At 42.5% G+C, this 144,179-nt stretch overlaps 2 protein-coding genes and 2 pseudogenes across 5 annotated transcripts in view; 3 read left to right on the top strand and 1 right to left on the bottom strand.

Annotated features, from left to right (window-relative positions):
- The first annotated feature begins 41,812 nt into the window (after positions 1-41,812).
- On the top strand, positions 41,813-126,325 carry FAM168B (family with sequence similarity 168 member B). Of its 4 annotated transcripts, XR_011470791.1 has the most exons (8): positions 41,923-42,005; positions 73,101-73,181; positions 101,304-101,387; positions 119,384-119,526; positions 119,652-119,829; positions 121,479-121,603; positions 122,002-122,170; positions 125,669-126,325. XR_011470791.1 is itself a non-coding variant. In XM_070409220.1 (7 exons), the coding sequence occupies exons 2-6, from the start codon at positions 73,112-73,114 to the stop codon at positions 121,589-121,591; spliced, it is 588 nt and encodes a 195-aa protein (XP_070265321.1). In that variant the 5' UTR covers positions 41,813-42,005; positions 73,101-73,111; the 3' UTR covers positions 121,592-121,603; positions 125,669-126,325. The 4 variants fall into 4 exon arrangements, 3 of the variants coding, with proteins under 3 accessions (XP_070265321.1, XP_070265319.1, XP_070265320.1); XM_070409220.1 differs by lacking the exon at positions 122,002-122,170 and having other exon boundaries at positions 41,813-42,005; XM_070409218.1 differs by lacking the exons at positions 41,923-42,005; positions 122,002-122,170 and adding an exon at positions 58,159-58,357.
- LOC139005137 (cohesin subunit SA-1 pseudogene) lies at positions 83,274-84,890 on the top strand (annotated as a pseudogene).
- Positions 84,901-86,705, top strand: LOC139005115 (cohesin subunit SA-1 pseudogene; annotated as a pseudogene).
- Positions 126,326-127,798: 1,473 nt separating the features above from the next.
- Positions 127,799-144,179, bottom strand: part of ARHGEF4 (Rho guanine nucleotide exchange factor 4) — an 18,338-nt gene continuing 1,957 nt past the window's right edge. Inside the window, 8 exon segments of the mRNA XM_070408737.1 lie at positions 127,799-127,827; positions 128,304-128,450; positions 129,047-129,124; positions 129,807-129,874; positions 129,876-130,048; positions 130,819-130,977; positions 142,200-142,329; positions 142,693-142,921. Of these exon segments, the coding sequence (XP_070264838.1) occupies positions 127,799-127,827; positions 128,304-128,450; positions 129,047-129,124; positions 129,807-129,874; positions 129,876-130,048; positions 130,819-130,977; positions 142,200-142,329; positions 142,693-142,921 (1,013 nt within the window).

Genomic DNA, 144,179 nt, shown 5'->3' with positions numbered 1-144,179 from the left:
GTCTCGGTTCCCAGCATGAAACTCTGCCCAATTAACTGTCGATCAAGGAAGGAGCCAGCAGCCAACGGCGCCGTCTACCCCTTTGTGTGTATCAGCGAGCATCACCGGGTGGATCCTTCCCAGAGTCTGAGACCCATCAGGAACTGGTAAATAAACCCCCTGTGTGCTTGCATCTAACCTGTTTGTGTGTAATTTCTCCGGCTCGGCTCAGATCTCGGTGCTGTCTCTGTGAAAGTGTCTGACCAGAAGGTATTGGCACAAGTCTCAAGCGGGTGGTCCAGACAACCTGTGCATGTCCCACTTAGGAGCAGCACCTATATGGGAACCCCCGGCACCTCGACATAGGTGATGGGCCTTAAATATATAAGAAATAGAAGCTTATTTGGGACAGTTGTTTGTATTCTAATCTCTTTTTAAAGCCATCTGTCAGATTGGATTAGGGCCCACCCTACTAATATTTTTACCCTTAATCACCTTTTTAAAGACCCTATCTGCAAAGTCACATTCTGAGTAACTGGGGGTTAGGGCTTCTACATATGAATTGGGGTGGGAGAACACAAATCAGTTTATAAGAACAGTTCTACATTTTGGTTTGTTCATTTCAAAGTCTACCTTTAAGGTATTTCCATTTCAGTATAAAGAAAGGTTGTTCTTATTTTTGTTGTAGTTGTTGTTTGTTTGTTATAGACTAATTCTGTGTATGGATGAACTAGAGTTTATTCAGTCACTCTTCTGGTGATGGACACTAAGGTTGTTTCCAATATGACCTTGAAAGGACACACTTGGAAAACTGATGAATATTCTATTGAGATCCACCCCTGAGACTTCCAGATATAATCCTCAAGACAAAGGACTCAGAGTACACACTCTTTTTTAAACATTCCCACACTTTTCCCACACCCTTTTTTCCCTAGGTGTGCTCTCTCTGGAGCATGCCGAGGCATTTCCCTCTCTTCTTCCCCCAGGCATGTTTTCTTTGCCTTTCTTCTAAGGTCCAAGAATCCTACTTTTGTCTTTGTAACTTCTTTCCTGAGCTCATAGAGCCCAGCTGGCTCAATTCTTCCATGGGTCACTTCTTCTACCTCTGAGACTTTCTAAGTAAACTTTTGCTTATAATTGAATCTTGGCTCTGAATTCTTTCTTAGCCAAAACTAAAGATCTGAGGTCTAATATCTGGTGCCATTTCACCTAATAACAGCTGCAGCATTGTGGAGAGTAGCAAAATATTTGTTTCAGAAAGGAAGGGAGAAGTAGAGACAGATAGAAACATCAATGAAGACAGAGAATCATTGAGATTAAAAATGAAGGCAGAGTAAGTGAAGGCTAAACAGACATGTTCCCAGGACCAAACTGGAATTACAACTAAAATACTAAAAAAAAAAAAAAAAAATCCTGAATAATCAACTGAAGACTAGCTAGAGGGAACTATGAAAACCAAGGATGGGAAGTGGAGAACGCATAGAGACTGGTAGAAAGATCGGAGGGATGAAAGGGCGGGCTGGCTCCCACAGACAGCAGCTAAAGCTTCAGAGAGATATTTCAGCTGTGGGGGGTTTCCAATGAGAACTCTGGGGTCCAAACCCCAGGCAGGGCCCCCAGCAAAAAGCAAAAGAACTTAGAAAAGTGCCCACAGAACATCTGACTATGAAAAGCAGCAGGGTTGCTGTCTGCCAAGTGGAGACAGCTGGAAATACAGGCACTCTCTTAAAGGGCCAATACACAAAATTTCATGAGCAACCACTCACCTTGAGCTCTGGCAGAGGGAGGGAAGATTGGCCTAGATCAGTGTGAGCAGATGCCAGGGTTGGGGGCTCTTGGGTTAGAGCTCAGGAAGCAGAGGCCTTAGTTTCCTGTGCTAAGTAATTCCCTCATGATATGCAGGATAACTTTTTCACAAAGAATTTGCTATCTAGGTGGTTTTTGCCTGGTGGTGGGAACAGTTGTCCCACCCTATTGGAAAAAGCCTTGCCCCAACCCGTGCAGATTCTGAGGCTCCTTAAGAGACTGAAAGGGGAAAACCAAGATGGTGGAATAGGTAAACACCTGAAATTGCTGCCTCGCACAACCACTTCAAAAATACAACTAAAAGACAAAACGGACATCATCCAGAACCACAGGAAGGCTGGCTGAGTGGAAATTCTACAACTAGAAGGAAAGAGAAAAGTACACTGAGACTCAGAGGAGGTGCGGAAGTAAAGTGCAGAGGTATGGAGGCACACGAAGAAAGGGCTGGCAACTGAGGGCACAGTTGTCTTTTTCAATCGGGAGGGAGTCTCAAGCTCCCGACTGCTCTGAACTCCAGTTCCGGGCGAATCTCTGGGGACCCAGACTCATACGGGGAGAAACTGGACTGTCTGACATTGGCTGGAACTCAAGGGCGGTTTTCTCTCAGAGATGCTTGCAGCGATTACCGAGTACCGGGACACTGAGAAGTGGGGCCCCTTAGGGCAGGACTGAGGATCAGCCATAGCTGCTTGCTGTGACCTGTTGATCCCCTGAGACACCGCCCCAACCAAGCTGTGCGAAAAGTCTTTTGCATATGAAAGGCCTGGCCCTTTGCAATCTGAAAATTACCTAACAAACTTCAGCTGGGTCAGAGAGACCCAGAACATCCAAAAGAAGGTCCAAGACCCCTCAGCAGCTTGCATTGCATCACAGCTGGGTTACTGATGGGTAGCCTCAGGCAGAGGCTAAATTAGCACCTCCTTAGAGATCCAAGAGCCAGTGTATCCAGTGGTCAGAGTGGGACCATCCAGATTACAACTCCTCACATCTATAAGGAACACACTCATGGGGCAGACTCAATGAGCACCAAAGCCCCACTGAAGCAAGTCTTGCCCCAGAAGGGTGTCTTCAGCACAGAAGTTCTCCCAATGCAGACACAGCTGATTCTCATAGCCAATTGGCCTGGAGGTCAATTCCTCCCAGTGATACCTACAACAATCAAGGCTTAACTACAACAAGACTGTGCACAAAGCCCACAAAGGGGTGCACGAAAAGTGTCCACCTCAGGTAATTGCGGAGGCTGGGCCACTGGGCCCTATTGGACACCTAGCACAGAAAGCCACTCCATCAACACAGGGAAGCAGCCAAAATGCAGAGACAAAGAAACAGGTCACAAATGACAGAAATGGAGGAAAGCAAACGACTGGATATAGAGTTCAAAACCACACTTTTAAGGTTTTTCAAGAATTTTCTAGAAACCACCAATAAACTTAGTGAGACCCTCAAGAAATCTAGTAAGACCCTTGAGCTTATGAAAAAGGACCAACTAGAAATTAAGCATACACTGACTGAAATAAAGAATATTATACAGAGTTCCATCAGCAGACTAGAGTATGCCAAGAATCAAGTCAAAGAATTGAAATATGAAGAAGCAAAAAACACCCAACCAGAAAAGCAAAAAGAAAAACAATCCAAAAGCCGAAACCGGTTTGGCTCAGTGGATAGAGCGTCGGCCTGTGGACTGAAAGGTCCCAGGTTCGATTCCGGTCAAGGGCATGTACCTGGGTTGCGGGCACATCCCCAGTAGGAGATGTGCAGGAGGTGGCTGATCAATGTTTCTCTCTCATCGATGTTTCTAACTCTCTATCTCTCTCCCTTCCTCTCTGTAAAAAATCAATAAAATATATTTTTTTAAAAAAAAAAAAAAGAAAAAGAAAAACAATCCAAAAATATGAAGATAGTGTAAGGAGCCTCTGGGACAACTTCAAGCGTACCAACATCCGAATTGTGGGGGTGCCAGGAGAAGAGAGAGAGCAAGATATTGAAAACCTATTTGAAGAAATAATGACAGAAAACTTCCCCTACCTGGTGAAAGAAATAGACTTGCAAGTCTAGGAAGCACAGAGAGTCCCAAACAAAAGGAACCCAAAGAGGACCACACCAAGACACATCATAATTAAAATGCCAAAAGCAAAAGACAAAGAGAGAATCTTAAAAGCAGCAAGAGAAAAACAGTTAGTTACATACAAGGGAGTACCCATACGACTGTCAGCTGATTTCTGAACAGAAACTTTGCAGTTCAGAAGGGAGTGGCAAGAAATATTCAAAGTGATGAATAGCAAGAACCTACAACCAAGATTACTTTACCCAGCGAAGCTATCATTCAGAAGTGAAGGTCAGATAAAGAGCTTCACAGATAAGGAAAAGCTAAAGGAGTTCATCATCACCAAACCAGTATTATATGAAATGCTGAAAGGTATCTTTTAAGAAGAGGAAGAAGAAGAAAAAGGTAAAGATAGAAATTATGAACAACAAATACACATCTATCAACAAGTGAATCTAAAAATCAAGTGAATAAATAATCTGATGAACAGAATAAACTGGTGAATATAATAGAATCAGGGGCATAGAGAGGGAGTGGACTGACTATTCTCAGAGGGAAAGGGGTGTGGGGGGGTGCAGGAAGAGACTGGACAAAAATCGTACACCTATGGATGAGGACAGTGGGGGGTGGGGGTAAGGCAGAGAGTAGGGTGGGAACCGGGTGGAAGGGAGCTATGGGGTGAAAAAAGAGGAACAACTGTAATAATCTGAACAATAAAGATTTAATTTTAAAAAAAATAGAGAGACTGAGAATAACAACTTTTGCTGGCATGCGAAACCCTCTCTTATAATCCTCCATTTACAATTTTTTTCTTAATATCAACTTTTTTATTTTTCAGATAAATTCAGTGTAGGTGCATCTTAGATAAATAAATAATTTTACATAACAAGTTATCTTAAACACCATAGACATGGATTGACAAGAGAGGGAAAGAGGAATTTCTATGCCTCTGCCTTAACTCTCCCTGTCTTCCTAGATCTGACCAGTGTTTTGGTTTCCTCCACATATGCTTGTGAATCTTTGTTCTCAGTGATCAATTTTGTTAAGTCTCATAATAAAAGTAGCCTGATGGATGAAAGTAGTAGCTCGTGCATATCTCTGAAGGTCACAAAATATAAACCTGGTGTAAAATCTTTGTCATCAGTCATGCAGCAGCAAAAGTCCCACTGATAATATAAAACGAAGTCATAAAATTTTCTGTCGGACTATCAGTGTACACGTATACATTAAAAAATAAATGTATTTTTCATCATCATATACTGTGTTTTTTGTCGCTAGAATGAATTTTATTATTTCTTCAAGGTTCTTCACATATGTACACCCTAAGAGATATCAAGTAGGTGTAACATGTTCTCAAAAAATTAGGGTTGGCACGCAGAAGAATTTTGAGTCAGAGATTATGCTGGTTTTGGCACGCACCCACAAAAAGTTTGCCACCCCTGCTCTAGGCAGAAGCAATTGCCCCACCCTGTGGAAAAACCTCTCACCCCACCTGTGGGCAATTGCCTGAGGCTACTCAAGACTGAATGCAATTGTTCTGCAGATAGAGGTGGGTCTTTGGAGATTTTGAATCTTTGCCTGATCTAATTAGTCAGAAGCAGCCATTGACACAGTCCTGCACTATAGATTTAGAAGCATAGCAGATCTACCTAATACATAGTCACAAACCCAAACAGGAAGCCAAAATGGGGAGACAGAGAAATCACCTCCAAATGAAAGAACAAGATAATTCTCCAGAAGATGACCTAAATGAAATGGAGATAAGAAATTTATCAGAGAGGAATCGAAGATGGCGGCATAGGTAAACACCGGAGACTGCTGCCGCAAACAACCACTTCAAAAATACAACTAAAAGACGGAACGGACATCAACCAGAACCACAGGAAGGCTGGCTGAGGAGAGACTCTTCAACTAGAAGGAAAAACAACAGCATTCTGAGGCTCAGAGGAGGCGCAGTGTGGAAAATTTAAAGGTGCAGAGGTGCGCGCGAAAAGCGGGCTGGTGGCTGAGGGCGGGGTTGTTGTTTTCAATCAGGAGGGAGTCTCAGACTCTGGGCTACAGATCCGGGCGAGTCTCTAGGGACCCAGACTCAAATGGGAGAAGTGGGACTGTCTGGCTACGGTCCCTCCGAGGTTTGCAGCGGTTGCTGGGACAGAGAGGCGGAGCCCCTGGGGACAGACTGAGAGCAGCCATAGCTGCTCCCTCCCCCCGCCCTGTTGATCCCGCCCCGCCCAAGCCCTGAGCAGAGCCATTTGCCGATCGCCTCAGGCAAAGGCTAGATTAGCACCTCCCCAGAGGACTGAAGTTTTCCCACAGCTGATTCTCACAGCCAGTCGGCCTGGTGGTCAAATCCCTCTAGTATTAACTACAACAATTAAGGCTTAACTAGAACAAGACTGTGCACAAAGACCACAAGGGGGTGCACCAAGAAAGCATAAAAGATGCGGAGACAAAAAAACATGACAGAAATGGAGGATATGGAGCTAAAAATCGCAATTTTGAGGGCTTGCAATAAACTTGAGCAGAGCCTCACGAAAACTAATGAGACCCTCTATGCTACGATAAAGAAATTAGAAATTAAGCATACACGGACTGAAATAAAGAATATTATACCCAATAGCAGACCAGAGGAGCACAAGAATCAAACCGAAGAAGCAAAAAACACCCAACTAGAAAAGCAAAATGAAAAAAGAATCCAAAAGTGTGAAGATAGTGTAAGGAGCCTCTGGGACAGCTACAAGCGTACCAACATCAGAATAATAGGAGTGCCAGAAGATGAGAGACAGCAAAATATTGAAAACTTATTTGAAGAAATAATGGCAAAGAACTTCCCCCACCTGGTGAAAGAAATGGACTTACAGGTCCAAGAAGCGCAGAGAACCCCAAACAAAAGGAATCCAAAGAGGACCACACCAAGACACATCATCATTAAAATGCCAAGAGCAAAAGACAAAGAGAGAATCTTAAAAGCAGCAAGAGAAAAACAGTTAGTTACCTACAAGGGAGTACCCATACGTCTGTCAGCTGATTTCTCAACAGAAACTTTGCAGGCCAGAAGGGAATGGCAAGAAATATTCAAAGTGCTGAATACCAAGAACCTACAACCAAGATTACTTTATCCAGCAAAGCTATCATTCAGAATTGAAGGTCAGATAAAGAGCTTCACAGATAAGGAAAAGCTAAAGGAGTTCATCACCACTAAACCAGTATTATACGAAATGCTGAAAGGTGTCCTTTAAGAAGAGGAAGAAGAAAAAGGTAAAGATACAAATTGTGAACAACAAACATGCATCTATCAACAAGTGAATCTAAGAATCAAGTGAATAAATAATCTGATGTACAGAATGAACTGGTGATTATAATGAATCAGGGACATAGAAAGGGAATGGACTGACTATTCTTGGGGGGAAAGGGGAATGGGAGATGCGGGAAGAGACTGGACAAAAATCATGCACCTATGGATGAGGACAGTGGGTGGGGAGTGAGGGTGGAGGGTGGGGCGGGAACTGGAAGGAGGGGAGTTATGGGGCGGGGGGAAGAGGAACAAATGTAATCTGAACAATAAAGATTTAATTAAAAAAAAAATTTATCAGACATAGATTACAGATAATGATGGCAAAGATGCTCAACAGCATGATAAAAAATATGGCAACTATGAATACTGGCATAACACTAATACAGAAGACAGTGGAATGAATACACAACTGATTAGGGGAACACAAGGATCAGATAAGTTAATTAGAAGATAAGGTATAAAAAATCACGCAATCAGAGAACCGAAAAGAAAAAAACAATAAAGAAACAAAACAAAAGAAAGCTTAGGGGAGCTTTGGGTCAACATGAAACAGAGAAAAAAATGGCATAATAGGTGTTCCAGAAAGGGAAGACAGTAAGCAAGGGATAGAGGACATATTTGAAAAAATATTGGGAGAAAACTTCTCTAACCTGGTCAGGGAAAAGTCACACCAGTCCAAGTGGCACAGAGAGTCCCAAGCAAGAACCCAAACAGGCCCATGCCCAGACACAGAATAATTAAAATGTCAAAAGTTAAAGACAAAGAGAATCTTAAAGGCAGCAAGAGAAAAACAATTTGTTACCTACAAAGGAGCTCCCATAAGTCTGTCAGCTCATTTCTCATCAGAAATTCTACAGGCATGAAGGGAATGGCATGAAGTACTCAAGGTAATTAAAAGCAAGGATCTGAAACCAAAAGTAATATATCCAGCAAGGCTATCATTCAAAAATAGATGGTAAAATAAAGAACTGACTAGATTAGAAAAGAAAAAGGCTAAAGGAGTTTATCACCACCAAACCAGCACTATAATAAATGCTAAAGGGACAGCTGTAATGAGAAGAAGAAATAGAGAGAAACATAAGGATACAGAATTAAAATGGCAATAAATTAGTACCCATCAATAATAGCCTTAAATATAAATAGAATAAATGCTCCAATAAAAAGACATAGGGTAGCTGAATGGATAAGAAACCAGGACCCAACTTATGCTATCTACAAGAAGCCCACCTCAGGATGAGACTCACATTGGATGAGAGTGAAGGGATGGAAAAACATGTTCCATGCAAATGGAAACAAACAAACAAAAAAGGCTGGGGTATCAATACTCATATCTGACAAAATAGGCTTCAAAATGAAGGCCATCATAAGAGACAACAAAAGTCACTACATAATACTAAAGGGATCAATCTAACAGCCATCATAAGAGACAACAAAGGTCACTACATAATACTAAAAGGATGAATCTAACAGGAGGGTATAACCATGGTAAACAGGGTTTCTTTATATACATATGAGCACCTAAATATACAAAGAAAACTGCTGGAGGACTTTAAGGGAGAGATCAACAACAAAACAGTCATAGTAGGGGACTTTAACACCACACTGACTTCACTGCATAAATCTTCCAGACAAAGAATTAACAAGGAAATGGTGACTCTAAAGGATACACTGGATCACACAGATTTAATTGACATTTACTGAACATGTCACCCCAAAGCTGCAGAATACATATTCTGCTCAAGTGCACATGGGTCATTCACAAAGATAGACCGCATGTTAGGACACAAAACAAATTTCTACAAGTTCAAGAAGATTGAAATCATATCAAGCATCTTCTCAAATCACAATAGAATGAGATTAGAAGTAAACTATGGTAAAACACTCAAAAACACTCAACACATGGATACTAAATAGCATGTTGCTAAACAATGATTGGGTTACCAAAGTGAACAATGAAGAAATAAAAAAATCCTGGAAACAAATGACAATGAAAACACAACAATCCAAAACCTATGGGACACAGTGAAAGCAGTCCTGAGAGGAAAGTTCATCACATAGAGAATCGAAGATGGCGGCATAGGTAAACATCGGAGACTGCTGCCGCAAACAACCACTTCAAAATCACAACTAAAAGACGGAACAGACATCAACAAGAACCACAGGAAGGCTGGCTGAGGAGAGACTCTTCAACTAGAAGGAAAAACAACAGCATTCCGAGGCTCAGAGGAGGCGCAGTGTGGAAAATTTAAAGGTGTGGAGGTGCGCGCGCAAAGCGGGCTGGTGGCTGAGGGCGCGTTTGTCATTTTCAATCAGGAGGGAGTCTCAGACTCTGGGCTACAGATCCGGGCGAGTCTCTAGGGACACAGACTCAAACGGGAGAAGCAGGACTGTCTGGCTATGGTCCCTGCGAGGTTTGCAGCGGTTGCTGGGACAGAGAGGCGGAGCCCCTGGGGACAGACTGAGAGCAGCCATAGCTGCTCCCTCCCCCCGCCCTGTTGATCCCGCCCCGCCCAAGCCCTGAGCAGAGCCATTTGCCGATCGCCTCAGGCAAAGGCTAGATTAGCATCTCCCCAGAGGACAGAAGTTTTCCCACAGCTGATTCTCACAGCCAGTCGGCCTGGTGGTCAAATCCCTCTAGTATTAACTACAACAATTAAGGCTTAACTAGAACAAGACTGTGCACAAAGACCACAAGGGGGTGCACCAAGAAAGCATAAAAGATGCGGAGACAAAAAAACATGACAGAAATGGAGGATATGGAGCTAAAAATCGCAATTTTGAGGGCTTGCAATAAACTTGAGTAGAGCCTCACGAAAACTAATGAGACCCTCGATGCTATGATAAAGAAATTAGAAATTAAGCATACACGGACTGAAATAAAGAATATTATACCCAATAGCAGACCAGAGGAGCACAAGAATCAAACCAAAGATTTGAAATTCGAAGAAGCAAAAAACACCCAACTGGAAAAGCAAAATGAAAAAAGAATCCGAAAGTGTGAAGATAGTGTAAGGAGCCTCTGGGACAGCTTCAAGCGGACTAATATCAGAATTATAGGAGTGCCAGAAGATGAGAGACAGCAAGATATTGAAAACCTATTTGAAGAAATAATGGCAGAAAACTTCCCCCACCTGGTGAAAGAAATGGACTTACAGGTCCAAGAAGCGCAGAGAACCCCAAACAAAAGGAATCCAAAGAGGACCACACCAAGACACATCATCATTAAAATGCCAAGAGCAAAAGACAAAGAGAGAATCTTAAAAGCATCAAGAGAAAGAGACTCAATTACCTACAAGGGAATACCCATACGACTGTCAGCTGATTTCTCAACAGAAACTTTGCAGGCCAGAAGGGAATGGCAAGAAATATTCAAAGTGCTGAATACCAAGAACCTACAACCAAGATTACTTTATCCAGCAAAGCTATCATTCAGAATTGAAGGTCAGATAAAGAGCTTCACAGATAAGGAAAAGCTAAAGGAGTTCATCACCACCAAACCAGTATTATACGAAATGCTGTAAGGTATCCTCTCAGAAGAGGAAGAAGAAAAAGGTAAAGATACAAATTGTGAACAACAAACATGCATCTATCAACAAGTGAATCTAAGAATCAAGTGAATAAATAATCTGATGTACAGAATGAACTGGTGATTATAATGAATCAGGGGCATGGAAAGGGAATGGACTGACTATTCTTGGGGGGGAAAGGGGAATGGGAGATTCGGGAAGAGACTGGACAAAAAACGTGCACCTATGGATGAGGACAGTGGGTGGGGAGTGAGGGCAGAGGGTGGGGTGGGAACTGGAAGGAGGGGAGTTATGGGGGGGGGGAAGAGGAACAAATGTAATCTGAACAATAAAAATTTAATTAAAAAAAAAAAAGAAAGAAAGTTCATGACATTACAAGCCTACCTCAAAAAATAAGAAAAACTTGTAATAAATTATCTAACTCTACAACTTAAAGAATTAGTAAGAGAGCAACAAAAAAAAAAATCCCAGAGTGAGCAGAAGGATGGAAATAAAGATCAGAACAAAAATAAATGACATAGAGACAAAAAAACCCCACCAAAAACAAAAAAAGAAAAAACAAAACAATACATAACATCAATAAAACCAAGAGCTGGTTCTTTGAAAGGGTAAACAAGATTTATGAACCTCTAGCCAGGCTCACCAAGAAGCAGAGAGAGGACACAAATTTTAAAAAATTAGAAATGAAAGAGGTGAAATAAATAACAACAGACCCACAGAAATTCAAAGGATCGTTAAAAAAAAAAAAATACTATGAACAACTCTTTTCCAACAAACTGGCCAACCTAGAAGAAATGTACATATTTCTAGAAAAATACAACCTTCTGAAACTCAATCAGGAAGAATAAAAAATTCTGAATAGGCCAATAAGTAAGGAGGAAATTGAAACAGTCATTAAAAAACTTCCATCAAATAGAAGCCCTGTGCCAGAGAGTTTCACAGGGGAGTTTTACCAAACATTTAAAGAACTAAAACATACCCTCCTCAGACTATTCCAAAAAATTCAAGAGGAAGGAACACTTCCAAGCTCTTTCTATGAAGTCAGCATTACCATATTTCCAAAACCAAATAAAGACGCTACAAAGAGAATTACAGACCAATATCCCTCATGAACATAGATGCTAAAATCCTCAACAAAATTCAGGTGAATCAGATCCAGCATTACATATGAAAGATCATATACCATGACAAAGTGGTATTTATTCCAAGGATGCAAGGATGATACAATAACTGCAAATCAATAAACGTGATACGTCACATAAACAAATTGACAGGCAAAAGATTACATAATCATATCAATTGATGCAGAAAAGGCGTTTCACAAAATCTAACACACGTTCTTCTTTTAATTACATTTTTATTGTTCAGATTATTACAGTTGTTCCTCTTTTATCCCCCCATAGATCCCCTCCACCCGGTTCCCACCCCACCCTCTGCCCTTACCTCCCCACACACTGTCATCATCCATAGGTGTAAGATTTTTGTCCAGTCTCTACCCACACCCCCCAAACTCCTTTCCCCCCGAGAATTGTCAGTCCACTCCCTTTCAATGCCCCTGATTCTATTATATTCACCAGTTTATTCTGTTTATTGGATTATTTATTCACTTGATTTTTAGATTCACTTGTTGATAGATATGTATTTGTTGTTCATAATTGGTATCTTTACCTTTTTCTTCTTCTTCCTCATCTTAAAGAATACCTTTCAGCATTTCATATAATACTGGTTTGGTGGTGATGAACTCCTTTAGCTTTTTCTTGTCTGTGAAGCTCTTTATCAGACCTTCAATTCTGAATGATAGCTTTGCTGAGTAAAGTAATCTTGGTTGTAGGTTCTCACTATTCATCACTTTGAATATTTCTTGCCACTCCCTTCTGAACTGCAAAGTTTCTGTTCAGAAATCAGCTGACAGTCATATGGGTACTCCCTTGTAGGTAATTACCTGTTTTTCTCTTGCTGCTTTTAAGATTCTCTCTTTGTCTTTTGCTTTTGGCATTTTAATTATGATGTGTCTTAGTGTGGTCCTCTTTGGATTCCACTTGTTTGGGGTTCTCTGTGCTTCCTGGACTTGTAAGTCTACTTCTTTTAACAGGTAGGGGAAGTTTTCTGTCATTATTTCTTCAAATAGGTTTTCAATATCTTGCTCTCTCTCTTCTCCTGGCAACCCCACAATTCGGATGTTGGTATGCTTCAAGCTGTCCCAGAGGCTCCTTACACTATCTTCATATTTTTGGATTGCTTTTCTTTTTGCTTTTCTGGTTGGGTGTTTTTTGCTTCTTTGTATTTCAAATCTTTGCCTTGATTCTTGGAATACTCTAGTCTGCTGTTGTATCTCTGTATAATATTCTTTATTTCAGTCAGTGTATGCTTAATTTCTAGTTGGTCCTTTTTCATAACCTCAAGGGTCTCATTAGATTTCTTGAGGGTCTCACTAAGTTTATTGGCGGTTTCTAGAAAATTCTTGAAAAACCTTAAAAGTGTGGTTTTGAACTCTATATCCAGTCGTTTGCTTTCCTCCATTTCTGTCATTTGTGACCTGTTTCTTTGTCTCTGCATTTTGGCTGCTTCCCTGTGTTGATGGAGTGGCTTTCTGTGCTAGGTGTCCAATAGGGCCCAGTGGCCCAGCCTCTGCAATTACCTGAAGTGGACACTCTTGGTGCACCCCTTTGTGGGCTTTGTGCACAGTCTTGTTGTAGTTAAGCCTTGATTGTTGTAGGTATCACTGGGAGGAATTGACCTCCAGGCCAATTGGCTATGAGAATCAGCTGTGTCTGCATTGGGAGAACTTCTGTGCTGAAGACACCCTTCTGGGGCAAGACTTGCTTCAGTGGGGCTTTGGTGCTCATTGAGTCTGCCCCATGAGTGTGTTCCTTATAGATGTGAGGAGTTGTAATCTGGATGGTCCCACTCTGACCACTGGATACACTGGCTCTTGGATCTCTAAGGAGGTGCTAATTTAGCCTCTGCCTGAGGCTACCCAGTAGGAGCTATGGAGAGATATGCAGATTCTTCTTCTTTGTTTGGGGTTTGGAGGTGCCCGGATGAGGCCCAGCTGTGAAGCAATGCAAGCTGCTGTGGGGCCTTGGGCCTTCTTTTGGATGTTCTGGATCTCTCTGTCCCAGTTGCAGTTTGTTAGGTATTTTAAATTTCAAAGGGCCAGGCCATTCATATGGCAAAGCCTCTGCGCACAGCTTGGGTGGGGCGGGTTCTCAGGGAATCAACAGGGCAGAGCCAACAGCTATGGCTGATCCTCAGCCCTGCCCTAAGAGGCCTCTGGGTCTCAGTGTTCCGTGGTAATCGCTGCAAGCACCTCTGAGAGAAAGTCGCCCTCGAGTTCCACCCGATGCAAGACAGTCCAGTTTCTTCCCATATGAGTCTGGGTCCCCAGAGATTCACCCGGAACTGGAGTTCAGAGCAGTCAGGAGCTTGTGTCTCCTTCCCGACTGAAAAAGACAACCGTGTCCTCAGTTGCCAGACCTTTCCGCGTGCACCTCCGTACCCTTGTACTTTACTTCAGCACCTCCTCTGAGTCTCAGCGTGCTTTTCTCTTTCCTTCTAGTTGTAGAATTTCCACTCAGCCAGCCTTCCTGTGGTTCTGGGTGATGTCCATTTTGTCTTTTAGTTGTATTTTTGAAGTGGTTGTGCAAGGCAGCTATTTCAGGTGTTTACCTATGCTGCCATCTTGGTTTCCCGCAACACCCGTTCTTGATAAAAACTCTGAGCAAAGTGGGAATAAAGGGATCATACCTCAACATAGTAAGAACCTTCTATGACAAACCTACAGCCAAAATTATACTCAATGAGCAAAAAGTAAAACCATTTCCCCTAAGAATAGGATCAACACAGGGAATCCCACTATCACCACTCCTCTTTGACATAATACTGGAAGTGCTAGCCATAGCGATCAGACAAGAAGAAGAAATAAAAGGCATTGAAATTGGAAAAGAAGATGTAAAATTGTCATTATTCGCAGATGACATGATATTGTACATGGACAACCCTAAAGATTCCATAAAAAAAGTACTAGACTCAATAAATAAATATGGCAATGTAGCAAGATACAAAATTAACACCCAGAAATCTATGGCTTTTTTATACATCAATAATGAACTCACAGAAAGAAAAACTTAAAAAAACAACCCCATTAACCATTGCAACAAAAAATTAAGATGCCTAGGAATAAACTTAACTAAGGAGGTAAGAGAACTTTATTGGGAAAACTACACGACATTAAAAAAAAAGAGATAGAAGAAGAGACAAACAGATGGAAGAACATACCGTGTTCTTGGATTGGTAGAATCAACATCATTAAAATGTCCATACTACCCAAAGCAATCTATATATTCAATGCTATCCCCATTGAAATATCAACAGCATATTTCACAGACCTAAAACAAACTCTCCAAAAATTCATATGGAATAAAAAAAGACCCCGAATAGCTGCAGCAATCCTGAGAAAGAAGGATAAAGTTGAAGGTATCCCAATTCCAGATATCAAACTACATTACAAAGTCACTGTTCTCAAAATGCCCTGGTATTGGCACAAGAACAGACATACAGTAGTAGACCAATGGAACAGTACAGAGAACCCAGAAATCATTATGCTCAATTAATATTTGACAAAGGAGGCAAGAGCAAACAATGGAATCAAGACAGTCTCTTCAATAAATGGCCTTGGGAAAATTGGACAGATACATGGGAAAAAAATGAAACTAGATCACCAAATTACACCATACACAAAAATAAACTCAAAATGGATAAAGGACTTAAACTTAAGACTGTAAACCATAAAAATCTAAGAAGAATCTACAGGCAGTAAAATAGCAGACGTATGTCGTAGGAATATCTTTACCAATGCAGCCATAGGGCAATGGAATCTAAGAAGAAAATAAGTAAATGGAACTACATCAAAATAGCAAGCGTTGTACAGTAAAAGAAACCATCAACAAAATAATAAGAAAGCCCACTGCATGGAAGAATATATTTGCCAATATTATATCCAATAAGGGTTTAATCTCCAAAATTTATAGGGAACTCATACATCTTAACAAAAGGAAGATAAACAATCCAATCAAAAAATGGGCAAAGGACCTAAATAGACACTTTTCAAAAGAGGACATACAAAAGGCCAAGAGACATATGAAAACATGCTCAAAGTCACTATTCATCTGAGAGATGCAAATAAAAACAACAATGAGATACCATCTCACACCTGTCAGCATGGCAACCATCAACAAATCAACAAACAATAAGGGCTAGCAAGGATGCAGAGAAAAAGGATCCCTCGTGCACTGCTGGTGGGAATGCAGACTGGTGCAGTCACTGTAGAAAACAATATGGAGTTTCCTCAAAAAATTAAATTAGAACTCCCATTTCACCCAGTATTCTCACTTCTAGGAGTATATCTCAAGAAATCAGAAACACCAATCCGGAAGGATATATGCACCCCCTTGTTCATAGCAGCACAATTTACAATAGCTAAGATTTAGAAACAGCCTAAATGCCCATCAGTAGATGTGTGGATTAGAAAACTGTGGTACATCTACACAATAGAATACTACATTGCTGTAAAAAAGAAAGAACTCTTACCATTTGCAACAGCATGGATGGATATGTAGAGCATTATGCTAAGCAAAATAAGCCCATCAGAGAAAGATAAATATCACGTCATCTCACTAATTTGTGGAATATAATGAAGAACATAAACTGGGGAACAAAAATAGATCCAGAAACAGAGAAGCATCAAACAGATCATCAAACCTCAGAGGGAAGTTGGGGGGGGAGGGAGATAAGAGATCAACCAAGACTTGTATGCATGCATGTAAGCATAACCAATGGACCCAGACAGTAGTGGGGTGATGGCATGTGCTGGGGATGTGTGGGGGGCCAGGGTGAGGTCAATGGGGAATAAGGAGACATATGTAATACTTTAAACAATAAAGAATTAAAAAGAAAGAAAGAAAGAAAAAACTTCCTGCAAACAATTAGAAATGAATACACAACCTACTCAAAATCGCTAGGATAAAGCAAAAGAAGTCGTGAAAGGGAAATTCATAGCACTATATGCCTACCTTCTAGAAAAAGAAAAATCTCTCTATATAAAACTCTAATATGCAAATAGACCGAACTGTGGAACAACCGAACAACTGAACAACTGGTCGCTATGACATGCACTGACCATGAGGGGGTGCGCACGGAACATGGCGGGCATTGGCAACAGGCAGCCGAGCGTGGAACATGGTAGGCATTGGCTGTGGCAGATGGTGGAGCAGGTAAGCTGGGGCACCGGACAAAGGCGGGCATTGGTCGCTGTCATTGGGGTGAGCCTCTGGTGGTTACTGAAAATTCTTTGCTCCCTTGCGCTGTAGTCCTACCTGGAGCTCACAGCTGCTGCTGGCGCTGGCCCCTCTCACACCCACTGCAGTTGCTGGAGCTACCGCTCACACCCATTGCCAGCGCCCAGTGCTGGCCCCAATGGCGCGGCATTGTTAGTGGGTGTGAGCGGAAGTTGCTGGCCTTGATTGCCCCTGAGGGCTTTTCCACCTCCCCCTTCTCCTCAGCTGTGATGGGAGGCAGCAGCCGCCACTCGCACCTGCTTGCACCTGTGTCTGGCGCCAACCACAATCATTCCACACCATTAGCGGGTGAGAGCAAGGCCAGCACCATCAGCGTGTGGGAGCGATGGTGGCAGGAGAGGGGCTGCCGGCAGAGAGGGGCCAGGGACTGTGGTGGGAGGGGCAAGGCAGGGGTGCAGAGGATGGGCTGAGACCCGCCCCTGTGCCCACTGCAGCATCGCATCCCACAGTTCCATTCAAGGTGCACGAATTTGTGCACTGGGACCCTAGTCCCTATATATAAAAGGCTCATATGCAAAGTGTCCCCTCGGGAGTTCGACTGGAAGACTGGGAGTTCAATCACTTGCTATGATGTGCACTGACCACCAGGGGGTGGTGCGGAACATGGCAGGCAAGCAGCAGCAATGGCAGGGCACTGAAGGAGCGAGGGAAGGAAGAGGCAGGGAGGCAGGGAACCTGATCAGCTCTAATTGTTGGCCAGGCCTATGGACCCTACCTGTGCACGAATTTTGTGCTCTGAGCCTCTAGTTAATAATAAATTGTTTAACCCTACAACTGAGAAAATTAGATACAGAATAATAAGGAAAGCCCACAGTAAGTAGATGGAAAGAAATAATAAAGAATAGAGCAAAAATAAATGACATGGAGACTAAAAATACAATTCAAAAAATCAATGAAACCAAGAGTTGGTACTTTGAAAAGATAAATAAGATTGATGACCCATTAGCCAGACTCATCAAGAGACAAAGAGTGAGGACCCAAATAAAATCAGAAACAAAAGTGCTCAAGTAACAAATGACAACACAGAAATAGAAAGAATTGTAAGAAAATACTAACAACAACTATTTGCCATTAAGATGGACAATGTGGATGAAATGGACAAATTCCTAGAAAAATACAATATCCCAAAAACTGAATCAGAAAAAATCAGAAAACCTGAATGGACCAATAATAACTGAGGAAATAGAAGCAGTAATTAAAGGACTCCCAACAAACAAAACCCTGGTTTGGACAGCTTCACAGGGGAGTTTTACCGAACATTCAAAGAACTAACACCTATACTCCTTAAATTATTCCAAAAAATCCAAGAGGAAGGAACACTTCCAAGCTCTTTTTATGAGGCCAGCATTCTCCTAATCCCAAAACCAGATAAAGACACTACAAAGAAAGAGAATTATAGGCCAATATCCCTGATGAACGTAGGTGCTACAATCCTCAACAAAATCGGATCCATCAAAATATTAAAAAGATCATACACCATGACCAAGCAGATTTATTCCAGGGATGAAAGGTTTGTACAATATTCGCAATTCAATTAATGGGATATAGTCCTAACCAGTTTGGCTCAGTGGATAGAGCATCGGCCTGGGGACTGAAGGGTCCCAGGTTCGATTCCGGTCAAGGGCATGTACCTTGGTTGCGGGCATATCCCCAGTAGGAGGCGTGCAGGAGGCAGCTGATCGATGTTTCTCTGTCATCGATGTTTCTAACTCTCTATTCCTCTCCCTTCCTCTCTGTAAAAAAATCAATAAAATATAAAAAAAATTAATGGGATACATCACATAAAAAAATTGGAAAACCAAAACCACATGATCATATCAGTAGACACAGGAAAAGCATTTGACAAAATTCAACAGCCATTTTTGATCAACATTCTTTGCAAAATGGTTATATAAGGATAAAACCTCAATATAATGAAAGCCATATATTACAAACCTACAGCCAATATCATGCCCAATTGGCAAAAGTTAAAAGCATTTCCTCTAAGATTAAGAAGACAGAGATGTCCACTTTCACCACTCTTATTCAAAATAGGACTAGAAGTCCTAGCCACAGCAATCAGTCAAAAAGAAATAATAGGCATCCTAACTGGGAAGGAGGAATTAAAACTCTCATTATTTGCAGATGACATGATATTGTACATAGAGAACCCTAAAGACTCCACCAAAAAACTAGTAGATTTAATCAATGAATTTGGCAATGTAGCTGAATACAAAAAATCACAAAATCAATGGTTTTTTATATATCAATAATGAATTCTCAGAAAGAGAAACTAAACAAACAATCCTATTTACCATTGCAACAAAAAATTAATATACTTAGGAATAAAGTTAACCAAGGAGGTAAGAGACTTATACTCGGTAAACAACAGGATGCTGAAAAAGAGATAGAGGAGCATATAACCAAGCGGAAAAATATACTGTATTCATGAATTGGTAGAATTAACATCACTAAAATGTCCATACTACCCAAAGCCATCTATAGATTTAATGCAATATCTATTGCATTGAATATACCGATTGTATATTTCACAGATCTAGATCAAACACTCCAAAAATTTATATAGAACCAAAAAAGACCTCAAATTGCTGCAGCAATTTTGAGACAGAAGAACAAAGTTGGAGGAATCACAATACCAGATATCAAGATATACTACAAAGCCACCATAATCAAAATAGCCTGGTACTTGCACAATAATAGGCATATAGATCAATGGAACAGAGCAAAGGACCCAGGAATCAACCCATTATGCTCAATTTATATTTGACAAAGAAGGCAAGAACATACAATGGAGTCAAGACAGTCTCTTCAGTAAATGTTGTTGGTACAATTGGATATATACATGCAAAAGAATGAAACTAGACCACCATATTACACCATCTAATCTAATAAAAGAGAAACATGCAAATTGACTGTGCCTCTGCTACACCCATAAGCCACGCCCACCAGCCACGCCCACCAGCCCATCAGGAGCAGATATGCAAATTAACCCAACTAAGATGGCGGCCACGGAACTGGAGCGAGCAGGAGGCTTGGGTTACCCCCAGCAATGGAGGAAGCCAAGGTTCCCACCTGCCCTGGCCAACCCTGAGCTCTGCTCAAGGCTTCAATTATAGAAGATAAATAAATCCCCGATACCTGCTTCCAGCCCGCGGCTGTAGCCAGCCTGAAAACGGCCATCAGCCTCTAACCCAGGTTGGCCTGGCACCCCAGCGGGACCCCCCAATCCCGAAGGGGCTATGGGCAGCCTGCAAACAGCCCTCAGCCCCTCACCCAGGCTAGCCAAACCCCCATGAGGTGAGGGTCCCCACTGGGGGGCTTGACAAGCCTGCAAATGGCCCTCAGCCCCTCACCCAGGCTGGCCAGGCAACCCAGTGGGAACCCCACCCTGATCCGGGACACCCTTCAGGGCAAACCAGCTTCCCCCGACCTGTGCACCAGGCCTCTATCCTATATAATAAAAGGGTAATATGCAAATTGACCCTAACAGCAGAACGACTGGGAATGACTGGTCACTATGACACACACTGACCACCAGGGGGCAGATGCTCAATGCAGGAGCTGCCCCCTGGTGGTCAGTGCGCTCCCACAGGGGGAGCCCTGCTCAGCCACAAGCCAGGCTGACAGCTGAGAGCACAGTGGTGGTGGCGGGAGCCTCTCTCGCCTCCTCAGCAGCACTAAGGATGTCTGACTGCAACTTAGGCCTGCTCCCTGCTGGCACGTGGACATCCCCTGAGGGCTCCTGGGCTGCCAGAGGGATGTCTGACTGCCAGCTTAGGCCCGATTCCCCAGGGAGCGGGCCTAAGTCAGCAGGTGGACATCCCCTGAGGGGTCCCAGACTGCAAGAGGGCACAGGCCGGGCTAAGGGACCCCCTAAGTTCACAAATTTTGTGCACCGGGCCTCTAGTTTATAAGAATAAATTCAAAGTGGATAAAAGACTTACTAGTAAATGTAAAGTGTGAAACCATATACATCCTAGAAGAAACCATAGGCAGTAAAATTTCAGACATCTCTTGTAGCAATATGTTTGTTGCTACATCTCCTAGGGCAAAAAGAACTAAGGAGAAAATAAACAAATGGGACTACATCAACAGAAAAAGCTTCTATCATAAGAAACCATCAATAAACAAAAAGGCAACCCACTGTATGGGAGAACATATTTGGCAATGATACATCTGATAAAGGGTTAATATCCAAAATATATAAGGAACTCATAAAACTTTACAAAAGGAAGACAAAGGACCCAATTAAAAAATTGGCCAAGGACCTAAATAGATACTTCTCCAAAGCAGACATACAGAAGGCCAAGAGACATATGAAAAAATGCTCAAAGTCACTGATCATCAGAGAGATGAAATTAAAACGACATTGAGGTATCACCTCATATCTGTCAGAATGGCCACCATCAACAAATCAACAACTGACAAGTGCTGATGAGGATGTAGCAGAAAGGGAACCCTAGTACCCTGGTGGTGGAAATGCAGACTGTGTAGTCTTTATAAACTGTATGGAGTTTCCTCAAAAATTAAATATGGAACTGCCCTTTGACCCAGTGATGTCACTTCTAGGAATATATCCTAAGAAACCCAAAATTCCAATCAGAAAAAATGTATGCACCCCTATGTTCATAGCAGCACCAGTTACAATAGTTGAATTTGGAAACAACTCAAGTGCCCCTCAGTAGATGAATGGATAAAAAAGCTGTTGTACTGTTATACCATGGAATACTATACAGCAGTAAAAAGAAGAATCTCTTACCCTTTGAGACAGCATGGAAGGATCTGTAGAATATTATGCTAAGCAAAATAAAACCAGCCAAAGAAAGCTAAGTATCACATGATCTCACTCATATCTGGAGTCTAATAAACAAAATAAAATAATGAACAAAATAGATCCAGAGACATAAAAACATTGAACAGACTGTGGAATCTCAGAGGGAAGGTGGAGGTGAGTGGAGGGTGGGAAGTGATTAACCAAAGAATCTGTATGCATATATGCATAACTCAAGGACACAGACAATAAGGTGAAGGCCTGGGGTGGGGGATGGGGACAGGCTAGAAGGGGTCAATGGAGAAAAAAGGGGACATGTGTAATACTTTCAACAATAAAAAAAAAGATAGAGTATCATTAATTGGCTGCCTTTGAATGGGAATGACTGGGAATTGAACATGGTTCATAGATTGACACTCAACCACTGAGTTAAGCCACCCAGGCTAAGGCTTTTAAATTTGTCTTCTTATGTGGGAGATCTAAGAGTCCCTCCCTATTACTCTTTTTTCCAAAAATCTTCATTGTTGAGATTTCTAAAAAAATTCTTTATTGGTTAAGGTATTACAAATGTGTCCTCATTTCCCATTAAGACTTCAACCTCCCCGCCCCCCATCCCCCACTCATGCTCTCATCCCCCTGTTGTCTGTGTCCATTGGTTTGGCTTATATGCATGCATACAAGTCCTTTGGTTGATCTTTCCCCCTTACCCCCTCCCTCACCTAGTTTCCCTCTGGGGATTGATAGTCTGATCACTGTTTCACTGTCTTTGGATCTGTCCCTGTTCATCATTCTATGTTGTTCTCGATATTCCACAAATAAGTGAGATCATGTGTTATTTATCTTTCTCTGACTGGCTTATTTCACTTAGCATAATGCTCTCCAGTTGCATCCATGCTGTTGCAAATGGCAATAATTCCTTCTTTTTTACCGCAGCGTAGTATTCCATTGTGTAGACGTACCACAGTTTTCTAACCCACTCATCTACTGATGGGCACTTAGGCTGTTTCCAAATCTTAGCTATGGTGAATTGTGCTGCTACGAACATAGGGGTGCATATATCCTTTCTGATTGGTGTTTCTGGCTTCTTGGGATATATTCCTAGAAGTGGAATCACGGGGTCAAATAGGAGTTCCATTTTTAGTTTTTTGAGGAAACTCCATACTGTCCTCCACAGTGGCTGGACCAGTCTGCATTCCCACCAGCAGTGTAGAAGGGTTCCTTTTTCTCCACATCCTCTCCAACACTTGTTGTTTGTTGGTTTGTTGATGATAGCCATTCTGACAGGTGTGAGATGATACTGCATTGTCGTTTTGATTTGCATCTCTCGTATAATTAGTGACTTAGAGCATGTTTTCATATGTCTTTCGGCCTTCTGTATGTCCTCTTTTGAAAAGTGTCTATTTAGGTCCTTTGCCCATTTTTTGATTGGATTGTTTATCTTCCTTTTGTTAAGTTGCATGAGTTCCCTGTAAATGTTGGAGATTAAACTCTTATCAGAGACAGCATTGGCAAATATGTTCTCCCATACAGTGGGCTTTCTTGTTGTTTGTTGATGGTTTCCTTTGCTGTGCAAAAGCTTTTTATTTTGATGTAGTCCCATTTGTTTATTTTCTCTTTAGTTTCCATTGCCCTAGGAGCAGTATCAGAGAAGAAATTCCTTCGGCATATGTTTGCGCTTTCGGTGCCTGTGGATTCCTCTAGTATTTTTATGGTTTCCCGTCTTACGTTTAAGTCTTTTATCCATTTTGAGTTTATTTTTTGTGTATGGTGTGAGTTGGTGGTCTAGTTTCATCTTTTGCATGTATCTGTCCAATTTTCCCAAGACCATTTATTGAAGAGACTGTCTTGACTCCATTGCATGCTCTTGCATCCTTTGTCAAATATTAATTGGGGGTAGTGGTTTGGGTCAATTTCTGGGTTCTCTATTCTATTCCATTGATCGATATGTCTGTTCTTGTGCCAGTATCAAGCTGTTTTAAGAACAGTGGCTTTGTAATACAACTTGATATCTGGTATTGAGATCCCACCTACTTTGTTCTTCTTTCTCAGGATTGCTGCAGCTATTCGAGGTCTATTTTTATTCCAGATGAATTTTTAAAATGCTCATTCTAGATCTGTGAAATATCCCGGTGGTAATTTAATGGGGATTGCATTGAATCTATAGATTGCTTTGGGTAGTATGGACATTTTGATGATGTTGATTCTACCAATCCATGAACATGGTATGTTCCTCTATCTATTTATGTCTTCCTCTATCTCTTTTTTCAGTGTCCTGTAGTTTTTCGCATATAAGTCTTTTAACTCCTCAGTTAAGTTTATTCCTAGGTATCTTATTTTTTTTTTGGTGCGATGGTAAATGGCATTGCTTTTTTAGTCTCTCTTTCTGTAAGTTCACCATTGGTGTAAAGAAATGCCTTATATTTCTTGGCATTAATTTTGTATCCTGCTACATTGCCGAATTCATTTATTAAGTCTAATAATTTTTTCATGGAGTCTTTAGGGTTTTCTATGTATAGTATCATGTCATCTGCAAATAAGGACAGTTTTACTTCTTCTTTTCCAATTTGGATGCCTTTTATTTCTTCTTCTTGTCTGATCGCAATGGCTAGTACTTCCAGTACTATGTTGAACAGGAGTGGTGAGAAGGGAAATCCCTCTCTTGTTCCTGTTTTTAGGGGAAATGGTTTTAGTTTTTCCCATTGATTATGATGTTGACTGTGGGTTTGTTATATATGGTTTTTATTATGTTGAGGTAAAATCCTTCTATTTCCACCTTGCTGAGAGTTTTTGTCAAGATAGGGTGTTGAATTTTGTCAAATGCTTTTTCTGCATCAATTGATATGACTATGTTGTTTTTTCTCTCAATTTGTTTATGTGACGTATCACGTTTATTGATTTGCAGATATTGTACCATCCTTGCATCCCTGGGATAAATCCTACTTGGTCATGGTGTATTATCTTTCTGATGTACTGCTGCATCCGATTTGTTAGAATTTTGTTGAGTATTTTGGCATCTATGTTCATGAGGATTATTGGCCTATAATTCTCTTTCATTGTGTTGTCTCTATCCGGTTTTGGTATTAGGGTGATGCTGGCTTCATAGAATGAGCTGGGAAATGTTCCTTCCTCTTGAATTTTTTGGAATAGTCTGAGGAGGATAGATTTTAGTTCTTCCTTGAATGTTTGGTAAAACTCCCCTGTGAGGCTGTTGGGCCCTGGGCTTTTGTTTGCTGGGAGCTTTTTGATGACTGCTTCAATTTCTTCCATAGTTATTGGTCTATTGAGATTTTTAGATTCTTCCGGGTTGAGTTTTGGAAGATTGTATTTTTCTAGGAATATGTCCATTTCTTCTAGGTTGTCTAGTTTGTTAGAGAGAGTTGTTCATAATATTTTTTAACAATCCTTTGAATTTCTGTGGGGTCTGTTGTTATTTCGCCTCTTTCATTTCTGATTTTGTTTATTTGAGTCCTCTCTCTTTGCTTCTTGGTGAGCCTGGCTAGAGGCTCATCAATCTTGTTTATCCTTTCAAAGAACCAGCTCTTGGTTTCATTGATCTTTTGTATTGTTTTTTGGTCTCTATGTCATTTATTTCTGCTCTAATCTTTATTATCTCCTTCCTTCTGCTCACTCTGGGCTTTTCTTGTTGTTCTCTTTCTAATTCTTTGAGTTGTAGTGTTAGATGATTTACTATCATTTTTTCTTGTTTTTTGATGTAGACCTCTAGTGCTATAAACTTCCCTCTCAGGACTGCTTTCATTGTGTCCCATAGATTTTTGGATTGCTTTGCTGTTATTGTCATTAGTTTCCAGGGTGTTTTTAATTTCTTCTTTGATCTCATTGGTAACCCAATCATTATTTAGTAGCATGCTATTCAGCTTCCAAGTTTTTGAGTTTTTTGGATTGTTTTTATTGTAATTTATTTCTAATATTATGCCATTGTGGTCCGAGAAGATGCTTGGTATGATTTCAATCTTCTTGAATTTGTGGAGACTTTGCTTGTGACCCAATATGTGGTCTATTTTTGAAAATGTTCCATGTGCACTTGAGAAGAATGTATATTCTGTGGCTTTGGGGTGAGATGTTCTGAAGATGTCATTAAGTCCATCTGATCTAGTGAGTCATTTAGGATTGCTGTTTCTTTGCTGCTTTTTGTCTAGAGGATTTATCCAATGATGTCAGTAGTGTGTTTAAGTCCCCTGCTACGATTGTATTGTTGTCAATATCTCCCTTGATATCTTCCAGGAGTTTTATTTTTTTTTATGTATTCGGGTGCTCCTGCATTGGGTGCATATATGTTTATCAGGGTTATATCCTCTTGTTGTATCGATCCCTTTAGTATTATGAAGTGGCCTTCCTTATCTCTAGTTATGGCCTTCACTTTGAGATCTATTTTGTCCGATATAAGTATTGCTACCCCAGCTTTTTTTCATTTCCATTTGCCTGAAAGATATTTTTCCATTCCTTCACTTTCAGTCTGTGTGAGTCCCTTGTTCTGAGGTGGGTCTCTTTTAGACAGCATATATATGGGTCATGTCTTTTTATCCATTCAGCCACTCGATGTCTTTTGATTGGAGTATTTAGTCTGTTTACATTTAAAGTTATTATTGAAAGGTACTTGCTTGTAGTCATTTCTATTTTTGTGCCTGTGTTCTTTCTTACCTTTATATTTCTTCTTTTTACAGCGTTCCCTTTAGCATTTCTTGCATTGCTGGCTTGGTAGTGATAAACTCCCTTAGCCTTTTTTTGTCTGTGGAGCTCCTGATTTCCCCTTCAATTTTGATTGATAGTCTTGCTGGATAGAGTATTCTTGGATTCAGTCCTTTGTTTTGTAACACTTTGTATACCTCCTTCCATTCCCTTCTAGCTTGATGTGTCTCTGTTGAGAAATCATTTGATAATCTGATGGGGGATCCTTTGTAGGTACCTCTCTGTCTCTCTCTTGCAGCCTTTAAGATTCTCTCTTTGTTGTGTACACTTGCCATTGTTATTATGATGTGTATTGATATGGGTCTTTTGGGGCTCATCTTGCTTGGGACTCACAGTACTTCTATAACTTTTTTCTTCCCCATATCTGGGAAGTTTTCTGTCATTATTTCTTCAAATAGATTTTCTAATCCTTGCTGCTCTTCTTGTCCTTCTGGCAGCCCTATTATGTGTATGTTACTTTGTTTCATGTTGTCCCAAAACTCCCTTAGGCTCTCCTCCTGCTTGTTAATTTTTTTCTCCAGTTGCTGTTCAGGTTGAGCTTGTTTCTCTACCTTATCTTTTAACTCACTAATTCGGTCCTCTGCTTCTTCTAGTCTACTGTTGAAACCTTCCATGGTGTTTTTTTTTTTTTTTTTTTTTAATATTTTTTATTGATTTTTTACAGAGAGGAAGGGAGAGAGATAGAGAGTTAGAAACATCGATGAGAGAGAAACATCGATCAGCTGCCTCCTGCACATCTCCTACTGGGGATGTGCCCGCAACCCAGGTACATGCCCATGACCGGAATCGAACCTGGGACCTTTCAGTCCGCAGGCCGACGCTCTATCCACTGAGCCAAACCGGCTTCGGCCCATGGTGTTTTTGATTGTAGCTATATCACTTTTCATTTCTTCTTGATTCTTGCATAGGTTGTTGATTTTCTCATCCATCCGGTGAATGAATTGTACATCCATTACTCTGAATTCTTTTTCTGTCATGTTGCATGCTTCAATTTCATTAATTTCCTTTTTTGGCGACTCCTCATTTTCTTTCCTCCTCTGGGGGTTGTGTTGTCTCCCCATTCTGATTATCTCCAGATGGTTCAAACGTCGACTTGTGTGGGCCTGGGCCGTGTGTAGCGGGAGCTTTGCAACCACCCTAGTGTCACTGAAGAGCTCTGACACTAAGATGTGTGGTTGTTGTGGGTTGGTGGGAACCAGGCTCGCTCAGAGTCAGTGTTACCAGCGCTCAGTGTGGCCTCATGTGTGCACTTAGAATCAGGGACCCCGCCTGCACCGTGCTGAAAAATAGACCCCCCTGGAGTATGTTGAAAATCAGAGCCCCCTAGCGTGCGCCAGGAGTCAGAGTTCCCCAAGAATCCCGTATCAGAGTCTCTGTTGCTTCGTGCAGACTTGCATTGAGAATCAGGGTCCCTGTGTGCACATGCACCAAGAATTGGAGTCACTGGGTCTTAGTATGAATGCACAGGGAATCAGGGATCCCAGGCGCAGGTGATAAGAAACACAGTCAAGTCACTGGTGCTTGGTGTTGCCTCCTGCCCGGAGAATCGGGGTCTGGGGCCCGTGTTGCGAGGAACAAGTTCTTAGTGTTCGTGCATTAGCTCCCAGGCCAAGGCTCCCCTAGTCTGCGCTGCGCTGGATAAGTTCCCAGTGTTCACACACTTCCAGGACAAGGCTCCCTTAGCCTGCGCTGTGCGGGACAAGTTTCCGGTGTTTGCACACTTCCAGGCTAAGGTCCCTGTAGCAGCACTGAGGCCCGGGCAAGGGGTCGGTCTATCAGTTACTATGGCGCTGCCCGCGAGCCTGCAGGGAGGGGGATGGGCTCTGTTACTCACGGATCTGCAGTGGGGATTTCTGGACTCTTGGTGTCCATGGCTCTGTAGCTGTGGTCGCAGGTCTCTGTCCCCAGTGGCTGTAGGGTCCTGGTTTGTGTCTGAGACCAGACTGGGTGGTGCTGAGGCCAGGATCCTAGTCTCAAGCAGCTCTGTTTCTCAAGATGGCGTAGTCTCTGTTCCCGTGCTGGCTGCCCAGGAGTGCCCGCGCTGGGAGCAGGGCTCTGCCATCTAAGACTGCCCAGTTTAGCAGCCTCTTAGAAGACCTGCAGAATCTAACTGTCCCTAGCTCATACACACACACACCACACACGTCAACACACTCCTCTATTACTCCCTCATGCTCTCACACTCTCTCCCTCCCTGCCTTCCTGCCGGTCGCCATCTTCTCTCTCTCCATTGTTGAGATTATTATCTTTTCCCCCCACATTGCCTCCATCTGGTTCCCACCCTAGGCCTTTGCCTCCCTATTGTCTGTGTCCACAGTTAATACATATATGCATATAAGATCTTTGTTTAATTTGTTCCTGCCCCCCACCCCTCTTCTCTCTGAGAATCATCAGTCTCTTCCATTTCCATGCCTCTGATTTTATTTTATTCACCAGTATATTCTGTTCATTAGATTTATTATTCATTTATTTTGATTTTTAGATTCAATTGTTGATAGGTATGTATTTGTTGCCATTTTGTTGTTCATATTTTTTAACTTTTTATTTTTCTTCTTCTTCCTCTTATTAAGAATACCCTTCAATATTTTATATAATACTGGTTTGGTGGTGATGAACTCCTTTAGTTTTTTCTTATCTGTGAAACTTTTTATCTGACCTTCAATTCTAAATGATAGGTTTGCTGGGTTGAGTAATCTTGGTTGTAGATTCTTTCTTTCTTCCTTCCTTTCTTCCTTTCTTCCTTCTTTCCTTCCCCCCTCCCTCCCTCCCTCCTTCCCCCCCCCTCTTCTTTCTTTCTTTCTTTCTTTCTTTCTTTCTTTCTTTCTTTCTTTCTTTCTTTCTTTCTTTCTTTCTTTCTTCCTTTCTTTTCTTTCTTTGTATTGTCTAAAGTTTTACATGTCTTTTTTCCCCAATTGATGCTCCCTCCTTGCCCCCCCGCCAGACATTCCCACACCGGGCAAGCCCCCACCGCCCCAGTGACTGTGTCTATTGGTTATGTTAATATGCATGCACCCAAGTCCTTTGGTTGCTCTCTAACCCTCCCCTCCCCTACCATTTGTCCCTAGATTGATCTTGTAGATCCTTTCTATTCATCACTTTGAATATTTCTTACCACTCCCTTCTGGCCTGCATAGTTTCTGTTTAGAAATCAGCTGACAGTCGTATGGGCATTCCCTTGTAGGTAACTAACTGCTTTTCTCTTGCTGCTTTTAAGATTCTTTGTATTTAGCCTTTGGCATTTTAATTATGATGTGTCTTGGTTGGTCCTCTTTGGGTTCCTCTTGTTTGGGACTCCCTGTGCTTCCTAGACTTGCAAGTCTATTTCTTTCACTGGGTAGGGGAAGTTTTCTGTCATTATTTCTTCAAATAGGTTTTCAATATCTTGCTCTCTCTCTTCTTCTGGCACCCCCATAATTCAGATGTTGGTATGCTTGAAGTTGTCCCAGAGGGTCCTTACACTATCTTCATATTTTTGGATTATTATTTATTTTTGCTCTTCTGGTTGGGTGTTTTTTGCATCCTCATATTTCAAAATAATTGATTTAGTTATCAGAATCCTCTACTCTACTGTTGGATCCTGCATATTATTCTTTATTTTAGTCAGTGTATGTTTAATTTCTGACTTGTCCTTTTCCATGTGTTTGACATTATCACAAAGATTTTTGAAAGTCTCACTAAGTTCCTTGGAGATTTCTAGAAGATTCTTGAGTAACCTTATAACTTGTGCTTTCCTGTGTTTGTTTCTATGTGTTGGATAGAGATGCTATGTCTCCTCCTTCAGTTGATAGAGTGGCCTGTGTAGTTGGTGTGCTATAGGGTCCAGTTGCTCAGCCTCCCCAGTCACCTGAGCTGGGAACTCTAGGTGCACCCCTTTGTGGGGTGTGAACACAGTCTTGTAGTTGAGACTTGATTGTCACTAGGGGGAATTGACCTCCAGGCCAATTTGCTGTGAGGACCAGCTGCAACTACAGTGGGAGAGCTATTATGCAGGAGACACCCCTATTGAGCAGGACTTGCTTCAGTTGGGCATTGGTGCTTACTGAGTGTGTCGCTTATGGATGTGTAGAGTTGTAATCTGGTATGGTTTGACACTGACCACTGGGTACACCGGCTCTTGGGTCTCCAGGGAGGTGCAAAGTCATCCACTGCCTGGAGTCACCAGCAGGAGCTACAGAGATCTGCAGATTTCTCCTCTTTTTGTTGGATTTGGAAGTGCCCAGATGAGGCCCAGCTATGAAGCAAGACATGCTGGTGCTAGTGCCAGGACTTGGGCCTTTTATTGATAGGTTTTGGGCTCCCTGACCCAGCTGCAGCTTGTTTGAGATTTTCAATGACAGGCCATTCATATGCAAAATCTGCTGTAGGCAGCTTGGCTGGGCTTGTAAATTGGATGAGGTGGGGTCTTAGGGAATCACCAGGGTGAAGCAAAGATAAATGGCTGCCAGTCAGCCCTGCAATGGGGAGGTCCCAGCACAGGAACAATAATCCCTCCAAGTACCTCTGTCTGGCAGAAAGCCGCCCCCAAGTTTCTGCACAGATGCCAGAAAAATGTGTCCCCCAGAGCCTCAAGCTTGTGCTGGAGCTCAGAGGAAGCAGGACTTTGTAAGTTCATTTCATGGTCCTGGCCTTTTAAGAGGAACAGCTGGATCTCCAGCAGCCTTTGTGTCACTGTGCTCCAATCTGCTCTGGTTTTTACAGCCTGTAATTATGGGGACTTCTCCCAGTTCTGAGACCCTGGGCTGGGGGCCTGGTGTGGGGCTGGGACCCCTTGCTCCTCTGGGCAGCCTCCACAAAGACCATCTACCTCCTGATTAAAAAAGCGGTACACATGGGTGCTGGACCAGCCCATTCCGCGCCTCCACATCTCCTACCAGTCTCTGTGTGCTTTCTTCTTTCTCTAGTTGTAGGACTTCCATTCAGCCAGCTTTCCAGTAGTTCTGGATGATGGTTGTTCTGTATTTTAGTTGTAATTTTAATGTGGTTGTGGGAGGTGGTGAGTACAGGCGTTTACTTATGCCTCCATCTTTTGTCGTCCCTCCCTATTACTCTTTATTTTCAAAGTTTTCCTGGCATATTCTTGCTTTTGATTTTTTGGTTGATTCTTTTTCCCATATGTTAATTAAAAACACTTCAATTAAAAATAATTACTGTTGTTTTATAGGAATTGTATTAAATTCATGAATTAATTTAGGGAGAATTGACATTACTCTGATATTAAATCTGCTTATCCTAGAATATGATGTTTTTCTCCATGTTCTTTTGTGCCATTTGGTTGTTAAACTTTTATTCATACAGATTTAAATGACTCTTATAAAAGTTTATTGCTAGGCATTATATTGTTATATTTATTTATTTATTTTCCCTATGTAACCTTGTACAAAATAAATCTTTTTTTCCATTATATCTTCTAATTGTTATTTAAATACTAGGTTTTTTTTTCATTTTGATTACTGTTTGTTGACAAATTCTTTTATTTTTTGTGTACTTCTTTAAATGACTCCACCAGCTTTGGACCTAATGCTTAAATGAGAAATAATATTTTGTTGTGTGAAGATACTGAAATTTTGAACTTGTTGTTACTGCAGCATTTCCTGGGTATCTTGACAGATACAAGCAACTAAAAAATAAAGATGTCCAATATACTAATATATTAGGGTAAAATTCTGTAGAAGTGGAATTGAAACAGGAATTCAAAGCGAAAAAAGAACAATAAAATTTCATACTGTTATGAAATTATGTATTTTTAAAGTGACCAATAGCAGCAATCAAATCACCATGGTCTCTATATTCCAATAGATATTTGAAAGAATGATATCCAGTTTTATTTAAAACTGTGTACATTTAGTGTGCCAGAAATAACATATTTTGCAACTAATTTAATTTGTACTGAAATCTTACAGATGTCTAGGAAAGTCTTTAGGGACTATAGGGAGTGTCCCTTGAGATCAGGTTGTTTTCTGCTCCTTCAGGGCAAGCTAAACTGCCTGGGTTCTTTCTGATGAGTACAGTCCCACAGAGTTGTCCTGCTCTCTCTGGGCCCTAGCCAGATGGCCCATCCCAGACTCTACCCTTTGAGGAAGACACCCTGGTTCTGAGCTAAGGCAGGGAACTTGTGGGTCCTATTAGTGCTACAGACAGTGAGAACAGTTCTGAATGTCAACAAAAGGTCACTGCCACCAATCCAATGTCAACAGGAGACCCCAATTTCAGGTGCAGTAAAAGGAGAGACTTAATTCAGGTGAACAAGAAAATGCAGACTCCACCAGAAATGGAAGGCACACTCCCACAGACAGGAGGCTGGCTAACAGAGAAAGTACTTGTTCTAGTCCTTGATTGCCGGGGCTGACTAGCAGACTCTGGGCAATGGATGAATGATTATTCTGGCACACATTTCTGTGAAAGAGAGAGGACTAAGAGACTGCTTGGCTATAGGAACCAAACAGCCCCATTCACTTGCCTCCTTGGGCTTTTATTGTAGCAATAGTTTGAACTAAAATTAACTTCTAGGTACTATCAGCAGGGTAAGTCCTTGAGAAAACACATGTATCTGTAGTGTCCTTCAAGCAAGGATGTCTAAAGACTAAACATTAAGATTTCAGTAAAACCCCCGGGGGGCGCAGACTTGTTTGGAAAATTCAAGGCAGGGGCTGCTGCCGTTGGCAAGATCGCTGGCCCCCGACCTTTTGGAGGCTCCTCCTTACAGACTTTCCAACCAAGTCCCATGCTTCCCCACATCTCCCCCTTTTTTGTTTTACTGGCTATAGAAGACAGAGGGAGGCAGTGGACTTTCTGCTTTGGAATGTCGGGGTCTGTGAAGTGTGTTCACTGCTCTAGTTCTGATTTTGTAGATACAGTGGCCAGAGGAGTTCTGGTAGTCACTGTGCCATGCCATGTTAGGGTTTAATCTAATGAGCTGGAATCTACAGTGGCCCTGTGGGGGTGAAACACATGCATATCTTCTCCCTCATGTTAATAATTCATTGGGTCCTTGAGTCCCATACTTGATTGGTCAATTTTATGCAATCCAAACTTCTAGTTTTATTGGTCCAAATTGCACTGTTGTGATTGGTCCTTATGGAGCCACTACATCAGGATGGAGATGCAAATAAAGATATACCTTTGGCCGAGACCGGTTTGGCTCAGAGGATAGAGCGTCAGCCTGCGGACTGAAAGGTCCCGGGTTCGATTCCGGTCAAGGGCATGTACCTTGGTTGCGGGCACATCCCCAGTAGGAGATGTGCAGGAGGCAGCTGATCGATGTTTCTCTCTCATCGATGTTTCTAACTCTCTATCTCTCTCCCTTCCTCTCTGTAAAAAGTCAATAAAATATATTTAAAAAAAAAAAAAAAGATATACCTTTGTATCTCTAATTGGATAGGGCAGGTCTCAGACCATTGGCCAAAATAGGATTCCAGGAACTCCTTTATAAGATTGGGCTCAGAAGGCAGGAATGTAGTGGAGGAGGCGTGGCAGCTTAGTTTCAGATTTTTCCTGACATGCCTCTGTAATAAAGGCTGCTAAACTCTGGTTATAAATTTGGGTCCACTTATCAGAAATTGTTTTTGACAGGTATATTCCTTCTTGGGATCAACCTAGGAAAGCTAAAATCCCTTTAAGAGCAAACACTCTGAAGTCAGAAACGGGTTTAAATCCTGGGTCAGCCTCCTAGTACTTGTGTGTTCTTGAGGAAGTTTGTCAACTTCTTTGTCTCAATTTCTTCATTTGTAAAATAATTTATTATGTGCATTAAATGACTTAATGAATTCATAGCATTGAAAAGTGTCTGGCAGTGTGTGCTGTGTCCATGCTGGTGTCCATTGCGTGGTACCTCTCCATCATGACTGAAGCGTGCTCTTGGTGAGGTAGCATTTACCCCTATCCTCACCACCGCTAGATCAGCCCTGGCTTCAGTAGGTAAGCCTGGTGCTCAGCTGTCTATTGGTCACCCATCAGCATAGCCCCTTTGCATGTTTACATGAAGGTTCTTGTAGGCAGTGGCTGTTTTTAAATACAAAATCAAATACATTTTCTCATAATGATTATGATACTGGAATTTTGGACTGGAACACGTGGTGTTCCCTGTGCTCTTTGTCCGTCAGAGTCAAAGACTGTTAGGTCGCTGAAGGAGGAACGCACGAGGGCAGAATGGTGAGGGATTACGAATTTATTCAATCATCCGCACACCAGGTGGCTGAGTCTGGATGGCTCCAGAACCCAGTGACGGGAGACAGCGGCTTTTAAAGGACTTTTGAAGGGCTTTTTCTGGGCAGAGAATTCTTTGTGCATACCCAGAAGGGAGATAATGGAATGTGGTCCCTGCAAGTGAAATGTGGTCTCAGCAAAGGGAATGTCCATAGTGAAATGGCCTGAAAAGCCAGTTACCGGGGTGGTATATGAGTCAATTATTTAATCAGACCTAACAGAAACCACAGAGAGAAGATGGTATAGCAAGGGTGGAAATATATTGAAGAACAAGTACAGACTCCCATGTGGGGAAGGGGAAAGAGTCCCACCTAGTCCCTTCTTCCACAGTTTATAACGACTGCAGTTTTTTGTGCCTTGATTTGGTCACTATAGCAACTCCTGCGCTCAAAAGGTCAAAACTCACATGGGACATGTGAGGTCCTCCTCCCTTATTGTTTTCCTAATTTTCCTTCTTTGAATGAGGGGCTTCCTTCCCTTTATTTTGTAAATGTGTATCTTTTGCTACTTCTAGCTCCCTTGTCTTATGGAAATGTAACTTCTGCTTCCCCCAACTCCCTTGTCTTATGGAAATGTAACTTTTTGCAGCTGGGTAGCCTGTGCTTTATCCATGGACCCCTTTAATTTTTAAAAATTCCCTAAACTTGCCTATTTCACCCCTTAAAACTCCTATTTCAACACATTGTAATTAACCTAGCTATTGATAACAGGAATGGAGCAAAGGGAAGGCCAAATATTATAGCTATATCCTGTGTGCAGCTTTGCCAGGAAGCTGCAGTTTAATACTCCCCAGGTCTATTCCCTGCAGATTGCTGGGGAAAGGGACTGAACAAGGGGAGAATAGACACATGCCCAGTAAAGTCTGGGTGAAATAGGGAAGGTGTTTGTCACCTGAGAACAGGTCATTGGTCAGCATAGGCACGGCCACTGCAGGCATGGGAAGATTTGAGATATTTAATCACTTAAACAAAAAGTTTGATTTCTTGCCCTCTTGGCTTCTGGCACTCTCTTAGTGAAAGGGCGAAGGCTACGCCCTCCACCTTCCCCCAGGGTAAGGGCTACGTCCTCCATCTTACCTTGGCCACGTGTTGGGCAAGGAGCTTCTTCACGGAAGTCTAAGACTCTGCTAGCCACACCCAGGAACGGGACATCGACTTGTGCCTGGCCAATCGGCAAAGCACAGTCCTTTCTCCTCCCTTACTCCAACCCCCCCCTATATAACCGGTCTCTGGGAGGGGTTCGGTCTCTCTTGGCCACTTGGCTAGCCGATGTGTCGGTGAGTCTGGTGGATGGAGAGCTCAAGTTAGCTTGAAATACAGATTCTTATGCTTTTTCATTGGATTGGATGGCTCCCTGATGTGGTTTCTTGGGAATCTTGAAATCTGGGCATAACATTTGGGGGCTCGCCCGGGGTTCCCAAGGCCATGTAGGGACTCCCCCAATTCGTAGAGTCTGCATGGCCGCGGTAAGTGTCTGTGTATTGTGTTTGTCTGTTCTGTGTGCTTTATCTGTTCTGTGTGAGCTCACTTCTGAAATCTGTATTCGCCCACATTGACCGTGGATGCACATGGGGGTCAAAGGGCGGGAGGAGTTGGGGGACGCCTCGATCCTCCATCTGTATCTGTAGGGGTGTAATTTTGCTTCCGAAAAGGCGGAAGGTCTGTAGAAACCCCAATCTGAGACGAGGTGGGTAGTTCCCGCCGGTTTGGCGTAAGCCATCGTCTGTCTCTTCCATGGAAGTGGAAGGCTGTTTTGGGCCCTGTTTGTCTGTGCCTGTTTCTCTGTTTTCTGTGGACTTACTGGACGGATGTTATGGGACGGACTCAGACTGCTCCTTTGGGTATTGTGATTGATCATTTCAAGGAGGTTGGGGGAGGCTTTAGAGCTCCCTCAGGAGTTGGGAAGTTGTTAAACTCTGAATGAATGTCTGGTGAAAGTATGTGAGTGTAAAGGCAGGGGAGCGGTCCCCGCCCGCCTGCGCGCCTCCCAGGCAGGGAAGGTGAGCAGGTATCACTGTGCCTCGGGCCGCAGGAGAGGAAAGATGCGCCTGGATGCGGAGGCTGAAGCCGGCGCGCGGCTGCCCCGGAGCCCGGCCGCGCCGCAGGCCCGGGCGGCTCGGCTGTGGCGGCGGCCCTGGGGGCTCGGCCTCCGGCCCGGTCGGCAACAGGCGCTGGGCCGGAGCCAGAGCCCGAGCGGCGCGGCCTGGGAGAGGCCGGAGGCCGGGAGAGGCGGCGGCAGCCCGGGCAGCCCGAGCCCCGCAGCTTGGGCCTGCGCTCGGCGCCATGGGCGGCGCGCGCGCCTTAGGGGGGCGGCCCTGGGGGCTCGGGCCGGGCGCGGACAAGCTCGTTCGCGGAGCCTGGCCGCGGCGGCGGCGGCCTGCGTTGGCCGGTGTTGGCCCCGGGCTTGTGGCGAGTGAGTGGAGCCAGGTGGAGCGCGGGGGGCGGGGCTGGCGCGTTGCTCATGGGAGGCGGGAGCAGCGAGGCCCCAGTCGGCATCGGGTCGGGGGAAGGTCCCCCGCGGAGCCTGAGGGCTGGACACCCGGGAGGCCGGGGGCGGCGGCGGCTCTGGATGCGAGCCGGCCTCTTCCCATGGAGATCGCCCCAGCTAGAAATGTAAAAGTTTTAAAATGCATCTGGGATTTCTGTGCACGTGTAAAGGGAAAATACCAGTTTAAAAACGAGTGCGCATAGTTTTGAGCTGAACTTGACCATTTGCTGTGTACAGAATAAAAACCCGAGACTGTTTTGGCCTTAAAAATGGCAGAGATGAACCTGACAAAAAATGTTCGGATTGAATTGGGAAAAATTGTGTTATTGTGGTAACTAAATGCCTTTGCTTATTGGTACAGCCACCATTTTGGGCTCCAAGCCTTGGCATCCGCCACGTTGGCCGCATGGTTTGCCACTCCCCTGGGGGCCGCCATCTTGAAACAGCAAAGGCCCCGCCCTCTGATTTACTCAGGGGTGGAGCTTTAAGGCGGAGTTTTATGGGGCTGCAAGCGTGCTTGCTTCGAGGATTTATTTTTAAACTAATCTCTTAAATCTAGAAAACCCTGCTTTCCTTAAACTAAAGACAATCAAAGGTTATGTCAAAGTCTTTAGGAGGGACTGATAGCAGTAATCTAATTTCTAAAGTACGATTATTTCAGGTAGAAACTGGTTTCTGTAAATTGATCTGTCCTTATTGCTTAAATATGTATCTTTGTTGTTAAATTTGAATGTATTGTTAATCTGAGGAATGTTAATTATTTACATGTCACCTAAAAATTAAGGCTAAAAGTTTTAACTAGAAAGCATGGCTTTGGTGTGATGGGAGGAAAGAAATGTTAAATGAATAATAGGCCAGTAAGCTGGAACTGGTCACTGGTGGTGGATTGTGAGAAGGGCTGGACACTGCCTAACTTCTCCTTCCTTGGTACCCCTAAAACATCAGAGGGTACTTCTGGCCTTGATTTTCTTGGTTTTGGATTTGTTTGTTTGTTTGTGATAAAAACCGTTTCTATCTGAATAAGACATAGGTCAAGAATCCTGTCCTGGGATGTGGGAAAGGGAAGACCCCCACATCTGTTCCTGTTAGGCCCCCATCAGGGGACTTGGACGGTGTCCCTGTTATCTGCTCAAGAGCCCAAGGCTGTAAAAATACTTGTTCACTGAAAAGGTGTAAGTATAAATGTTTATTTGATGTTTATAAGCATCTCTGTTGTTTACTGGAAACTTTGATTTTCTATGTAATATTCTGTGCTGGGTTGGGATTTTGGAATTCTAGTCTGATTGGGACATTTAAAGATGGGGCTCACAGTTCCTCAAGGCAGAGACTTAATGGGCCCTTCCCCCTGCCTGTGAAGGAAGACAATGGGCCTTGAAATCTGTAAAGATAGGCGAGAATGAAGCTGGTCAGGCCCCACCCCCTATCATTCCTGACTTTCTTGCTGCAAGAATTGTCTCTTTTCTTGAGAGGGCTCCAGAGGGCGCACGAGGACATTTGGCTGCGCCTCGGCGCCACCCAGGAGACTGGCCCAACCCCAACTCCTCATCAGCACAGACCAGGAGATTGGGTCTACGTCAAAAGGCACCACCTGGAGCCTCGATGGAAAGGTCCCTACACCCAACTCCGTGATGCTGACGATAGACGGCGTCGCGACCTGGGTCCATCACATCCACGTCTGGTCAGCAGACCCATCCGAGATAATAATGCAACCTGCTCAAGCTACGGCGTGCTCGACCTGCCTGATGCTGGTAACATTGAATAGACTTAGATAATGCCTGCATCTTCATGGACATGGCTCCAAAAAGACAAGGACAATTCATAGGAAGGTCAAGAATAGACTTTAGTATCACATGTTTAGTAGCAGAAGATGTGGCTGCCTAAAGCGGCCATGATGCCTATATTATGTTTCATTGTATTGATGTGTTATATTGACCTTTAATTCTCTTGCAGGTTTGAATGTATGTTGGCTGTCCTGGAAGGGTACTATGTGGGGTGAACCCCAAAAAGTAAAGGGTGCCTAGCTGCCAAGAGGGCAGGTGCCCACCTGGGCAGGGAACAGTGCCCATCAGGTTTTGGTCTCTGTTGAGAGACAGCTAACAGTTGGCAGCCTATGTACTGCTTGCAGGCCTTTGTGACCATGCCCATGTCAGGGGTAGTCTGAAAAAAGCCTGTTTAGAGTAGAAGGTCTGAGGCATGGTTATGCATAGAAAGAAAGTTTAATGCCAACAATTAAAAGAAATTGGCAAGGAAAATCAGAAAATCTTAGAGTAGAGCAGTATGTCTTTCTTCTTATGTAATTCCTCCGAAATTTGGCAATGCTAACATGGCAATACATTTCTTTGCATAGATTCAATAAGACCGGTTCCTAATAGTGGTTTTATTAACGGAAAACTTTGACTGGAGTATCATGTTTTAAAGAGCCCTGTCTGAGCTCTAAAGACTTGAAGCCAGTAAGAATGCCACGAAGAAAGCCTGGTATTCTGCTTGGAAGCCCTGAAGATGGCTGGCGCTGGAGTGTCAGGCCGATGCCCTATCATCACTGGCGGTTGGTAAGAGTAGAAGGGGAGCAGTAGGGATGCCTCTGCGTCCCTGTGGAACCCCCACACACTCTGGGCCGCAACAAGTAGGAGGGCTACTGAGATGGGCTTAAAGCCTGGAGCGTGGGCTCAGGTGGAATTGCTACAGGTGAAGAATTCACCTAACTCAGCAGATACTGCAGGCGGGCCTGATGGCAGTTGGGTGGCGAGGCTTCCTGGCCCTACAGGGCACATTAAGATTCAACCATGAAATTCCAGCAAAGGTAGTCAGTTACCATTCTTGTTGTGTTTATGCAAACATCAGGACAGTAGATAAATTAATCTTGATTTGGCTTTTTGATAGCCATGGAGGAATTTTAAGAAGAAAAATCCTATTTCAATAAAAGTTATTAAAGCTAAAATGATTTCTTCCCCTTCCACCAGACCATTTGTTAACACTTGGAGTGGGGGAAACGAGTTAAGTCGGCTCGCGTGACTTGCGCGTACTCCGCGGGAGCCGTCTTAACTCGGTTCATATAGATTTGCGGTGGAGTGCGGGAAACGTGTAAACTCGGTCCGATTGTAACTGCATATTACCAAATATTTGTTTGTTTGCCGTTCACAAAGATACCTACCTGCGTATGCGAACCGTTTCATACCCATTGGGGTAATAGGTATCATAAAAATCCCTGATTTTGCACGGGAAACCTAAATAATTGCCCGCGCCATCTTATATTTTGGCGGGAAATTCACCCCACACCGGAGTGTTAAGATATGCCCAGTACGGGCCTCTAGCAATGGTGGAATAAAAGTGCAGTCCGTCTCATGATTGAGCCGGAAGTTCCAAGACAAAGGGGGGAATGAAAGGGCGAAGGCTACGCCCTCCACCTTCCCCCAGGGTAAGGGCTACGTCCTCCATCTTACCTTGGCCACGTGTTGGGCAAGGAGCTTCTTCACGGAAGTCTAAGACTCTGCTAGCCACACCCAGGAACGGGACATCGACTTGTGCCTGGCCAATCGGCAAAGCACAGTCCTTTCTCCTCCCTTACTCCAACCCCCCCCTATATAACCGGTCTCTGGGAGGGGTTTGCTCTCTCTTGGCCACTTGGCTAGCCGATGTGTCGGTGAGTCTGGTGGATGGAGAGCTCAAGTTAGCTTGAAATACAGATTCTTATGCTTTTTCATTGGATTGGATGGCTCCCTGATGTGGTTTCTTGGGAATCTTGAAATCTGGGCATAACACTTAGATACCTTGCATTCGCCCACATGGCTCACAGGCTATGTGCGTAACCACACAATGGACTAACAGACCTGCAACTAGCCTGATGCTGCACTAGACCCAACTGCACATGGAAAGAAAACTTTGGATGCTGACTTTGCTTCTAGCTCTACTGAATCCCCAGCTACACATCTTCCAGGACTAATTTAAGGGAAATGGGACTTTGGAAATCCAGAGATCTAATTCCATGCAAATAAAAGTTACTCACCCTCCTATGCGAGTCTCAGAAAATTATTTTCCTCCAGATATAGTAAGGACCCCACACCCAGCACAGAGTGGGGAAAGGGATACTCCATTTCCAGCAATAATAAGATATTAAGAAAACGCTACAATTATGTTCCAATATGTTCCTTCCATAATACATGAGTAGGAACAGCAAAAATAGGTTGAGGAAAAACATTCCATATAAGCGTTTATTCGAAAAGATCAACAGGGACGACCCGCTGGCGCCATGGGCCTCTCTGGCTATCCACCTTCAGTGGTTCTCAACCTTCCTAATGCCACGACCTTTTAATATAGTTCCTCATGTTGTGGTGACCCCCAACCATAAAATTATTTTCGTTGCTACTTCATAACTGTAATGTTGCTACTGTTATGAATCCTAATGTAAATATCTGATATGCTATATGTGTTTTCCGATGGTCGCGACCCACAGGTTGAGAACCGCTGCCTGTACCTTGGAGGGTCGCCAGACCACTTGGTTTCTTTCCATCTCTCCATCAGGCACAGAGGGACCCTCGGACACAGACGGGAGCTTGCACCTCACCTCCAGAGCCTGGAAGGTGCAGTGGATGTCCGCGCAGGCGCGCCCCCCGCGGCGGCGCGCTCCAGGCGGAAGTGAAGTCCGAGGCCCGGCTGCGCAGCTTGGGCGGGGAGCGCGGGCTGTGGAGAGGCAGGCTAGGCGGAGGCGGCGGGGTCGGCGGAGACGGAGCTTCAAAGTTCAACCCACGCAAAGAAGCAAGCCTCGCGGTGTTTACCCCTTGCGGAGCCCCTTCGCCAAGCCGGTCCTCCAGACCCAGGACGCCACCAAAGCGCGGTGAGTGGGGGTGGGCTGTCTGGCCGGAAGTGCGGCTCTTTGTGCAGCCGCCCTGGGGCGGCACCAAGGTCGAGTCCGTCTCTCGGGTCCTTCCGTGCCCTGGAAGGGATCCGCGGCACTTTGTTCCGCAGGGCCGGGCTGGGCGGTGTTAGGTACGGGGTCCTGGGACCCAGAGCCTGGTAGGCGGAGCGGGGCGCGGGCAGGTGCGGTGTGGGCTGCGAGGGCTGCTGCCTAGGTGAAGTCTTTGCACAAAAATGTTCTCTGGGCTCTTTAAGGTCTGAGTTAGATCAGATCAGGAAATTGGATGAAAAATGAAAAAGCAGCGGGTTTTTGTTTCTGTAAGTTAGGTTTGGGTTCTTATGATTTTGATAATTTCATATATGTAATCTATTCACTTTGTCTATCCACTAAGTAAAAATTATTCTATTTGCCTGGCAGAAGCTTAGTGTTTGCCCTCCAGCTTGAAAGGCTTTTAATGTTTTCTTCAGAAAGGACATTTTGTGGCCCAGTCTGGCTTACCTTTGAAAAAGGTGCAGTTTTACAAACTGTCTACAAACAGGCTATTTTTCCTTTATAGTGTATACTAGAGGCCCGGTGCACAAAAATTTGTGCACTCGGGGGGGAAGAGTGGGGCCCCTCAGCCCGGCCTGTGCCCTCCGGCAGTCTGGGACCCCTCAGGAGATAATGACCTGCTAGCTTAGGCCTGCTCCTGGGTGGCAGAGGGCAGGCCCAATCCCTAGGTGCAGCCCCTGGTCAGGCTCTGAGCAGGGCTGATTGGGGAGTTGGGGCACCGCCCCCTGTCATGCACAGAGCAGGGCGGATCGAGAGGTTGTGATGCCACCCTCAGTCACGCTCAGGGTAGGGCTGATTGGGGGGTTGGGGCACCGCCCCATGTCACACTCAAGGCAGGGTTGATGGGGAGGCTGCGGCGCCACCCCCTGTCACGCACAGAGCAGGGTCGATCAGGGGGTTGGAGCATTGCCCCCTGTCACTCACAGAGCAGGGACAATCAGGGGGTTGGGCGCTGCCCCCTGTCATGCACAGAGCAGGGCCCATCAGGGGGTTGGGGAACTCCCCCCTGTCATGCACAGAGCAGGTCCCATCAGGGGGTTTGGGAGCTCCCCCTTGTCACTCACAGAGCAGGGCCGATCAGGGGGTTGAGGAGCTCCCCCCTGTCACTCACAGAGTAGGGTCAATAGGGGAATTAGGGCACCGCCCCCTGTCACACACAGAGCAGGGCCTATCAGGGGGTTGGGGCGCCACCACTGTCACACTCAGGGCAGGGCCAATGGGGAGGTTATGGCTCTACCCCATCACACACAGAGCAGGGCCCGTGGGGGGGGTGGGGGGGTTGGGGCGCTGCCCTCTATCACCCACAGAGCAGGGCCGATCAGGGGGTTGGGGCGCTGCCACTGTCACACTCAGGGCAGGGCTGATGGGGAGGTTATGGCTCTACCTTGTCACACACAGAGCAGGGCCGATCAGGGGGTTGGGACGCCGCACCCTGTCACACACAGAGCCGTGGGGCGATCAGGGGGTTTGGGTGCTGCCCCCTGTCACACTGATCCGGTGCCAGGAGGCCTCGCGGCTCTGCTGATCCCGGTGCTGGGAGGCATATTACCCTTTTACTATATAGAATAGAGGCCTGGGGGCCGGCTGGTTTGCCCTGAAGGGTGACCTATATCAGGGTGGGGGTCCCCAATGGGGTTCCTGGCCAGCCTGGATGAGGGGATGATGGCTGTTTGCAGCTGGTCACACACCCTTCAGGGTGGGGGTCCCCACTGGGGTGCCTGGCCAGTCTGGGTGAGGGGCTGAGGGCTGCTTTCAGGCTGGCGATTGTTGATTGAAGCTCCCAACCGCTCCTTTTTTTTCTCTTTTTTTTATTTTATTCTGGGCCAGCTTTAACTCTGGCTCTAGCTTTGAGGCTTCCGCTGGTTTGTTTGCCGTTCTATAATCGAAACAATGTATAACTCCAGCTCTGAGATTCCGGGGTTTTGTTACAAAGTTTCAAACTGCCAGCTCAGAGGCTGGCAGCGCAGGCGGGGAACGTTGGAGTCTGCAGTCACGGGAGCAAGCAAGCCTCATGTTCGCTTCCAGCTGCCTGGCTGCCGGCCGCCATCTTGGCTGACAGTTAATTTGCATATACTCACTGATTAGCCAATGAAAAGGGTAGCGGTCGTACACCAATTACCATGTTTCTCTTTTATTAGTATAGATAAGTGTGCACATAATGGATTGTATAATGTTTAACTAAAGCCATACATAAAAATATTTTGGAGTGTTTTGGCACGCAAGAAAATTTTTTAGATGGAAAGGTTTGTCTGTTTCCCACTCCTTAAATTTTCAAGTCATCCTTGTGTTTGTAATTTCAGGTACTTTCCCAAATATTGTATGAAACACTAGATTAATAATTTTTGTTTTCGGCAATAATAGGAGCACATTTTAAAACTTTGGTACGTATAGATGTAGTGGGTTATTTTTGCATTTTAAGCCAATAATTGAACAAGTCAAAGCTATTTTTTTTTCTAATGTTGAAGCTACGGTGGTTCACATTGTGAAGATTTTCTTTTAAGTTACTCGGGCCTGCAAGGAGTGTTTGCATATGTTACTTATGTTTAGCCCTTTTGTGAAACTAAGGTCTGGTAGAGGTCCCTGAAGGCTTTAAGAATTGGAAACAGCCTGCTTCCTTGGGTTGGGCTGGGTGTTTTTGGTGCAGTAGTTACTAGAAGTGCCCAGCACAATAGCGCCCCCTCTTCCTGCCTTCTGCTCTTCATAATAGTGGAAGGATTGGCAATGTGTGTAGGGCAAGTGCCTGACACTCATGAGAAAGGAGGAAGCACCATCTGCTGCAGTTGCTACCCCTGCCCTCCTATCAGGCTCTCCTGTATTAGGATTTTCAGTTGTTCCGCTCTACAACTGCTTTTCAACTCATTTCTGTTTTAAGGTTAGACAGAATTGTAATGCCAGCATTATTTGAATTTTCAAACATTGGGACAATGAGTAGTGTAATGCCACAGAACTAGAAGATTAGAATTGAAAAAAAACTTAAGTGCTCTTAAAAATATGATTTTAACTTTTTATTGGTTGTGTAGTTTAAAGGGAAATTTTTGTGAACCAAACTTGTCTTATATGAACAACTTCTTTTCCTGGATCAGTTGAGAACAATTTAAAAAGGCAGTACATTTGTTCCACTCTATATCGTTGAAATCTCTCCAGTTGTTCTATGTAGAAATACATAAATTTCTCCCAATAGATTGCAAACCTTGGTAGTGAAGGTAAAATCTGTGGAAGTTAAGAACTTTCTCCTATTATACACTCTTGTGATACCATACATCACTGAGAATTTCTGATGTTGATTGTATGAAGGGGTATTGTATCTTGCATATTGGTGTCTCAGAGAGAATTTAAGCCCCTTGATATTGGTTTTGCTGACATGAAATACTAAGGCATAAGGCCTTTAAAATTTTATAATTACTATTTTGTGGGGGAACTTTATTTAGGCCATAGCATGTTTTGAAACTAGAGATAGTACAGTTGTGGGTTTTAAATATACTTTTCCTCTGGTTATTATTGAATTTTCAAATCAAAGACTTTGATGCCATCTCTTTTAAAGATAAATCTGAGATTTTTCTTCTGATGCAGGTGTCAAACCACTCAGGAATTCTGACAGTTGAGTCATTCCAAATGGAAAATATATTAAAAAAAAAAAGTATGACCCTCTAGATCTAGCCTTGGAATTGGGATTCTTGGTCCATACCAATCAAATCAGACTGGGTAATTGTGAGTTTCTGAGTGGCCAGTGGCACTAGAATCCCAGGCAGAGTAGTGATGGTGTTTTCTTTTTTTTTTTTTTGCTCATGCTCTCAACACACATTTATTGAGCTTTTACCTTTTCAGATACAGAGTATTGGATACTGAGCATAAAAATCACATGCTTATCATTATCACCTCAAGGAATACACACATGAGTGTGAGACTACACACTGGGAAAAATAACCATAATGTAAACCTAACTGTGGAAAGTCCCCGACAGATCGTAATAAATACCTGCTGAATGTGAAGTTATTTCATCAGATGCTCAAGCATCTATTATACATTTTTAAAAATCATAATATTTATTTAGCATTTGCTAAGTGCTAGGTGTCATGATAAATTCTTTATACAAATAATTCTAACTCTTACATATTATACTTTTTTTATCCCTATTTTAAAAGTTACAAAGGAAGATGGATTAATCCGTCACAAACTGAGATCTGTCTAGTTCCAAAACTCATGTCCTGAAACTCCAGTGCCAGACATTTTGAATCCAGTTCCAGTGATATTTTCACTCCCGATGGACAAAAGGAGCACCAAGTAAAACTGATTACTTCTGTGTCCAGTGGTAGGAGAAAGGCACACAGACGGGCATGTTAAGCAATGGCACGATGAACAATACAGCTCATCAGACTTTCTTCTAATCATTCCTTAAGAATAGACTAGGACTGACCCCAACCTCATATGTTGGGCCACACCAATAATTCATTCATCACCTAAGTATTTTAATTGTTGTTAATGGTTCTGTGCTTGGCTAGAGCAGTGGAGTCCACACAACATGATTTGCAGGGTCAGGCAACAGCCAGCAGAGCTTTTGTAAGGCAAGAAGTCAATGTATGATAGGTGAGACAGATGTCAGCAGAAGTGACTCACGCAAAAAGATTGGTTTCTGTTGCATTCTGAATAATACCAAGTGGCTCAAATGCCCATCACATGACCAGGTACTTCTTTAACCTCATCTTCTACCATTTTGCCCTTGAATGTTCTGTTCCAGCCACACGATCTGGAAATCTATCGAATCCTCTCTGGCATCAGGACCTTTGCACATGCCTTTCTTTCTGCCTAGAATGCTCCTCACTCAGATACCAAAATGGTTAGTCTCCCTACTCCCTTCAGGTCTCTCTCCTCAGGGGATACTCATCATTGAGCATGACCACCCAATGGAAAGTAACAGCCATATGTCACTTCCCCCTTAGGCGACTTCATTTGTCTCCAACTCACCACCATCTAAATTATGCTCTATATGCCCGTTGACTTGTTTGTTGGTATGTTCTGAGGTGCAGAGCTTGCTTGCCTTGTCCACTTTTGTAACCTCAGTGCCCAAAATAATAAATTTTCATTGGTGGAATGATTGTGATTATTTTGCTAGTAGTGTGGATAGATCCCCCCCTTCCCCCCTCCCCCATACACACACATTTCCATTAAAGGACCATGGTGTATTTGGTTAAACAAATAACTTCAGAGCACTTACTGTATATGCTAGTCACAGTAATAGGTATTGGCACAACAGCAGTGATCAAGACATGTATTATACATGTTTGCAAGATTCTTCCCTTTCCTCTTTGGTTGATCTCATCCTCCTCCCTCTGGCCCTTCTACCTGATTCCCACTTAGGCTCCTGACATTTGATCCATGCTCCTGTCCTGCTCTTGACTTCAACTTCACAATTCACTCTTTTCATCAAGCTGTTTTTTTTTTCTTATATTTTCATTATGCACATTTAAAAAGTGTAACAACAATACAATGTACAGTCATGTACCCAACATCTTGATGGGACAATTATTAGCATTTTGTTGTAGTTTCCCTTTTACTGAGAATATTTTTTTTTAAAATATATTTTATTGATTTTTTACAGAGAAGAAGGGAGAGGGATAGAGAGTTAGAAACATCCATGAGAGAGATGGATCAGCTGCCTCCTGCACGCCCCCCAGTGGGGATGTGCCCGCAACCAAGGTACATGCCCTTGACCGGAATCGAACCTGGGACCCTTGAGTCCGCAGGCCGACGCTCTAGCCACTGAGCCAAACCGGTTCTGCTACTGAGGATATTTTTAATTGCTATAGGCATCATGTCATTTTTAGTCTTGTGTGCGTTAGTATAGATTTCTTAAAAAACCTTTATTAACCAAAATACTATTATCACACTTAACAAAATTAATAATTGTTTAATGTCGTTTGATACCAGTCCATATTCAGTTGTGTCCCAAAATGTTTAAAATACCATTTTACAATATTTTCAATGTAAATCAGGATACAAACAAAATCCACCTATGGTCTTTTTTTTTTTTTAAATTTTATTTTATTGTTTAAAGTATTACAAATAGTAGTACATATGTCTCATTTTTTTCCCCATTGACCTTCCCCCGGCCTCCCCTACCCCCCAGCACATGCCCTTACCCCACCCTCCCAGTGTCTTGTGTCCATTGGTTATGCTTATATGCATGCATACAAGTCCTTCGGTTGATCTCTTACCACCCCCCCTTCCCCCAAAACTCACCAGCCTTCCCGCTGTAATTTGACAGTTTATTCGATGCTTCTCTGCCTCTGTATCTATCTTTTTGTTCATCAGGTTATAATGTTCTCTATTATGCATAAATGAGTGAGATCATGTGGTATTTTTCTTTCACTGCCTGGCTTATTTCACTTAGCATAATGCTCTCCAGTTCCATCCAGGCTGCTGCAAATGGTAAGAATTCCTTCTTTTTTTAGCAGCGTAGTATTCCATTGTGTAGATGTACCACAGTTTTCTAATCCACTCATCTGCTAATGGGCATTTAGGCAGTTTCCAAATCTTAGCTATTGTAAATTGTGCTACTATGAACATAGGGGTGCATATATCTTTTCTGATTGGTGTTTCTATTTTCTTGGGATATATTCCTAGAAGTGGTATTACTGGGTCAAATGGCAGTTCCATTTTTAAATTTTTGAGGAAACTCCATACTGTTCTCCACAGTGGCTGCACCAGTCTGCATTCCCACCAGCAGTGCATGAGTGTTCCTTTTTCTCCACATCCTCTCCAGCACTTGTCGTTTGTTGATTTGTTGATGATAGCCATTCTGACAGGTGGGAGATGTTACCTCATTGTTGTTTTGATTTGCATCTCTCAGATGATTAGTGACTTTGAGCATGTTTTCATGTGTCTCTTGGCTTTCTGTATGTCCTCTTTCGAAAAGTGTCTATTTAGGTCCTTTGCCCATTTTTTGATTGGGTTGTTTATCTTCCTTTTGTTAAGTTGTATGAGTTCCCTGAAAATGTTAGAGATTAAACCCTTATTGGAGATAACATTGGCAAATATGTTCTCCCATGCAGTGAACTTTTGCTGGGGTCCTGCCCCAGCAGGTCCAGGGGTTCCCAAAGGTGTGGACGGAGTCGGCAAAGGAATGACACAGAGACAGCCTTCAGTTGATCAGCAGCCTAGCCAGGATCTCTAGCCAAGTTCTGGTGTTTATTGTCTTGTTACATATGTATTTATACCAGTTGATTTTAATCCTGTCAATTTCTATTGCAAAGGTTAGGGCGATTCTTATCTCCATTCCAGGGAGTAAAGATTATGTAGCTTAAGCGTAATTGTTTGTAGTTAAAGTGATTAACTACCCGCCTGGCACTTAGTTAAGGGGTTTTATCCCCTCCCTACTTCAGGGAAATATCCCCACCTGGGGAAACAACCTTTCTCGGAGAGGTGACCTTGGTTAAAACACATAGCGCTAAGGGGAGCAAACATATTATATTAAGAACAGTATGCTATATACGCCAGGTCCCTTGAAACATATGCTGTGCAGATGTTTCTTTCCTGCAGCAACTGTGTCAAGCAGCAAGGATGGACCGGCTTCCGGCAAATTCCCTCTTTTTTATTTTTTAAATGATAGCGCATGTAAATCAGCGGCCACCTCTCAGATTGGGTTGCTTAAGACTCGGAAGAAAACTGACAAGCAATGATAGCAAGCACAGCTATAAACATAGTGGATGGAGTGCATAAGGAGCCTTGTTCCTGTAGAAGGTTGCTGACATCTTCAGTCAAGGGATTTCAGCTGTCCTCAAGTCAGTGGTTTGGTTGTCCTTGTTGATGTGGCTAGCAGGCGGCATTGGCTACAGGCTTCCCGGAGCGTCAGCGCGTTGAAGGGCTGCATCAAAGGGTCTATCAGGGCCGTGCTTGATGGTGGTGTCGGTCGTCTGGGGGGCAGTCAGCTGTGCCCTCTGGGTCGGCTGATATGGATGATACCGGGAGGAGTAGGATGAGGAGGAGACCAAGGGTGGTGTGACATAAGGTCAGATTAGACGGTCTGGAATCCACACAGGTGAGTCTGCATCCTGTGGAAATATACAAGCATATCCTCTCCCCCAGGTTAAAAGTACATCAGGTCCCTTCCAGGCTCCTGTAAGTAAGTCTTTCCATTTGATGAAATAAGTGAGTTTCTGCTAAATGAAAGTTTCTTTTGCTGATTTACTCAGAGTCCTCAGACTTGGCTGAGAGAGTAGCTTCCACTTCTTGCTTTTCTACCATCTGTTGGGCCTCAGTTGTTAACTTCTTCAGCTGACCCCATGTTGGCACATCAGTCCCTTGCATAGCCTTTCTTTTCTTCTTTTTTCTGCTTTTCTGTCACCGGGGCAACTCTAAGTCTTTGGAACGATGGGACAAGGAGCTTCTCTGGGTCCATTGTGGTGACGCACGTAATGCATTTACTCAATCCAAAGCAGGCATTAAAAAGAAAAACCTCAAATGCTCTCTTGTATCCATTTTAAGAGTAGGATTGGCACTTTCTGCTATTACCTGAGTCCTGATCTATCACCCCAGGGAGAGCTTGCCAATCCTGCACTTTCCCAGGGTGGAAAGGCTGCAGTGGGGTTAAGGATAAGGCTCGTTGGGCCTACCTTCTCCCATGCCTTTACATTTACCTTTCCGGCACCTTTCCTTCCTCAGAAAAGCATGGACATACTTCTTGTATAAAACGTTCCGTCTGACTGGGAGTAACCTTAACTCCTCTGTTAGCAAGCATATGTGTTAAAAGATCAATACGGAGTCTTTTTTCTTTAGACTCAGTATGGCACATCTTCTTAATCTAAAGATCAATACAGAGTCTTCTTTCTTTGGACTCAGTATGGCACATCTTCTCAATCTAAGTTCTGTACTATCCACCTTCTTACCCTACTTATCCTCTATAGGGGGGTCTGCAGCACCCTGGTGGAGTCCTATCCGTCCCGAGTGTGGGGGTTCTCAATGGGAGGGGGCTTACCTAGGGGAATCCTGTTTCAGGGATTCCCAAAGGTGTGGACGGAGTCGGCAAAGACTGTCTACCCTCTTCCTACGGTGGAGTCCTATCCGTCCCGAGAGTGGGGCTTACCTAGGGGACTGGGGGGCTTACCTCAGGGTCCCTGTTTGGGCACCAAAATGCTGGGGTCCAGCCCCAGCGGGTCCAGGGGTTCCCAAAGGTGTGGACGGAGTCAGCGAGGAAGGAAAGACACGGAGGCAGTGTTCAGGTGATCATCATAGCCAGGTTCTTCTTTTCATTGTCATCTAACATCTGTATTTATACTATTTGGTCCCAATCCTATCCATTCTATACAAAAGGCAGGGGGCTTCCCATCTCCATTCAAAGGTTACTCTATTGTTCCACTAAGCTACAAGGAAGTAACTGAAGGAGGTCACTCCAAGCAAAGATCAAAGCGACCAACCACCCCTCTGGCACTCAGTTAAAGGGTTTTTTGATAAAAATCCTCACCTGGGGAAACAACCTTTCTTCTCCTATCCAGGTTCCTCCCCCTATTGTCCTCTTACATCTGCATTTATCCTATTTGATCTTAATCCCATCCATTCCATTCCAAAGGCTAGGGTAGGGGTGGGCAAACTTTTTGACTCGAGGGCCACAATGGGTTCTTAAATTGGACTGGAGGGCCGGAACAAAAGCATGGATGGAGTGTTTGTGTGAACTAATATAAATTCAAAGTAAGTTTTATTCATTTCAAACCGCCGGAACAAAAGCATGGATGGAGTGTTTGTGTGAACTAATATAAATTCAAAGTAAGTTTTATTCATTTCAAACCGCCGGATCCGGCTGCAGGCCGTAGTTTGCCCAAGGCTGGGCTAGGGCGTTTCTCATCTCCATTTCAAGGTCCCTTGAAACATCCCTGCAGGGACTGCCTCAAGCAGCCAGGGTGGATAGGCTTCCAGCAAACTTTCTTGTTGTTTTGTTGATGGTTTCTTTTGCTGTGCAGAAGCTTTTTATTTTGATGTAGTCCATTTGTTTATTTTCTCCTTAGTTTCTCTTGCCCTAGGATCTGTGTCTGTAAAGATATTGCTACGACATATGTCTGCAGTTTTGCTTACTATGGAGTCTTGTAGGATTTTTATGGTTTCCCGTCTAACATTCAAGTCCTTTAGCCATTTTGAGTTTGTTTTTGTGTATGGTGTAAGTTGGTGATGTAGTTTCATTTTTTTTGCATGTATCTGACCAAATTTCCCAGCACCATTTATTAAAGAGGCAATTTTGACTCCATTGTATGCGCTTGTCTCCTTTGTCAAATATTAATTGAGTATAATGGCTTGGGTCAATTTCTGGGTCCTCTATTCTGTTCCATTGGTCTATATGTCTGTTCTTGTGCCAGTACCAGGGAGTTTTGAGAACAGTGTCTTGGTAATGTAGTTTGATGTCTGGTATTGTGATCCCTCCAACTTTGTTCTTCTTTCTCAAGACAGCTGTGGCTATTCAGGGTCTTTTTTTTTATTCCAGATGATTTTTGGAGAATTTGTTCTAGATCTTTGAAATATGCCATTGATATTTTAATAGGTATTGCATTGAATCTATAGAATGCTTTAGGTCAGTGGTTCTCAACCTTCCTAATGCCATGACCCTTTAATACAGTTCCTCATGTTGTGGTGACCCCCAACCATAAAATTATTTTCGTTGCTACTTCATAACTGTAATTTTGCTACTGTTATGAATCATAATGTAAATTTCTGATATGCAGGATGTGTATTTAGGTGACCCCTGTGAAAGGGTCGTTCAACCCCCAAAGGGGTAGTGATCCACAGGTTGAGAACCGCTGCTTTAGGTAGTATGGACATTTTAATGATGTTGATTCTACCAATCCATGAACATTTGTTTATTTGTTCTTCCATTTGTTTATGTCTTCCTCTATCTCTTTTTTCAATGTCCTGTAGTTTTCCGAGTACAGGTCTTTTACGTCCTAGGTTAAGTTTATTCCTAGGTATCTTAATTTTTTTGGTGCAATGGTAAATGGGATTGTTTTTTTCATTTCTCTTTCTGTGAGTTCATTATTGGTGTATAAAAAGGCCATAGATTTCTGGGTGTTAATTTTGTATCCTGCTACATTGCCAAATTCATTTATTAGGTCTAGTAGTTTGTTGATGGAGTCTTTGGGGTTTTCTATGTATAGTATCATGTCATCTGCAAATAAGGATAGTTTTACTTCTTCTTTTCCAATTTGGATGCCTTTTATTTCTTCTTCTTGTCTGATCGCTATGGCTAGTACTTCTAATACTATGTCAAACGGGAGTGGTGAAAGTGGGCATCCTTGTCTGGTTCCTGTTCTTAGGGGGGTTTCGTTTTTGCCCGTTGAGTATGATGTTGGCTGTAGGTTTGTCATACAGGGCTTTTATTAGGTTGAGGTATGAGCCCTCTATTCCCACTTTGCTGAGAGTTTTTATCAAGAAAGGGTGTTGGCTTTTGTCAAATGCTTTTTTCTGCATCAATTTATATGATTATGTGATTTTTGTCTCTCAGTTTGTTTATGTGATGTATCACATTTATTGATTTGCGGATATTGTACCATCCTTGCATCCCTGGAATAAATCCCACTTGGTCATGGTGTATAATCTTTCTAATGTGTTGCTGAATTCTATTTGCTAGAATTTGTTGAGTATTTTAGCATCTATATTCATCAAGGATATTGGCCTGTAGTTCTCTTTTCTTGTGGTGTCTGTATCTGGTTTTGGGGTTAGAGTAATGCTGGCGTCATAGAAAGAGGTTGGAAGTGTTCCTTCCTCTTGAATTTTTTGGAATAGTCTGAGGAGGATAGGTTTTAGTTCTTTGAATGCTTGGTAGAACTCCCCTGTAAAGCCATCTGGACCAGGGCTTTTGTTTGCTGGAAGATTTTTGATCGCTGTTTCAATTTCTTCAGTAGTTATCAGCCTATTCAGGTTTTTTTATTCTTCTTGGTTGAGTTTTGGGAGCTTGTATTTTTCTAAGACTATGTCCATTTTGCCTAGGTTGTCTTTTTTGTTGGAATAGAGTTGTTCATAGTATTTTTTCATAATCGTTTGTATTTCTGTGGGATTGGTTGTTATTTCACCTCTTTCATTTCTGATTTTGTTTCTTTGCTTCTTGGTGAGCCTGGCTAGAGGTTCATCAATCTTGTTTATCTTTTCAAAGAACCAGCTCTTGGTTTTGTTGATCTTTTGTATTGTTTTTTTGGTCTCTACTGTGTTTATCTCCGCTCTGATCTATATTATTTCCTTCCTTCTGCGTATGCTGGGCTTTTATTGTTGCTCTCTTGCTAACTCTTTGAGTTGTAGGTTTAGGTAATTTATTACCATTGTTTCTTGTTTTTTTTTTTGCGGTAGGCTTGCAGAGCTATGAACTTCTCTCTCAAGACAGCTTTCACTGTGTCCCATAGATTTTGGATTGTTTTGTTTTCATTGTTGTTTGTTGCCCTGATGCTTTTTATTTATTCTTTGATCTCTCTGGTAACCCAGTCATTGTTTAATAGCATGCTATTTAGCCTCCAGGTGTTTTATTTTTTTTTCATTGTTTTTATTGTAGTTGATTTCTAGTTTTATGCCTTTGTGGTCTGAGAAGATGCTTGATATGATTTCTATCTTCTTGAATTTGAAGAGACTTTGCCTGTGACCCAATATATGGTCTGTCTTTGAAAATGACCCATGTGCACTTGAGAAGAATGTATATTCTGTGGCTCTGGGGTGAAATGTTCTGAAGATGTCAATTAATTACATCTGATCTAGTGAGTCATTTAGGATTGATGTTTCTTCGCTGATTTTTTGTTTAGAGGATTTGTCCAAAGGTGTTAGTGGGGTATTAGAGTCCCCTACTATGACTTTATTGCTGTGAATCTCCCCCTTGATGTCCTCTAGAAGTTTTTTTTAAATGTATTTGGGTGCTCCTGTATTGGGTGTGTATCTGTTTACCAGAGTTATTTCTTCTTGTTGGATTGCTCCTCTTAGTATTATGAAGTGGCCTTCCTTATCTCTTGTTATGTTCTTCACTTTGAGATCTAATTTGTCAGTTATAAGTATTGCTAACCCAGCTTTTATTTCATCTCCATTTGCCTGAAAAACCTTTTTCTATCCCTTCACCATCAGTCTGGTGAGTACTTTTTTCTGAGGTGGTTTTCCTGTAGACAGCAGATATATGGGTCATGTTTTCTTATCCACTCAGCTATCCTTTGTGTTTTGATTGGGGCATTTCATACATTTACATTTAAAGTTATTATTGGTAGGTACTTGTTTGTCACCATTTTTATTCTTTACGCCTGTGTTCCTTCTTTGCTTCCTGCTTCTTATTTTTAAACCAGACCCTTTAGCATTTCTTGCATTGTTGGTTTGGTAGTATTAAACTCCCTTAGTCCTTTTTTGTCTGTGAAGCTCCTGATTTCACCCTCAATTTTGAGTGATAGCCTTGCTGGGTACAGTATTGTTGGGTGCAGACCCCTCCTTTGCATGACTTTGTATATTTCATTCCATTCCCTTCTGGCCTGATGTTTTCTGTTTAGAAATCAGTCACTAGTCGGATGGGGGATCCTTTGTAGGTAACTTTCTGTCTTTCTCTGGCCACTTTTAAGTTTCTTACTTTGTCGTTGGTGTTTGCCAATTTAATTATTATGTGCCTTGGCGTCGATCTTTTGGGGTTCATTTTGTTTGGGACTCATAGAGCTTCTTGGGTTTGTGTGGGTTTTTCTTCCCTATATCGGGGAAGTTTTCTGTCATTATTTCTTCAAACAGGTTTTCTATTCCTTGCTCAGTTTCCTCTCCTTCTGGAACCCCTGTTATGCGGATGTTGTTTTGTTTCATGTTGTCCCAAAGTTCTCTTAGGCTTTCCTTCTGTTTTTAAAATTTTTTTTCTAGATGCTGCTCTGCTGGGGTATTTTTTCCTACCTTGTCTTCTAGCTCACTGATGCTGTCCTCTGCTTCTTCTAGTCTACTGTTGATGCTTTTTATTAAGTTCTTTATAGCAGCGATGTCATTTTTCATTTCTTCTTGGTTCTTCCTCATTTCCTTTTGGTTTTTATGCATATTGTTGAATTTGTCTTCCATTCTTTTCAACGACCTTATGACCATTTCTCTCTGAATTCTTTCTCTGACAGGTTGCCTGTCTCCATTTTGTTTACTTCCTTTTCTGGTGATGCCTCCTTTTCTTTCATTTGCGGTCTGTTTCTTTGCCTCCCCATGATCTCTCTTCTCCGGGCATCTGGTTATGTAGCTCTCTTTTCTGTTGATTTAAAGGCACAAAATACAACACAACACACAAGGCACTGAACACAAATGTATTCACGATACTAATAATCCCAAATAATGGTGACCACTAGAGAAAAGAGAATTAGGAGATAAGAAAAAGAAAAAAGGAAAAAAGGAGTGCAAAAATGATATTGAGAAAAGGAAAAAACAGTAAGAGAGAAAAGAAAGAGAGTAAAAAAGAAGGGGGGGGGAACTACTTATATGGGGAGAAAACTCCAATAGAACAACCACTAATCCCAAGAAATGCAAACAACAAACAGCCAGAGATGAATGCAGACTACAAACAAGAAGTAATAACAAGTGAGTAGAGGACAAACAGAAGCAAAAAACAAAACAAAACAAAAAACAACGAAGAAAAACAAGCACCAACAAAAAGAGAAAGAATCTCACCAACAAGCACAAAAAAACCAGTCTAATCAACAATCAAGTGAACAACAAAAATAGGACAGAGAGAAAGCAAGGCAAAACAAAACAAAATAAAACAAAAAAACCTAGAACAAAACAAAACAAGAAAACAATAACAACAACAACAACAAAAAAAGGAAGAGAAAAAATTTTGGATAGTGAAGAAAGAGAAGAGAGAGGTGTGTATGGACTTAGAGTAGTGAATTGGAAATTAGATATATCAGTAAGATAAATTTTTAACGGGGTAAGAAGAAGTAATAGGGAAAATGTAAAGCAGGAATAGGGTAAGAGAAACAGGGCAACAAAATGGGAAAAGTGACGAAGAGATTGTTGACATAAAGGTAAAGTTGAGATAGAGTAAAATTATGCTAAAGGAAAAATGAAAATAGATTATAGAACACTAATCCCAAAATAAAGATAAAGAGAAAATAAAATGACACTTAAAAAAAACATAAAATAGTAGTAGTAATAATAGTGATTAAAAATAAAAATATAATAATTAGGTAAAATCAAGTGAGGAAGAAAGAAAAAAAATTTAGTTTCTTAAGTAAAAGATTAAAAAATAAAAATGTGCAGTAGTGAAGATCATTCACTTCTACTATTTGTTTGACACGCCTGTTTCCTGTAGGTAGTCAGGACAGTATTGTAGTTCCCTGCGTTCCACTGCTTCTCTGTGTTGTAAGCCACTGTCCTGATTTTCAAGCATGCAGTATTTCTTTGTTTCTTACACTCCTTTATTTGTGTTTGCACAAGAGTCAATTTGTGATTCAACCCCTGAGTAGCAGTGCTTCTGGATTGACCTCCGGGGCTATAAGTCCTCTCTAGCCAGTATTTAGATTTTGTTTTCCCTGTCACACTTAATACTGGTTTGGGAGAATGGACTGCCCTAGAACTGGTTCTCTGATCGTTACTCCCCGCTCTGATCCCCAGGTTCCACAGAAACAACTTTCCCCTGCAGTCTCTTAGAGTGTCCCCAATTGGGTGATCCTATATTCTGGGCTTAGTAATCAAAAGCAAGGATTTAAAGAGAAAAAAAGAGCCAGAGTAAGTGCACGAACTCGTGACTTTTACCTTCTGGCACTGCGCACAACTCTGTGAACGTGTCTGTGCAGTCTTTTTTTCCCCTGGCACTAAGCAGTGGGCACACTGGTAAAATTTCAGGGTGCCTTTTTGCGCCCAGTCCAGCTATGAGTTGATTTTTAGAGTTCCTTTCTGCCAGCAGCCCTGCGAATCCCCTTCCAGATTCGCGGATCACACTAGACCCAACTGCCGCGGATTCTGTGGGGTGTAGACTTCCCTCGAACCTCTAGATCCTGTTGGCGCGTTTCTCTCCTGCCTGGATCGCCGACCTCACCTTTCCCTAGGCGAAATCTGACCTTTCCGTGAGAAGGTGCAGAGCTCATCTGAGTTCGCGTATTTGCGCTGCTTAAGATCTGGTGTTCCCCCTAGACTTGGAGGAATCGAAGATGGCGGCATAGGTAAACACCGGAGACTGCCGCCGTGGACAACCACTTCAAAAATACAACTAAAAGTCGGAGCGGACATCAACCAGAACCACAGGAAGGCTGGCTGAGGAGAGTCTCTTCAACTAGAAGCAAAAACAACAGCATTCCGACGCTCAGCGGAGGCGCAGTGTGGAAAATTTAAAGGTACGGCGGTGCGGTGGTGAGGGTGCGCGCGCAAAGCGGGCTGGCGGCTGAGGGCGCGATTGTCGTTTTCAATCAGGAGTGAGTCTCAGACTCTGGGCTACAGATCCGGGCGAGTCTCTAGGGACCCAGACTCAAACGGGAGAAGCGGGACTGTCTGGCTACGGCCCCTCCGAGGTTTGCAGCGGTTGCTGGGACAGAGAGGCAGAGGCCCTGGGGACGGACTGAGAGCGGCCATAGCTGCTCTCTCCCCCCGCCCTGTTGAGCCCGCCCCGCCCAAACCCTGCGCACAGCCATTTGCCGATCGCCTCAGGCAAGGGCTGGACTAGCACCTCCCCTGAGGACTGAAGTTTTCCCACAGCTGATTTCCACAGCCAGTCGGCCTGGTGGTCAAATCCCTCTAGTGTTAACTACAACAATTAAGGCTTGGCTAGAACAAGACTGCGCACAGAGACCACAAGGGGGTGCACCAAGAAAGCATAAAAGATCGGAGACAAAAAAACATGACAGAAATGGAGGATATGGAGCTAAGAATCGCAATTTTGAGGTCTTGCCATAAATTTGTGCAGAGCCTCACGAAAACTAATGAGACCCTCGATGCTACGATAAAGAAATTAGAAAGTAAGCATACACGGACTGAAATAAAGAATATTATACCCAATAGCAGACCAGAGGAGCACAAGAATCAAACCAAAGATTCGACAAAAAACACCCAATTGGAAAAGCAAAATGAAAAAAGAATCCGAAAGTGTGAAGATAGTGTAAGGAGCCTCTGGGACAGCTTTAAGCGGACTAATATCAGAATTATTGGAGTGCCAGAAGATGAGAGACAGCAAGATATTGAAAACCTATTTCAAGAAATAATGGCAGAAAACTTCCCCCACCTGGAGAAAGAAATGGACTTACAGGTCCAAGAAGCGCAGAGAACCCCAAACAGAAGGAATCCAAAGAGGACCACACCAAGACACATCATCATTAAAATGCCAAGAGCAAAAGACAAAGAGAAAATCTTAAAAGCAGCAAGAGAAAGAGGCTCAATTACCTACAAGGGAATACCCATACGACTGTCAGCTGATTTCTCAACAGAAACTTTGCAGGCCAGAAGGGAATGGCAAGAAATATTCAAAGTGCTGAATACCAAGAACCTACAACCAAGATTACTTTATCCAGCAAAGCCATCATTCAGAATTGAAGGTCAGATAAAGAGCTTCACAGATAAGGAAAAGCTAAAGGAGTTCATCACCGCCAAACCAGTATTATATGAAATGCTGAAAGGTATCCTTTAAGAAGAGGAAGAAGAAGAAAAAGGTAAAGATACAAATTATGAACAACAAATATGCATCTATCAACAAATGAATCTAAGAATCAAGTGAATAAATAACCTGATGTACAGAATGAACTGGTGACTATAATGAATCAGGGACATAGAAAGGGAATGGACTGACTATTCTTGGGGGAAAAGGGGTGTGGGAGATGCGGGAAGTGACTGGACAAAAATCATGCACCTATGGATGAACTCAGTGGGTGGAGAGTGAGGGTGGAGGGTGGGGTGGGAGCTGGAAGGAGGGGAGTTATGGGGGGAAAAAAGAGGAACAAATGTAATAATCTGAACAATAAAGATTTAAAAAAAATAATATAAAAAAAAATAAATAAAAAATAAAAATCCCTAGACTTTAGCCCCCCCCCCCCCCCCTCAAAAAAAAAAAAAAAAAAGATCTGGTGTTCCTGGGGTCGCAGCTGGTCCCTGGGTGTTGTGGTTGTAGAGTTCCGGGATGTATAGGCTTCTGATAACAGCCACTCTCCCCTTCAAGATGGCACAGTCTCTGCGGCAGAGCTGGTCACTCGGGAGTGATTTCAGCAGCAGTGGAGGCTGCCTGGTCAGGGGAGCCCGGTCTGGCCATCCCCAACAGTCCCTTGGAGTATAGCTGTCCCTCACCCACAAATATACACTCCCCGTATGTCCACACACTCTCCTTTCATTCTCTCACTCACACACCATCTTGCAGTCTGCCTTCCCGTCGGCAGCCATCACCTATGGTCTTTATGTCTAAAGTTGTGTTAATCTAGAACTGCCCTTCCCACCCTTCCATCTTTTTTCAGACCATTGACTTACTGAAGTAACTGGGTCATTTGTTCTCTAGAAAGCCCCATCTTTTGGGTTTGTCTGATTGCTTCATGGTATTGTTAGGCATATTCCTCCAACTCCTGTCTTTTCCTATAAACCAGAAGTTATGTAATGGCTCCATTCAATTCAGATTTTAGTGTTTTTGTAGCAGTATACCTTAGATAATGCAGAGTAATGTCATAACATGAGGATGCATGTAAAGTTAATTAGTTTGACTTTTAGTCATGTTAAGATTGGTCCGTGGATTCAGCTTCCATATTCACTAACTAGTAAATAGATGTATTTCATCAATTCTTAATTAGATTTTAAAATGTCTTAACATCATATTTATTGCTATGAAAAGTCCTATATTTCCTATTGGATAGTTCTTTTATTCAAGCACATTCCGAAAATATTTATGAGCCACTTCTGTGTCAAGCATTGTGCAGGGAGACAGTGCTGAAGAAGGTATTTTCCCTGCTCTTGAGGAATACATTATTGAGAGGGAATCTCTCTTTTTTATTTTTATTTTTTTTAATTGAGAGAGAGAGAAAGATCAAGGTCGGTTGCCTCTTGAACATGGCCTGTCCTGGGATCGAACCCACAAACTGCGTATGTGCCCTGAATGAGAATTGAACCTGAAATCAGACAACACTCCAACCAATTGAGTCACACTGGCCAGGGAGGGAAACTCTAATTTGAACAAGTAACTTAAGGAGCTGTTTGATATTTGCTCATAGACCTTGTCTTTGTATTACCCTGTGCAAGCCATTTGTTGAATTGGAGAGGGAACTGCAACATTTCTTTCCTCAGTTCTGCTACCATGTTTTCTTACCTATAATTTTGAATTCATTACAACTCTTTAATAATGTTAAGAAATATTTATTATTAGCTTCTGGGACATAGAAGTGTTTTCAGAAAAGGTAACTTCTGGGTTGTTTGGAATTAATGGTATTTAGAATTCAAATGCAATTCTGTAAATTTTTTAATGGCAGATGTAGAGTACATTTTTATTATTGGTTTATGGTTCTCAACCTTCCTAATGTAGCTACCCTTTAATACAGTTCCTCATGTTGTGGTGATCCCCAACCATAAAATTATTTTTGTTGCTACTTCATAACTGTAATTTTGCTACTGTTATGAATCGTAATGTAAATATCTGATATGCAAGTGTTATGCCCAGATTTCAAGATCCCCAAAACACCACCAGGTAGCCGAGTCCGATGCAAAAGCGAAGAGCCTTTATTCAAGCTCGAGCTCGGTCCCTCCGCTCCACCGACGCAGCGGCAGCATGCGAAGAGCCCCAAGCTCCAAGAGGACAAAGATTTTATAGGGCTAATCATTTAGGTGGGCTTAGGTGGGTGAGGAGGGCGACAGTGATTGGTCGGTTCTGGGTCAGGGTTTTATTCCAGGGTTTTACAGCAGGAACTTACAGCAGAGATTTACAGCACAAAAGGCAGGGAATGATTAACGCATTCCTGGGCCTGAGCTATGCCCCGCTACCTCCTGATTGGTCAAGGGTGGCGCACAAGGAGCATTCTACGGTGTAGCCTAATTCGGACCTTAGCTCCATTCTTGGGGCTTCATTGATCTGCTTGGGTGGTGGTAGGGGAACCGGGACATTTCTAGCATTCTTTCAGTGTTTCCCGGAAGGGAGGTCAGGTCGGGGACACAGCTTTACAAGGTGGAGGATAGTCAGTCCCGCTTTGTCCTTTCACAGGATGTATTTTCATTGTTCGTGACCCACAGGTTGAGAACTGGTGGTTTAGACTATAAGTCAGGTCATTTTGGAAGGAGAGCCTTGTGGTATTCAGTGTTTTGAGTTGTTTGCAATTGTAGGTCATCATGAATAATGCTTTTTATAAACACTTGTGTACAAGTTTTTGTGTGAGTGTATATTTTCACTTCACTTGGGCAATTTTCGTTTCACCTAGGAATGGAATTGCCAGGTCATCTGGTAACTATTGTTTTTAACTGCTATGCAGTTCATGAGCTTCATTGCCTACCAGATGACATCTCCTGCTCTGCCCCACATTTAAGAGTGTCTACATGATGGTTCCAACCTAACCTATATCTCCATAATCTGCTGATTCCCTACATGTGGCCTAAGTTCCAAACAAGCCCCATTGCCCAATATTCCTAAAGTGCATCTTGCATTCTCATTCTATAGCTTTTTACTTACCTGCTGTTTAGAGTTTGTTGGAAATACTTCCTTTGTAATCAAGTTTTCCCGGACCATTCCCCCTCCCTCCCTCAACACTCACAACACTTTATTCTTTTATGGCTCTTAACACTCTTTGCCCTATATCACCATTATTCGTGTCTTATCTTATAAACCTGTGTTGTCCAATACAATAGTCATCACCTACAGGTGACCATTTAATTAAAACTTAAAAAGTTAAGCTAAGATGTAGTTCTTTAGTTGTGCTAGCCACATTTGAAGTGTTCAATAACCATTAGTGGTTACTACATGTGGACAGAGCAGGCACATTTCCATCTTCACAGAAAGTTCTATTGGACAGCATGTTTGTAGATTGTAAACTCAGAACAGGGACTACGACTTGCTTTTTTGTTTTCTCTATAGCTTTTGCATAGTGCTTTGCTTCTCTTGAATTCAATTAAGAAAATGTTAGATCCTGGACCAGAATAGAGAACTAGTTTTGGAAAATACTACCTTCTTGAGAGTTAATAGTTTAACCAGAAAACTAGATTAAATATGTGAAGGACTCCACAATACTTATGTTGTAGGTTTGCCAAGAATGGGTTAAAAGTGCAGGATAAAGGGATTGGCAATTGCCAGTTTGGTTATTCTTAAACTATGGGGTAAAAATTCACAATTGATTCTCCTGCTTGCTTGTTATATACCTTCCTATTCTTGTTTTCTTTTTAGTGTTTTTCGTAGACCTGCACTGTTCAATATGGTAGCCCCTAGCCACATTTGAGTAAATTTAGGGCATAATACAATGCGAGAAGTACATCAGAAGGCTGATGGATGTCTTCGGCAGGGCTGAAGATCTGCATGTTATTGCTTGCTGCCAGACAGCTGAGGGCAGTTCCCCCAACCTGATAATCCTTTACTGTTTACCAAACCTTACCTTTGATATGTATATCTGCTTTGCTAAAGGGCAAAATGTGTGAATAAAAAGCCCTGGGCCTGGACATTCAGGGATCTTAGTCACTAGAGCTAAGTTTCCGCCTGGCTTTCCCCCATGCCTTCCAAATTTATATTTCTTGTCTAGTTTATTAATTTACACACAGCCCTTCTCCAGATTCCTGAACCCTTAATGCGGAAAGACCCTAGCACAATGTGGTAGGCCCTAGTTACATTTGAGTAAATTTAAATTTAATAAAACTAAAAAGACAGATCTTACCCTAGCCACATTTTTTTGGGTGCTCAATAGTCCTTTTTAGGTAATGGCTGCCATATTGGACCGCACTGGTAGAGAATATCTGCATTGTTGCAGAAAGTCTGCTGGACAGCATGGATCTAGACTTAAAAATTTATCTCTTAGCTGTAGTTGTAGATGTCATGGCAAAACTGGCATCTGCCTTTGGTTTAGAAGTTTAAAAATATTACACAATGATCCAGGTAGTTAATGTCCCAGTCACTAATGCCCCCAGTTTATTCCTAATTTGCATTAGAACTTATTACAAAGGTTAAGGATGTGACCAGTTATATATTTTTATATGTGGAACTGCTTGATTATGAATAGTCTGAGTCAAGTGAGTTGACAATTTGAAGTGGTTCATTCTTGTATTTTGTCTTTGTAATGGAATTTGATTAGAGTTTTGAGGTACATATGTTTTTTTTTAGAAAGTCAGCAGGTAGTTGCACCTATTTTGTGTGAGACATTGTTACTGGTGCTGGAGACTACAGTAAATAGATCCAAGTCCCTGTTTTCTACCTGCATGAGGCTACATTCTAGTTTTGGTGATGTGGTGGGGAAGGCTAAACAATTAGATGCATGTGCATTTTATGTGTTTTTATTTTTTAAATAGACCTTATTTTTTAAAAATTTTGTTTTATTGCTTAAAGTATTACAAAGAGTATTAAATATGTCTCTCTCTCTTTTTTTCCCCTTGAAAATAGACCTTATTTTTTAGAGTCAGCATAATTAAGCAGACGGTACCATGTACTTTCAGTTGCCCACTCCTTGTCCCTCCCTCCCCTGTGCTGTTAAATGCAAGGTTACCTTAATCCTTACTGCCACATAAATCAGTGAATGACTTACTAGATGAGAATACTGAAGTCTTAGTTAAGCTCACATTTTAAAAATACACTAGGTGATAAAATCCAGAGAGCTTGCTGGAGATATTAAGGATAATCGTTTCTATTGGGAAAGGGATAAAATCATAATTGTAGCTGTGCAAGTTCTTGAACTTTTTAGGGAAAAAAAAGATTATGAATGATAGAACATTGAATGGGTAATAGAGTTGCTGGACTGTAGCTAATTTATCTTTTTCTTAGGCAATATATGTATATTTAACAGAAGGTATTTAAGAAACAGAGAAAAGTGCAAAAAAAATATGAAACCCACCCCATCTAGAGAATGTTATTTTTTATATTTTTATTTCCTCATAACCTTTTTTTCTGCTTGTGATGGGAGTGCCATGCCTATACCTCTAAAGGTACATAATGAAGTATTGTCCTCTTTTTTTTTTTACTTAACATTTAAAAAAAATTTTTTTTATTGTTAAAGTATTACGTGAGTCTCCTTTTCCCCCCATTGACCTCTCCCCCACCATACCCTCCCCCAGACAAAAGCCCTCACCACCCCCACTGTCTGTATCCATTGGTTTTGCACACATGCATGCATACAAGTCCTTTGGTTGATCTCTTACCCCCTCTCCCCTGCCTTCCCTCATAGGTTGTACAGTCTATTCCATGCTTTTCTGTCTCTGGTTCTATTTTTGTTCATCAGTTTATGTTGTTCATTATATTCTACAAATGAGTGAGATCATGTGATATTTTTCTTTCTCTGGCTGACTTATTTCTCTTACAATAATGCTCTCCAGTTCCATCCAAGCTGTTAAAATGGTAAGAATTCCTTCTTTTTTATAGCAGCGTAGTATTCCATTATGTAGATGTACCACAATTTTCTAATCCACTCATCTGCTGATGGGCACTTAGGCTGTTTCCAAATCTTAGCTATTGTAAATTGTGCTGCTATGAACATATATACTTTCTGATTGGTGTTTCTGTTTTCTTGGGATACATTCCTAGAAGTGGGATTACTGGGTCAAATGGGATTTCCATTTTTAGTTTTTTGTGGAAACTCCATACTCTTCTCCCCAGTGGCTGCACCAGTCTGCATTCCCACCAGCAGTGCACGAGTGTTCCTTTTTCTCCGCATCCTCTCCAGCACTTGTTGTTTGTTGATTTGTTACTGATAGCCATCCTGACAGGTGTGAGATGATACCTCATTGTTGTTTTGATTTGCATCTCTCAGATGATTAGTGACTTTGAGCATGTTTTCATATGTCTCTTGAACTTCTGTATGCCCTCTTTCGAAAAGTGTCTATTTAGGTCTTTTGCCCATTTTTTGATTGGGTTGTTTATCTTCCTTTTGTTAAGTTGTATGAGTTTCCTGTAAATGTTGGAGATTAAACCCTTATCAGAGACAGCATTGGCAAATATGTTCTCTCATGCAGTGAGCTTTCTTGTTGTTTAGTTGGTGACTTCTTTTGCTGTGCAGAAGCTTTTTATTTTGAATTAGTCCCATTTGTTTATTTTCTCTTTAGTTTCCATTGCTGTAGGAGCTGTATTGGTAAAGATATTGCTACGACATATGTCTGCTATTTTGCTGCCTATGGAGTGTTTTAAGATTTTTATATTTTCCTGTCTTATGTTTAAGTCCTTTATCCATTTTGAATTTATTTTTGTGTCTTGTCTCCATTGTATGTTCTTGCCTCCTTTGTCAAATATTAATTGAGCATAATGGCTTTGGTCAATCTGTGGGTTCTCTTTTCTGTTCCATTGGTCTATGTGTCTGTTCTTGTGCCAGTACCAGGCAGTTTCGAGAATAGTGGCTTTGTAGTATAGCTTGATATCTGGTATTATGATCCCTCTAACATTGTTCTTCTTTCTCAATATTGCTGCAGCTAATCAGGGTCTTTTTTTTACTCTAGATGAATTTTTGGAGAGTTTTTTCTAGGTCTTTGAAATATGCCATTGGTATTTTAATGGGGATTGCATTGAATGTATAGATTGCTTTTGGTAGTATGGACATTTTAATGATGTTGATTCTACCAATCCATGAACATGGTATATTCTCCCATTTGTTTATGTCTTCCTCTATCTCTTTTTTCAGGGTCCTATAATTTTCTGAGTACAGGTCCTATATCTCCTTGGTTAAATTTATTCCTACGTATACTAATTTTTTTGTTGCAATGGTAAATGGGATTTTTTTTTTAGTTTCTCTTTCTGTGAGTTCATTACTGGTGTATAAAAAAGCCATAGATTTCTAGGTCTTAATTTTGTATCCTGCTACGTTGCCAAATTCATTTATTAAGTCTAGTAGTTTATTGATGGAATCTTTAGGGTTTTCAATGTACAATATCATGTCATCTGAAAATAAGGACAGTTTTACTTCTTTTCCAATTTGCATGCCTTTTATTTCTTCTTGTCGGATCACTATGGCTAGCAGTTCCTGTACTGTCTTGAACAGGAGTGGTGAAAGATGGCATCCCTGTCTTATTCCTGTTCTTGGGGGAAATGGTTTTAGTTTTTTCCCATTGAGCATGATGTTGGCTGTAGGTTTGTCATATAAAGCTTTTCTTATGTTGAAGTATGATCCCTCTTTTCCCACTTTGCTGAGCGTTTTTATCAGGAAAGGGTGTTGGATTTTGTCAAATGCCTTTTCTGCATCAATTGATATGACTATGTGGTTTTTTCTCTCAATTTGTTTATGTGATGTATCACATTTATTGATTTGCGGATATTGTACCATCCTTGCATCCCTGGAATAAATCCCACTTGGTCATGGTGTATGATCTTTTTAATGTAATGCTGGATCCGGTTTGCGAGAATTTTGTTGAGGAATTTAGCATCTATGTTCATCAGGGATATTGGCCTGGAATTCTCTTTCTTTATAGTGTCTTAAAGTGGTTTTGGGATTTGGGTTTTGCTGGCTCTATAGGAAGAGGTTGGAAGTATGCCTTTGTGTTGAATTTTTGGAATAGTCTGAGAAAAATTGGTTTTAGTTCTTCTTTGAAATTTTGGTAAAACTCCCCTGTGAAGCCCTCTGGTCCAGGGCTTTTGTTTGCTGGAAGCATACAAAAACCTGTTCAGGTTTTTTATTTTTATTTTTCCTGGTTGAGTTTTGGAAGCGTATTTTTCTATGAATATGTCCATTTCGTTGAGGTTGTCCAGTTTGTTGGAGTAGAGTTGTTCATGGTATTTTTTTTTACAATCGTTAGTATGCCTGGGAGTCGGATGTTACTTCACCTCTTTCATTTCTGATTTTGTTTATTTGGGTCCTCTCTCTTTGCTTCTTGGTGAGCCTGACTAGAGGTTCATCAATCTTGTTTATCCTTTCAAAGAACCAGCTCTTGGTTTCATTGATCTTTTGTAATGTGTTTTTGGTGTCTATGCCATTTATTTCTGCTCTGATCGTTATTATTTCTTTCCTTCTGGTTACTGTGGGCTTTTCTTGTTGCTCTCTTTCTAATTCTTTATGTTGCAAGGTTAGATAATTTATTACCATTTTTTTCTTGTTTTTTTGAGGTAGGCCTGTAGGGCTATGAACTTCCCTCTCAGGACTGCTTTCATTGTGTCCCATAGATTTTGGATTGTTGTGTTTTCACTGTCATTTATTTCCAGGATGCCTTTTATTTCTTCTTTGATCTATTTGGTACCCCAATCATTGTTTAATTGAATGCTATTTAGCCTCCAAGTGTTTGATTTTTTTAATTGTTTTTATTGTAGTTGACTTCTAGTTATATGCCATTGTGATATGAGAAGATGCTTATTATGATTTCTATCTTCTTGAATTTGAGAGACTTTGCCTGTGTCCTATTATGTGGTCTATCTTTGAAAATGTCCAGTGTGCACTTGAGAAGAATGTATATTCTGTAGCTTCAGGGTGAAATGTTCTGAAGATGTTAATTAAGTCCTTCTGATCTAGTGAGTTGTTTAGGATGGCTGTTTCTTTGGTGATTTTTTAGTTTAGAGGATTTATCCAGTTATGTCAATGGGATATTAAAGTCCCGTACTATGATTGTATTGCTGTTGATCTCTCCCTTGATATCTTACAAAGTTGTTTTATGTGTTTGGTTGATCCTGTATTGGGTGGCTATATGTTTAGCAGAATTATATCCTCTTGTTGAATTGCTCCCTTCAGTATTATGAAGTGGCCCTCCTCATCTCTTGTTATGGCCTTTACTTTAAGGTCTCTTTTGTCAGATATAAGTATTGCTTCCCCAGCTTTTTTCTCATTTCCATTTGCCTGAAAATTTTTTTCCCATCACTTCCCTATCAGTCTGTGTGAATCCTTTGTTCTGAGGTGGGTCTCTTGCAGACAGCGAATATATGGGTCATGTTTTCTTATCCATTTAGCTACCCTATGTTTTTTTATTGGAGCATTTAATCCATTTACATTTAATGTTATTATTGATAAGTACTTATTTGTAGCCATTTTTATTCTTTATGCTTGTGTTCCTTCTTGCCTTTATATTTCTTCTTTTTACAGCAGTCCCTTTAGCATTTCTTGTATTGCTGGCTTGGTGGTAATAAACTCTCTTAGCCCTTTATTTTCTGTGAAGCTCCTGATTCCACCTTCAAGTTTGAATGATAGCCTTGCTGGGTATAGTATTCTTGGATTCAGTCCCTTGCTTTGCATCATTTTGTATATTTAATTTCATTCCCTTCTTTCCTCGTGTGTTTCTGTTGAGAAATTAGTTGATAGTCTCATGGGAGATCCCTTGCAGGTAGCTTTCTGTCTCTCTCTGGCAGTCTTTAAGTTTCTTTCTCATTGATGTTTGCCATTTAATTATAATGTGTCTTGACAGTTTTTTTGGGTTCATCTTGTTTGGAACTCTATTTGCTTGTTGGGGTTGTGTGGTTTTTTTTTCTTGCCAACATCAGGGAAGTTTTTTGTCATTATTTTTTCTTATAGGTTTTCTATTTTTTCCTCTGTTTCCTCTCCTTCTGTTACCCCTATTATGCGAACGTTGTTTCATTTTGTGTTTTCCCAAAGCTCCCTTAGGCTCTTCTCCTGCTTTTTAAGTTTTCTTTGCAGTTGCTGTTGTTTTTTCCTACCTTGTCTTCTAATTCACTAATGTGGTCCTCAGCCTCTTCTAGTCTACTGTATAAGACTTTCATTTTGTTCTTTATTGCAACTAGGTCATTCTTCATTTCCTCTTGGGTCCTTTTCATATTGGTGACATTCTCATTCAGCTCCTTATAATTCTTATTGAGTTGTATTTGTCATCCAGCCATTAGAGCATCCTTATAACCATTACTCTGAATTCTTTCTCTGACATGTTACTTGCCTCCATTTCATTTAAATCCCATTCTGGTGATTCTTATTTTTCTTTCCTTTTGGGATTTTTTTTGTCTCCCATTTTTTTGCTGTAACGTTTTAATTGTTACTATGTCTTAGATCCAACTACTTTGCTACCCAGGTTCTTTTGGGGGTGTTGCTATGTAGTTGGTGATTTTGGGGACTCAGTGGTGCAGTCTCTCATGTCTCCTGGGTATGGTGATCTAGCGGAGCCCCCTACTTGAGTTATTTGGGTTCTCTTGATGTATTTGGGTTTTGAATGTTAGTTTGTTATTCGTGGATGAAGTCTCTTCATGGATTGGCAATGTGATTCACCCCTGGCTTCATTGTGTCTGCTGTTTTGGATGTGATTGTGGTTCTGGCTCTTGTGGAAATGGTTGCCTTATGTCTCACTGGTATGTGCTCACTTTGTGTTTCCAGAGTTCATGGCCTGGGAGGAAGGAGTCTCGGGGCCTGAGACTCAGGTACTGTGACCTTTGGCTGGTGTTGTGTGATTCTTGCTGGATTAGCATAATTCTGAAACTCACTATGAGGGTCCCAGAGCCCGTGACAGTGGTACTCTGGCCAAAATGATTTCCCTCTCTGAATCATGAGGGGGTTCAGGAGCCAGCAGCTGTAGATGTGGGAATCTCGGAGTCTGTGGTTGAAACAATGTGGCCTTGTCCAGGGAAGTGAGCCCTCACTAACTCACCAAGGTGTCCAGAGGTAGGCAGTCGGGATGGGATGTTGTGGATCCTGCTGAGGGAGCTGTGCACCCTTGGTTGGAGAGACACACACCCAGTGGCAGCTCACTGAGGGGACCAGGAGTCGTCTGCCAGGGGTGTGTGCTTATGGTGCCCACACGCTGGATTGGAGTGATTGTAGTGTGCCACCGGCCTTGTGAAGGGAGAAATCCCAGTTCCTGCTTCGGGAGGTATGCTCCTTGGTTGGATACTCATGACCAGTGGCTGCTTACTGAGGCTCCCAAGAGCTGTCTGCTTGGGCAGTGGGCTCAGGGGGCCCATGTGCTGGATTGGCACTACTGCATGGGACTGGATGCTGGCATCCAGGGTTTGTGCCTTTCGGTGGCTCAGAGAGGCATCTGAGGGCTGCCTGCTGGGGCTGTGGGCTCAGGGTGCTTGCGCACTGGATCAGTGCGACTGCAGTGACCGGAGGTTGGAAGTTGAGGAGGGGGAAGTCTGAGTTTCTGCTGCCTGGGCCTTGTGCCCTTGGTTGAATATGAGTGTGCCTAGTGGCAGCTCACAGAGGCACCCAGGAGTCGCCTGCTGGGGTGGCGGACTCAGGGGGCCCATGTGCTAAAACCACGCAACCGTGGTGTCTGTGGGCAGACAGCCGTGAAGGGGGAAGTCTGAATTTCTACTGCTGGGGCCGTGCACTCTTGTTTGGATATGAGCGCTCTCATCTGGGGCTCAAGGAGGCACCCAGGAGCCACCTGTAGGCCTGCATGCTGGAGAGGTGCAACTGTGGTGTTTAGAGGTCAGCAGCTGGGGAGGGAGATGTCTCAATTTTTGGTGCCTTGCAGCCTTGGTTGGATTCACGCGTGCCCAACGGGGCCTCACAGAGGCACCCGGGAGCCGCCTGTCAGGGTGGTGGGGCTCAGGAGGCCTGTGTGCTAGAAAGGCATGATTGTGGTGTCCAGCGGTTGGCAGCTGTAGATGGGGAAGACTCAGTTTTTGCTGCTGGGGCCTTGCACCCTTGATTGGATTTGCACGTGCCCAGCAGCGGCTCACAGAGTCACCCGGGGCCGTTTGCCAGGGTGGTACACGCAGAGGGGCCCTCATGCTGAAACCATGTGACCTTGGTGTCTGTGGGAAGGCCACCAGGAAGTGGAAAGTCCGAATTTCTACTGACAGGGCCCTTTGTTCTTATTTGGATACGAGCGCACCCAGTGGGGGCTTACAGCGGCACCCAAGAGCCATCTTTGGGGCCATGGGCTCAGGAGGCCTGTGCGCTGGAAAAGCGTGACTGTGGTGTCTGGCGGTTGGCAGCTGTGAATGGGGAAGACTCAGTTTTTGCTGTCGGGGGCTTTGTGCCCTTGGTTGGATTTGCGCATGCCCAGCGTTGGCCTACAGAGGCCCCCGGGGGCCGTTTGCCAGGGTGGTGCTTGCAGAGGGGCCCTCATGCTGAAGCCATGTGACCTTGGTATCTGTGGGAAGGCAGCCGGGAAGGGGAAAGTCTGAATTTCTACTGCTGGAGCCTTGCTTCTTTGTTTGGATATGAGCATGCCCACCATTCTCACAGAGGCACCCTAGAGCGGCCTGTGGGGTGGTTGGCTCAGGAGGCCTGTGTGCTGGGAAGGTGCAACTGAGGTGTCCTGAGGTCAGCATCCAGGAAGGGGGAAGTTGCACTTATTGCTGAGGGACTTGTGCACCCTTGGAGGTGAACGTCCTAGGGTCTGCAGGTCGGGCAGCAGGATTTTGGCTGGAGTGGCTGCAGGGTCACAGGCAGTGTCCAAGATCAGTCTGGGTGGTGGTGCTGATGGGTTCCTAGAAGTGGCTGCTCTCATGGCGTGGGCTCTGTGCCCGAGCCCTGTAGCCTGGGGAGTGCCCGCAGCGGTAGTAGGTGTTCCCTGTCCAGGAGAGCCTGGTCTGCCAGCTTCTGATATTCCTGCTGGATTTAACTGTCCCTCACTCACTCACACACACACCACACACATCCACACACTCTCCTTTCATCCCCTCACTCACTCACACCCTCTCCTTCACCCCTGTCCTGCCAGCCGCCATCTTCCCCTCCCCCGCCAGGTATTTCTTCACCTACCATTTTCAAAAGCAACTGAACCGATATTTCATGTTTTGGGTAGATCTGTTTTACTTAACTATTCTTATCTTTATGAGGACATTTAGGTTATTTACAGTTGTTTTTTTTCACTGTTTTAAGCAGGGAGGTAGAGAACACCACTTTTTTTTCTTAGCTTCTGATGCTCTGAAAGCAGTTTTAAAGGAAAGTTTAGTGTCCTGGTGGGTGCCTTCGGACATTGCTGTTGCTTTTCTGTTTACTGTTGGTTGGCAGCAGAATGAGATGCCTTACTTATGTAAAGGAGAGGAAGGACTCTTATTTGCTGCGTTTTTTGAGATTGATGCTGGAGAAAAAACTGAGAACAATAGTGTTTGACTAAATCTTCCTTTTTCTTTTTTAGTTCTCAAAATCATGAATCCTGTTTATAGTCCTAGTTCTTCTGGGGTTCCCTATACAAATGCCAAAGGAATTGGTTATCCAGGTAAGCAAGTACAATTTTGTTTTCATTATTATTATTATTATTATTATTATTTATTGCTTAAAGTATTACAAAGAGTATTACATATGTCTCCTTTTTTTTCCCTGCCCTTGACAATCCCCTGGCCTCCCCTACCCCCCAGTGTTTTATGTCCATTGGTTATGCTTATATGCATGCATACAAGTCCTTTGGTTGATCTCTTACCCCCCTCCCTCCTGCCCCCCAATCCTCCCCGGCCTTCCCGCTGCAGTTTGACAATCTGTTTGAGGCAGCTCTGCCTCTGTATCTATTATTGTTCAAAAGTTTATAATGGTCTCTATTATCCATGAATGAGTGAGATCATGTGGTATTTCTCCTTCATTGACTGGCTTATTTCACTTAGCATAATGCTCTCCAGTTCCATCCATGCCGTTGCAAATGGTAAGAGTTCCTTCTTTTTTACAGCAGCATAGTATTCCATCATGTATATGTACCACAGTTTTCTAATCCATTCATCTACTGATGGGCACTTAGGCTGTTTCCAGATCTTAGCTATGGTGAATTGTGCTGTTATGAACATAGGGGTGTATATATCCTTTTTGATTGGTGTTTCTGTTTTCTTGGGATATATTCCTAGAAGTGGGATCACAGGGTCAAATGGGAGTTCCATTTTTAGTTTTTTGAGGAAACTCCATACTGTCTTCAATAGTGGCTGCACCAGTCTGCATTCCCACCAGCAGTGCACGAGTGTTCCTTTTTCTCCGCATCCTCTCCAGCACTTGTCGTTTGTTGATTTGTTGATGATAGCCAGTCTGACAGGTGTGAGATGGTACCTCATTGTTGTTTTGATTTGCATCTCTCAGATGATTAGTGACTTTGAGCATGTTTTCATATGTCTCTTGGCTTTCTGAATGTCCTCTTTTGAAAGGTGTCTATTTAGATCCTTTGCCCATTTTTTTGATTGGATTGTTTATCTTCCTTTTGTTAAGTTGTATAAGTTCCGTATAAATTTTGGAGATTAGGCCCTTATCAGATATGACATTGGCAAATAAGTTTTTCCACGCAGTGGGTTTTCTTGTTGTTTTGTTGATGGTTTCTTTTGCTATGCAGAAGCTTTTTATTTTGATAGTCCCATTTGTTTATTTTCTCTTTAGTTTCAAGTGCCCTAGGAGCTGTATCAGTGAAGAAATTGCTTTGGCATATGTCTGAGATTTTGTTGCCTTTGGATTCTTCTAGTATTTTTATGGTTTCCCGTCGTACATTTAAGTCCTTTATCCATTTGAGTTTATTTTTGCGTATGGTGTAAGTTGGTGTCTAGTTTCATTTTCTTGCATGTATCTGTCCAATTTTCCCAGCACCATTTATTGAAGAGACTATCTTGACTCCATTGTATGTTCTTGTCTCCTTTGTCAAATATTAATTGAGCATATTGGTTCGGGCCGATTTCTGGGCTCTCTATTCTATTCCATTGATCTATATGTCTGTTCTTGTGCCAGTACCAGGCAGTTTTGAGAACAGTGGCTTTGTAATACAGCTTGATATCTGGTATTGAGATCCCACCTACTTTGTTCTTTCTCAGGATTGCTGCAGCTATTCGGGGTCTTTTTTTATTCCAGATGAATTTTTGGAGAGTTCGTTCTAGATCTGTGAAATATGCCTTTGGTATTTTAATGGGAGTGCGTTGAATTTATAGATTGCTTTGGGTAGTATGGACATTTTAATGATGTTGATTCTACCAATCCATGAACATGGTATGTTCTTCCATCTGTTTATGTCTTCCTCTATCTCTTTTTTCAACGTCCTGTAGTTTTCTGAGTAGAGGTCCTTTACCTCTTTAGTTAAGCTTATTCCTAGGTAGCTTAATTTTTTTGGTGCGATGGTAAATGGGATTGTTTTTATAATCTCTCTTTCTGAAAGTTCACTATTGGTGTATAGAAATGCCTCAGATTTCTTGGGGTTAATTTTGTATCCTGCTACATTGCCAAATTCATGTATTAAGTCTAGTAGTTTTTTGATGGACTCTTTAGGGTTTTGTATGTATAATATCATGTCGTCTGCAAATAAGGACAGTTTTACTTCCTCTTTTCCAATTTGGATGCCTTTTATTTCTTCTTCTTGTCTAATTGCAATGGCTAGTACTTCCAGTACTATGTTGAACAGGCGTGGTGAGAGTGGGCATCCCTGTCTTGTTCCTGTTCTTAGGGGAAATGGTGTTAGTTTTTGACCATTGAGTATGATGTTGGCTGTGGGCCTGTCATATATGGCTTTTATTATGTTGAGGTATGATCCTTCTATTCCCACCTTGCTGAGAGTTTTTATCAAAAATGGGTGTTGGATTTTGTCAAATGCTTTTTCTGCATCAATTGATATGACTGTGGTTTTTTTCTCTCAATTTGTTTATGTGATGTATCACGTTTATGGATTTGCGGATATTGTACCATCCTTGCATCCCTGGGATAAATCCTACTTGGTCATGGTGTATGATCTTTCTGATGTACTGCTGGATCTGATTTGCTAAGATTTTGTTGAGGAATTTAGCATCTATGTTCATGAGGGATATTGGCCTGTAATTCTATTTCATTGTGTTGTCTTTACCTGGTTTTGGTATTAGGGTGTTGCTGGCTTCATAGAATGAGCTTGGAAGTGTTCCTTCCTCTTGAATTTTTTGGAATAGTCTGAGGAGGATAGATTTTAGTTCTTCCTTGAATGTTTGGTAAAACTCCCCTGTGAGGCTGTTGGGCCCTGGGCTTTTGTTTGCTGGGAGCTTTTTGATGACTGCTTCAATTTCTTCCATAGTTATTGGCCTATTGAGGTTTTTAGAGTCTTCCTGATTGAGTTTTGGAATGTTGTATTTTTCTAGGAATATGTCCATTTCCTCCAGGTTGTCTAATTTGTTGGAGTAGAGTTGTCCATAGTATTAACACTTGGAGTGGGGGAAATGAGTTAAGTCGGCTCGCGTGAATTGCGCGTACTCCGCGGGAGCCGTCTTAACTCGGTTCATATAGATTTGCGGTGGAGTGCGGGAAACGTGTAAACTCGGGCCGATTGTAACTGCGTATTACCAAATATTTGTTTGTTTGCCGTTCACAAAGATACCTACCTGCGTATGCGAACCGTTTCATACCCATTGGGGTAATAGGTATCATAAAAATCCCTGATTTTGCGCAGGAAACCTAAATAATTGCCCGCGCCATCTTATATTTTGGCGGGAAATTCACCCCACACCGGAGTGTTAACAATCATTTGTATTTCTGTGGGGTCCGTTGTTATTTCGCCTCTATCATTTCTGATTTTGTTTATTTGGGTCCTCTCATTGTTTTTTGGTGAGCCTGGCTAGAGGTTCATCAATCTTGTTTATCCTTTCAAAGAACCAGCTCTTGGTTTCATTGATTTTCTGTATTTTTTTTTGGTCTCTATGTCATTTATTTCTGCTTTAATCTGTATTATCCCCTTCCTTCTGCTCATTCTGGGCTTTTCTTGTTGCTCTCTTTCTAATTCTTTGAGATGTAGATTTAGATGATTTACTACCATTTTTTCTTGTTTGTTGAGATAGGCTTGTAGAGCTATAAACTTCCCTCTCAGGACTGCTTTCATTGTGTCCCAAAGGTTTTGGATTGTTGTGTTTTCATTGTCATTAGTGTCCAGGATGTTTTTCATTTCTTCTTTGATCTCATTGGTAACTCAATCATTATTTAGTAGCATGCTCTTCAGCATCCAAGTGTTTGAGTATTTTGGGTTGTTTTTATTGTAGTTTATTTCTAATATTATGCCCTTGTGGTCTGAGAAGGTGCTTGGTATGATTTCAATCTTCTTGAATTTGGGGAGACTTTGTTTGTGACCCAATATGTGGTGTATTTTTGAAGATGCCCCATGAGCACTTGAGAATAACGTATATTTTGTGGCTTTGGGGTGAAATGTTCTGAAGATGTCAATTACGTCCAACTGATCTAGTGAGTCATTTAGGATTGCTGTTTCTTTGCTGATTTTTTGTCTAGAGGATTTATCCAGTGATGCCAGTGGTGTATTAATGTTCCCTGCTATGATTGTATTGTTGTTGATCTCTCCCTTGATATCTTCCATGAGTTTTTTTTATGTATTTGGGTGCTCCTGCATTGGGTGCATATATGTTTATCAGGGTTATATTCTCTTGTTGTATTGATCCCTTTAGTATTATGAAATGGCCTCCCTTATCTCTTGTTATGGTCTTCACTTTGAGGTCTATTTTGTCCGATATAAGTATTGCTACCCCAGCTTTTTTTTCATTTCCATTTGCCTGAAAGATATTTTTCCATTCCTTCACTTTCAGTCTGTGTGAGTCCCTTGTTCTGAGGTGGGTCTCTTGTAGACAGCAAATGTGGGTCATGTTTTTTTTATCCATTCAGCCACTCGATGTCTTTTGGTTGGACCATTTAGTCCGTTTACGTTTAAAGTTATTATTGAAAGGTACTTGTTTGTAGCCATTTCTATTTTTTGTGCCTGTTTTTTTTCTTAGCTTTTTATTTCTTCTTTTTACACCAGTCCCTTTAGCATTTCGTGCATTGCTGGCTTGGTGGTGATAAACTCCCTTAGCCTTTTTTTTGTCTGTGAAGCTTCTTATTTCCCCTTCAATTTTGAATGATAGCCTTGCTGGATATAGTATTCTTGGATTCAGTCCTTTGCTTTGCATCACTTTGTATATTTCCGTGCATTCTTCTCTGGCCTTACGTGTTTCTGTTGAGAAATCATTTGATAATCTAATGGGAGATCTCTTGTATGTAACTTTCCATCTCTCTCTTGCAGCCTTTAAGATTCTCTCTTTGTCCTGAACAATTGCCATGGTAATTATGATGTGCCTTGGTGTTGGTCTTTTTGGGTTCACCTTGTTTGGGACCCTCTGTCCTTGTGTGACTTTTTTCTTCCCCACCTCAGGGAAATTTTCTGATATTATTTCTTCAAATAAGTTTTCTAACCCTTGTTCCTCTTTCTGTTTTTCTGGCACCCCTATTATTCGTATGTTGTTTCATTTCATGTTGTCCCATAGCTCCCTTAAGTTCTCCTCCTGTCTTTTTAATTTTTTTTCTCCAGTTGCTGTTCAGTTTTGGTGTGTTTTGTTTCCCCGTCTTCTTTTTTTTTTTTTTTAAATATATTTTTTTGATCTTTTACAGAGAAGAAGGAAGAGGGGCAGAGAGTCAGAAACATCGATGAGAGAGATCGATCAGCTGCCTCCTGCACGCCCCTTACTGGGGATGTGCCCGCAACCAAGGCACATGCCCTCGACCGGAATTGAACCTGGTACCCTTGTGTCCGCAGGCCGACGCTCCATCCACTGAGCCAAACCGGTCCGGCTGTTTCCCTGTCTTCTAATTCCCTAATTCAGTCCTCTGCTTCTCCTAGTCTACTGTTGAAACTTTCCATGGTGTTTTTTATTGCAGCTATATCACTCTTCATTTCTTCTTGGTTCTTACATAATTTATTGATTTTTTCATCTGTTTCTTCTTGCTTCTTGCATAAGTTGTTGATTTTTCCTCCATCCGGTTTATGCATTCTAGGACCCTTAATCTGAATTCTTTTTCTGTCATGCTGCATGCCTCGGTTCCACTTAGCTGCTTTTCTGGGGAGTCCTCCTTTTCTTTCCTTTGGGGGTTTCTTTGTCTACCCATGTTCGATCTCACCGATATATCTAGATGTTGAATTGTTCAGTGGCTGCTCCCTGGGTGACAGTGGCTCCTTGGGCTGCGGTTGCTCCTCGGGCGGTTGTGGTAGCAGCTGCTTCTCACTTAGGAGCAGCTCCTGTGGTGGGTTCTCTTCACTGCTGTGGTGGCTCCTCTGGCTGGTGGGGGGAGGCTTCACACACAGCTGCTGTTCCTCAGACCTTGTTTTCATTATTGAACTTTGAATTTGAACACTGGTGAATTTCCATGTCACTAAGAATGCTTTCAGTTGACAAACCCAGCTCAAGGTGTCTTAGGTAAGGAAGAAAATGTATTGGCTCATGTAACTGAAAAATCATGGTACTAGAAAATCAGAAGCTCTGGTGACTCCAGTGGTTTGGGAGTAGGACCTAGCCCTCTTGGGCTCAGCATTACTTCTTCAGTATTAGCTCAGTGTTGGTCACAGGTCACACTTCTCCCCATTGTGGATAGTCTCTTTAGCCCTTCCCATCAGTCCCTTGGCTAGCAGCATTTTTATCTCTTTCCTGCTCTATAGGAAAGCCCCATGGGCCTTCTTGTTTTCTATTCAAACCAGTCCTGTGCTTTGTTCTGACTGGACTCAGCTAGGGATGGAAGTCTTTGGTTAATTTAAGTCTGAACTACATTTTTCACCCTTATAAGAGTCAACTAGTCAAACATGGGCTGAGAGGGAGGGATGAAGCAAAATTTGGGGGAATAAGAGCTGGATGGTCAAAAATAGCAAATTGGCCCTGGCTGGGTAGTTCAGTTGGTTAGAATATCATCCTGATGTGTCAAAGTTGCAGGTTCAATCCCCGATCAGGGCACATACAAGAATCAACCAATGAATGCAGAAATAGTGGAACAACAAATCCATGTGTTCCCCCACCTTCCTCTCTCTCAAATTAATCAATTAAAAAAAAAAAGCAATGGTGGTCCTAATTGTTGACTTTGAACAGGAATAATTATTTGTAATGTTACAGTTTCATTTTCGGTTTTGGTAATATTGTGGAACAGATGACCTTAAAATTATGTTGATTAAAAAAAAACAACACCCCAAGAAAATTGAATAAAACATGTAAAAAAAATTATGTAATAAAAGATCCTAGTCCCAAACCACTGGAGTCATCAGAGCTCTTGATTTTCCAGTACCATGATTTTGTAAGAATGTAAGAGAAATATCTGCAGGTAAATATGACAGTGATATAAAAACCAGTACATTTGGCCATTGAACTGATGTTAGGCCTGTCCTGGGGACATTTTCTCTTAGTGGGTTTAAATAACCCAGATGGGTACAGAAAATGAGGCATTAGGCCCTTTGTGAGGCTGGGAGCTCTCATCAATCTGGTTCCTCCAGAGGGTGATACTCCTAGTGAAGAGGTAGACTGAAGCATTCCATTCACTGGCTCAGAAGGAAATTAGTTTTTGCTTGGGCTTTGGAAATGGGGAAAATATTTCCTAAGTATATGTAACATAAAAAAAATAGTTTTTACCCTGCAAAATTCCCTGTAGCACCTGGCAGCAGCAAATGCAGAACTCTGTAGAGGCAGTTGTTCTCAATCCAGGTTTTGAGGGTTTCCCATAAACTTCTTCTTTTTTTTTTTTTTTTTTTTGAGGCTTCAAATCTTTATTGAATGAGTGAAAATAACAAGTGACAAAGGTCTAAAAATAGATTATAGTCTTTCTTAAAGGCAAAAACTTTTTTCCACAATTGAGTCAACATAGGAAATTTGGGGCGGACACAATTTGGCCCATAACACATGGAAATAACTGTAACAATTCTACCACACGGGTTGACAATCTCTTTTTATAATATCCTCCCAGCTTTATGTTGTCAACTAATTTTAGTAAATGGTGGTGGTATTTTTTAATGCAATTTTTTTTACTACAATTCAGTTTACCTGGCAGAAACACATGCTTCCAATTGATCCACCTTATTTTATAAACAGATTTTGTTTGTTGAATCTGCATTCCTTCTAATGTTTGGGTGACTAACGACACACATGTAAGGATACAAGATCATAGTCTTTACATATTCTGATCTTCTTGGACAAAAGCTTCCCCAGGAACCAGAAGTAGTAGGACATCTCAGCAGGGTCAACAGTACACAGGGCTCCCCACAGAACTGAGAAAAGAGACTTAGAATCTGGCTCATTAGTTTGTTACTCTGCAGATTCCTTATTCATTAAAAAAGAGGTAAGAGTCTGAGGCTCATTTTTTGGTTCCACTAAAGCTTACTCTTTTTTTTTTCTTTTCTTTTTTTTTTTTTAAAATCTTTATTGTTCAGATTATTACATTTGTTCCTCTTTTTTCCCCCCATAACTCCCCTCCTTCCAGCTCCCACCCCACCCTCCACCCTCACTCCCCACCCACTGTGTTCATCCATAGGTGCATGATTTTTGTCCAGTCACTCCCGCATCTCCCACACCCCTTTTCCCCCCAAGAATAGTCAGTCCATTCCCTTTCTATGTCCCTGATTCTATTATAATCACCAGTTCATTCTGTACATCAGGTTATTTATTCACTTGATTCTTAGATTCATTTGTTGATAGATGCATATTTGTTGTTCATAATTTGTATCTTTACCTTTTTCTTCTTCTTCCTCTTCTTAAAGGATACCTTTCAGCATTTCATATAATACTGGTTTGGCGGTGGTGAACTCCTTTAGCTTTTCCTTATCTGTGAAGCTCTTTATCTGACCTTCAATTCTGAATGATAGCTTTGCTGGATAAAGTAATCTTGGTTGTAGGTTCTTGGTATTCAGTACTTTGAATATTTCTTGCCATTCCCTTCTGGCCTGCAAAGTTTCTGTTGAGAAATCAGCTGACAGTCGTATGGGTATTCCCTTGTAGGTAATTGAGCCTCTTTCTCTTGCTGCTTTTAAGATTTTCTCTTTGTCTTTTGCTCTTGGCATTTTAATGATGATGTGTCTTGGTGTGGTCCTCTTTGGATTCCTTTTGTTTGGGGTTCTCTGCGCTTCTTGGACCTGTAAGTCCATTTCTTTCTCCAGGTGGGGGAAGTTTTCTGCCATTATTTCTTGAAATAGGTTTTCAATATCTTGCTGTCTCTCATCTTCTGGCACTCCAATGACTCTGATATTAGTCCGCTTAAAGCTGTCCCAGAGGCTCCTTACACTATCTTCACACTTTCGGATTCTTTTTTCATTTTGCTTTTCCAATTGGGTGTTTTTTGTCGAATCTTTGGTTTGATTCTTGAGCTCCTCTGGTCTGCTATTGGGTATAATATTCTTTATTTCAGTCCGTGTATGCTTACTTTCTAATTTCTTTATCGTAGCATCGAGGGTCTCATTAGTTTTCGTGAGGCTCTGCACAAATTTATGGCAAGCCCTCAAAATTGCGATTCTTAGCTCCATATCCTCCATTTCTGTCATGTTTTTTTGTCTCCGCATCTTTTATGCTTTCTTGGTGCACCCCCTTGTGGTCTCTGTGCTCAGTCTTGTTCTAGCCAAGCCTTAATTGTTGTAGTTAACACTAGAGGGATTTGACCACCAGGCCAACTGGCTGTAGGAATCAGCTGAGCGGAAAACGTCTGTCTTCTGGGGAGGCGCTAATCCAGTCTTTGCCTGAGGCAATTGGCAAATGGCTGTGCGCAGGGCTTGGGCGGGCGGGATCAACAGGGTTGGGGGAGGGAGCCGCTATGGCCGCTCTCAGTCCGTCCCCAGGGCCTCTGCCTCTCTGTCCCAGCAACCGCTGCAAACCTCGGAGGGGCCGTAGCCAGACAGTCCCGCTTCTCCCGTTTGAGTCTGGGTCCCTAGAGACTCGCCCGGATCTGTAGCCCAGAGTCTGAGACTCACTCCTGATTGAAAACGACAACCGCGCCCTCAGCCGCCAGCCCGCTTTGCGCGCGCACCACCTCACCACCGCACCACCGTACCTTTAAATTTTCTACACTACGCCTCCTCTGAGTGTCGGAATGCTGTTGTTTTTGCTTCTAGTTGAAGAGTCTCTCCTCAGCCAGCCTTCCTGTGGTTCTGGTTGATGTCCGTTCCGACTTTTAGTTGTATTTTTGAAGTGGTTGTTTACGGCGGCAATCTCTGGTGTTTACCTATGCCGCCATCTTCGATTCTCCTCCCATAAACTTCTTTCTGTTAGTGCAAAATTATTGGTGTGCACTCAATCCCCATTGGAAAGAGTTAGTGTATTTTCCCGTAGTAGCCCCCAATTACCTCCCCTTTCTGAGCCTATCAGCAGACCTGTGCCACTGGCATGTGGGAAATGCAACCAGATGGCGAGTTAGGATTGCAGCTGTGTTGAGGCCCTCCCCTTCTCCGAAACCCTGGCAACTGGAATAACACAGGAATAACACACCAAAGACTTTTGAGGTGTAACTATGTCAATGGCTGCAGCGCCTGGATAGGTAGCTGAGGATTGCCTTTGAGGTTATTTTTCAAGTTTTGAGTTGTACAGTGCTTCATTCTTTCCCTCCATTGTGAAAACACCTCTCCACAATGATTACTTCAGAGTTACCAGTGTTAATGGATTCAACAAATGAAACTATTGCTCATTCTGATGCTGGCAGTGAACTTGAAGAAACAGAAGTCAAAGGAAAAAGAAAAAGGGGTTATCCCGGCCAGCTTCCATCTACAAATAAGACTCTTTGAAAATCTCCAGGGAAGAACAGTGGAATTGAAGCTGGAGTTAGAATTGAAGCCATGGAAAAATGGGCACCCTCAATAGAATGACAAAGGGGAGTCTGTCACATTATTTGAAGTAGTGAAATGGGGAAAGTGCAGTGCAGTGCAGTACTGGTGGATAACTGGATTAAATCATATAAACAAGACAGAGACATTGCACTTCTGAATTTAATCAACCTTTTTTTTTTTAATCCTTACCTGAGGATATTTTTCCATGGGAGTGGAAGAGAGGGAAACACAGAGAGAAATATTGATGTGAGAGAAACACATCTATTGGTTGCCTCCTACACATGCCCTGATCAGGGTCTGCAACCGATGTATGTACCCTTGACTGGAATTGAACCCAGGACCCTTTGGTCCTCAGGCCAATGCTCTATCCACTGAGCCAAAACGGCTAGGGCATCAACTTTTTTACCCAGTGTTTAGAATGTTGCGGTACTGTGAGAATAGACATGTTTTGAAATATGTAGAATGCAGAAATCATCAGAAAAATTACTGAAGAATTTGATGAGGACAGGGGTGATTATCTCCTTACCATGCCTCAACCTCAGTGGAAAAAAATTTGTGAATTTACTGGAGTCCTGATTTGACAGTATTAGTATAGCATAATTTATAATGAATATATGATGGACCCAGTAATCTCCCTTTTGACTGGTTTGTCAGACTCCCAGATCAGAGTTTTTAGGCATACAAGCCCCCTTGCTGCCGTGAAGCTCATGACTGCTTTGGTGAATGTTGCCTTACACCTCAGAATTTATCAGGATAATACACAGAGACAGTATGAAGCTGAAAGAAATAAAATGATTGGGAAAAGAGCCAATGAAAGGTTAGAGTTACTACTTCAGAAATGCAAAGAGGTATAAAAAATCAGGATGAAATCGAAAATATGATGAACTCTATTTTTAAGGGTTTATTTGTTCATAGATACTGTGATGCTGTTACTGAGATTAGAGCCATTTGTATTGAAGAAACTGTTGTATGGAAGAAAATGTATAGTGATGCCTTCTTAAATGACAGTTACCTAAAATATGTTGGTTGAACTCTTCATGACAGGCAAGGTGAAGTCAGGTTGAATTTTTGAAAGCTCTGGAGTCTTTATGCCAATAGAGAATTATTCCCCAAATTGGAGCTATTCATAAGCCAATTTAAGGATTGCATTGTATCAATGACACTTGATAAGGAATATGATGTTGCTGTGGAAGCTATTTGATTGGTTACTCAGATATTTCATGGAAGTAAATCTCTTTGTGATGAAGACTATGAAAATGTTTACCACTTTTGATAGACTTAGCACATTGCCTATTGCTATGGAGCTGGAGAATCCTTCACAAAAAGGTTTTCAGCAGGCATGACCCACAAAGAGAAGAAACATTAGTGAAGAGGAGGGGAAAGAACAGTTCAAATGGGAATCTCATCATGATGCTGTTGTTTTTTTTCTTTCTTGGAAGCTTTCATGTTACTCTGTGATCTTTTGATGATTTTTAGCCACCAGGTAGCAGGAAGGCCCTTCAGCCTTTGGGGTTTAATCCAGATATTGGACTGCAGTCTGAGCTCTTCAGTTTTGTAATGGGTCATGTTTTCATTGAACAGGATGAGGAGAACCAGAGCATGGAGGGGATGAAGAAGATGAAGCAAATAAAATTGAGTCCTTACATAAAATAAGGAATCTACTTGTTGTTTCAACAAACATATCATTTATGATATTTTTGACATGCATGCAGCTGCAGACATCTTTAAACACTACATGAAGCATTACAATGAATATGGTGATATTACTAAGGAAACACTAGTAAAACCAGGCAGACTGATAAAATTCAGTATGCCAAGACCCTCATTCTCAATTTACAGCAGTTGTTTAATGAACTTGTTCAAGAGCAAGGTCCCAAGCTACCTAGGACATCTCCCTATGTCAGTGGCATAAAAGAATTGGCATGTCACTTTGCTCTTGCATTTGGACTGGATCAAATCAAGACACACAAGAATCAGTTGCCACACTTCACAGGAATGGCATAGAATTTGCCTTTAAACACCAAAATCAGAAAGGACAGAATGTCCACCACCTAATCTGGCTTTTCTGGAAGTACTAAGAGAATTTTCTTCTAAATTTTTTCGACAGGAAAAAAGGACTGTTCATTCATACCTAGAAAAAAATCCTTACAGAGCAGATGATGGAAAGGTGGGAAGATGTATGGCTTCTATTAATCTCTTATATTAGTAGAAATGTGTTAGTCACCAGAGGTGAAGATGATAGAATGTCTGTGAACAGTGGAAGTAGCAGCAAAACATCTTCAGTAAGGAGTAAGAAAGGACAATCCCCACATCACAAGAAATAAGTAGAAGATGAAAGTCTGGGTAATACGTGGCTAAATAGGACTGACACCATGATTCAGACTCCTGGACCCCTGACAGCACCACAGCTCACTTCCACTGTCCTGCAGGAGAATAGCTGGCCCATGGGAGGGCAGATTCAGAAACCTGAATCTGAACATGTTTCTTTTTATTTTTTTTTACAAATATATTTTTATTGATTTTTTACAGAGAGGAAGGGAGAGGGATAGAGAGTTAGAAACATCGACGAGAGAGAAACATCGATCAGCTGCCTCCTGCACACCTCCCACTGGGGATGTGCCCGCAACCAAGGTACATGCCCTTGACCGGAATCGAACCTGGGACCTTTCAGTCCGCAGGCCGACTCTCTATCCACTGAGCCAAACCAGTTAGGGCTGAACATGTTTCTGAACCTGACTTTTTACACAATCCCAAATGCCGATCTCGTGGTTAAGCAAGCCAAACTTAGAAGACTTAAATCGGAAAGACAGAACAGGAATGAAATACATGAAAGAGAACTGGAGTAAGGCATGCTGTTTGGGCCCTAATGGAAGAAGATGCTGAGCCCGTCTTTGAAGATGTGATGATGTCATTCTGGAGCCAGTTAGAATGAAAATTTGAAGACACCATGATTATTGATCTCCCCCCATCAAGAAGTCAGTGAAAGAGCTCAGGTGAGGCCAGATATCCTTGATTCTGCAGCTGTCATAGAAGATGAATCAGGATTTGGAATGCCTATGTTTTGAAGTCTGAAGAAAATTTACAAGTCTGGAACTCTATTATTTAGAACTAGAGACCTATGTACTGTGATAGGTGTTATGGGAAAAACATACTTTTGATGTGATGTGATTTGTTTTTTAATCAAGTGATTGAGGTCAGTTCCCTTTTGCAGTGACAGAGGAGGACCATGTAAATTACTCAAGGGACTGTTGGTGAATGTTACCTCAGCAAGACTGACTTAATCATTTGTGTTCTTCTATTGGATTTACAAAATTATGGAGGAGCAGAATATTGACAAGCTAAGATGAAATTAAGGCAGTGCATCTCTGCCAAAATTCACAAGCCCTCTATGGATATGTATTCCCAGATTTTATATACTCTTGAATAAAAAGGTTTATTTTTATTTTTAACAAAGGCATAAAATAAGAAATGTCCATGCAGCCATTTTTCTAACAGATGCTGTACACCATTCATTTTATATAGAATAGAGAGATTCAAATACAATACATTTTCTATTGGTATTTGTTCTATGCATTTTTAGCAATTTCAACCAGCAAATAAAGTATTCTCAGTAAAAACAAACAAACAAAACCAGTGCAAAATTATTATAAAACACGTGACATAATTTATCAAAAAGAAGTCATGTCACACAAAATGCTTAGAATAACAGAAGATGTAAAACAATGACTTAAAACATGAGAGGGAAATGAGATACTGGGTGAACAAAATGAACCAACTGGACCTTAAATGGGGGAAAAAGGCATTTGAACAAAATTTAGGTTAAATTGCAGGTAAAACATTGCTAAACAGAGAAAAGGCATAAGGAAAGGGGGAAATAGACTGGTTAAGATATAAACATGTTAGAATGAAAGATTTGAGAATTAAGAGCTCTAGAAGGATTGGGTAGAATTTAGAAGAAAAGGAACAATAGAATTTTCCATAATTGATGAAAGCTAATTTAGTGATAAGACCTGTCTTTAAAATGTTAACACTTGTATGCATCCATATAAGCATAACTAATGGACATAAGACACTGGTGGGTAAGGGAGGGCAGGGGTTTGTCAAGGGCGGGGGGGAAAAAAGGACACTTATGTAATACCCTTTGTAATACTTTTAGCGAAAAATAAAATTAAAAAAATAAAATAAAATAAATAAAGATCAATTTGATAAAAGCAAAAAAATAAAATAAAATAAAATAAAATGTTAACACTAAGCAAAATGCTAAATAGCTGAAGAGAATTCTGAGTGAAATAGGCATTACCTGAGAGTCCATATAATAAAACATTGATTGATTGATTGTCTGGTCCAGCTGTGAGAATACTAAAGATATATGCATAAATTTTGTTCTGCTCTTTGGTTGGTCAAAAGCAGGGAATGGCAAACTTTATGTAAAGGTCCAGGTAGTTAGTATACAGGGTCTGTGGGTCATACTGTCTCTGTGGTAATTACTCAATTCTGTAATTACAGAATTATGTAAGTGAGTGTGTCTCTTTCAGAGCAACTGAAAACAGACAGTGGGCTACATTGTCCTATGGCCTGTAGTTTGATGATCTCTGGTCAGGAGCATTGGAATAAAACACTTTTTAAGAGGTTTTATTTGTTTGTGTGGTTTTTTGGTGTCTTGAAATTATATTTAAAAGAAAATTTCTGTAATATTAAAGCAGTTGTAAATTATGTATAGTTTTGTATAGTTTCTCCTATTTTATCTATTTCTTTACACTTACCAGTATCTTGTCTATTTTTATGATTTTTGGTATTTTTAGTTTCCTTGACTTTGATAATACTCTATGTCAGGAAAGGTACAATGCAAGAACTAATAGTCATTCTGGGTATTTTAAATGCGGGGATGGGGTGTCAATATAGGGAAATAATGTGCCTACAGAATTTTGAAGCTACCGTGACTTCAATACCCCAAACTGATAAGACATTACAGGAAAGTGCTTTTATATCATTTTATAGCCTTACCAGCAAATGGACAGGCTGATGTATAACTTTTTAAAATATATGTAATGGAAAGGGAGGAACACCTTCCACCTTCTTCATTTTTTAATTGTAGTAATGTAATTTCTCACATAACTGGATGTATATGTACCATCTTACTATTTTCAGATTGATACCACCTGTTTTTGTTCACTTTTTTTTGACTTTTGAAAAATCAAATACATATTTTTAATTATTATTTTTTATTGTTGATAGTATTACATATTTCCCCCATTTTACCCCTCTTTGCCCAACTCAACCCACCCCAGACCTTCATCACACTATTGTCAGCAACCATGAGCTATGCATATACACATATATGTTCTTTGTTTTTTCTCTTCCTGCCCTCCCCACTACTCTCCCCTCTGAGATCTGTCAGTCTGTTCTATGCATCCGTGCCTCTGGACCTATTTTGTTCAATTTATTTTGATCATTAGACATATATAAGTGAGATCATGTGATATTTGTCTCTTTCTGAATGGCTTATTTTGCTTAGTGTAATAATCTCTACTTCCCTCTATGCTGTCACAAAAGGTAAGAGTTCCTTCTTTTCTATAGCCACATAGTATTCCATTGTGGAAATGTACCACAGCTTTTATATCTACTCATTTATGGATGGGCACTTGGACTGTTTCCAGATCTTAAATATTATAAATAACGCTGCTATGAACATAGGGGCACAAATATTAGTTCTCATTGGTGTTTTGGGATTCTTAGGATATAGTCCCAGAAGTGGGATCACTAGGTCAAACAGCAGTTCCATTTTTAATTTTTTAGTGAAACTCCATATTGGTACAGTGGCTGTACCAGTCTGCATTCCCACCAATAGTTCGCTGGGATTCCATTGTCTTCACAACTTTGCCAGAACTTGTTTGCTGATTTTATTGATGGTAGCCATTCTGGCAAGTGTGAGGTGATACCTCATTGTAGTTTTAATTTGCATCTCTCTGATGATTAGTGACATTGAGCATTTTTTTCATTTGTCTATTGGCCATCTTTATGTCCCTTTTAGAGAAGTGTCTGTTCAGGTCCTTTGCCCATTTTTAAATTGGATTGTTTGTTCTCCTGCTGTTGAGTTGTATGAGTTCTTTATATATTTTAAAAATTAACTCCTTATCAGTTGTACCATTGGTGAATATGTTCTCCCATATGTGGATTCCCTTTTCATGTTTTTGATGGTTTCTGTTGCTGTGCAGAAGCATTTTAGTTTGATATAATCCCATTTGTTTATATTGTCCTTTGGTTCGCTAGGAGATGCATCAGTGAAAATATTGCTACATGAGATGTCTGAGATTTAATGCCTATGGTTTCTTCTAGGACTTTTATGGTTTTGTGACTTATACCTAAGTCTTTTTTTAATATATTTTTATTTATTTATTTTTAATTAATTAAATCTTTATTGTTCAGATTATTACATTGGTTCCTCTCTTTTCCCACCATAACTCCCCTCCACCCAGTTCCCACCCCACCCTCCGCCCTCACTCCACTGTCCTCATCCATAGGTGCATGATTTTTGTCCAATCTCTTCCTGCACCCCCCACACCCCTTTCCCCCCCAAGAATAGTCAGTCCATTCCCTTTCTATGTCCCTGATTCTATTACAATCACCAGTTCATACTGTTCATCAGATTATTTATTCACTTGATTTTTAGATTCACTTGTTGATAGATGTGTATTTGTTGTTCATAATTTGTTCACCTTTTTCTTCTTCTACCTCTTCTTAAAGGATACCTTTCAGCATTTCATGTAATACTGGTTTGGTGGTGATGAACTCCTTTAGCTTTTTCTTATCTGTGAAGCTCTTTATCTGACCTTCAATTCTGGATGATAGCTTTGCTGGATAAAGTAGTCTTGGTTGTAGGTTCTTGGTATTCATCACTTTGAATATTTCTTGCCACTCCCTTCTGGCCTGCAAAGTTTCTGTTGAGAAATCAGCTGACAGTCGTATAGGTACTCCCTTGTAGGTAACTGACTTTCTTTCTCTTGCTGCTTTTAGGATACTCTCTTTGTCTTTTGCTCTTGGCATTTTAATTATGATGTGTCTTGGTGTGGTCCTCTTTGGATTCCTTTTGTTTGAGGTTCTCTGCGCTTCCTGGACTTGTAAGTCTATTTCTTTCACCAGGTAGGGGAAGTTTTCTGCCATTATTTCTTGAAATAGGTTTTCAATATCTTGCTGTCTCTCATCTTCTGGCACTCCTATAATTCTGATATTAGTCCGCTTGAAGCTGTCCCAGAGGCTATCTTCACACTTTCGGATTCTTTTTTCATTTTGCTTTTCCAGTTGGGTGGTTTTTGCTTCTTCGAATTTCAAATCTTTGGTTTGATTCTTGTGCTCCTCTGGTCTGCTATTGGGTATAATATTCTTTATTTCAGTCCGTGTATGCTTACTTTCTAATTTCTTTATCGTAGCATCGAGGGTCTCATTAGTTTTCATGAGGCTCTCCTCAAGTTTATTGCAAGCCCTCAAAATTGCGATTTTTAGCTCCATATCCTCCATTTCTGTCATGTTTTTTTGTCTCCGCATCTTTTATGCTTTCTTGGTGCACCCCCTTGTGGTCTTTGTGCGCAGTCTTGTTCTAGTTAAGCCTTAATTGTTGTAGTTAATACTAGAGGGATTTGACCACCAGGCCGACTGGCTGTGAGAATCAGCTGTGTGGAAAACTTCAGTCCTCTGGGGAGGTGCTAATCTAGCCTCTGCCTGAGGCAATCCAGCAAATGGCTCTGCTCAGGGCTTGGGCGGGGCGGGATCAACAGGGCGGGGGAGGGAGCAGTTATGGCCGCTCTCAGTCTGTCCCCAGAGGCTCTGCCTCTCTGTCCCAGCAACCGCTGCAAACCTCAGAGGGACCGTAGCCAGACAGTCCCGCTTCTCCCGTTTGAGTCTGGGTCCCTAGAGACTCGCCCGGATCTGTAGCCCAGAGTCTGAGACTCCCTCCTGATTGAAAACGACAACCGTGCCCTCAGCCACCAGCCCGCTTTGTGCGCGCACCACTGTACCTTTAAATTTTCCACACTGTGCCGCCTCTGAGCCTCGTAATGCTGTTGTTTTTCCTTCTAGTTGAAGAGTCTCTCCTCAGCCAGCCTTCCTGTGGTTCTGGTTGATGTCCGTTCCGTCTTTTAGTTGTATTTTTGAAGTGGTTGTTTGCGGCAGCAGTCTCCGGTGTTTACCTATGCCACCATCTTCGATTCCCCGATAGGTACCTTTCTATTGCCATTTTTATTTTTTATGTCTACGTTCCTCTCTATTTATTATTCTTCAAAGAGCAGTCCCTTTAACATTTCTTGCAATGATGGTTTGGTGGTAATGAACTCCTTTAGTCTTTTTTTTTCAAAGTTTTAAAAAATATATATATTTTTGTTGATTTCAGAGAGGAAGGGAGAGGGAGAGAGAGATAGAAACATCAATGATGAGAGAGAATTATTGATTGGCTGCCTCCTGCACACCCCCTATTGGGGGTCAAGTCCACAACCCGAGTATGTGTCCGTGACCAGAATCGAACCCCTTTAGTCCACAGCCTGACACTCTATCCACTGAGCCAAACCAGCTAGGGTAGTCTTTTTATTTTCTGGGAAGCTCTTCATTTCACCTGCAATTTAATTTAATTTAATTTTACTATTTATTTATATAACTTATTATACTTTATTGCAATAACAAAGTAATTATTTTTAACAATAAAAGCAGAATACTGATAGACAATGGATGGTCTGTCTCAAGCCAAGCCACTTTCCCTAGTGGTTCAGACCTGGGTTAATGACAATAGTCCTCTAGAATGTAACATTTATCCACTTGTTATCATTATTTACCAGTTCTGGGTTGTCTCTGTGCACTTGACAGTTGAGATCAAAGCTAGAGACAAGAATATAAGATTAATCAAAATGGATTTAGGAACGAGCACTCTGGCTGGAATGCATCTTGGGGGGCTGCTGGGGTCCAGCCCCAGCAGGTCCAGGGGTCCCCAAAGGTGTGGATGGAGTAGGTGAAGAAGGAATGACACGAAGGCAGCATTCAGGTGATCATCATAGTTGGGTTCCTCAGCCAGGTTCTGTCGCCAGGTTCTGTAGGAAGGTTCTCCAGCCAGGTTCTGTGTAGGATCTGATGAGGATCTGATGTTTATTGTCTTGTTACATCTGTATTTATACCAGCCGATTTTAATCCTGTCAATTTCTATTACAAAGGTTAGGGCGTTTCTTATCTCCATTCCAGGGAGTAAAGATTATGTAGCTTAACTACCCGCCTGGCACTTAATTAAGGGGTTGTATCCCCTCCCTAACCTCAGGGAAAAATCCCCACCTGGAGAAACAACCTTTCTCAGAGAGGTGACCTTGGTTAAAACACATGGCACTAAGGAGAGCAAACATATTAAGAACAATATGCTATATATGCCAGGTCCCTTGAAACATATGCTGTGCAGATGTTTCTTTCCTGCAGCGACTGTGTCAAGCAGCAAGGATGGACCGGCTTCCGGCAGGGGGCCAAAGACAAATGACATTTTTCTGATCAGGTCTCCTGGAAAGAGTGAGAACTTGGGTTCTTAGAGTAGTCCTGGCTTCCTCTGCATGCTAGAATCAGGTTCGTATCCCCAAGTCTAAGTAGTCCTTCCTTCAGACACATAGCCCTCCTGTGCCCACCTGCCCCTGTGCTTCCCCTCTGGTTCCTGGCTCATGTGTCTTGGAGTGTAGGGAACCCCAGTAGAGAGCCGAGTAAGCAATCACTCCTGCCCAGACTGAAGGTCTCTAGAGACCCAAAGTTTAGATACAGATTTGGAGAAGTTGTGGGGCTGTGAGAATAGGAAATGAACATGCATACATAGCACCTGGTAAGTTAGTTTCTTTTCTGGATATTCCTCTTTTTCTTTCATTTGGGGGTTGTTTCTTTGTCTCCCATTTTTGCTATCCCTTTGTATTCATTTCTACCCATTACATTAAACTGCTATGCCTCCCAGATTTTGGGGGTGGTCTAATGTAGTAGGTATTTTGTGGGACTCAGTGATGCAGTCTCTTAGATCTCCTGAGCTGGGTGCTCTAGGAAAGTCCATTGTGTGAGTTATTTGGGTTCTCCTATTGAAGTTGGGTTTTGAATGTTATTGTCCTATCCCTGGATGGAGTCTCCTCTCAGGCTGGCTCAACCCTAACCACATATTTTGAGCTGTTGTGGAGATGCTGACCGAACAAAACAAAATAAAACAGAAGAAACAAAATCAAAACATACACAAAACCCCTACAGCACCAACAAAAGCAACCACCAGAGAATAGAGAATTAGGAAAGAGAAAAATAGAGCAAGAATGACAGTAAAAAAGAGAGAAAAAAATACTAGGAGAAAACAAAGCAAAACAAAAAAAGCAGAAACAAAAAAACAAGAAAAGTGGGGGCAGAATATGTATATGTAGAGCTTAACTAAAGAAAATAAGAATAAAGAATTAGAGGAATAAGGGAAGCAAATCGGTTTAAAATAAAGGAGGGAGGAAAGAAATGAAAATACAAGGAAAAACTTTGAAAAGGAAAGTAGAAAAGAAAGCAATTAGACCTAAAACAAGAAAAAGAGAAAGGATGAGAAAGCAGTAGAAAAAGAAAAGCAAAAGAAAAGAGATAAAAGATTGTGTAGTGAAAAAAAGAAAAAAGGAAAAAATTGAGTACGAAAAGGGAAGAGGAAAATTAGATATATGAATGAAAGAACAGAGACTAGAATAACAACAAATCAATAAAGTAGATAGATATAAAGGTAAATTTAAAAAGGGGAAAAAAGCATGGAAAGAGAAAAAACAATAAGAAAGAAAAAAGGAAAAAAAGCAAAAAAAAGGAAAAAAAAAAAAGTGAAGTGGCATTTGTTTCAGCCAAGTTTAGTGCCCCATGTGAACTCGCTTCTGATCCCACTCTTCTGTTCTGTCTGCCAGATCTGGGCTTTCTGTTAGGAACTTAGGTGCTAACCATTGTTAGGCACTGTCTTTTGGCTTTTAGCAACCTGCTTGAAGCTCTAAGAGTGGTTCTCAACCTTGGCTGCACATTAGAATCACCTGGGAATCTTTTTAAAATCCTGATTTCTGGGCCTCATCCTCCAGAAATTCTGATTCTTTGTTATGGGGGGTGGGGGGGGTGGGGCACAACATTAGTAATGAATCTTTTTAAAATCCTGATTTCTGGGCCTCATCCTCCGGAAATTCTGTTTCTTTGTTATTAATGTTGTGGCCTCACCCCATAACAAAGAAACAGAATTTCCGGAGGGGATGAGGCCCAGAAATCAGGATTTTAAAAAGATTCCCAGGTGATCCTAATGTGCAGCCAAGTTTGAGAACCACTGCTCTAAGACATCCACTGCTTTTGTCTGTCTCCACAGGACTTGGCTGCAAGCAGGAGGGGCCAATCTGCCCTCTGAAGTAGGTTTTTAGCAGCACGGATTCCATGGCTGGTTCAGCAAAGTGCCCCATATTTCCTGGGCTCCTCTGCCCACCTTTGCCTGTTAGCCAGCTGTCAATTTAATCATTCAAAAGTGTGTTTCTGAAAGGGCTTTAGTTGATGGAGTTGCTGTTTGGCTTTCAGGGATTATGGTTGGTGTGTTTCCATGTCCCAAAATTATTCCTCCCCACATGGTCCAAATTGTTACTCTGCCCTTGGCTGGACAGAGATTCTTGTATGGAGACCAACTGGGCTGGCTGGAAACCCGGAGTTTTTATCAGTTCTCGGTTGGGAAAGTATCAGTCTGGTTTCCAGGATAATGGGTCCGATGGCCCCTCCCCAATCTAGTAACTGCCAAGTCCGGCAGTTAGTATAGAAAAGCCCCTGGAGGCAGCTTGATTGGGCCTGTAAGTTGGGTGTGGCAGAGTATCAGGTAATCATCAAGGGGTGGAGAGCAATTTTAGCTAGGTTGATGGTGACTCAGCTATGGCTCCTGCCTGTGGTCTCTTTGGGGAGAAGGATCAGCAAAGGGACAATGGAGAAAGATGCCACTTTAGCCCTGTAGCCCTCACACTGATGCCAGACAATTCATTTCCTCCCCATTTTTCCCTGGTGCTTTTCAAGCTGCTGCCCCAGTGTTGGAGCTCAGAGTGAGTCAGTCCAAGTCCCTGTGCGGGCTTTTTAAAAGGAACTCCTGGGACTCTAGGAGTCCTCCATCTCATTCAGACACAATCTAAACTAATTTTACAGCCAGAATTTATGGGGACTTTCTTCCGGCACTGGAAGCCTGGGCTCAGGAAGCCTTGTGTGGGGCTGGCACCCCTCCCTCTTCAGGGGGGACCTCCACAGCCGAGATTTTTATCCACCACATGTGAGTGTGGGACCAGTGTGTTCTGTTTCTCTGCCCCTCCTACTAGTCTCAATGTGTCTTCCTATGTATATCCTTAGTTACAGGACTTCTGTTCAACTAAATCTCAGACAGTTCTCACTGATGCTTGTTCTGTAACTTAGTTGTAATTTTGATGTTGTTATGGAAGGAGGCAAGTGCAGCATTTACCGATCAGCCATCTTGACTAGAAGCCCTTCTGTGTGTTTTTTATGTGGACACTTGTCATTGGATTTAGGGCCCACCTGGGTAATCCATGATGATCTTATCTCCAGACTCTTAACTTATGTCCATGAAGGCCCTGTTTCCAAATAAGGTATTATTTACAAGTTCTAGGGATTTGATTTGTAGTATCTTTGTGGGGGGAGGGGCATTTTTTGCTCACCACACTGTGTATATAATTTTGATTGGCAGTTACTTTCTCTTAGCACTTTAAAGGTATAATTGTATTGTCTACTGGTTTCTGTGATAATTATTTTTGTTTCTTTGAACTTAACATGTCCCCTCCCCCATTGCTCTCACCTCACCCCTTAATTTCCTCACTACTTTTAAAATATCTTTGTTTTTACTGTGACATGACTAGTTTTTTTGTTTGTTTGATTTTTTATATTTCTCTTGCTTAGTGCTCACAGAGCTTCTTGATTCATGTGGGCTAATTTATTCCAGCAGTAACAGTAGCTCTTCAAATCTTTTTTTTCCTGCCCTTTTCTCTCTGTCCTGGAACTCCATTTATAAGTATACTAGAGGCCCAGTGCACAAAAATTTGTGCACTCGGGGGGGTGGGGGGGGCGGCAGAAGGTCCCTCAGCCCAGCCTGTGCCCTCTCGCAGTCTGGGACCCCTCGGGGGATGACCACCTGCTGGCTTAGGCCTGCTCCCCGGGGGATTGGGCCTAAGCTGTCAATCAGACATCCCTCTGGCAGCTCGGCAGCCCTCGGGGGATGTCCACTTGCCAACGGGGAGCAGACCTAAGCTTCAGTCGGACATCCTTAGCACTGCTGAGGAGGCAGGAGAGGCTCCCACCACCACTGCTGTACTGGCAGCCATCAGCCTGGCTTGTGGCTGAGCCGAGCTCCCCCTGTGGGAGCTCACTGACCACCAGAGGACAGCTCCTGCATTGAGCGTCTGCCCCCTGGTGGTCAGTGTGTGTCATAGTGACCAGTCATTCCCAGTCTTTCTGCTGTTAGGGTTAGTTTGTATATTACCCTTTTACTGTGTAGGATAGAGGCCTGGTGCACGGGTGGGGGTCGGCTGGTTTGCCCTGAAGGGTGTCCCGGATCAGGGTGGGGGTCCCGCTTCGGTGCCTGGCCAGCCTGGGTGAGGGGCTGATGGCTGTTTGCAGCTGGTCACACACCCTTTAGGGTGGGGGTCCCCACTGGGGTGCCTGGCCAGCCTGGATGAGGGGCTGATGGCTGTTTTCAGGCTGGCCACACCCTCTTTAGGGTGGGGGTCCCCACTGGGGTGCCTGGCCAGTCTGGGTGAGGGGCTGAGGGTTTTCAGGCTGGCCAAGCCCGCTGGCGACTGAAGCTCCCAGCCTCTCCTTTTTTTCTTTTTCTTTTTTATTTTACTCTGGGTTTTATTTACCTTCTATAATTGAAACTTTGTTGCCGCTCCAGCTCCGAGGCCACGGCCTGCTGAAAGCAGGTATCTGGGGTTTGTTTAGCTCTATAATTGCAACTTTGTTGCTTTCAGAGCTCAAAGCCGGGCTGCAGCAGGCTGGGAACCTTGGCTTCCTCCATCACTGGAGCAAGCAAGCCTCTTGCTTGCTTTAGCTGCTTGGCTGCCGGCCGCCATCTTTGTTGGCAGTTAATTTGCATATCTCGCTGATTATCCAATGGGAAGCGTAGTGGAGGTATGGTTAATTTCAATCTTTGTCTATTATTAGATAGGATTAGGTCATTTTACTTTGCCTCATGTCTTTTACATCCTTTTTATATTTCCATTGTTTTTTCTGTGAGCTTTAATATAATTTTGTTCTGATCTGTTTTCATTTTGCTAATTCTGGTTGTGTATTGAATCAAGGTTTTTCATTTTCTGTTTTCTTTAATATACTACTCATAGTTATTTTAAAAACCTGTTGGCTGGATCACCTGTGGGTCTGTTTCTATTGTCAATGTGTCTTTTCTTTTGTTTTCAGCTACATGGTCCTGTCTCTTGGGGTTCCTGTTGTTTTTACATTGAATGTAATACACAGTGTATTAAAAGTCATAGGTAGTCCAGTTGATGTTTTCTTTTGTTAGGCAGATAGCATGTTGATTGATCATTTCCCCCCCAGCTATATTGAGGAATGATATACAAAAATTGTATATGCCTAGTTTCTACAGCATCCTATCTAATAGAGAGGGAGTATGCAAATTGACCATCACACCATAACAAAGGTGGCTGTGCCCACAGCAGAGGCAGGGATCCCATAACACCAGATGGCTGCACCCACAGCGGAGGCCGAGTTCCCATAATTAGCCTTAACAAGCAATCAGCAGGGACCTGAGGCTGCATAGCGCTTGGCCGGGGCAAGGGGTCCTAAGGCTGCACCCCCTGCCTGGTGGGGCTTGACAGGGAACCTCAGGCTGTGCCCCCCGCCCTGGTGCCAGGCTGCAGGACCTCAGGCTGCACCCACCGCCTGGCAGGGCTTGATGGGGACCTCAGGCCACATCCCCTGCCTGGTGGAGCTTGATGGGGGACCTCAGGCTGCGCCCCCCGCCCGGCGGGGCTTGATAGGGGTGGGGCTGGCCAGGTCTGGATCTAGCCCAATGGGGATGGGGATGGCCGGGTTTGGGTCTTGCGCGATTTTGAGGTGCATGTGGGTGGGTGGGGACTTGACTCTGGTTCCCGTGGCTTGCCCCAAACTCCGACAGGAGGAAGATTTTCATATACATTTTACTAATTTTCTTTCATCTCTGACACTTCTATAATAGAGAAAGGGGAAATAGCAATATTAAAATATTTCCTCTAATTCCCTTTTAATGTGCACGAATTTCATGCACTGAGTCACTAGTGTTTTATAAAGATGTTTGTGATGATTTAATATATGTATACATTGTGAAATGATTACTGTTGAGTATCTCCAAATACCATCACATTGGGAGTTAGGGTTTCAACATACAATTTTGGAGGGAACACAGACATTCAGTCCATGTTAGGCCAACTGCATCCATACATTCTATTTTCCTCTTTGTTATACAAAAGATGGTACATACTTGATGGCATTAGAAATACAGACATTTTAGGGGAGGATAACACTTTTGAAAGGTTCACTGGGGAAGCAGCAGAATGGGTAGGGGAGCCTCAGAATTGTGATACACATTTGCCAAAGTCTCAGCCAACTGAATGGGACCTCTGGGTCAAGGATTGGCAGTGAGAGGAGGCCCTCATTAGGCCAAAGTGGCCCTGGAAGGTGCTGCTGCTAGAGACTGTTGGCCCACATACTCCACATGGCTGAACCACAGGTTCTTTTCTGGAATAGAAATGCAGGTTGAGTTCACTTTGCTTTCTCAGCTTAGTACATTCTAGGAACCATTTCCAATCAATTCACAGAGGTTGCTTTGTTCTTTTTATATTTTACATAATAATACTACATAATTCTCCATCTGTTGATGGCCAGGATTTTGACTATAATCTTAATGTCTTTTTTTTTGTTGGAAAATATTTATGAATATCTAAATAAATGGAAATATATGCACCTATCTATGGAAGGGAAGACTCAGTTTTGTAAAGATGTCATCACCCTCCAAATTTATACCTAAATTCAATGTGATTCCAATCGAAATCTCAGCAGAGATTTTTTAGTACCTTATTAGCCAATTTTCAGATTGATACAGAATCAAAAGACCAAGAACAGCAACCTTAAGTTTGTTCTCTGTATCCATGAATCTGTTTTTGTTTGTTTGTTTTGTTCTTTAGATTTCACATGTAAGTGAAATTATATAAAGATGACATATAGATGGCCAACAGACATATGAAAAGATGCTCAATGTCACTAATCATCAATGAAATGCAAATTAAAACCACAATGAAATATCACCTCATACCTGGCAGAATGGCTGTCATCAATAAATCAACAAACAAGTGTTGGTGTGGATGTGGAGAAAAAAAAAACCCTTGTGCACTGTTGGTGGGATTGCAAATTGGCACAGCCACTATGGAAAACAGTATGGAGGGTCCTCAAAAAATTAAAAATAGAATTACCATTTGGTCCAGCATTCCACTCCTGGGAATATCTCTGAATAAATCCGAAACACTAATTTGAAACTATATATGTACCTCTATTTTCATTGCAGCATTATTTACAATAGCCAAGTTTTTTAAGCAACCCAAATGCCCATCAATAGATGATTGGATAAAGAAGAGGTAGTACTATATACAATGGACTATTACTCGGCTATTAAAATAATGAAATCTTACCATTTGCACAACATGAATGGATCTAGAGCAGCGATTCTCAACCTGTGGGTCGCGCCCCCTTTGGGGGTCGAACAACCCTTTCAGAGGGGTCGCCTAAGACCATCGGAAAACACATATATAATTACATATTGTTTTGTGATTAATCACTATGCTTTAATTATGTTTAACATAATTATGTTATGTTAAATTTGTAACAATGAAAATACATCCTGCATATCAGATATTTACATTACGATTCATAACAGTAGCAAAATTACAGTTATGAAATAGCAACAAAAATAATTTTATGTTTGGAGGTCACCACAACATGAGGAACTGTATTAAAGGGTCGCGGCATTAGGAAGGTTGAGAACCACTGATCTTGAGGGTATTATGCTAAGTGAAATAAGTCAGACAGAGAAAGACAAATTAATGTCTTATTTGCTGTTTCTTTTGTGTTCAGATGAATTATTAGTGGCTGTGGTTTAATTTTATAAAGGATTCCTTGTTAGTATTAATAAATGCAAGGTTGCTTCCAAGTAGATCATGAGATTGGCTTTTTGCCAGTTCCATGGGTCACTGTTAGAGCCCCTTCAGCACTGAATGCTTTTATCAGTCTTATATTATGGAATTAGAATCTAGGATAAAATTGGCAGTTCTCTGACTAGTATATACCTATATGTGTTATTTTGTATTCTTAGTTTCTGCCCAGTTTTTTCCTTTGTTGAAAGTTGTATTTTTTAAAATATGTTTTTATTGATTTTTAGAGAGAGAGAGACATCAATCCGTTGCCTCCCACATGCACCCCAACTAGGGATGGAACCCACAACCTTGACATGTGCTCTAACCTGGAATCAAACCAGTGATCCTTTGGTGTACAGGATGATGCTCTACCAGCTGAGCCACACTGGCCAGGGCAAAAGTTGTAAACATTACTCATAGGTTTAAAATACATGATTAGGATTGTGACCCATCACAATTCTGAGAAAAGGAGAGACAACTAGAGACAAACTGCTCAGCTTACATAGTGCTGTTGGGCTGCCTAAGTTAGTCTGGAGTTCTGATAAAGAAGGTAAGAGTGACTGTGTCTGTGGGCACCCTGGTTGTAAAATCATGTTACTTCTTCAAGTGATAACATCAGATTATTCTGTGTGTTTTTCTCCAGCTGGTTTCCCCATGAGCTATGCAGCAGCAGCTCCTGCCTACTCCCCCAACATGTACCCTGGAGCAAATCCTACCTTCCAAACAGGTATGCAGGTTGTATGTGCTGGGTGGCAAAAAATGCTTTGTCCATGCAGCTGGGGAGAATATAAGGTGGGTGGATTTTGAGGGGAGTGGTTATAGAATTAGGATTTGGGATTGATTTCTTGGTTCATAAGATTAGCCTTGTTGATAAGGGCAATCAAAGCTTAATTCTTCTTGCATGTAAAGCTTTAGATAATGCATTTCTTTTTAAAAAATATATTTCTTTTATTGATTTCAGAGAGGAAGGGAGAGGGAGAGAGAGATAGAAACATCAATGATGAGAAAGAATCATTGATTGGCTGCCTCCTGCATGCCCCCCAGTGGGGATCGAGCCCGCAACCCGGGCATGTGCCCTTGGCCAGAATCGAACCTGGGACCCTTCAGTCTGCAGGCCGACGCTCTATCCACTGAGCCAAACTGACTAGGGCTAGGTATAGCATTTCTGATGTCCTTTCACAACGCAGATCTTCATTCTAAATATAGATTGTTACAGGTAAATAGTTGTACCAGAACATGTATTTATGAAAGAGTTGATTACAAGGAACCGAAGATCATCTTGCTATGTTAATAGGTGGAATTTCCATGTTACTAACATTTTTAGATATTTAAGATCATTTTAGTCCTTTGTTTATAGTGTTAAAAGAAAGTCTTATTTTCTATGTAAGTATTCTATATAGTTTTCAAAGAAAGTCTTATTTTATTTTTTGTGTGGTTTTTGTTGTTGTTGCTATTCTTGTTTCTAAAAGTCTTATTTCCTGTGCATGAGAATTTTTTCACATTTTAAAATAAGTGATGAAATTGGAATTAGTTTGGGTCTGAACCTGGTAAAGATAGTTTATTTAGTGGAATTTTTCTCTGTGAGCATGCACTATGCTGTTGGCTCATTCCAGGCTTTATTTACCGAGACTGGACTTTGTGAATCTGATGCAGCAATGGTGGCCCATGCTCTGACTTGAAGGCTCAGCCTCACTGGTCCGCTGGGCGCTTCTTTGTCCTTCGGAACCCCTAGCCTCACACACTTAACTTTACAGAAGAGAGGACAGCAGTAATATCCTTTTCCCAAATTATTTCTATTTTTTAATCATAAAATTCTTCCTTTTATCCATCTTTTCCTTTTTATTTCCACTCTGACCATCTTTGTTCAGCCCAAGCTCACACACAGAGATGGCTTCTTCTTTATCAAATAGTTGTTGTTTTTATTTTGCCTAGCTTTTATTCACTCTTTTTCTCCTACCTGAACTAGAGTACCTGCTACTTTGCATCTGTCTTTTGGGGGTTGTTATGGACTATCCCTTCCCTGGGGTCAACAGTGTTATTCACTGGATTTTTAGGCCAAATGGCACTACCCATCTCCTTACATAAAATATCTCACCTTTTGGGGAGGTCAGTGGTGGGGGGGGCAGGGGGGGAAAGAGACATACGGACTACTATTTGTAATACCTTAAACCAGTGGTTCTCAACCTTCCCAATGCCGCGACCCTTTAATACAGTTCCTCATGTTGTGGTGACCCCCAACCATAAAATTATTTTCGCTGCTACTTCATAACTGTAATTTTCCTACTGTTATGAATCATAATCTAAATATCTGATATGCAGGATGTATTTAGGCAACCCCTGTGAAAGGGTCGTTCGACCCCCAAAGGGGTCGCGACCCACAGGTTGAGAAACGCTGCATAAAATTAAAAAATAAATAAATAAAGATAAAAAAATGTCTCACCTTGTTTAACTTTTTAAAAACAACTCTCTTGAGCTATAAATGACATGTGGTAAATTGCACATACTTAAAAGTATATAGTTTGATAACTTATGATCTAATATGTACCACCCTCACAACTGAAAGTAAACATATCTCTCACCCATAAGTTTTCTGTTGTTGGCCCTTTGTAATCTCACCTAGGCTCTGGGAAATCACCAATCCGTTTTCTCTCATTATAGACCATTTGTATTTTCTAAAATTTTATATATATACTAGAGGCCAATTGCAGGAAGATTCCTGCAAGAATAGGGCTTACTGTGGCTGGAGGAAAGCAGAGAAGGGAGCAAAACCTGCTGAGGCGGGCTTCGCTCCCGCCCCCAGCCGCTCCAGCTTGGTGGGTTTGCGCAACCCGCCCCAACTGCTCCGGCTTGGTGGGTTTTCCCAATCCTCCCCCAGCCGCTGCAGCTGGGTGGGTTTGCCCAACCTGCCCACAGCCACTGCTGCTGGGTTTGCCCAACCCGCCCCCAGCTGCTCTGTCTTGGTGGGTTTACCCAACCCTCCCCCAGCTGCTCCGTCTTGGTGGGTTTGTCCAACCCGCCCCCATCCACTCCAGCTTGATGGGTTTGCCCAACCTGCACCCAGCCACTGCTGCTGGGTTTTTCCATCCTCCCCCAGCCACTGTGGCTGGGTAGGTATGCCCAACCCGCCCCAGCCGCTCCAGCTGGGTGGGTTTGCCCAACCCGCCCCCAGCTGCTCCAGCTTGGTCGGTTTGCACAGCCCGCCCCCAGCCGCTCAGTCTTGGTGGGTTTTCCCAACCCGCCCCCAGCCGCTGCTGCTGGGATTTCCCAACTTGCCCCCAGCCACTGCAGCTGGGTGGGTTTGCCCAACCCGCACCCAGCCTCTCAGTCTTGGTGGGTTTTCCCAACCTGCTCCCAGCCGCTGCGGCTTGGTGGGTATGCCCAACCCGCCCCCAGCTGCTCAGGCTTGGTGGGATTTCCCAACCTGCCCCCAGCCGCTCCATCTGAGTGGGTTTTCCCAACCCGCCCCCAGCCGCTCTGTCTTGGTGGGTTTGTCCAACCCGCCCCCAGCCTTTCAGTCTTTTTTTTTTTTTTGGTATAGCAAAGGTGGAAATTTATTGAAGAACAAGTACAGATTCCCACGTGGGGAGGGGGAAAGAGTACCATAGCACAGACTCACTCCATGCGGGGAGGGGAAAAGGGTCCCACTGAGTTCCTTTCCCTTTGGCTTATAAAGGCTGCAGATCCTGATGCCTTGATACCCTTTCTGATTGATCACTATTCCCTTAGACTGGTTACTATAGTAACTCCTGGGCTCAAAGGTAGAATCTCACACAGGACAGACATATGAGGTTCTTTCCCCCACTCTCCTCTTTCTTTATTGTTTTCCTATTCCCCGGGGCTTTCTTCCTCTTCTTCTCCAGCCTCTCAGTCTTGGTGGGTTTGTCCAATCTGCCCCCAGCCACTCCATCTGGGTGGGTTTTCCCAACCCGCCCCAAGCCACTCCATCTGGGTGGGTTTTCCCAACCCGCCCCGAGCCACTGCTTCCTGGTTTCCCCTCCCACTTGCAGCCGCTGTGGCTGGGTTTCCCCTCCCGCCTCCTGCCTCTGCAGCCTTGGCTCCTTTACTGTGTCCGCCACCTCTACTTTGCTCCCTTCTATAGCCCTTGGCTTCCATGTTGTCTTCAGTCTTCACTCAGAGCCGGTATATGCAAATTAACCGCCATCTTGGCTGACAGTTAATTTGCATATACTCACTGATTAGCCAGTGAAAAGGGTAGCGGTCGTACGCTAATTACCATGTTTCTCTTTTATTAGTGTAGATATATTTTAATTCTTTATTAGTTAAGGTACTACAAATGTGTCCTCATCCTCTCCATTAAACCCCCATCCTCCCTCCCTCCCCCCCACTCATGCTCTCATCCCCCTGTTGTCCATGAGTTTGGCTTATATGCATGCATACATGTCCTTTGGTTGATCTCTTCCCCTTACCCCCTCCTTCCCCTACTTTCCCTCTGGGGATTGATAGTGTGATCGCTGTTTCTCTGTCTTTGGATCTGTCCTGTTCATCAGTCTATGTTCTCTATAATCCACAAATGAGTGAGATCATGTGGTATTTATCTTTCTCTGACTGGCTTATTTCATTAGCATAATGCTCTCCAGCTCCATCCATGCTGTTACAAATGGTAAGAATTCCTTCAATTTTACAGCAGCATAGTATTCCATTGTGTAGATGTACCACAGTTTTCTAATCCACTCATCTGCTGATGGGCACTTAGGCTGTTTCCAAATCTTAGCTATGGTGAATTGTGCTGCTATGAACATAGGAGTGCATATATCTTTTCTGATTGGTGTTTCTGTTTTCTTGGGATATATTCCTAGAAGTGGGATCACTGGGTCAAAAGGGAGTTCCATTTTTAGTTTTTTTGAGGAAACTCCATACTGTCTTCCATAGTGGCTGCACCAGTCTGCATTCCCACCAGCAGTGCAGAGGGGTTCCTTTTTCTCCACATCCTCTCCAACACTTGTTGTTTGTTGATTTGTTGATGATAGCCATTCTGACAGGTGTGAGATGATACTGCATTGTCATTTTGATTTGCATCTCACGTATAATTAGTGACTTTGAGCATGTTTTCATATGTCATTCGGCCTTCTGTATGTCCTCTTTCGGAAAGTGTCTATCTAGGTCCGTTGCCCATTTTTTGATTGGATTGTTTATCTTCCTATTGTTAAGTTGCATGAGTTCCCTGTAAATGTTGGAGATTATACCCTTATCGGTGATATCATTGGCAAATATGTTCTCCCATGTAGTGGGTCTTCTTGTTGTTTTGTTGATGGTTTCCTTTGCTGTGCATAAGCTTTTTATTTTGATGTAGTCCATTTGTTTATTTTCTCTTTAGTTTCCATTGCCCTAGAAGCATTATCAGAGAAGAAATTCCTTCGGCATATGTTTGCGATTTCGCTGCCTGTGGATTCCTCTAGTATTTTTATGGTTTCCCGTCTTACGTTTAAGTCTTTTATCCATTTTGAGTTTATTTTTGTGTATGGTGTGAGTTGGTGGTCTAGTTTCATCTTTTTGCATGTATCTGTCCAATTTTCCCAACGCCATTTACTGAAGAGACTGTCTTGACTCCATTGTATGTTCTTGCCTCCTTTGTCAAATATTAATTGAGCATATTGGTTTGGGTCGATTTCTGGGTTCTTTCTTCTATTCCGTTGATCTATATGTCTGTTCTTGTGCCAGTACCAGGCAGTTTTGAGAACAGTATCTTTGTAATACAGCTTGAGATCCCACCTACTTTGTTCTTCTTTCTCAGGATTGCTGCAGCTATTCGGGGTCTTTTTTTATTCCAGATGAATTTTTGGAGAGTTCGTTCTAGATCTGTGAAATATGCCGTTGGTATTTTAATGGGAGTGCGTTGAATTTATAGATTGCTTTGGGTAGTATGGACATTTTAATGATGTTGATTCTACCAATCCATGAACATGGTATGTTCTTCCATCTGTTTTTGTCTTCCTTTATCTCTTTTCAAAGTCCTATAGTTTTCTGAGTAGAGGTCTTTTATCTCCTTAGTTAAGTTTATTCCTAGGTATCTTAATTTTTTTGGTGTGATGGTAAATGGGATTGCTTTTTAAGTCTCTCTTTCTGTAAGGTCACTATTGGTGTATAGAAATGTCATAGATTTATTGGCGTTAATTTTGTATCCTGCTACATTGCCAAATTCATTTATTAAGTCTAATAGTTTTTTGATGGTGTCTTTAGGATTTTTTAAGTACAATATCATGTCATCTGCGAATAAGGACAGTTTTACTTCTTCTTTTCCATTTTGGATGCCTTTTATTTCTTCCTCTTGTCTAATGACAATGGCTAATACTTCCATTACTATGTTGAATAGGAGTGGTGAGAGGGGGCATCCCTGTCTTGTTCCTGTTCTTAGGTGAAATGGTTTTAGTTTTTGCCCATTGTGTATGCTGTTGCCTGTGGGTTTGTCATATATGGCTTTTATTATGTTGGGTTTGTCATATATGGGTTTGTCATATATGGCTTTTATTATGTTGAGGTATGATCCTTCTATTCCCACCTTGCTGAGAGCTTTTATCAAAAAATAGGTGTTGGATTTTGTCAAATGTGTTTTCTGCATCAATTGATAAGACTAATTTTTATCTCCCAATTTGTTTATGTGATGTATCATGTTTATTGATTTGCGGATATTGTACCATCCTTGCATCCCTGGGATAAATCCTACTTGGTCATGGTGTGTGATCTTTCTGATGTACTGCTGGATCCGATTTGCTAGAATTTTGTTGAGGATTTTGGCATCTATGTTCATGAGGGATATTGGCCTGTAATTCTCTTTCATTGTGTTGTCTGTATCTGGTTTTGGTATTAGGGTGATGCTGGATTCATAGAATGAGCTTGGAAGTGTTCCTTCCTTTTGAATTTTTTGGAATAGTCTGAGGAGGATAGGTTTTAGTTCTTCCTTGAATGTTTGGTAAATCTCCCCGGGCTTTTATTTGCTGGAAACTTTTTGATTACTGCTTCAATTTCTTCCGTAACTATTGTCTTATTGAGATTTTTAGATTCTTCCTGATTGACTTTTGTAAAGTGTATTTTTCTAGGAATATGTCCATTTCCTCCAGGTTGTCTAGTTTGTTGTAATAGAGTTGTTCATAGTATTTTTTTTACAATCCTTTGTATTTCTGTGGGGTCTGTTGTTATTTCTCCTCTTTCATTTCTGATTTTGTTTATTTGGGTCCTCTCTCTTTGTTTCTTGGTGAGCCTGGCTAGAGGTTCATCAATCTTGTTTATCCTTTCAATGAACCAGCTCTTGGTTTTGTTGATCTTTTGTATTGTTTTTTTGGTCTCTATGTCGTTTATCTCCGCTCTGATCTTTATTATTTCCTTCCTTTTGCTTACACTGGGCTTTTCTTGTTGCTCTCTAACTCTTTGAGTTGTCGGGTTAGGTAATTTATTACCATTGTTTCTTGTTTTTTGCAGTAGGCTTGTAGAGCTATGAACTTCCCTCTCAAGACTGCTTTCACTGTGTCCCATAGGTTTTGGGTTGTTGTGTTCTCATTGTCGTTTGTTGCCCTGTTGTTTTTTATTTCTTCTTTGTTCTCTCTGGTAACCCAGTCATTGTTTAATAGCATGCTAATTAGTCTCCATGTGTTTGATTTTTTTTTATTGTTTTCATTGTAGTTGATTTTCAGTTTTATGCCATTGTGATCTGAGAAGATGCTTGATATGATTTCTATCTTCTTGAATTTGAATAGACTTTGCTTGTGACCCAATACATGGTCTATCTTTGAAAATGACTGATGTTCACTTGAGAAGAATGTATATTCTGCAGCTTCGGGGTGAAATGTTCTAAAGATGTCAATTAATTCCATCTGATCTATGAGTCATTTAGGATTGATGTTTCTTTGCTGATTTTTTTTTAGAGGATTTGTCCAATGGTGATAGTAGGGTATTAAGTCCCCTACTATGATTGTATTACTGTAAATCTCCCCCCTGATATCCTCAAGAAGTTTTTTTTATGTATTTGGGTGCTCCTGTATTGGGTGCGTATATGTTTACCAGAGTTATTTCTTCTTGTTGGATTGCTCCACTTAGTATTATGAAGTGGCCTTACTTATCTCTTTTTATGTCCTTCACTTTGAGATCTTACTTGTCAAATATAAGTCAGCTTTTTTTTTTTCATTTCCATTCGCCTAAAAAACCTTTTTCCATCCCTTCACCATCAGTCTGTGTGTGTCTTTTTTTCTGAGGTGGGGTTCCTGTAGACAGCAGATATATGGGTCCTGTTTTCTTATCCACCCAGTTACCCTATGTCTTTTGATTGGGGCATTTCATACATTTACATTTAAAGTTATTATTGATAGGTACTTGTCGCCATTTTTATTCTTTACCCCTGTGTTCCTTCTTCGTTTCCTATTTGTTCTTTTTACAGTAGACCCTTTAGCATTTCTTGCATTGCTGGTTTGGTGGTAATAAGCTCCCTCAGTCCTTTTTTGTCTGTGAAGCTCCTGATTTCACCCTCAATTTTGAGTGATAGCCTTGCTGGGTGCAGTATTCTTGGATTCAGACCCTTCCTTTTCATGACTTTGTATATTTCATTCCATTCCCTTCTTGCCTGATGTTTTCTGTTTAGAAATCATTCGCCAGTCTGATGGGGGATCCTTTGTAGGTAACTTTCTGTCTCTCCCTCTGGCTGCTTTTAGTATTCTTACTTTGTCGTTGGTTTTTGCCAATTTAATTATATTTTGCTTTGGCGTATGTCTTTATGAGTTCATTTTGTTTGGGACTCAGTGAGCTTCTTGGGTTTGTGTGAGTTTTTTCTTCCCTATATCAGGGAAGTTTTCTGTCATTATTTCTTCAAACAGGTTTTCTATTCCTTGCTCAGTTTCCTCTCCTTCTGGCATTCCAATTATGCGGATGTTGTTTCATTTTGTGTTGTCCCAAAGTTCTCTTAGGCTCTCCTCCTGCTTTTTATTTATTTTTTCTATAAGCTGCTCTGCTTGGATATTTTTTCCTACTTTGTCTTCTAGCTCACTGATGCAGTCCTCTGCTTCTTCTAGTCTACTGTTGATGCTTTCTATTGAATTCTTTATAGCAGTGATGTCATTTTTCACTTCTTCCTGGTTCTTCTTCATTTCCTCTTGGTTCTTACACATATGGTTGAATTTGTCTTCCATTCTTTTCATCCACCTTATGACCATCTCTCTGAATTCTTTCTCTGACAGGTTGCTTGCCTCCATGTCGTTTACTTCCTTTTCTGGTGATGCCTGCTTTTCTTTCATATGCGGGCTGTTTCTTTGTCTCCCCATGTTCTCCTCCGGGTGTCCGGTTATATAGTTCTCTCTCTCTCACACTATCTTGCAGTCTGCCTTTCCATCGGCAGCCATCTTCCTTCCTCCTCTCAAGCTTCTTTCTTTCTTCCCTCCCTCCCTTCTTTCCTTCCTTCCTTCCCTCCTTCCTTCCTTCCTTCCTTCCTTCCTTCCTTCCTTCCTTCCTTTCTCTCTCTCTCTCTCTTTCTCTCTCTCTCTCTCTCTCTCTCTCTCTTTCTTTCTCAGGATTGCTTTGGCTGCTTGGGATCTTTTGTGGTTCTGTACAAATTTGAGGGTTTTTTGTTTTTGTTGTTGTTCTATTTCTGTGAAAAATGCCATTGGAATTTTATAGTGATTGCATTAAATCTGTAGATTGCTTTATGTAATATGGACAATTTTGTAATGTTAATTCTTCCAGTACATGAACATGGAATATCTTTCCATTTCTTTGTGTCATCTTCATTTTTTTAAATGTCTTATAGCTTTCATTGTACAGGCATTTCACAACTCTTAGGTGAAATTTATTCCTAAATATTTTACTCTTCTTGTTGTGATTTTTAAATAGGATTGTTTCTTAATTTTTCTTTCTTATAGTTTGTAAGTAGTATATAGAAGCACCACAATTTTTGTAAATTGATTTTGTACTCTGTACTTTACTGTATCTATTAATAATTTCTAACAGTTTTTTTGGTAGTCTTTAGGGTTTTCTTTATGTAAAATCCTGTCATCAGTTTTACTTCTTCCTTTCCTAATTGGATGCCATTTATTCATTTATATTAATCATTATTTTTTTTTTTCCCTAATTGCTCTTTCTAGGACTTCCAGTAAAAGTGGTGGACTTTAGTTCATGGGTCAACACTCTGAGCAACCGGCTAGGACTTTTCATTGTTGTTCTTAAAGATGGTTATTATTTTTTTTCAAATCCTCACCCAGGGATATGTTTTTATTGATTTTGGGAAGAGAGGAAGGAGGGAGAGAGAGAGAGAGAGAGAGAGAGAGAGAGAGAGAGAGAGAGAGAACATCAGTGTGTGAGAGAGAAACATCAATTGGTTGCCTCCTTTACATTCCTGGACCGGGGATCAAATCTGCAACCTAGGTAATGGTCCTGACCAGGAATTGAACTCTCAACCTTTTCGTATATGGGATGACTCTCCAGCTGATTAAGCCATCAGGCCAGGGTGAGAAGGTAATGATTTTTATCCTTTATTCTGTTAATGTATATCACAATGATTTGCAGAAATTGAACCATTTTTGCATCCCTGGAATAAATCTCACATGACCATGCATATGATTCTTTTAATGTATTGTTTTATTCAGTTAGCTAATATTTTGTTGTGGATTTTTGTATCTATTTTTTATCTGAATAATATTATTTGTTAGTGTTCTTATCTGTTTTTGATATCAAGATAATATTGGCCTTGTAACATGAGTTTGGAAGCATTCCCTCCTCTTTAATTTTTTGGAAGTGTTTGAGGAGGATGGGTATTTAATGTTTTTTGAATGTTTGGTAGAATTCACCAGTGAGCCCATATCTGGTCCTGGACTCTTGGTTTTTGATTACTGTTTCAATCACCATACTGGTGATTGGTTTATTTAGATTCTCTATTTCTTCATGATTCAATTTTGGAAGATTGTGTGATTCTAAGAATTTATTCATTTTTTTCTAGATTATCCAATTTGTTGTCGTATAGGTGTTCATTTATTTAATTTTAAAATATGCTTTTATTGATTTTTTTAGAGAGATAGGAAGAGAAAGGGATAGATAAATAGAAACATAGCTGAGAGAGATACATCATCAATCGGCTGCCTCCTACACGGCCCCTACTAGAGAATGAGCCCACAACCTGGGCATGTGCCCTGACTAGGAATCAAACCAGTGGCCTCTTAGTTCATGGTTCGACACTCAACCACTGAGCTGGCACAGATTGTTGCTTTTTGATATTGAGTTTGTTACCAGGTTGAAGTAGCTGTAGTTATTTAGAATGCTTTTTTTTCCCCCTTAACCTTTATACTGTAATTGTCTAACAGCCTTTTCTGATATTGAATCACAAACTTCTGATTCTGTTTTCTTATCACCTTACTCAGAGTTTTGGGTACTTGTGCTTTTTGTTTCAGGTAGAAGAGCTCCTTCCTTTAAGCATTTCTTGAATGGCAAATCCAATGTTTATGAACTCCCTCAGCTTTCGTTTATCTGGGAAAGACTTCACTTCTTTTTCATATCTAAAGGATAACTTTGTTTGATAGAATATTCTTGACTAACATTTTGTATCTTTTAGTATTTTAAATGTCATTTCACTCTCCTGGCCCATAGGGTTTCATCAGCTGATAGCCTAATGGTGGTACATTTGTAGGTTACCATCTTTTATTCTCTGGCTGCCTTTAAAATTCTTTATCATTGACTTTTGACAGTTTTGATGTGTCTTGGAGAAGGTTTTGTTTTGTTTTGTTTGCATTGAGATATTTAGGTGTTCTCTTAGTTTCATGGACTTTGTATACTGAATTCCTACCTCAGTTGTGGAAAGTTCTCATCTATTATTTCTCTAAATAAGCTCTCTGCTTCTTTCTCCCTCTCTTACCCTTCTGGAATACCCATTTTCATTTTGTTGCCCTTTCTAATGGAGTTGGATAGTTCTCATAGAGTTCTTCATTTTTGAAAAAAATCATAGTTCTCTCTACTCATCTGCTTGAATTATTTATAGATTTCTATCTGCCAGCTCACAATTCTCTCTTCTATATGATCTATCTGGAGCTCCCACAATTCTCTATTCCATATGATCTGCTATATTTCCAAAGCATTCATCATCTCATTTATTGAGTTCTTCAGCTGCAGAATTTCTGTTTAGGTCTTTGTTAATTTACTTATTCTGCTTATTAATTTTATTATTGAACCCATTGATCTGAATTTCTGAGTTTTCTTGTAGTTTCTTCACGTTGCCTATTTTGAATTCTCTCTCAGTTAGATCACAATCTTCTATGACTTTAAGTGTGGTTTTGGGAGAATTATTATTTTCTTTATCTGCTACCGTGTAACCATGATTTTTTTTTTATGGTGTTTGATGAGTTATTCCTCTGGGTGCATTTGAAGTAGCCAATACCTTTCTTATTTTAGTACAGCTTTGTTGTTTATTTTGATCCTAATAGTCCAACAGGTTGGTAATTAGAGGCCTTTTTAGTTTTCCAGTACATGGTGCCATAGCACATATTTTTGGTTTCTCCTACCTGACATGCCTCTGGCTATATTTGAGCACTAGTGCTTTACTCTCTCCACCAAAGGTGTCGTTGGTGCCTTGTCATTGCTGTTTGTTACTCTGGGATAACTAGTGTCTTGCTGCTGCTAGTGTCGCTGGGGTCACATATCAGAGTCACCAGGATAGCAGTTGCCTCCACCACATCTGATGTCATCTGGTTGTGGGTACTGCTGTGGCAGTGCGACGAGGTTTGGAGGATGGAGAGAGCTGTGTGGTAAATGTTTCCCTCCACGTCCCGTGTGGTTCAGGGTTCAGGATCTGGAAGAGGGGCTGCACACAAATGAAAGAGAAGAGACAAGAGATAATTTGGGAATATTGGGGGACCAAGCGGCAAGTCCAACTCAAGGAGAAGGACTTCCCCTGGTGCTCAGGCCGAGCCAACCTTTTATTGGTTTGGTATACACCCATAGCCCTTAGGCAGGCAATTTCCAGTAACAGGCAGACTAGCCCATCAGCAAGGATTTACATAATAATAAATGGGGAAGTTGCTTCAGCTACCATTGTCTGGACTAACAATGGGTGCACAGCCCTGACCTTTGCAAGGGCTTCAAGGATCACCAGCCTTCCAGGTTCCTTGTCTACACTTCTCTGCCAGTGAAGACAATAGGCAGTTTCCCACAGAGCTGGGGTTGCCTGTGGCACTGTGGCCGGGAGGCTGAAGTCATGTATGTTGACTCTGGGGTAGCCAGAGTTGTCGTGGTGGGAACAGGGTTGGAGGTGGCACCTCTGCGGTTCCCCCAGTTCCTACCCCTTTATGTGTTTCAGTCCACCATTTTCAGCTGTACAGATGCTGGATCTTTCCATTGTCCTGGTGTGTTGGGTGAGGAGACTTTGTTGAGTCATGGATACTTTACTTGTTACTGATAGAAGGGGAGAGATAAGGGAGCATCTCATGCCACCATGATGCTAATGTCACTACCATGCATAATTTTTTTTTAAAAACTGCCGAAACTGGTTTGGCTCAGTGGATAGAGCGTCGGCCTGTGGACTGAAAGGTCCCGGGTTCGATTCCAGTCAAGGGCATGTACCTGGGTTGCGGGCACATCCCCAGTAGGAGATGTGCAGGAGGCAGCTGATCGATGTTTTTCTCTCATCGATGTTTCTAACTCTCTATCTCTCTCCCTTCCTCTCTGTAAAAAATCAATAAAATATATTTTAAAAATAATAATAATAATATTGATGGACACTTAGGTTGCTTCCATAGCTTGGCCATTGTAAATGATGCAGTGAACATACAGATATATATGCCTTTTTGAATTAATGTTTTGGGTTTCTTCGGATAAATATCCAGAAGTAGAATTGCTGGGTCCTTCTTTGTCTCTTGGTATAGCCTTTGTCTGTTTTGTCTCGTATAAGTATTGCTACCCCAGCTTTTTTGTTTGTTTCTATTTTCATGAAATATCTTTTGCATACCTTTACTTTTAGCCTGTGTCTTTCTATCTGAAACAAGTCTCTTGTAGATAGCATATGTTAAGGGTCTTATTTTGTTATTCATTCAGCTGCCATATGTCTTTTGATTGGAGACTTTAATCCATTTGCATTTAAAATAATTGTTGATAGATATGTATTTATTGGCATTTTATTCATATTTTCTATCTTTTTAAAAAATTTTATTTTCTTAAAGAAGACTTTTAACATTTTTTGTAATGCTCATTAAGTGGTGATGCATTCTTTAGCTTTTTCTTTTTTGGGAAGCTCTTTATCTACCCTTTGATTCTAAATGGAGCTTTGCTGGGTAGAGTAATTTTGTTTGTGGGTCCTTGCTTTTCATCACTTTGAATATTTTGTGCCAAGCCTTTCTGGCCTGCAAAGTTTCTATTGAGAAATCAGCTGACAGTCTTATAGAAGCTCCCTTGTCGATAACTAACTGCTTTTCTCTTGCTACTTTTAATATTCTCTCTTTGTCTTTAACCTTTGGCATTTTAATTATGATGTGTCTTGGTGTTTGCCTCTTTGGGTTCATCTTGTTTGGTACTCTGTGCTTCCTGGACTTTTATGTCTATTTCCTTTACCAGGTTAGAGAAGTTTTGTGTCATTATTTTTTGTTTGTTTGTTTTTTTGTTAATCCTCACCCAAGGATATTTTTTCCCATTTATTTTTAGAGAGAGTAGAAGGGAGGGGGAGAGGCAAAAATCACCTGGTATTTGTCTTTCTCTGTCTGACTTATTTCACTCAGAGAGAAACATCACTGTAAGAGAGACACATTGATTGCTTGCTTCCCACACATGCCCCAACTGGAGCCAGGGATCGAGCCTGCAAACCGAGGTACGTGTCCTTGACCAGAATTGAACCTGGGACCCTTCAGTCCATGGGCTGATGCTCTAACCACTGAGAAACCAGTTAGGGCATGTCATTTTTTTTTTTCAAACAGGTTTTCAATTTCTTGCTCTCTTTCTTCTTCTTCTGGAGCCCTCATGATATGAATGTTGGTAAGCTTGAAATTGTTCCAGAAGCTCCTTACACTATCTTCATTTTTTTCATTTTGTTGTCCTGAGGGGTGTTTTCTTCTTTCTTACCTTTCAAGTCATTGATTTGATTCTCTACTGTGATTCCCTATAATGTATTCTTCCTTTAAGTTAGTGTATTCTTCATTTCTAACTGGATCTTTTTTATGTTTTCTATCTCCATTCTTATGTTTTCTATCTCTTTATTGAAGTTCTCACTGAGTTTTTCTACATTTTCCTTATGTTCAGTGAGTATCCTTATAACCAGTGTTTTGAGCTTTGCTTTTGGTAGATTGCTCGGTTTAATTTTGTTTAGCTCTTTTTCTGAAGTTTTGTTCTGTTCTTTCATTTGGGACCTGTTTCATTTGTGTTGTTATTTTGGCTGCTTCCCTGTGTTTGTTTCTGTGTATTAGGTAGAGCCTGAATGTCAGTGGTTCTCAACCTTCTGACCCTTTAAATACAGTTCCTCATGTTGTGACCCAACCATAAAATTATTTTCGTTGCTACTTCATAACTGTAATGTTGCTACTGTTATGAATCATAATGTAAATATCTGATATACAGGATGGTCTTAGGCGACCCCTGTGAAAGGGTTGTTCGACCGCCAAAGGGGTCGCGACCCACAGGTTGAGAACTGCTGCTGTATGTCTTCTAGTCTTGGTAGAGTGGTTTTATGTAGACGGTGTCTTTAGGGCCCAGTGGCTCAGTCTCCACAGTAATCTGAGCTGGGCACTCCAGACTGTGCTCCTTATGTGGGTTGTGTGCACCCTTTTGATCAGCTGTGAGGACTGGCTGGGCCCACTAGAGGATCTGCTGTGCAAGGGCCGACCCCATGGAGCAGAACTCACTTCAGTGGGGCTTAGGTACCTTCTGAGTCTACCCCTTGAGTGTGTCTCTCATGGAGGTGGTTTGGTGGTGCTTTGATGTGGTCTGAAGCTGTCCACCTGGTGTGCTGGCTCTTGGGCCTCCTAATAGTTGCAGTCTAAGGTCAACTGCTGCTTGTGCTCTCCCCAGGGCCACCTGGCACGAGCTACAAAGCAATCTTTAGATGGTTGCTATTTGTGCTGGCCTTGGAGGTGCCCAAGATAGGCCAAGCTGCAAGCTAAGTTAGGCTGCTACTTGTGTCAGGTCTGGGGCCACTTAGAAGAGGTATGGGGTACACGGAGGCCAGATGGTGCTTGTTTGAGAGATTTTAGGAAAATCTGCTGCATGAGCTAAGACAGGCAGTTGTAAGGAAAAGCCACTGGGAAGGGTTTGGGTGGGCCAGCAAGTTGGGTGGGGCAGGGTTGCAGGGAATCACCAGGTTGTTGGAGATTCAGATATCATGGCCTCCTGCGGCCTGTGTGGGAGGGCTCAGCAAAGAAACAATGGCTTCTGCCAGCACTTCTGTCTGTGGGGAAAGCTGCCTCTCCAACCCTTGCCTTAATGCCAGACAATTGAGTTCCTCCCTGTTTGTCCCTGGCACTTTTTGAGCTTCTGCCCCAGCACTGGAGCTCACAGTGCATGAGTTCAAGTAAGTCCCTGCACAGGCTCTTTAAGAGGAACATCTGGGACTTCAGGAGCCCTTTGTCTCACTTAGCTACAACCCTTGCAGGTTTTCACAGTCAAAAATTATGGGGACTTCTCCCACTACTAGGACTCCTTGCTCCACAGTTGAGATATTCTTCCTGATTTTTACTAGGTGTACCAGTTAATAATGCGGATTTTTTTCAATAGATGGAGTTATACATATGGTGATATATATGGGATTTGATATGTATGCTATTTTGTTGTATTGACAGCAAGCTTCAAAACTTCATGTGAAATTTGCTGAAGGTGTTAGCATCATAGATAGTTTTATGCTTAAAAATGTTGAATTTCGTCCCAAAAAAAGAACATTTGTGGGAAGTTTTAATTCTTTACTTTATTTTGAAGAAAAAGTTATTGTATACTTCAGGAAGCTTATGGTGAACATGCTCCATCTCAAGATACTACTTGAGAACGCTGGTTTAAATGCCTTAAAAGTGATGATTTCTATGTGAAAGACAAAGAACGTCCAGGTCAACCGAAAAAGTTTGGAGACCAACAATTACAAATATTATTGGATGAAGATGCATGGCAAACTCAAAAACAACTTGCAGAAAGATTAAACGTTGCTCAGCAAACAAATTCCGATCATTTACAAGCAGTGGGAAAGATTTTAAAGGAAGGAAAATGCGTGCCACATTAACTGAACGAAAGACAAATGGAAAACCAAAAAGTCATCAGTAAAATGTTGCTTCAACGGCACGAAAGAAAGTCTTTTTTGCATCGAATTGTGACTGGTGATGAAAAGTGGATTTATTTTGAGAATCCCAAATGCACAAAATTATGGGTTGATCCAGGTCAACCATCAACATCGACTGCAAGGCCAAATTACTTCAGAAAGAAGACAATGTTCTGCGTTTGGTGGGATCAGGAAGGTGTGGTGTATTATGAGCTTGTAAAACCAGGTGAAACCATTAATACTGATTGCTACTGACAACAAATAATCAATTTGAACCATGGTTTGATCGTGAAATGATCAGAATGGGCCAGAAGACAGGGCAAAGTAATTTTGCTTCCTGATAATGCACCATCACACACTTCAAAACCAGTTAAAGACACATTAAAAGATCTTGCCTGGGAAGTATTAACCCACCCGCCCTATTCACCAGACCTTGCTCCTTCAGATTACCATTTGTTCTGATCGATGGCACACACACTTTCTGAGCAGCACTTCAAAATGTACAAAGAAGTGGAAAATTGGATCTCTGAATGGTTTGCTTCAAAACAAGAAAAGTTCTATTGGGACGGTATCCACAAATTACCTGAAAGATGGGGGAAATGTGTAGCTAGAGAATGGACATTACTTTGAATAAAGCACTTTTGATGTTTCTCTTGAAATTATCATGTTTTCTTTGATTACAAAATCCACCATTATTAACCGGTACACCTAGTAACTGCTGCATGTGGGTGTGGGACCAGCCTGTTCAGCATCTTCACCCCTCATATCAGTCTGATGTAGCTTCTTCTTTATGTCCTTAGTTATAGGACACCTGTCTGTTCAGCTAGATATCAGGTGTTCTGAGTGATAGTTCTGTAGTTTAGTTGTAATTCTTGTTATTGTGGGAGGTTTCAGTATTGAGTTTACCTACATTGCCACCTCGACTGGCAGCCCATGTTTATTTCTTTAAAACAAATTTTTATAAGTGAAATTATAGAACTAATGCCATAGTATGCCCCAAGAAGGCTGTACCAATTTATATTCCATCAGGATAGGTGTTTTTTCCCTTTTTCTATGAGTGTACTTAAAAAAATTTATTATTTTATTTCAGAGAGGAAGGGACAGGGAGAGAGAGATAGAAACATCAATGATGATAGAGAATCATTGATCAGTCGCCTCCTGCACACCCCACTCCAGGGATTGAGCCCACAACCCGGGCATATGCCCTGACCAGGAATCAAACCGTGACCTCCTGGTTCAGAGGTAGATGCTCAACCACTGAGCCATGCCAGCCAGAATGAATGTACTTTCAGAATTACTTTTTCCTTCTGTTTTTATTCTTTCTTCCAAAGTGACTCCCACCCTACACACACATTCTTATACATTAAGTAACGAAGTCAGATCTTAGTGGAGCTCATATGGGGCCACAATGGTGTCATGGTCAGGGCTGGAAAACTGAGTCGCTTATCACTGTATACTTGGTTCCTTCCTTTTGTCTGGCAAATGTGGATTTGTGAAAAGTTCATTGGGCTTCTTTGTTTTAGGTTACACTCCTGGCACACCTTATAAAGTGTCCTGTTCCCCCACCAGCGGGGCGGTGCCACCATATTCCTCCTCCCCCAACCCATACCAGACTGCTGTATACCCTGTGCGAAGTGCCTACCCCCAGCAAAGCCCATATGCACAGGTAGGCCTTGGGTGCACTGTGAGGTTCTTGATACTGTTCTTGGGCACTGTATATGTAGATCCCACCTGGGGTCTTACCCACTGGGTGTAGAGTTCTGTTACAGTTGTCGCTCTTCCTCCCCACAGCAAGGCACATTCTACACACAGCACCTGTATGCAGCACCCCCTCACGTCATCCACCACACCACAGTGGTGCAGCCCAACGGCATGCCGGCGACAATGTACTCTGCTCCCATCCCTCCTCCAAGAGGCAACGGGGTCACCATGGGTATGGTGGCTGGGACCACTATGGCCATGTCGGCAGGTGAGTCGACTCTGGGTTTCCTGTTCTATGGTGGCATGAGAGCTGGGAAGGGAGAGCTCACTAATACCCTGACCCCTGGCCTTGATATTTCATGTCTAGAATTGTGTGGAAGGACATATTCTTTTGGGAAGGAATAGCATATTATATTTTTCTTTTTTCCTCCTTCTCCTTTCAGTTGAGACAAGACAGGAGTGGGGGTTAGAGTACTAAATCATGAACAAGTACCCTCCTGGTAGAGTATGACTGGATGGCACTCTCTGAATTTCAGAGGGCTACTTTGTTGCTGAGTTAAGCCGTTTGACAGTAGGAACTAGGAGTGACCAGATCTCCTCTGTGAGCATCTCCTCTGTGACCAGATCTCCTCTGTAAAGCAGAAGGGCAACTTTATATTCTGGGGGATTGGACCTTTTAGTATGGGTTCCTTTGCAGGCCAAATTGTCTGTCTAGGAAAGCTACTCTTGTGTTAATAGACATCACAGCTACTTGTAGAAATCCTTTGACATTCATTGACTTTATTTCCCAAGGAAAATAAACCACTGAAAGATGCGAACCCTGGCTAGGATGGACACATCTACCTGGAGCCCTGGCACCTCTGTGGCAGGGGCCAGGTACACACGATGCACTTGGTTGCCCAGGACTGGGATTTAAAAAAAAAATATATTGTTCCCTCTATGTTTTCTAAACTTTACTTCAATTAAGAAAATCATGCCAGAGAGAAAGGTGTTTCTTCTTAGTTTCTATTTTATTTGGTTTTCCCATACTTATCTTTGAAGGCAAAAGAGATTATACTTTCTGTCATGTATATGTTTGTGACAGGTAGAAGGAAGGGAAGACAGGTCTGGGATGAGTGTGGGCAGTGAGACAGGAGAGGGAAGAGAGTGAAGGCTGTTATTTTTGAGGTAGTGCTTATCTGCAAATGGACTCAGATAATCGCTGCCTTTTCTTCAGGTTAGGGAAAAATACATTTAGCTTAATGTACTCTGAAGTTTATATGGTTTGGAATCTCCCTCAATCCCTCTCTTCCATTTATTTGTTTCATATTAATAATTTTTAAGGGTACAGTTCAGTAGTGTTAAGTATATTTACACTGTTGTGAAACATCTCCAGAACTTTTTTTTATCTTACAAAACTAAAGCGCTGTTACCATTAAACAACTTTTCTTTCCCCCTGCCCGCCAACCCCTGACACCAGCATTCTACTTCCTGTCTCTATCAATGACTACTCTAGGGACTTCAAATAAGTGGAATCATACAGTACTTGTCTTTTTGTGACTGGTTTTTTTCATCTAGCATAATGTTCTCAAGGTTCATATGAGTTGTAACATGTGACAGATTTCTTCCTTTTTAAGGCTGAATAATATTTTTATTTTGTCTTTTATCATCTAATCCACAAAAATAATTGAGTATGTTTATATAAAGGGAAAGCATAAAGATTTCCACAAATGTATTACCATTATGAGCTTTCTGTGTTTATACATCTTTGAGTAGTTCTTATATAATCAGAGTTCTGACAGCAGTCAAGGTCCAAGGCCCTTTCCCTCTTCCTTACGTCCCTCCTTGTCAGAGGAAGCATAAAGTTGTGTAGTGATGATGTAAGGACAGCCTTGACTGTGGGCAGTGCTACCTGCCACACACTCCTCTTTCTTGCAGGTACCCTGCTTACTGCCCACTCCCCAACTCCTGTCGCCCCCCACCCAGTCACTGTGCCCACGTATCGGGGTCCAGGAACGCCCACCTACAGCTACGTGCCCCCTCAGTGGTGATCACCTGCAAATGTAAGTGACTGGTGAAGCCTAGGTTGGCTCTTGACTAAAGTGCATTTTTTTTCCAGTGGAGAATGGCAAATCTACCATAATTTAAGCACTAATGAGAAAAATGCTACCTGACTGTTCATCCAAGTGTTTAAATTTTTGCTCATATTGGGTTTCTACAAAGTAGAAAAAAGAAGGAAACCATTGAGTACTTGCTATACTATGTTTCTTGTACCCGCCTCCTGCAAAATAAGTAGTATTCCAGTGTAATTGGAAGCCTCTGTGAGGTCCACGGGTATCAGGAACATTTTCTTTCTGCTGCCCTTTTTGGATTTCATCCTCCTCTAATTGAAATGCCTCCTTTTCATAGCAGCAGTGCCAGAGGAGCTCTGTGATTGTGTGTCTTTCTCCCTCCTGCCCAGGTTTGAGGATGGAGCTGTGCAGTCACATCCTGGATATTCCACAGCTGGTGCTGCAGGCCTTGTGCCTCCAACCAGGACTTTCTCTTCTTAATGCTCTCGACACTTAGCTAAATACTACTATGGTCCGGCCTTGCAGATCTCAGCACCATTAGTTTCCAACTAACTACGGGTTGGTCTTAAAGCAAGTCATGTTTTGGGGCTGCCTGGCAATTTTTTTTAGCAAACTGTAATGATGAAAAGGGAGTATTAATGTATTCTGAAATCATATCTAGTTGAATGCATGTTTAAAAAAACAAACACAAAAACAAAGCTTGCTCAAACTACCTGCAGTGATTGATGCAAAACCATCATATGCAAAATCCAAAGGAATGGAAAATATTTTATAACTTGTATGTATCACTAATGCAGTGTTGTAATGTATGCAGAGTCTTAAAGATATAAGTGTTAACGTGAATTTCTTCATAGAGCATCTGAAATCTCTTAAGTGATTCTTCATCCTTTGGGGTTGATGTAGGTTGCCAGTTTGAAACATGAAATTTTAGTTTTTAGCCATCAGTTTATTTCATACTGATTGCACTGGGAGAGTATAGGGTGGGCCACAGCTACTTGGGGTAGCCAGGTTAATGGGCATCACTATCTTTTCATTTAGGTTTGCAGGGTCAGTTTGATGTAGACATTCTTAAAAGATTATCATGAGAGACTAGAGTTGTATGGCCAGTACATTTAGGGGCAATTTGCAGTTTGTCCATCAGCAAACCAGTTTTCTCTGGATTGCTATGTGAATTACCATTACAAAGCTCTTTACAGATAGAGATGCAGTTTTCTATATCTTTATTGGAAAAGCCCTATGTAGAATTAAGTTATTTTCCTAGGATGGAAGATATGTGAAATAAACAGAAAAACTTGGAGGAGGTATTGTTCTCTTCCTGATTTAGTTTAGAAAATCATTTCCCTTTTTTTTCTTTGCTGAGAAATATTTGTGTTAGCTGAAAATATATGTAGGCATTGCTGTTCTTTCCCCCACAAAGAAGGGTAAGATTTCAGCTGTGTGTTCTGAAGAAAGTTGTATATTTAAGAACTATTAAAAAGGGAACAAAACTTTATTTGAAATTGGGTGAGGCTGCCACTATGTTTAGGCCTATCCACTTGATGGAGACTTAATCCTCTGAGACCATCTGGAGACAGGTGTGGGAGGTCTGATGTCTATTGTCTGTGAGCCTCTTTTGCCATCTCTTCTGGCAACTGAGAGCACTCAGCACAAAGCAGGTATAGACAACAAAGGGTCAGGCAGCATCAAAATGCATTTACCTGCCAAGGATTATTATGGAATGGATTTTGTGGTTAAAATATGAATATTGTATATAAGAAATTGAGGAATTTTTTTTTTGAAAAAAAGAAAACATGGGTTCAACTTATATTGATGGGAGTTAGTCTGTTCTCAGATAGAGTCAGAGGGAGTGTGAGGAGAGGTTTTGTCTCCTCTTAGCAGTTTGTCAGGCAGGTGGAGGAGTATGTCCCTGTTCTACCCCATCATTGTTTCAAGTGCTGTGTGCTTTGGTTGGGAAGGGGAGTCTACTCTTCTTATGTCTCTGGCAACTAGGTCAGGGCTCTAACTTTGGTTAGGCTTTCATCCAGATTGGTAAGTGGGACACCTCACCACTGAGCCTTTGGTAATCTTATTTTTTATAGTAAGTATTCTTTGTAACTTTTTTCACATTTTATTTTATAATAAAAAAGTTTAAGAATATTTTTGCATGGATCATGTAAAGAAAAGATTTCTTATTCCTAATACCTGTTAACATAGTGTGTCTACTAAAAAGAACTTTAAATTGCTTCATAAGCACTTAACCCATGTGTGTGTGTACAGTTTGTGCACACTTCTTAAACTTCGTATTGTAATTCCTTCTGTATAGTGGATGGTTTGTAATATCAATAGGTTCCAGGTACAAGTAACAGAAAACTCAGTTTCCTCAAGTTAGTGTAATTAGTTGATAGGAGAAAATGTGATTTTAGTGTATGCTTTTAAAATGCCCCAAACAAAAAAAGGGATGGAGACATTTGAAATCAAGAAGAATCTATTAGAAGTTATATAGGATGTTTCTTCAGGCGTACTTGAGACTTAGGGTGAGTGTTTTCATGAGCACTAAATTAAATGGTGTTTTCAAGAGAAAGCAGAATGGGTTTCATTTCCCCCCATTTATATCAGTATCATGACACTTTCCCCCTAATTTTCTTTTTAAACCTTTTCCCTTTTGTCAAGTTGAGCTGAGAGACTTTATCAGATACTTTTGTGTTACAGAATATATCTTTTCAGTTGAAACTATCAGGGCATCAGCTATCAAATATGATGGTGAAAGGTAGACCTTGTCTAGTATGTATGAATCTGGACTTATGAATAGTAAAAGTATTATAGGTTGTAATTTTAGCAGCGTTTTAAATTCTTTCTAGTAAAATTAATTAAGGAATAAAAGTCCTGTTATAAACTTGCATAATTTGATATCCAAAGCACAATAGTGGAACATTTAAAGAAATTTTGCTTCCTAATTTGAGAGCCTTTTAGCTGAATTATAGTTCTTTTAGAAATTGAGACAGGCAAGCAAAGGATCCTAATTCCTATAAACATGGACATCGTCATGGATATTTAATTTGTTTTGTTTTTACAACCTCTTTCCTAAAGTTTAGGAGGTCCGTTTCTCTGCTTATGGAAATGCTCTAGACTGGATGACTGAGTGTTTAGCCATAATCCCATTAACTTGCTGCCTCTGAGAAGGGAGGATAACATCAGGGCCAGGGCCATTTGTGATAAAACAGGCACATAGGTACTTCCAGAACCTTTTATGTTTCTTATGATAAATCTTTTCAGAGCCTTCTTGTTGGTGTGGTTATTAGACCTACCAGTTGCTATTCTGTGACTTTCTTGTGTACAAAGCAAACATAGTGTTTACAGGAGATTGAGGAAGGTCCTAAGGCTTGGGATGGGCACCTGGTTATTAAGCATCCTGTCCTTGCCAAGCTGGGCAGACAATGCCTGGCTCTCTAGGGTAGCATCATGACTTTAATAATGAGAGGAAATCTATTCTTAAGGCACTTTGGATATGCAAATATCTGGCAATGTTCTTCCTTTATGTGGGTTTCTGTGAGTGTGTCTGCCAGTGATTGATTGTGGAAGGATGGTAAACACAGGCCACATCAATAGTGGAGCCTGCTTTAAAAAGGAAGCCCAAATTTCTCCTGTCCTTTGGAAACAGTATTACTCGGACCAGTTAGGCCACCTTCTCTCCATCTGGCAGCTGGGCGCCTCAGTCATTGCTAGCCTGAGCATTGCCCATATAGGACAGGACACCTGTCTGACACCCTCCATTGGTTGCAAGGGTGGTTTAAGGATGCATGGCTTGAGGTGGGAGACAACTTCTGGTCCTTCTCTGGTGCTTTCTATGGAATGGGGATAATCTATAAATAGGAGTGTGGTTGGCTTAGGGAAAGGGCGGGCTGTTTAGCTCTCCTCTCTGGCACATTTCAAGTATGTGTGTGTGTGTTCATCTGACTTGAGCAGACTGCAAATGACACGCTTCAGAGGAGGGTCTGATCTTTTCAGGTAGAAAGTTACAAGTTGATCTTAGATGTTTCAGAGAATTTATCTCTTTATCCACTCTATTCACTTGAACAGAAAACCTGTGGATGTCATCACTTTATAAAAGTTCCCAGGACTAAAGTCAACTCACTTGGGACAAGGACAGAGGAGATGTGGACATCTCTATCCAGGGAACCCGAATGAACTATGGGAGATGGTATTCTCCAGGATTTGTACGTTGGAGGTGATAGGCAGCTCATCTCTGCCTCCTGAGCCCTGTTGGAGTCTCCCCAGATCCTTGTGTAGATGAGTGAATAGTCAAACGATCTGAGGCCAGCACTCTTGTGCACCCTGCAGGATTGTTCTGACAGCCACTTGAAGGAGAGGCACCAAGGAGCCACATAGATTGTGACTGACCAGGAAATGGTTCCTTTAAAAAAATTTTTTTAAATCATTTCTAAATACTGTTTTTTAGACTGTTCTCTTGGTATATTTTTAAATTTACGTCAGCATTGTCTTCCAGTGTTAAAGGCATCCCTCACCTCTGCATTGAACTTAGATGTCAGTCAATACAAAGGAATGGATATCCATCCTGATCTAGTTCTATTGTCTGTAAATTCATACTATTTTAATTTTTTATGCAATCTGATAAGTAGATGAGCTTAGATTTAAAATTATTAAAAGCACGTTTATTGTAACAAGAGCTATGTATTAACACTGCAGTTTTGAATAAAGATTGACTTGTGTTGCATATTATGGTTTTCATGATTTTTCCCTGTAGGTTTTGTCGCAAGGTGGTTTACCTGCCTGGGAGGTGTTGTAGTTTCTCTAAAGTTTGGAAATCCAGTGGTTTCGAGCAAAAGCCCTGTAGTGCTCAGCTGCTTCCCAGGTACTCTTTATATATATATATATATATATATATATATATATATATATATATATATATATTATTGATTTTTCACAGAGAGGAAGGGAGAGAGATAGAGAGTTAGAAACATCGATGAGAGAGAAACATCGACCAGCTGCCTCCTGCACATCTCCTACTGGGGATGTGCCCGCAACCCAGGTACATGCCCTTGACCGGAATCGAACCCGGGACCTTTCAGTCCACAGGCCGACGCTCTATCCACTGAGCCAAACCGGTTTCGGCCCCAGGTACTCTTGACCTTGGCAGTGTGTAAGGGTTTGTGGAGGCCACAGGTTATGAGGACTGTTTCCCTAGGTGGGAAGGGGGAGGAAAGCCACCCTCATTCCTCTTCTTCTGGTCCTGTAGCTCAGGTCCTCCTGGGAAGACACATTCTTCCCCCTTTCACTAAGGAAGATGCTGAGACACAGAAAGATTATGGACTGCCTGTTCCCCGAACACATTTGCTAATTTCAGCTAAATATAAACTCTGAGAGCAGTCAGGGAGGGAGTGGGCTTCTAGGCCCTAAGGGGAGAGAGGGGCTGAGCCAGCCATACCTCACTTGGACAGCTCCCAGTGGCCCTGAGCCTCCTTCAAGCAGTTAGCCTAGCCACTTTAGCCTCTTTTCACTAAAACCGTGAGGCATGAGCTCAACTTGGTGAGGCCCTACTCCCAATTCTGGGTGCTACTGGGATTATTTACTCCAGGTTAAGGAAAGGTAGGCATACAGAGGAGAAAATGCATAGACATCCATAGAAAACAAGGGCTGGCAGCCAGTTTATTTTTTACAAGTTTTTTTTATGAAATTAAATGTAGTGTTTGGCTTGGAGAAGGTAGAGTAGTGCAAGTGACTACATGCTGCTGAATTCCCATGGGCTAGAGGGGCTGCTTGGCACTTTGCACCCACAAGCCAGGCCCTGGATGTACTCATGGGCACCCTTCCTTGGGGTGGGATGTAGGCTTCCCCCTCCAATCCACATATTGACTGGCTTCTGGGTGGACAGGTCAGTCCTGCATGCTGGGCTATAGAACTCAGTCCTTATGGCTTCTCATGCTTACTTAGGGTAAGGCAATCTTCCTGTGTCACTAACAATTCTTTTTCTCCATTTTGAAAAACAAAATCGAAACAAAAAAACTGGAACCAGGTTCTGGAGTCAACACACAGCTACATGTGGACATACCCTGATGGAAGTTTGCAGTTGATTATAAACACATTACAAGTGAAGAGAGTGTCTAGAGAGGAACTGGGAGACAAAATGGATGGGCTCTGGGGCCAGGTGTGGTCATATGCAGAATACCCGGTTCCCACCCTCCAGAGATGTCAGCTGCCTGGCACCATCAGCTGGAGGCCTGCAAGGAGAATTGGAGGGCAGAGGGGCACACAGCCCAGTTTTCCAAGTGGTGGAAGGCAGACAGTCTCCTCCTGCCCAGAGAAAACAGGAGGAGGAATGATTAGATGTATGAAGAAGAGAGTCTAAAGTAGTCAGTCCTTTTACACATGTCCATCTTGCTGATGGTTCTCAGCTGTAGTTTCCAGGAGGCCCCACAAAGGTAGGGAGGGTGGCGGGAGGTTCCTGTGCTGTGGGGCTCCTGCCCCTCCAGCTTGTGTATGTAGTGCATCAGTAGTGAGGAAGAACCAAGAATAGGTGCAGAGCCTGGTACGAACTGGTGACACCAAGCCATTTCCTTGCTCAGCCCTGCTCACTTCCAGTTTGCAGAGTAGGCAGAGGAGGGCCGGAAGCCATGGGTGAACCTAGGGGAGGGAAAGCTGGAGACTAGCTGGCAGAGCAGGCCAAGACAGTGCTGTTGGTGGTGAATAGGCTCACTTGGGGAAGGGCGCCAGCCGCTAATGCTATACCAGAAGGGGGATGGCTTCTACTTGGGCTCTTCCAGCACCAAGACCTGTTGCTGGGGCAGGCTGGTTAGCAATGTCAGGTGCTCTTGGTGCATCAGATAGTAGGGCTGTCTGAGGGCTGGGTAAGGAGACAGAAGGGGTTATATAAGTGCCTAGAGAGTCATTAGTACAGGGCAGAATGGCATCCTCTGCTGTGGGGTGGTAGCATGGGACCTGTCCCAGGGCTCTGCCTCAGACTCCCATGGTAGGGAACTTGCTTCCAGTGGGGTTACTACACCCAGAAGCCTGAGCCACCCTCTTGTAGTGTGCAGAGATGAGGGCTAAGGGACCTGAAAGGTGTGAGGCCCTGGAGCTTCTCCATGGCATAGGCTCTGTGCAAGGCAGTTTCAGTGCCTTTGTGGGAAAGGGGATGTAAGGTGGCTGTGAGGATGACTGCCACAAAGCAGGCCTGGGGAAGTGAGCACTGTCACTATTACTAATGTTATTGCTTGGAGGCAGGGTTGTCTGAGGTGATAGAGAGCAAGAATTCCAAATGCATACTGACATAAGTTTCATCAGTGGTGACCCCTTATCACCAACCTTTGGGAACAAACACCTGCAAAGGGCAATGGGTAACTGAGGACCTAGGTGCTAGCTCACTTTGCTTTGGGGGTCAGAGAAGGGTTTGATCAGGACTAGGCTGCTAAAGTGGATATGGGTCTACCACCTGCTTACCTTTGGGCTTCCCAGGTGCCTGCTGCTTGCTGGCATTCAGCATGGCTTGCTCCCTTTGCAGCTTAGTGATGGAGAAGCCTGGGAGCAAGGGGCACAAATGAGATACCTGCTTCCCTGCTAGGACTTTGCTGCTCTTCTACTTTCCCCTCCTCCCCTGCCCACAGTCCTTTTGTCCTATGCTTCCTGGCCATGGAGCAGCCCTCTGTGTACCATACTCGCTCTACAGTGCGCAGGGCTCACCATGCTGCAGGGACTGTCCTGCTCAGCCAGCTGGCCTTGGCTCCAGACAGAGCCAAGGTACTCTTCCTGGTGCCCTTCTCAGAGCCCTCCCCACATTCTCCCCTTGCCCTACCCCATCTTTCACCAGAGACTTTTCCCAAGCCAAGAGTCAATCTGGTCACTGCTGAGTATGAGGACAAGGGGCACATGGACAGGAGGGGAATGTGGTGGGGAGATACCCTGCTCATATGGGGATGGGACAGGCTTCTGGAGGTCAGTCCCACCTCCCACTCCAGTGTTATCCCTGCAACTGAGCACACTTGAGTGTACGTGTGTTGGAAGCAACCCCTCCCCCCACAAAAGGCCAGCAGAACCATTCCCTGGGGCTGAAATCAAGAGACCCTAGAGCCTCACCAAACCCTGAGACCCTTGGTCTATGAGACATGCAGTCCCAGTCAACAGTTGTCCTGACCTTGCATTCCAGGGTAAGGAGGCCTGGTGGGCCCTTGCAGTGCAGCAAAGTTGAGAGGGGGTATTTCACCTGTCTTCTGGTCCAGCCACACCTGCTCCCTCTCCCTGGCAAAGGCTTTGGGCCAGCACTGCTTCTGCAGGCTTCCTGGCACACAGCAGGTAGCTCTCTCCCATGGTTCCATAGTGCAGCTGGAAGGCATTCTTGATGCTCATGTGGAGGTCTTTATCCTTCCAGTACTCTAGATCCACTACCTCTAAGCTATCCATTTCCACTCGGCCCTTATAGTACAGCACATCCTGGTGTAGAAGGTCCTGCCAGAGGCACCATGAGCTGCCAGCCCAGCCTGCTTGTTGGATCCCTCCCCATACTTTGAACTGCTCTCCTGACTATCTCTAAGACCCTGTGTCACTCACTGTCCTGTAACTGGAAGGGCTGATGAGCCACACACCTACCTCCCTAGCAGAGGATGAGCTCACAAGGGCATAGTGAGCCTAGTACAGCCCCCAATTATGTGCCAAATCTATGATGAAGAGCCTCACTCCTTCAGTTAAGTTATTGGCTAGCCTGAGGGTCTTTAAAGGCACCTGTAGTTTTGTGGGCAAGCAGCCATGGATACAAATAGTGAGCCAGGGTCCATACCACAGCAGAGAAGAGCACCAGGTATACCTGGGCCAAGTCAGTTGTCAGGAGGGCTTCTGGATAGAGTTACTTAGGCAATGTTTTAAAAGAGAAGTAGAGCTAGCAGCACAGAGGAGGTAGGGAAGCTACTAGAGCAGAAGACTCCAGGGCTAGGGAGGGGAAACTGGGTTTTGTTCAGAGAGGAGGGTGTTCTTATAGTACTGGGCCCTGGTCAGGCTGCGAGGGCCACCCCATAGTCCCTGGGCTACTCACTCTCCCACCGTCATCCTGGCCCTAAGGGCAAGACCAGGGAAGGGCCTGCCATACTCAAGGCTCTGGGAAAAAGGGTGCCCTGTGTGTGTCATCTTTTCTCTGGGCAGCTGCTTCTAGCCCTTAGCTTCACTTTCTCCATTTCTGCTCTAAATAGGCTGTCCAGCAGGAAAGAGAGACCTTCTTACTGTACCTTCTTACAGTAGATGAGTTGGTGGTCAAAGAGAAAAAACATCCTCTGCTGGCTCTTGGCTTGTGGCTGTGTAACTCAAATCAGCTTCCCTGAGTAGATGAGTTCGGAGCTCCTGGCCAGGAGATCTTCCCCGTGAGAGACCGCAAAGAGAGCCACGAACTTCAGACAACATCAGAGCAGTACCCAATAAGCTTCATAAGCAGCATATCCACAGAGAGATATTGGTAGGTACCAGACACTGTAGAGGCAAATTTCACTTCATGTGGTCAGCACCTGCAGAGCGACTCACATGCTGTGATCAGGCTTGAGCCTCAGGTCAATGCCATGCACAAATAAGTCAACAGCACTCAAGACACAATTACCACAGGAGGGCCCACATAACCGATACAAGGAACAGTCCTGGACCACCCAGGTCAGGTGTCAAGAACACTGCACCCCTGAACCCCACAGAACACCTACTATGTAAAGGCCACCCCATGAAGACTGGGAGTCATAACAAATCTATCTAGTACAAAACAAACAAAGGCAGCTAAACTGGGGAGACAAAGAAACAGGCCCCAAATTAAAGAACAAGGAAATCTCCAGAAAAATAGCTAAATGAAACAGAGGGAGGCAATTTATCAGACAAAGAGTTCAGACTAATGGTTACAGGTTGCTCAAAGCATGGAAAAAGATAAACCATAAAAAAAAAGACAAATCAGAAATGAAGAATACAATACCAGAACTGAATACACTGGAAGAAATACAGGTTGGATGAAGCAGAGGATTGAATCAGCGATTTTCAACACAAGGAAGACAAAAAACACCGAATCAGAGCAGCAAAAATTTAAAAAAGAATAGGTTAAGGGACTGTTGGGAATACATGAGGCATAACATCCTTGTGATAGGGGTACCAGAAGAAGAGAGAGAGCAAGGGATTGAGAATCTATTTGAAGAAATAATGACCAAAACTTCCTTAACCTGGTGAAGAAAAAAAATACAAGTCCAGTAAGTGCACAGAACCCCAAACAAGAGGGATCCAAAGAGGCCTACACCAAGACGTAACTAAAATGGCAAACATTGAAGACAAAGAGAATCTTAAAGGCAGTAAGAGACAGTTACGAGGTGCTCCCATAAGACTGTCAGCTGATTTCTCAACAGAAACATTTCACACTGGAAGGGATTAGCATGAAATAGTCAAAGTGAAGAAAAGTAAGGAACTACAGCCAAGACTGCATTAGTCAGCAAGGCTATCATTTAATATTGAAGGAGAAATTAAGGGCTTCCCAGACGAGAAAAAGCTAAAGAATTTCTTACCACCAAACCAGTATTACAAGAAATGTGAAAGTGCCAGCATCAAGAAAAAGAAGCAGCCCTTGGCTGGATGGCTCAGTTGGTTGGAGTATCATTCTGTACACCCAAGGTTCTTGGTTCAATCGCAGGCACATACACACATATAGGAGGCAACTGATAGATGTTTCTCTCACATTGATGTTTCTCTCTCTCTCTCTCTCTCTCTCTCTCTCTCTCTCTCTCTCTCTCCTTCCCCCCTCTCTCCCCCTTACCCTTCTTTCCTTCTTCTCTCTCTCTAAAATCAATAAAAATCATATTCTCAGGTGAGAATTAAAAAAATAATAAGAATATCCACAGGCAGCAAAATCTCAGACATATGCTGAAGCAGTATCTTCACCGATACAGCTCCCAGGACAATGGAAACTAAAGAGAAAATAGACAAATGGGACAAATCAAAATAAAGAGCTCTGCACAGCAACAGAAACCATCAACAAAACAACAAGAAAGCCTACTGCATGGGAGAACATATTTGCCAATGTTATCTCCAATAAGGGTTTAATCTCCAACATTTACAGGGAACTCATACAACTTAACAAAAGGAAGATAAACAACCCAATAAAAAAAATGGGCAACGGACCTAAATAGATACTTTTTGAAAGAGGACATACAGAAGGCCAAGAGACATAGGAAAACATGCTCAAAGTCACTAATCATCTGACACATGCAAATCAAAACAACAATAAGGTATCATCTTACACCTGTCAGAATGGTTATCATCAACAAATCAACAAATGACAAGTGCTGGCGAGGATGTGGAGAAAAGGAACACTTGTGCACTGCAGGTGGGAATGCAGACTGGTACAGCCACTGTGGAGAACAGTATGGAGTTTCCTCAAAAAAACCCCCTAAAGATGGAACTCCCATTTGATCCAGTGATCCCACTTCTGGGAATATATCCCAAGAAACTAGAAACACCAATCAGAAAGGATATATGCACCCTTATGTTCATAACAGCACAATTTACAATAGCTAAGATTTAGAAACAGCCTAAATGCCCTTCAGCAGATGAGTGGATTAAAAAACCATGGTGCATCTACACAATGGAATACTATGCTGCTGTAAAAAGGAAGGAACTTCTACCATTTGCAACAGCTTGGATGGCGCTGGAGAGCATTATGCTAACCGAAAGAAGTCAGTCAGAGAAAGATAAATATCACATGATCTCACTCATTTGTGGATTATAATGAACAACATAAACTGATGAACAAAAACAGATCCAGAGACAGAGAAGCATCGAGCAGATGCTCAAACCTCAGAGGGAAGGTAGGGGAGGGTGGGGGAGAGATCAACCAAAGGACTTGTATGCATGCATATAAGCATAACCAATGGGTGCAGACAGGGGGGTGGGGGCAATAGGGATAAGGACATATGTAATAACTTAATCAATAAAGAAAAAATAATAAGAGAAAACCCAACAACTTAGTAAAAAAATAACAATAAATACATATCTATCAATAATCACTTTAAATGTAAGTGGTATAAGTGCTCCAATAAAAAAACACACAACAACATAGTGTACCTGAATGGATAAGAAAACAAAACCCATATATATGCTGTCTACAAAAGACCCACTTCAGAATGAAAAATGTAGACTAAAAGTAAAAAGATGGAAAAATATTTCATGCAAATGAAAATGCAAAATAAAAAAAAGCTAGGGTAACACATATATCAGACAAAAGAGTCTTTTTTTTTTTTTAAATATATTTTATTGATTTTTTACAGAGAGGAAGGGAAAGAGTTAGAGATAGAGAGAAACATTGATCAGCTGCCTCCTGCACATCTCCTACTGGGGATGTGCCCGCAACCCAGGTACATGCCCTTGACCGGAATCGAACCTGGGACCCTTCAATCCGCAGGCCGACGCTCTATCCACTGAGCCAAACCGGTTTCGGCAAGACAAAAGAGTCTTTAAATTGGTATAATAAGAGACAAAGAAGGACAATGCATTATGATAAAGAGAGAAATCTAACAAGAGGATATAACCCTGGTAAACATTTATGCACCCAACATAGAAGCACCTAAATATGTAAAGCAATTCTTAATGGATATAAATGCAGAGCTCAACAGTCATAGTAGGGAATGGATTGTGACTTCAAATAGCACATTAGATCGGTCAAATTTAATTGAAATCTTCAGAGCATTTCACTCAAAGCAGTAGAATATATATCTACACTAATAAAAGAGAAACATGGTAATTGGCGTACGACCGCTACCCTCCCCATTGGCTAATCAGCGTATCCTTATGCAAATTAACTGTCAGCCAAGATGGCGGCCGGCAGCCATGCACTGAAGCGAGCAGGGAGGCTTGCTTCCTCCAGGAACTGCAGACTCCAACGTTCCCCGCCTCACTTGCCGTACTCTCAACTGCAGCTCTAAGCAACTATTACTATGTTGCAAATAAGAAGTTAAACAAAACCGGCTGTCAGTCAGCCCCGGACCGCAACATTGTATCCATGTTTTCAGCAGCGAGGCCTCAGAGCTAAAGCTGGCCCAGAATAAAAAAAAAAAAAAAGAAAACAAGGAGCAGTTGGGAGCTTTTAGTCAACTGCCAGCGGGAAAACAGCCCTCAGACCCTCAGCCAGCCTGGCCAGGCACCCCAGTGGGGACCCCCACCCTGATCCAGGACACCCTTCAGGGCAAACCAGCCAGCCCCCACCCATGCACCAGGCCTCTATCCTATATAGTAAAAGGGTAATATGCCTTCCGGCACCGGGATCAGCGGAGCAGCGAGGCTCCCGGCACCGGAATCAGCGTGACAGGGGGCAGTGCCCAAACCCCCTGATCACCCTGTGGCTCTGTGTGTGACAGGGGGCGGGGCCACAACCTCCCTATCCACCCTGCTCTCTTCATGACAGGGGAAGGCGCCCCAACCCCCTGATCAGCCCTGCTCTGTGCCTGACAGGGTGCGGCTCCCCAACCCCCTGATTGCCCTGTGGCTCTGTGTGTGACAGGGTGCAGCGCACCAACCCCCTGATCGGCCCTGCTCTGTGTGTGACAGGGTAGAACCATAACCTCTCCATCGGCCCTGCCCTGAGTGTGACAGTGGCGGTGCCCCAACCCCCTGATCGGCCCTGCTCTGTGGGTAATAGAGGGTGGCGCCCCAACCCCCCTCCATGGGCCTTGCTCTGTGTGTGACAGGGTAGAGCCATAACCTCCCCATTGGCCCTGCCCTGAGTGTGACACGGTGCAGCGCCCCAACCCCTTGATCTGCCCTGCTCTGTGTGTGATAGGGGGCAGTGCCCCAGCTCCCCTATCGGCCCTACTCTGTGAGTGACGGGGGGAGCTCCTCAACCCCCTGATGGGCCCTGCTCTGTGAGTGACAGGGGGCAGCGCCCCAACCCCCTGATCGGCCCTGCTCTGTGAGTGACAGGGAGCAGCGCCCCAACCCCCTGATTGGCCCTGCTCTGTGCGTGCCAGGGGGTGGCGCCGCAACCTCCCCATTGACCCTGCCTTGAGTGTAACAGGGGGCGGTGCCCCAACCCCCCAATCAGTCTACCCTGAGCGTGACTGAGGGTGGCATTGCAACCTCCCGATCCGCCCTGCTCTGTGCATGACGGGGAGGCACCCCAACTTCCCAATCGGCCCTGCTCTGAGCCCGACCAGGGGCTGCACTTAGGGATTGGACCTGCCCTCTGCCACCCAGGAGCAGGCCTAAGCCAGCAGGTCGTTATCTCCCAAGGGGTCCCAGACTGTGAGAGGGCACAGGCCGGGCTGGGGGACCCCCCTCCAGTGCACAAATTTTTGTGCACCGGGCCTCTAGTCTACACTAATAAAAGAGAAACATGGTAATTAGCGTATGACCGCTACCCTTCCCATTGGCTAATCAGCATATCCTTATGCAAATTAACTGTCAGCCAAGATGGCGGCTGGCAGCCATGCACTGAAGCGAGCAGGGAGGCTTGCTTGCTCCAGTGACGGTGAACTCCAACGTTCCCCACCTGCCGCTGCCCGCCTCTCAGCTGCAACTCTAAGCAACTATGTACTATGTTGCAAATAAGAAGCTAAACAAAACCCCAGAAACCAGCTTTCATTCAGTCAGTTTCACCCAGCCGGACCGCAACATTGTATCAATGTTTTCAGCAGCGAGGCCTCAGAGCTAAAGCTGGCCCAGAATAAAATAAAGAAAAAGAAAAAAAGGAGCGGTTGGGAACTTCAGTCACCCGCTTCCGGAAAACAGCCCTCAGCCCCTCAGCCAGACTGGCCAGGCACCCCAGTGGGACCCCCACCCTGATCCAGGACACCCTTCAGGGCAAACCAGCCAGCCCCCACCCGTGCACCAGGCCTCTATTCTATATAGTAAAAGGGTAATATGCCTCCCGGCACCAGGATCAGTGGAGCAGCGAGGCTCCCGGCACTGGGATCAGCGTGACGGGGGCAGCGCCCAAACCCGCTGATCGCCCTGCGGATCTGTGAGTGACGGGGCGGGGCCACAACCTCCCTATCTGCCCTGCTCTGTTCATGACAGGGGAAGGCGCCCCAACCCCTTGATCAGCCCTGCTCTGTGCCTGATAGGGGGGAGCTTCCCAATCCCCTGATTGCCCTGCGGCTCTGTGTGTGACAGGGGGCGGCGCACCAACCCCCTGATTGCCCTGCGGCTCTGTGTGTGACAGGGGGCGGCGCACCAACCCCCTGATCGGCCCTGCTCTGTATGTGACAGGGTAGAGCCATAACCTCTCCATCTGCCCTGCCCTGAGTGTGACAGTGGCGGCGCCCCAGCCCTTTGATCGGCCCTGCTCTGTGGGTGATAGAGGGTGGTGCCCCAACCCCCCTCCACAGGCCTTGCTCTGTGTGTGACAGGGTAGAGCCATAACCTCCCCATTGGCCCTGCCCTGAGTGTGACAGGGTGCAGCGCCCCAACCCCCTGATCTGCCCTGCTCTGTGTGTAACAGGGAGCGGTGCCCCAGTTCCCCTATCGGCCCTACTCTGTGAGTGACAGGGGGGAGCTCCTCAACCCCCTGATGGGCCCTGCTCTGTGAGTGACAGGGTGCAGCGCCCCAACCCCCTGATCGGCCCTGCTCTGTGAGTGACAGGGGGCAGCGCCACAACCCCCTGATCGGCCCTGCTCTAAGTGTAACAGGGGGTGGCGCCGCAACCTCCCCATCGACCCTGCCTTGAGTGTGACAGGGGGCGGTACCCCAACCCCCCAATCGGCCCTACCCTGAGCGTGACTGAGGGTGGCATTGCAACCTCCCGATCCGCCCTGCTCTGTGCATGATGGGGCGGCGCCCCAACTCCCCAATCTGCCCTGCTCTGAGCCTGACCAGGGGCTGCACCTAGGGATTGGGCCTGCCCTCTGCCACCCGGGAGCAGGCCTAAGCCAGCGGGTTGTTATCTCCCGAGGGGTCCCAGACTGTGAGAGGGCACAGGCCGGGCTGGGGGACCACCCCCCCCCCCCCAGTGCACAAATTTTTGTGCACCGGGCCTCTAGTATATATATATATACACACACACATTCTTTTAAAATGCACATGAAACATTTTCTAAGATAGACCACATGATAGGACACAAAACAAGTCTCAGTAAATTTAAAAAGGTTCAAATCAGATCAAGCATCTTTTCTGACCATAAGGCTATGAACCTAGAAAGCAATTACAAGAAAAATCTGAAAAACACACAAAGACATGGAGGTAAATAATATGTTCTTAAACAATGAGTGAGTTAATGAAATCAAAGAAGAAATCAAAAGATACTTTGAAACAAATGAAAATGAGAATACAATAATCCAGTATTTATGGGAAACAGTGAAAAAAGCCCCAAGTGAGTAGAAGGAAGGAAATGATAAAGATCCAAGCACGAATAAAAAAATAGTCTAAAAAATATACAAAAGATCAATAAAACCAAGAGAAGGTTCGTTGGATAGATAAACAAGATTGACAAGCCTTTTTGTTGTTGTTGTTAATCCTCACCTAAGGGTATTTTTTCAAATAAAAAAAGAATAGCCCTAACCGGTTTGGCTCAGTGGATAGAGCGTCGGCCTGTGGACTCAAGGGTCCCAGGTTCGATTCCGGTCAAGGGCATGTACCTTGGTTGCGGGCACATCCCCAGTGGGAGGTGTGCAGGAGGCAGCTGATCGATGTTTCTCTCTCGTCGATGTTTCTAACTCTCTATCCCTCTCCCTTCCTCTCTGTAAAAAATCAATAAAAATATATTTGTAAAAAAAGAATAGTTTAAGGGACCATTGGGAAAACAAGAAGCATAACAACATCCGCAAGAAGAAGAAGAGAGCAAGGGACTGAGAATCTATTTTAAAGGAAGTGGAAGGGAGGGAGGGAAAGAGAGACACATCGATTGGTTTCCTCCCGCACAAGTCCTGGCTGCTCCCAGGGATCAAACCTGCAACTCAGGTACATGTCCTTGACCGGGAATCCAACCAGTGACCCTTTGGTCCACAAGCCAATACTCTAAACACTGAGCCAACCTGGCCAGGGCTTGATCGACAAGCCTTTAACCAGACTTACCGAGGAAAAAAGAGCAGACCCCAGAAATCAGAAATGAAAGAAAAGTAACAACTGACACCAAAGAAATACAAAGGGCCCTGACCAGGTAGTTAAATTAGTTGGGAGTGTTGTCCCAGTGTACCAAGTTGTGGATTTGATCCATGGTCAGGGCAAGAATTAACCAATGAATGTATAGTTGGATGGAGCAATAATGTTTAGAATAATTTTTTTAAAAATACAAAGGATTGTAAGAAAATCTGAACAACTGTATGCCAACAATTGAACAATCTGGACAAAAGGAAAAACCTCCTAGGAAAATACAATTTTCCAACACCGAATAAGAAAGAATCGGAGAATCTGAATAGAAAGTAATAGAAGCAGTAACCTAAATCTCCCAATACAAGTCCTGAACTGGATGGCTTCACAGGTAAATGTTTCCAAACATTCAGAAAAGAAGTAACATCTATCCTTCTCCAACTATTACAATAATTCAAGAGGAGGCAAGACTTCCAAGCTTGTTTTATGAGGCCAGCATCATCGTGATTCCAAAACCATATAAAGGCACTACAAGGAAAGAATTATAGGCCAATATCCCTGATGAACATAGATATTAAAATCCTCAACAAAATTTTAGCAAACTGGTTCCAGTAAAACATTAAAAAGATCATACACCATGATCAAATAGGATTTATTCTGGGGATGCAAGGTTGGTACAATATCTGTAAATCAATAAGCATGACAGACCACATAAATAAGATGAAGGATAAAAACCTAATTATAGCAATAGATGCAGAAAAATATTTGATAAAATCCAGCACCTAGTTATGATAAAAACTCTCAGCAAAGTGGAAGTAGAGGGAACATACTGCAACATAATAAAGGCCGTATGTGACCAACCCATAACCAACATATTCAGTGGGCAAAAACTACAACTGGCTCCCTTAAGATCAGGAAAAAGACAGGGATGTCTGCTTTCACCACTCTAATTCAATATAGTGCTGGAAGTCTTAACTACAACAATCAAATAAGAAGAAGAAATAAAAGACAACCAAATTAGAAATAAGTAAAACTGCCATTATTTGTAGATAACATGATACTGTATATAGAAAACCCTAAAGATTCCACCAAAAAACTAGAACTGATAAAAGAATTTAGTAAAGCAGGGGAATACAAAATAAATACCCAGAAATGAGTTTCATTTTTACACCAATAATATCAGAAAGGGAAACTAAGAAAACAATTCCATTCACAATTGCTTCAAAAAGAATAAAATACCTGGTTATAAATTTAACCAAGGATGTAAAAGACTTGTACTTGCAAAATTATTAGAAGACAATGAAGAAAGAAATGAAAGATACAAGTAAGTGGAAGCATATACCATGTTCATGGAAGGGAAATATTAACATCATTAAAATGTCCATACTACCTATCCAAAGCAATCTATAGATTCAGCTATGAAGATACCAGTCACTTATCTTGGTATTTCACAGAACTAGAACTAAAATTTATATGGAAACACAAAAGACCTGAATAGTCACAGCAATGTTGAGAAAAAAGAACAAAGTTGGAGGAATAATGCTACCTGATGTCAAACTATACTACAAAGCCATAGTAATCATAACAACATGGTACTGGCAAAAAATAGACATATCAGTAGAACAGAATAGAGAGCCCAGAAGCAAACCCAAGCCTTTATTCTTAATTAATATTTGACATAGGAGGCAAATAATACAATGGGTAAAGATAATGTATTCAATAATTAGTGTTGGGATAATTTGTTCAAAAAAGTAAAACTAGACTACCTTCTTATACCATACACAAGAATAAACTCAAAATGGATTAAAGACTTAAATGTTAGATTCGAAATCATAAAACTCCTAGAAGGAAACAGGCAGTAAAATCTCGGACATTTCTTGTAGCAATCTCGAGCAAGGGAAACAAAGGAAAAAATTAAGGGGACAACATCAAACTAAAAAGTTTTTGTACAGCAAAGTAAACCAACAAAATGAAAAGCCAGCCCACTGGATGGGAGAACATATTTGCCAATTTACATGTGATAAAGGATTAATACCCAAAATATAAAACTCAATACCAAAAAAACCCCCAAGCCCTCTAATTAAAAAAATGTGCAAAGGACCTGAATAGACACTTCCCTGGAGAGGACATACAAATGGCCAAACAGGCATATGAAAAGATGCTCAATGGCACTAATCTGTAATATAAATTAAAACTACAATGAAATATCACCTGATGCCTGTCAGAATGACTATCATCAATAAATCAACAAGTGTTGGTGTGGATGTGGAGAAAATGGAACCCTGGTGCACTGTTGGTGGGAATGCATATTGGTACAACCATTGTGGAAAGCAGTATGGAGTTACCTCAAAAAAAAAGGAACTGCCTTATGACCCACTGATTCCACTTCTGGGAATTTATCCAAAGAAACCAGAAACACTAATTCGAAAGAATATATGCACTCCTGTGTTCATTCAGCATTATTTACATAGCCAAGATTTGGAAGCAACCGGTTTCCATCAGTAGATAAGTGGATAAAAAAGGTGTGATACATTTACACAATAGAATACTACTTGGCTGTTAAAAAACAAATAAATAAGTAAAGAAGGAAACCTTACCCTTAGTGGCAGCATGAACGGACCTGGAGAGCATTATACTAAGTGAAATAGGCCAGTGAGAGACAACAAGTACTGTATGATTTCACTTTTATGTGGAATCTAGTGAACATAATGAGCTAACAAGCAAAATAGTGACAGACTCATAAAGAGCAGTCTGACAGCTGTTGGGATGGGGGCTGCAGGGAAAGTAGAAGGATTGAGCAAAAAAAGAGAAAAAAAGGAAAAACTCATGGACACAGACATTTGTGGTGATTGCCCAGCAGAGGAAGGATGGAGGGACGTGGAGGAGCGTACAGGGGATACATGGTGATGGATGGATACCTGACTTGGGGAGGTGAACACAATACAATGTACAGTTGATGTGTTGTAGAAGTGTGCACCTGAAACCTGTATAATTTTGTTAACCAGTGTCACTGCAACACATTAAATTAAAAAAAAAAAAAAAGGAATGCCTCTTGGAGTACTGAAATGTCACCATTAGTTCAGACCTCCATGCTGCCTTAGAAGACAAGATTGGCAGATACAAGTGGAATGTGCAAGCCAGAAAAAAAGAACCAGGACGCTCTGATTCATAGTGATCCATCTGTGGTGATGCTCTGGCAGGCCTGCACCCTCTGTTGGGAATCCCCACACTTGGGGATCTGGCCTGTCCCCTGAGGGCAGAGGGACAGCTCCCTCTTGCTGGACTGGCTGGCTGCACTTTGGGAGCAGCATCATACTTAATCTCTTGTGGCTGTGTAATGTGAGTCAGCTCCCACACACTCTTCTCCAGGAAAGAGGCCACCAGGCCTGCTTTAGGTGGCAGCACTAAGGGCCTGAGGCCCAGAGCTCAGGTGAGTGGATTTCCTGCTACCAGCTCTTGTTTGCTAGTTCCAGGAGCATAGCTCCTTGCCCCAGCTCCCTCCTGGATTTTTCAGAAGTATGATTTTAAAGGAAGTGGTCAAGTCCCATAGTATTTTCTGGAGTGTCGGGCCCTCACCTCCCAGTCCTCTATGGAGCTCTGCCCCTGAGTAATCTTGTTGATGTTTTCAAGTCTCCATTTCCATTCGTTGATTAGCTGGGCCACATCCTTCATGGCATGTAAAGCAGCTTCCACATCCTTGAAATACCTGAGGAAGAACAGAAATGGAAGAGGGCTGAGAGGTAGAGAGCAGAGAAGCGCTGTGAGCCTCCTGGAACCACATGTGGAGCTGCTTCCCTCTGGGGCTGTGCCACTGGCCTGTCAATTCCTTCACCTGTCAATGCACACCCCCACCTTCTCCATAAGTGCCACACAGGGCAGTATGTAATATCCTATTTCTGTCCTCTTCCCTCATCTCAACAATAGCTTGTGAGAGCAGGGATGGTTTTACTCTGTGTTGTCACCCCAGTATCTATAGTAGTGCCCAGCTCACCAGGAGTACTCAACAAACTGGCTGACCCAGGGTGTGAGGAGCCCCTTGGCTGTCCTTTCTCCCTCAGCAGCCTCCTACCTGTGCTGGGGGTGGGTATACTTGAGCAGCTTGGCCAACTGCAGTGGGTACTTGCAGATCTTCTGCACTGGGGTCAGCAGGAAGCTATTGAGGGAGATGTCAGTCATCTTTTGCAGCAGCCAGCAGGCCTCACAGAAATACATGTACTGGCTGAGCTTGGTGAGCCAGGAGAGCTCCATGCATGCATTGGGATGGTTGTTGGAATACTCTGAGTAAATCTGGAAGTTTGCTTGCTGTGGAGCACAACTGGAAGTTAGGGTGGTTGTCTCTCCAGCAGGCACCTAACATGTGATAGGAGGAAGGGAGTGGGAGCCTCTGCATTTCCTTCAGGAGCTGCACTCAGGGGGCCCAAGCTCTACAATAGTATTGGCCCAAGCTATGGTGTGTCATGCCCAGGGACACAACCTCTGAAAACTCTAGCATGTACTATCCCTGTCACCATCAGGCTTTCTCAGCAGGACCCTCAGCATATAACTTTGACTGACATACAGTAAAAATACATATATTTTTTGGATGAAATCAAGGATGCTAATAAGGAAGGCCAAAAAGGAGAGAGAGAGGGTGAGAGAGGAAGAAAGAGGAGGAGGAAGGAAGGGAGGGAGGGAGAGAGGGAGGCAGGGAGGGAAGGAGGGAGGGAGGGAAGGAGGGTGGGAGGGAGGGAAGGAGGGAGGGAGGGAGGTAAAGATTAAATGGATGTCTGTCCATGGCTGTGCCACCTGAGTTTTCATTCTCAGCCCAGTGCCCTGCTTCTTCCTCACAAAAGTTCTGGCCTCTTTCTTTCCCTTTTTTTTTTTTTTAAGCCTCATCTACCTGGAGCCAGAGAAAGGCCAGGTCTGCCATGTAGTGACCTATGACATCATGGACTTAGGTGAGCAAAGAGGATAACAGCTGCTGGCTGGTGATGGGTTGCTGTGATACTCACACTAGGTGATGTTAATAAATTGCTTGTTCCTATCCCTCTAGTCACAACACTGCCTGCTGAATAACTGGACCCCGATCCCATACTCACTCTAGTGCTTAGACCCAATCTACTCCTATGCATGGACAGACCAAGGTCTCCCTTCCCAGTTCGCCTGCCATTGGAGAGAGGTTGGCAGGGTCTTCCAACCCCCTACAGGTAATAACCAGGAAGGAACCCACATTGTCCCCAATGGGCTGGACTTGACATCCTCTGCTCACCCCAACAACTTTCATAGGAGATAGATAAAACTTGTGCTTTCCCTATCAGACAAGGCCAGAAGGAAGGAGTCCATCTAACCAGTCCAGTGAACCTTGGCTAAATGCCAGTTGGCATTTGGAGTGTAAATAAACACTGTAAAAGACACATAAATTTGCTCACTGTATGAAGAACTCCAAAATTTGCTATGAACAGCCCACAGGATGCTCAAGAGGCAGCCTATCCTACTCCTGCCCTCTACTCTGGCCCAAGGAAATCCTGGGCTGATCCCAAGCCCCCTGCTCCAAGGAGCCTTCTCTGACTTAATCTC

This window comes from Myotis yumanensis, unplaced genomic scaffold, assembly GCF_028538775.1.
Source record: "Myotis yumanensis isolate MYYU_CA2020_CCGP unplaced genomic scaffold, mMyoYum1.0.hap1 SCAF_3, whole genome shotgun sequence".
In the NCBI taxonomy this organism is placed as follows: Eukaryota; Metazoa; Chordata; class Mammalia; order Chiroptera; family Vespertilionidae; genus Myotis; species Myotis yumanensis.
Note: the sequence above shows the minus strand (reverse complement) of the source record. Positions and strands in the feature narration are given on the sequence as shown.

Excerpts from the sequence above, each read along its gene's own strand:
- FAM168B (XM_070409220.1), top strand. The coding sequence starts at position 73,112 with ATGAATCCTGTTTATAGTCCTAGTTCTTCTGGGGTTCCCTATACAAAT. Across the intron at positions 119,527-119,651 it reads AGCAAAGCCCATATGCACAG|CAAGGCACATTCTACACACA; the intron begins GTAGGCCTTGGG and ends TCCTCCCCACAG. Across the intron at positions 119,830-121,478 it reads CACTATGGCCATGTCGGCAG|GTACCCTGCTTACTGCCCAC; the intron begins GTGAGTCGACTC and ends TCTTTCTTGCAG.